Here is a 136,027-nt window from a genome sequence, read left to right on the forward strand (position 1 = left end):
ATTTCTCAAATGAAGCAGTGTATCATCTGCATAAGCAGAAACCTTATATTCCCGATCTGAATAAGAAATACCCTGTTTCTCCTTCGCTTGCTGAATAGCTAACAACAAGGGTTCTAATACAATATCAAAAAGCAAAGGAGATAAGGGACAGCCTTGTCTAACCCCCCTCTGCAGACTAAAATGCTCGGAGAAATTATTATTAATATACAATCTAGCAACAGGGGAGCTATACAATCATTTGTATAAATCCTGAACCTATACCAAACCATTATAATGCTTGATATATGAAGGTCCACTCAAAGGCCTTCTCTGCATCCAAGGATTGTGCCTATTTTTTTTTAGGCCAACTAAATTTTTAGAGGCGCCTTGTTACAGAATCACACTTTCTTGATAGGCGCCTATGTTTCAATCAGTGCTGATTAAAAAGCTTAATGGAGCTTGTTCTTCAATTTAATAGGCCCCTCTCTAGTTGGGCACCTCTGAAATAGGTGCCCAACTTTAGGCGCTGGTTACAGAATTTGGGCCTAAGTGACTTGCCCAGGGTCGCAAGGAGCAGTGCAGGATTTGAACCCACAACCTCAAGGTGCCGAGGCTGTAGCATGGATTGAACAATTTTTCGGAGGAACTACAAAGAGTCCAGCAGGATACAAGTCCACGAGAGTACAAGCAGAAGAAAAGAAGTGGGACGGGACAATGGACCTTCGACTCAGGCCACAGTGTTCAAAGGACCAGAGCACAGTCAAACCGAATGTGATCAAACTGTTTATTAAAATCCAAACCCAACACAGCACTGTGTTTCAGCATGAGAAATGCCTGCTTCAGGGGTACTGATAGGATGAGTACTCTTCTGAGAAATCAGAGCTGTGCTCATGTAGAAACTCAGGTACGACGGCTATTAGCACCTTTCCAAGGCAGGCTAGTGAGTTTTTTTTCATGCGCTGTCGTACCTGAATTTCTACATAATTACAGCTCTGATTTCTCAGAAGAGTACTCATCCTATCCGTACCCCTGATGCAAGCTTTTTTCATGCCGAAACACAGTGGTGTGTTGGATTTGGATTTGAATAAACAGTTTGATCACATTTGGTTTGACTGCGGTCTGGTCCTTTGAACATTGTGGTCCGAGTTGAAGGTCCATTGTCCCGTCCCATTTCTTTTCTTCTGCTCGAACAATTTTTCTGCATAACGGGCTTTAGTTGCAGAAAAACATTATATAATTACTCTCTAGCTCCTCATTCTACAAACTTGTGCACACAGATTTTAAAACCATGCTAGTTACCTGCTAAGGGCCCCTTTTTACAAAGCTGTCATAGCGATGTCCACGTCTAATGCATCAAAGCCCACAGGAATTGAATGGTCTTCGATGCCTATACTGTAGCAGCATTGCTGTCGTGACTTTGTAAAAGGGGTGCTAGATGTGTTTGTGAATGTACTAATTAGGGTGGTCCTTGGTAGTATGCAAAAAAACAAAAAATCAACCTTATCAAATCTTGTCTCTACAAGGCTTATGTTTGTCCATTTGGTATGTCTTACTCATGTGTCAAATTTCAGCTTGATTAGACAATATTTAGAGGTTACCCCAGTATGCACTGTTTGCCTGTATGTATGTTGTGTACGTAGGTGATTACACATCATGTAGTTTGTGATCTGCACCCGAAAACTGGCTCTGCCACTTGCTAGACTGCCACGTGGTCTGGATATTCTTCAACTCCCTGTGTAGCGCTGTCTCTGCTTTCTTCCTCACTTTGCACTCTCCAGCTGTAACATTACTGCCTCGCTTTTTCTCCTGCAAGCATGTCTGCTCTCTTTCTCATCCCCAGTCCCTTTGCCTGTTCTTGCAGGGGTCTTTGCTCTACTTTCTCTATGTGTTCCTTATTCCTGCAAACCTCTATGCTGTATTTTTTTCTCTTTATGCTCCTGATCTTGTGTTTCCCTGTAGGTATTTATTCCTATTTTTTTTCCTTCTTCAGTCTCAGCCCTACCTCAGTCTCTCCAATTTTCTTTCCTTCTTCAGTCTCAGCCCTTCTTTATCTGAACATTTCCTACCTTAGTCTCTCCAATTTTCTTTCCTTCTTCAGTCTCAGCTCTTCTTTATCTGAATATTTCCTTCCTCAGTCTGTCCAATTGCAGCTCTCTTGCCCTCTAAAGCCCCTGCTGCAAGTGGCTGTGCATGTCTTCTCTCCTGCTCCCCTTTCCCGACAAACCTGCGACTCCATCAGCGTGTGCAGCACTCTACACACGCTGCTTTGGGGCCTTCTACTGCTCTGATTTAGTCTGGCACGTCCCTGATGACATCATCAGAGATGCGGCAGAGCAAATCAGGGCAGTAGAAGGCCCCGAAGCAGCGTGTGTAGAGTGCTGCACACGCTGCTTAAATCGGCGTTTGGAGTCGGGACCGCGAAGGAAGTAGCGTCTGGAGTCTTTTTTCGGTGCTTCCCTTCCCGCTCCTTGAGGTATCGCCGCGGCTCCTCTCGATCCCCGCCAGCGTCGGAAGCCTTCTCCGACGCTGGTGCGGATCGTGAGAGGAGCCGACAGGAGAGCAGGATGTCCAGCGCTGGGGTCCAGTCCTTCCGGCGAGTGTAGGTAGGTGCTGGGGATTCGCACATGCGCACTCCTGCGGCCACAGACCTACTGATCACGGAACACACAGATAGGAGTGCGCATGTGCGGCTAGCGTTTTATTATATAGGATTGTATGCATGACATCCTGTTTGTCTGTCTTGGCTGTTTAGATTGTAAGTTCTTTCAAGCAGGGACTGTTTTCTTCTTCTTTGTGACTCTGCACAGCGCTGTGCGCGTCTGGTAGCGCTATAGAAATAGTTAATAGAAGTAGTAGCAGTGGCCAGCAACCCAAAAAAAGTTTCCATCTGCAGCAAAGGCGGATTTATGTCATAGTTGATTTGCTGAGTGCACAAGAATTACAATATACTGTTAAGCTTAGACGTAGTTTTTTTTTTTTAAATAATTTAAGAAAAATTTTCTGTGGGTTTCATTTTTATATAAAGGAATAAAATAAACCTTGTGGACATATGAAATATGTTAAGTTTTTTGGACCACCCTAATATACATGTTGACTTCATCCTGCTTACTGCCCAGTTATGGACCTCTTTCCCCCCCCCCCCCCAAATTAGTTCACAAATCTCTTTCAATCTATGATTTTTCTAAACATCATTTTACACCTTGGTTTCCTGTTGGTGACTAGCTGGGATTCTTTCTTGTGCACTCAAAATGCAGTGGTATCTCCCACCTTTGTTTAGTTCTCTGGTCCTGGGAAAGGTAACTCTCATTTATCTGTTTTTATATGGTGGAACTGGGTATTATTATTTAAGAAATACAGAACTATCTCATATAATAATTTTACTAGCAAGTGTTCATCTTGCTTTAAATGGAAAACATTAGATTTGTATTTATCAGAAGTTTCTTAATCATCCAATTTATACTGAGATAACCATCTCAACCAGAACACCCCACAGCTTAATCATTAGATGTTAATTTTTAAGATGTAAGCTCATTTGTATTTTTGTTCTTCATTGATTATATTGAATTTTACAAGGAAATTTCTTATTAAAAATGTCCTAAAAAAAAAAAAAAAAGCCCTTAGATGCTATTCTGTAAGGGTGCACATACAGGAAGGCCCAGATTCTCTAACTGGCGCAGATTTTTTTAGGTGCCGGTAGGGACCCAAGCTCAGTAATAACCAAACAAAAAACCCATGCAGTTTTGAAATCCAAGGTGCCTAAAAGATCAGTGCGTAATTGTGCAATATGGCTAACACCATTGATTACTGGTAAACTATAGGGTACATTATAATTTGTTAGTGTTGGCACAGAGGGCATTTCCCCCCGGATTTTATATATCATGCCTAAAGTTATGCATGCAAATATGTGTACATTGCTAATTTGCATGTGCAACTTAATTGGTTAACAAGCCAATCAGCACCGATAATTGTCATTAAGCAAGCAATTAGCACTAATTAAAATTTACGTGCATAACTTGTTAAGTGAATTTTAGAAAGTTGTGCATGGAAATTCAACCACGCAGATTTCAAAAGGAGGTGTGGCCAGGCAGTGGCGTAGCAGGGGAGGTTGGTGGCCGGGCCAGTGGTGCCCGGCATCACTGCGCCGTGCGCTCCCCCATGTGCCCTTCTTCCCCGCCGCTTGAGTGCCCCACCCATGTACCTCTTGAAATGTTTTCTGGCGTGAGCAGCATCTGCTACCTGCTGCTCACACCGGCCTCGGCGCCCTTCTGACGTTGTGTCCTGGTCCCGCAACTAGGAAGTGGTGTCAGAAGGGAGCTGGGGCCAGCGCGAGCAGCAAGTGGAAGATGTTGCTCATGCCGTCAGGCTTTCGAAGAGGTATGCGGGGGTGGAGAGAAAGAGAGGTGCTGGTGCCCTCCGTGAAGATGGTGCCCCTCCACCCTCCTTACTATTCCACTGTGGCCAGGGGAGGGGCATGGGAGGTCATGGGCATTCCTATGTTACGTGTACTGTTATAGAATATGCCCTATCTGTACCTGTTAAGCATGAGAATGAGCGCTACTCATATTCTATAAACCACACCTAATTTGAGACATGTTTATAGAATAGTGTTAACTGCGGAATTATTTTTGGCATGGATTTTTTGGGTGCAATCTCTTTCATACTTGGTCCCATTAAGGGAAGGGTGTGGTGCAGTGGTTAAAGCCCCAGGTACATTAGATAGATTGTGAGCCCACTAGGATAGTACCTGAATAAATTCATGTAAACCGTTCTGAGCTCCCCTGGGAGAACAGTATAGAAATTTGAATAAATAGTGTGAAAAGCTTCAGCCTCTGATAACCAGAACTGGTATTGTGATATCATAATGCCGCATTCCACCAATGCCTGAGAGCCAACCTCATAAGTGATGTCACAATGGCTTGATTGTCCTATACTGGGCAGAGATGCAGTAGAAAGAAGCTGTACAGCTGGTGCAGATTGCCTACAGATGTCACCGGCAGTGATTCCTAGGAGGTCTGGGGTGGGGCTCAGAAACAGATGGATAGATGCCGGGCCACAGATGCAGAAGAGGGAGATCGGGGAGAGAGACACCAGCACTGAGATGTTTTCTAGGTCTCATGGGCCACTAGACTGGGTAGATCTGAGGCAAGAAAGGGTGGGCTCATTTGGCTACGCCTTTGTCAGATGCTGCTATAGAACAGACTGCCACCATATAGCACTGTGACTCCCACATATAGAATTACCCCCATAATTCCATAGAAAACTAAAGGTTATTGCTTTGTTTTTGGTGACTGGTGGCGTTAATAATTTCTCACTGCCCTGATCATTTCTTTCTCGGAAACAGCCTTCTCTACTAATCGCCATGGGATGATTTTTGAGGGGTGGTACAGAGCGAAGTCTTCTGAGGACTGGAGTGAACTTTGTCAGCTTGTTTGAAAGGTATACAGGGAGTGTAATGATTTGAACATTAGACAGTGTTTTGAAGCTGATATGGATGGCTACAGGAAGCCAATGTTGTCGATGTAAAATGGCTTCCATTTTATTTTTAGAATTCGGTTTAAGTTGCTGACTATTTCTTTAAGGCGGTCTCTGTACTGGCTCTGTCTTATTTAAGGCAAGTTGCGGAATTTTACTGCCCTACCAGGACATTATGAACCGAGGATTGTAGATTGTCTTAGACTGGTTCTCTAAATTCTTACGATCTCACTCATATACTGTCAATATGAATGGCACCATGTCATCTTCTTGGAAGCCACTATGCAGAGTCCTGCAGGGATCACCTCTGTCCCCTATCCTCTTCAACATCTATATGTCTACTTTAAAACTTTTCCATCTATCTCCCTTTGAAACATTATATACATATGCAGATGACATCTTTGTCCTTCTTGAGATAGATTCGAATCTCGCAAACCTTGCTGAGAATATAATAGCATGTATAATGAAACTTCAATCTTGGGGCCCTTATTGTGCAAATGAAGTCTAAAACCAAACTACTGTGGCTTGGCCCAAAACTAGATCAACTACCTTTGTCCATTTCATTGCCATCTGGATCTTCACTGCAGATTGAATTCTCATGTAAAGTTCTGGGTGTCATTATAATAATAATAATAATAATAATTTTATTTTTATATACCGCCAAAGCCTTGGTAGTTCGAGGCGGTTTACAACAAGAAGAGCTGAACAGTCAGCGAAAAAAAAAAAAATAACAATGAAGTCATAGTTATAGAAGTTATAGACTCAACACTTTCATTCAATGACCATCTTAATTCTCTGGTAAAAAAAAAAAAAAAAAAAAAGCTTCTTTAGTCTCTATATGCTGAGGAAAGTGAGATCCTGTTTCCACCACCATTTTGCTGTCCTTGAATCAATCATTCTTTCGAGGTTGGATTATTGTAATTTGGTCTATCAAAGACTTCAACAGATCCAGAATACTGTGGCTAGGTTGATTTTTGCAAAAGGCAAATATGATCATGTTTCCCCGCTTTTGTTAAAACTTCACTGGCTCCCAGTAATCTCTAGGGTTTACTTTAGATGTGCCTGCCTAACATTTAAGATCTTGCATGGCACTCATCCTGGAATTCTGCGAAACCTGATATTACCAGATCTATCCAAAAGCTTAAATTATTTTTCCCCTCGTTAAAAGGCGTTATCTACATTGGAAAATTAGGGAAATCTCTTTACTTTAAAATTACTGAGCTTTAGAATAATTTTCCTGTCCAGCTGCGTAACTTGGGCTCTTTCCAATTATTTCAAAAACATCTGAAAACATGGCTATTTTCAAAAATGTAAATTCCGCTGATCTCTATATAATCACTAATTCTTTTTATTTTTTCCTTTCTTCAAAACTCTTGTAAACCGTGCCGAGCTCCATCCTTATAGAGAAGATGCAGTTTATAAGCGTGGAGGGGCGTAATAAAAAAAAACGTCTAAGTCCCCTTTTGGCCTAAGGCCTTAAACGTTGAAAGTAGAAACAGGAAAAATGTCCATAATGAAAAAAACATCCAAATGGAGGTTTTTTGTGATAATGGCCTGCCTCTACATTCAGCTGTTTAAACGCCCAGACCACCACTACATCTACACTTATACCCCCATGACATCTACACTTATACCCCATAATGAACCAAAAAAACGCCTAAGCCCCAAACATCCAACACAGGGGCTTTTAGGCGAAGGAGGAGCCAGTCCTTTGCCTAAAAGCTGGATTCTGTAACCGGTGTCTGTCAAAAACACCGGTTACAGAATCCACACCAACCCCCCCTCCCCACAACATCGGGGCAGGAGGGAACCCAAGCCCTCCTGCCCCGCGGCACTGACCTCCCCCCCCCCAATTACGTTCGGGGCAAGAGGGAGCCCAAGCCCTCTTGCCCCGCGGCACCCCGACGTTCCCCGACGACATCGGGGCAAGAGGGAGCCCAAGCCCTCTTGCCCCAGGCACCTGCGGCACCTCCTGATTACGATCGGGCAGGAGGGAGCCCAACTCCTCTTGCCCAGGTGGACCCCCTACTCCCTACCCTCCACTACAATACGGGCAGGAGGGATCCCAGGCCCTCCTGCCCTCGACACAACCCCCCCAACGACCGCCCCCAAACCCCCGATCGCCCCCCCCTGCTGACCCACGACCCCCCGCTGACCCCATGACACCCCCACCCCCAATACCACCCCATACCTGTAAAATGTTGGCTGGACGGACGGGTGCCAAACCCGCCCGTCTGGCAGGCCAGCCGGCTGCAGAATGGGGCTGGATTGGCTCAGGCATCTGAAACCCCGCCCACAGGTGGGGCCTAAGGTGCCTGGGCCAATCAGAATAGGCCCCGGGAGTCTTAGGCCCCTCCTGTGGGCGGGGCCTTAGGCACATGGGCTGGGTTGGGCCCTGGGATCCCTCCTGCCCGTATTGTAGTGGGGGGTGAGGAGTAGGGGGTCCGCCTGGGCAGGAGGGGATGGGCTCTCTCCTGCCCGATCGTGTAGGTGGGTGGGGGGCGAGAGGCCAGGAGGGCTTGGACTCCCTCCTGGCCTGATCGTAATCGGGGGGTGCCGTGGGTACCCGGGGCAAGAGGGCTTGGGCTCTCTCTTGCCCCAAACATAATCGTGGGGGGAGGGGGCGGTCAGTGCCGTGGGGCAAGAGGGCTTGGGCTCCCTCTTGCCCCGATGTTGTGTGTGTGGGGGGGGTGATGTATCACAGCAGGAGAGATGCCTCATCTCCCCTACCGCGATGCCATCACTCCTCTACCCAAACTGCCGTGACCCGCATCTCTCCTGCCACGATCATTGCTGTAGGGGGTAGGCAGGTTGCTGGGGCTGCTGAGCTGATCGCAGCAGCCATGATCAGCTCAGCGGCCCCTTTTTCGGTACTTAGACCTATTTTGACTTCGTCTAAGTCAAAACGTATAAGTGCCGACTAGGCAACCTGCCTAAGGTTTTGGTTATACCTGCTGCATGCCTAGGTGTAGGTCGGCCCACCTCCCGCCCTTTCTCCTCCTCTAAACATGCCTCTTTTCTCTCTGTGCGTTTAGTGGCAGGGGAAAGGCTTATGCTGGTTTTAGATATGTCTAAAACCAGCTTTGATTATGGGTTCTTGGACGATCAGGCTTTTTGATCGTCCAAGTAGTCATTTAGGCCACTTTTTAGATGTGTTTTTTTTTTATTATTATGAACCCCTTGAGGTTTAGTTTAGTTTAGTTATCTGTTGCTTTTGGGCTAGACTGGTTGCGCCACTTATCAGGTAACATACATATCATTCAAGATTTTCAGTTTTCCTACATATAACAATAACATAATATATAGTATACTAGTCTTATAGCCCGTTACATTAACGGGTGCTAGAATATATGTGTGTGTGTCTCTCTTTATTTCTTTCTCTCTCTCCTTAGCCGCTTTCTTTCTTTCTGTCTTTCTTTTTCTTTGGCTGTCCATCACCACCCCTTGCCTGCTCCCCCTGTCCATTCTCCCTTCCTTTTACCTCCCTTGTGTCGACCACCACCCCTTCACAGCTCTCCTTATGCAGCAGCAGGCCTTCTCCCTTTGTTTTACCTCCCCCCTGTCCAGCAGCACCTTCCTTCTCCCCCTGTCCAACATTAGGCCTCCGTTCCTTTTTCTTCACCCCCCCTGTCCATCAGCACCTCTTTCCTTCTCCCCCTGTCCAGCAGTAGGCGTCCCTTCCTTTTTCTCCCCCCCCTCCTTCTTCTTATCCCTATCATACACTTACCTTGCTCTGCCCCTGATCAGAGGCTCCCGACAGCCGCCCAGTTGCACCCATTGGAAAAGTTCCCTCTGCGGCATCCCGCACCCCTCCTGACGCGACTCCCGCTGTCCCGCACCTGCCCCTGTGTCTTTCTTCTTGTCTTTGTGTCCCTTCCTCCCTCTGTTTGTCTGTCCAAAGCAGCATTTCCTCCCCCCACACCAGTTCCCTGTGCACCTGTCCCTGTGTCTTTCTTCTTGTCTTTCTGTGTCCCTTCCTCCCTCTGTCTGTCTCTCCAAAGCAGCATTCCCTCCCCCCACACCAGTTCCCTGTGCACCTGTCCCTGTGTCTTTCTTCTTGTCTTTCTGTGTCCCTTCCTCCCTCTGTCTGTCTGTGCAAAGCTGCATTCCCTCCCCCTCCATTTCCCTCCCCTCACACCAGTTCCCTGTGCACCTGTCCCTGTGTCTTTCTTCTTGTCTTTCTGTGTCCCTTCCTCCCTCTGTCTGTCTCTCCAAAGCAGCATTCCCTCCCCCCACACCAGTTCCCTGTGCACCTGTCCCTGTGTCTTTCTTCTTGTCTTTCTGTGTCCCTTCCTCCCTCTGTCTGTCTGTCCAAAGCAGCATTCCCTCCCCCCACACCAGTTCCCTGTGCACCTGTCCCTGTGTCTTTCTTCTTGTCTTTCTGTGTCCCTTCCTCCCTCTGTCTGTCTGTGCAAAGCTGCATTCCCTCCCCTTTCCATTTCCCTCCCCCCACACCAGTTCCCTGTGCCTGCATTAGCGTTTCCTCTACCCTCTTTCCCTTCCCACAGTCGCGACTACAAACGCGGGCCTGACTCCTTTGTGGCCCCCCCCTTCCCTTCCCTTCCTGCGGGCCCGACTGGCGATTTAAGCATCGTGTCAGCACTCTTCACACACTGCTTCGGGCCCTTCTACTGCCCTGATTTACTCTGGCACGTCCGGAGCAAATCAGGGCAGTAGAAGGGCCCAAAGCAGCGTGTGAAGACTGCTGACACGCTGCTTAAATTGCCAGTCGGGCCCGCGGTAAGGGAAGAGGGGGTTGCGGCAAATGAGTCGGGTCCTGGGCAGCGGAAAGTTGCTGGGCTCCTCGGTGGGGGCGCTGAGTGGCCTTGATCCCTCTCCTCTCAGACCCCCCCACCCACCCCCCGGAGGAACGGAGATCGGCGGCTACAGCCGCTGGCTTCGTCGTCTTCTATCCACTGCGGCCAACCCTAGCGGAAACAGGAAGTAGTCAGAGAGGGCGGGCCGCAGTGGACAGAAGACAGCAAAGCCAGCGTTAAGACAGCATTTAAAAGCGGGTGAGCCGGCGAGAAGGAGGAGGTGTTGGTTTTGGAAGTGAGCGAGGGGGGGAGTCGCCGGCTGTGCTTTCACGATCTGTCCTCCGCATACGCACTCTGGCCACGAGGCCAGACCGTAAGCCGCGCATGCCACTTCCTAGCAGCAGCTCACGAAAAACGGACCCACGCCTAGGAACTGCGCATGCGCGGCTTACCATTTTATTATATTAGATTATGTAGTATATATATAGTATAGTATATAGTATATATAGTAAAGCTTTTAATTAATGATGAGTTTATGTCATGTGAGCCTGGGAAGTCGGCTGTTGTGAAGTGAAGAATAAAGGACTCGTGAGGTGAATGAAGATGAAAGAGTATGGAGGGTGATGAGTAAGTTGTGAGTTGTACCTGATTTTTTTGGGGAGGGAGAAATTCATGAAATACTGTGGGTGTGAACTGGGTAAGGTTTTTCTTCTTAGGGAGAGGATTGTAGAGTCATTTCTAAAGGAAATGGAATCTATAACAGTAGAGGCCTGGAAGTATGAGAGAGCAGAATGGACACCAGGGATTGATTTTACTTCTCTATATTGTGGCATTTTTCTTGTTTGGACTGTAAACGGCTTATTTTGGAATGACTCAGGGTCTGGAAGAAATTTTCTTATTTTCAGTTTTCTTCTTTCCAGCCCAAAAGAAGCTGGAGATAATTATACAAAAGGGGCTGGGAATGTGTCTGTTTGCCCATCTATCAGTCTGTTCATCTCTCCATCTGTCTGGGACCAAATAACTGAAATTTTAGGAAAGAGGATAAAACTTGGCATTATGGAATAATTAAAAGACACAACGAATCATAAATGGGCCAAACTGGACTGAGCATTCCAGAGACATGTGGCGGGACATTTTCGATAGGACATCTAAGCCTAATTTGTACGTTTTGAAAAAAAAAAAAAAAAAAGTCCAGAAAACCAGTAGAGAAAATGTCCATTTTTAAAACAGCCAGACGTTTATCTTTTATTTTTGAAAATGACCTATGTAGACGTTTTAGTCCTTAGTACGTCTATCTTTTTGGCCATTTTCAAAAAATAAAAATGTCCACATGAAAAATGTACAAAAGCAAGTTTTGCAGACGTACCCATCTACCTTGTCTGATCGCAGCAGGGGAATCCCCATCAGCTCAGCCGGTTTCGGTGCAGTCCTGCCGGCTCAGCTGATGGTGAATTCCCCTAACAGGATCAGCTGAATCGGCAAGGAGAAATAAAATTGTCTCTCTCTTCCTCATACCCACCGATCCCCTACACCCTTTCCCCTCCCACATTTTCTCCCTTTCCAAGCAGCATCTCTCCCACCCCTCAATCCTATTGCTGTTTCTTCCTTTCTCCTTCACCCCATGTCTCTCACTTTCTTCTTCACCACATGCCCAGTATCTCTCCTTCCCTCCCTCACTGTCCAATTCCTACAACTCTCCTCTTGCGCTTCAGTGGGTCAGCAACAACTGGCAGTGATTCTCATACGCTGCCTGCTGCTAACCTGGAAGCCTTCCCTCTGTCATGGAAAAATAGAAAATCGCCAGAGGGAGGTGGGATGTGGAAGAGAGGAGGCTTCCAGGTTAGCAGCTAACATCATGTGAGAATCACTGAAGAGAGCGCTGCGGGAGCCCAGCCTGTTTACTGCACAACTGGTGGAAACCCAGACAAATGGAAAATCACTAAAACTGCCTGGATGCCTGAGAGTTGCCTGAAAAGGAAGACATGTTTGGGAAAACCCGGACATATGGCAACCCTGCCCAAGGAGTATGAGGCCCAGGTCAAATCAGACAGAGTGGTGACTGAGAGCCTGACGAGCAGGAGAGAAGGAAGAGTTTTGTCCAGACCATCTTAACAGCACAGCTAAAACCAGCCTAGTATTCCTTCTCCCTCCACCCCTAGCCACCACTGCCCCTGCTATCCAAGACCCCAGCTATTAAGCAGCTCCCCCTTCCCTTCTAAACCTCAACAAGCATGCCCCACTTCCTTCTCTTCTGAACCCCAGCTAGCACTCTCTTCCTTCCCTCCCTTACAATAACTCAACATGCGTACCTCTTCCCATCTACGCACTTTCCTTTTTTTTTTTTTTTAACACATAGGGTGTTGTGTGGCTGAGAAAAATGCTGGGGCCTTCCTCTGTGCTTTGTGGTTGATAACAGCACCCCAGCAATTCCTCCATACAGTGCCTCTTCACCCCAACACTCCCATTCATGATTCTCTCCCCTAAGATTGGCTCTGCTCCCACAGATAATTTCCTGTTAGTTAAAGGAAATCATCTTGCCTTCCTGTGTCCTTCTTCCATAATTTCCTTTACTATTGTGATCCTTTATTTCTCATTAAAGAACTGAAAGAATATGAGAAAAGGACACTGGTGGGGTGCACAATTTCTTCTAAATACAGTAACAGAAAATCATTTTGTGAGATAGCATAAATCAGTCACATCTTGTTAAATAGACCCCGGTGTATGTGATATTTTGGTTTCCTACCTCTGAAGGTGTTGTCTCCAGTTCAGTGTCTTAAGAAAGGTACCTTTTTTCCAGCACTCCCTGAATATCTAAGTGTATTCATTTTCCCTCCTATTCCTCACTGATATAAGCCATCAAGTGAATCTCCCCTGGATACCAGACACAGCTTACCCTTTGTGAGTGTCAGAGTCAGCAACTGCAATTGTGACATCATCAACTACATCACTGGCACAGGGTTCTTTTTTCCTGTGCTTGATGAAGCTCTAGTTACCTAACTCCTCCATTACCACGAGTGGTATGAACTGTGGTGCAAGGTCATTTTTGTAGAATTATCCAAATACAGTGGTACCTTGGTTTGCGAGCATAATTCATTCCAGAAGCATGCTCATAATCCGAAGTGCTCGTATATCAAAGCGAATTTCCCCATAGGAAATAATGGAAACTCGAACGACTCGTTCCACATCCCAAAAACTTTAATAGAAAATACAGTACTGTACGTACTTGTATTGCAAGATCCCGCTTGTTTCGAACAGTCACTTCACCAGGTGAATTGGGCGTGATGCTTTTATTACTTTCAGCCGCATTCAGCGTGAGATGTGCGCATGTTGTACATGCTTGAACTGCGGTTGAATGTATTATGTTAAGACGCGATGCAAATATATTGTGCGCATTTGATGTGACACACATATATGTACTCGTACTGCAAGACAATGCTCGTTTATCGAGTAACAATTTAAGAAAATGTTTTGCTCGTCTTGCAAAACACTCGTAAACCACATTACTTGCAATCCAAGGTTTGACTGTATAATGATATAATATTCTCTTTGGAGGGCAATTTTAAAATGGCCAGTTCACTAAGGCATAGGCATCAGAATGATTTTTTTATTGGTGGGGGGGGGAAGCTCCACCCTGGACCCCACCCAAGCTTCGTCACTGACTCTAACCAATAATAATAGTACTAATTGTATTGTCTTTTTTTTCCCATTCATTTTTCATATATACACACAATATAATCTTATTAACAATACATAATAGTTAACCACAAAATTAATCTACACAAAGCACACTGTATGCTTCTCAACATTCATTTCTACCAGAACACCTGACCTTGGTCACACATGGAGATAACCCCTATGCAAATATAAGACCACAAACTAAAAGTACTAATATATACAAACGAAACCCTAAGATGCAAGACCCTGCATGCAGTACAACCCCCAGAGAAATAGAAACAAATGCATTTCTTCCTGAACAGTTCAAAATATAGACAGTAGATGTAAATTCTCAAAACTGACACAATTAAATCACTAAATTGAAAATAAAATCATTTCTCCTACCTTTGTTGTGTGGTGATTTTGGTTTTCAAACCATCTTTCCCAGTCTCTGGCTGCACTTCCTGCTGTCTGTGCTCTTAACTGTATATCCAGGGCCACCTTATCCATTTGCTGTTTTTCTCTCATTCACTTTCTGCCATACAAATTTAATTCTCAATTTATTTAACTATTTGGACCTCATATATATGCACTTTTGCACTTTAGACTTTTAAATTTACATATTCTGTTCTGTTCACAATTATCAAATTTAATCAAAGTAATTAATTATTTAGATTTTACATATATGCACTTTTTGCATTTTAGATTTTTAAATATTTATAGCATGGGAACTTGAATAGATATAAAAATCAAATTTCATTTAGTATTTTCATACATGTGATTATTATTTTTCAATAATTTATAAGTACTTAAAATGAGTATTTACAACAATAGTGAATCCAATAAATCAAGTAATTATAATTATTTAATGTGATTAACATAACAGTATTTAAATAAATTTAAAAAGATGTTTAATTGGTAGGGGGTGGTGGACATAGATGATTACAACAATATACAAGACTGGAACTTGAAATTGTATATATCATAAGAGGTTCCAAAGATTGTATAATTTATGATATGCCCATCACAGTTCTCTTTAAACACTTAAATATTCAATTAGGATTATAATTTAATTTCAATTATATTTTGATAATTCATATTTTGATTTAGGTTATTTAAATTATAAGCTATAGTGGCTTTTAATTTTATTTTATTCTGAATGATGTAGGTTTGATGATTTAATTATCCCACAGACTTAATAGGTTATCTTCCCTTTATCTATTTGGATACATCCATCTTTAGCATTAATTTTTAACATTCAACTTTCTTCCATTTTTCTGCTTCTCAAAATCTATCTACTTTTCCATGACCTCCCTTCCCATCTATCCATGGGTCCATCTCCTCCCTCTTTCTTCTCCCCTCTTTCCATCTATCCATAAGAAGCATTTCTTCTTATTTCTTCCCTGCCGCACCCATTGCTGTGCACCATCTCCTCTCTCTGTCTCCCCTTCCCCTCCATCCCTGTACACCATCTCATCCCTCTCCCTTGGTCATCCCCTTCCCCCCTCATATTGTCTGGCATCTTTCTCCTCTCATTCCCATAGCCTGGAATCTCTCTCCTTTTTCATGGTCTGGCATCTCTCTCTCCTTTCCTCCCTCTTCCCAAGGTCCAACATCTCTCTTCTTCTCTCCTCTTTTTTCTGCAGTCTGGCATCTCTCCTTCCTGCAGTCTAGCATCTCTCTCTCTCCTCCTTCCCTTCCATTCTGTGGTCTGGCATCTCTCTCTCTCTCTCTCCTTCCCATTCCAGTTGTTTGACATCTCTCTATCCCTCCTTCAATCAGCCTTCTCTGGAATCTGACACCTCTCCCTTCTTTGAGTCATCTCTCCTTCCTCCCAGTGTAACATTTCTTCCTCCCTCCTCTCCACCACCATCATGTCTAACAATTCTCCCTTACTAGCTTACAACACTCAGTATAGTTAAGTGCCAACCACTCATGTTCGAGTCCTAGTAATTTCATGAATTACAGATCTAAAAAGAAATCAGTTTTGTGTTAATCCAGTAAGGTCCTCCTGCATCATCCCCCATGGTTGTTTTCAATGTGTCCAGCCATCTGGTTACATATCTCCCTCTTCGCCTGGTTCCTTCAATCTTTCCAAACATGATATCCTTCTCCAATGATCTTTCTCTTCTGAAGGTGCGACCAAAATAAGACAGTCATAACTTCATCATTTGGGTTTTGAATTACTTAGCTGGTTTGATTGCTTTCAGAATCAATTTGTTAGTTCTTCTGGGGGTTCATAGCATACATAAAATCCTTTTCCAGCACCAAAGCTCAAATGAGTCAATCTTCTTTCTGTTTTTTTCCATAGTGTCCAGCTTTCACATCTATAATTGACCACTGAGAAAATGAATACATGGAAAAGTCTGATCTTCATTTGGAGTGTTATCTCCTTACCTTTGAATACTTTGTCAAGAGCCTTCATTGAAGAGCGACCAAGTGCTATTCTGCAGAGTATTTCTTCCCTGCTGGTTGCTTCTTTGTTTAAGAAAGAGCTCAGGAGATTGAAATCCTTTACAACTTCTTCTATTCTATCACCTTAAGAAGCATTTCTTCTTATCTCTTCCCTGCCGCACCCTCAAAATCTTCAACATTTTCCATGTTCATGATCTTCGTCTTGTTTATCTTCAGTTCTTATCCCATGTTATGACTTTCGGCTTTGACTTTTCTCTGTAGATATATCGTGTCTTCTATGTATCATCTGCATAGCATGGGTCGCTTATATTTCAGCCTGCAACTTTGAAACCAATGTTCTCTTATCCCAAATGTGCTTTTCTGAAGATGGCTTCGCCGTAAACGTGACAAGATGCATCCTTGCCTGACGCCATGTTTTATTTTATTGGAAACTAATCAGTGTTGCCATATTCAGTTCTCACCGCATTTCCTTGGTTTTCACAGAGGCTGTGAATCAGCTGATTTATGTGTTTGGGTATTCCCATTTATGCTACAGTTGTCAATAGTTATATATATGTTTGTTTGTTTTTTGAGTTACTTGCACAGTCTGGGTCTGCATATGGCCATTTGGTGGAGGATGGGCTGGGGAGAGTTTCAATGGCTGGGAGGGTGTAGATGGGCTGGATTGAGCTTTGATGGAGACTTCAGTAGTTTGGAACCTAAGAACAGTACCGGGCAGAGCTTTGGATTCTTGCCCAGAAATAGCTAAGAACCCCCCCCCACCCACACACACACACAAAAAAATTTTTTTTAGATTAAATCAGGTTGGGCAGAGTATATGGACGGGGACACCAGGAAATTCTTTTTCACTGAAAGGGTGGTTGATCGCTGGAATAGTCTTCCACTTCAGGTTATTGAGGCCAGCAGCGTGCCTGATTTTAAGGCCAAATGGGATAGACACTTGGGATCTATTCACAGAGAAAGGTAGGGGAGGGTCATTGGGGTGGGCAGACTAGATGGGCCTTGGCCCTTATCTGCCGTCTATTTCTATGTTTCTATGTTTCTATGACCATTCGGGTCTTTAACTGCTGTCATCTACCATGTTACTATGAGTTGTGTGAGCGCTTTCTTTCTCACCACGTTCACATTCTATAAGACAAAGCTGTATATCAAATTTCAATTAACATTAAAGGAGAAACACATGAGGGATCTAGGTTACAAAGGTGAATATCCTGTCTGAGGGGAGAGTAGGCTTGTACACCCTTGCAGTTGCTAGTCTATAATGAAATGAAGCAGTAAAGAAGTCGAAAACCTGCCACAGTTTCAGCTGCTGAAGACGCTCTAATAGCGAAACGTGGTGCTACATCGGGCTGGCTGGACACAATCTGAATTGGAGTGAGAAGGCATAACATATGCTTGTTGGAACATTGGAGAATACTAGAGAAATGAAATAATACACACAGACTATGATGTGGAAGGCTTGTGAATGGACTGAGTACAAGCTCCAGGTTTTCTTCCACTGTGTATTGTGGGATACTACAGATTTTAGTAACTGGAAGTGCAATATGAATTCATTTATGTTTAATGTATAATACAGTGTTAAGATTTGTGTTATTTAATAAAAATACAGTATATTTAAATAAAAAATCCTGTCTAGTTATATTATATGTATTAATAGGGAGATGGGATAGGGTTGGGAGTTAATTAATTCTAAGAGGACAAAAGGAGGGGAGGGAATAACAGTAATAGGAAAAACCCCCACATGAGATACATGCAACCCAGAGTTCAGAAATGTGGGCAATATAAACTATAATCAAGGAATTGCTTGTTTGTTCCTTCCAAAAACATAAGGGCTAGGGGGAATGCAATGAAGCTACCAAGTAGTAATTTTATTTAAAAAATTGGAGAAAATATTTCTGTACTAAACTCTGGAGTTCGTTGCCAGAGAATTTAGTTAATGCAGTTAGCTTAGCAGGATTTAAAAAGAGGTATGGACAAGTTCCTGAAAGAAAAGTTCATAAACCATTCTAATGACGGACTTGGGAAAATTCACTGCTTATTTCTGAGATAAGCAGCATAAAATCTGATTTTACTCTTCTGGGATCTTGCCAGGTTTGTATGTGTGACCTGGATTGGCCACTGTTGGAAAAAGTATTCTGGGTTCGATGGACCTTCAGTCTGTCCCAGTATGGCGATGCTTATGCACTTAGGAACTTCTAAAGTAGAGCTGATTGTTCATTTACCTCCCTCTTTTTTTCTAAAGTGCGCTAGCCAATTTAGCGCACGTTAATTGATTTAGTGCATGCTAACAATTAGCACATACTAAATGCTAACGCGCCCATTATATTTTATGGAGGCGTTAGCATTCAGCACGCGCTAATCATTAGCATGCGCTAAATTGATTAGCGCGCCTTAGTAAGAGGACCCCTTAGTTTGTCTGGATGATTTCTTCACCGTTCCTCACTCAGCCTTTCCTCCGCTTCTTTCCTTATATAGTAGTATTCAGCCATTTGGAGAGATTGGAAAATACACTAATAAGCCTTGGATAATAGGATGTCTGGTCAGGTGCATACCACGTACAATTTTCATAAACAACATCTGGTTGGTGCCGATTGTCTCTTACAACAAATCTGCCTCCCTAGTCTCATAATTGAAGGAAAGAGGTCTTTAGCATTTTTGTGCTTCCTTTCCCTCCAAAAGTTTCTCATAATAGACCCAGTGTGGAGCTATTTACTTGATGAACGTGACATTTTAAAGTAAAGGTTAAAACTATTTAGGAATGTGGGGTTTGTGTTTTTTCGACATTTTGTTGAATTGGCTTTCTGGGTTTTTAAAAAAAAATACATACATATATATATATATATATATAAAAGTATTTAAGCCTGTTATATTAACAGGTGCTAGAATAGATGTGTCTGTCTGTCTGTCTTTCTTTATTTCCGTCTCTCTCTCCTTGTCCGCTGTCTATTTTGGTTTTTTTTTCTTTCAATCTCTCTCCCTGTCCTTCTGTGTGTGTCTTTCACTCCCACCTACCTGTGTGTGTGTGTCTCTATTTCTGTCTGCCTGTCAATGTCCCTGCCCACTGCCTGTCTGTTTATCGTGCCCCTTCTCCCACCTACCTCTTTCTTTTTTTTATCACGTTGTATACAGTGGAAAGGACAACTGCCGCAGGATACAGGAAACTGCCACGCGCGCACTCGTAGCAAACCGTCATGTGTGCACACTCCAAACGCGCACACACCGAACGCGCTACACGCTTTAACATTTCTCTGCCGCATGCTTTAACATTTCTTGGCCATGGAGCTACGGATTACCGAGGCAGGGATCACGCAGGTAGAAGTGCGCATGCACGCTTAGGATTTTATTATTAGTGATATATCCTATTTAATAAAACGATAGCCGCGCATGCGCACTCAGACCTGCGTGATCTGTAATCCCTGATCCGTGATCTGTAGGTCCGTGGCCAGAGTGCATATGCGGCGGACAGATCGGGAAAGCACAGCACAGCCGGCGACTCCCCCCCTCCTGCCCTCACTCACTGCCAAAACCACAACCTCCTCCTTCTCGCCGGCTCACCCGCTTCACCCGCTTTTAAAAATAAAGAGAAAAGCACTGCACTGCGCTAACGCTGGCTTTGCTGTCTTCTGTCCACTGCAGCCGCCCTCTCTGACTACTTCATGTTTCCGCTAGGGTTGGCCGCAGTGGATAGAAGACGCTGAAGCCAACGGCTGTAGCCGCCGATCTCCGTTCCTCCGAGGGGGGGGAGGGGTCTGGGAGGAGAGGGTTCGCGGCCACTCAGCGCCCCCACCGACGAGCCCAGCAACTTTCAGCTGCCCGGGACCCGAGTCATTTGCCGCCCCCCCTCTTCCCTTACTGCGGGCCTGACTGGCGATTCAAGCAGCTGTGCAGCAGTCTTCACACGCTGTTTCGGGCCCTTCTACTGCCCTGATTTGCTCCGGACGTGCCAGAGTAAATCAGGGCAGTAGAAGGACACGAAGCAGCGTGTGAAGACTGCTGCACAGCTGCTTGAATCGCCATGTGGAGTCGGGCCCGCGGGAAGGGAAGGGGGGGGGCGGCAAAGGACTCGGGCCCGCGTTTGTAGTTGCGACTGTGGGAAGGGAAAGGGGGTAGAGGAAACGCTAATGCTGCTGCACAGGGAACTGGTGTGGGGGGAGGGAAATGGAAGGGGGAGCGAATGCTGCTTTGCACAGACAGACAGGGAGGAAGGGAGACAGAAAGACAAGAAGAAAGACACAGGGGCAGGTGCACAGGGAACTTGTGTGGGGGGAGGGAAATGGAGGGGGAGGGGATGCTGCTTTGGACAGACAGACAGAGGGAGGAAGGGAGACAGAAAGACACAGGGGCAGGTGCACAGGCAACTGGTGTGAGGGGAAGGAAATGGAGGGGGAGGGAATGCTGCTTCGGACAGACAGACAGAGGGAGGAAGGGAGACAGAAAGAAAAGAAAAAAGACACAGGGGCAGGGAGATATACAGAAAGACAAACAGACAAAGGGGGACAGAGACAGACAGAAAGAAAGACAGCGGGAGTCACGTCAGGAGGGGTGCGGGATGCCGCAGAGGGAACTTTTCCAATGGGTGCAACTGGGCGGCTGTCGGGAGCCTCTGATCAGGGGCAGAGCAAGATAAGTGTATCATAGGGATAAGAAGGAGGAGGGGGAGAAAAAGGAAGGGACGCCTACTGCTGGACAGGGGGAGAAGGAAAGAGGTGCTGATGGACAGGGGGGTGAAGAAAAAGGAACGGAGGCCTAATGTTGGACAGGGGGAGAAGGAAAGAGGTGCTGATGGACAGGGGGGAGGTAAAACAAAGGGAGAAGGGCTGCTGCTGCATAAGGAGAGCAGTGAAGGGGTGGTGGTGGACACAAGGGAGGTAAAAGGAAGGTTGAATGGACAGGGGGAACAGGCAAGGGGTGGTGATGGACAGCCAAGGAAAAAGAAAGACAGACAGAAAGAAAGAAAGCGGCTAAGGAGAGAGAGAGAGAAAGAAATAAAGAGAGAGACACACACATATATTCTAGCACCCGTTAATGTAACGGGCTATAAGACTAGTATATATATATATATATATATATATATATATATATATATATATATATATATATATATATATATATATATATATATCAGTGCTTAAAGTTTGTAAAATTCCAAGTTTGCAGTTTCTTGCTGCCCAAAAGTTGTTAAGGAAAAGACAGGCGTAGAAGAGTAATGTAACGATAGCAGAGAGTTATTAGTACTCAACTGGATTTTCCCTTTATTTGGACAGTGTTTCAAGGTATTGGCACTGGATTCTGGACACTTACACACGCAAATCCTGCTTCTGTCTGAACTCACCTCGCTCCGTTTAGAGCACTCGGGCTTTTGTTCTTGTCTGGCTGGAGTACTGTAATTCTTTGGTGTTGGGTTTTGCCTTTATCTACACAAACAGCTCTTCGGTCTCTTCAAACTTCGGAGGCTCATTTGTTGTTTTAGTTATGTTACTCCACTCCTTTCAGCATTATACTGGTTGCCAGATTTCTGGCATGTGAGGTTCGAAGTGCTGTGTTTAACTTTTTAAAGCTCTGGGAACAGATGTCTATTCATGCTTTATAAATTGTTTACAATGTTATTTATCATTAAGACAGTTGCTTTCTAGTGTTGACAAGAGGGAAATATGGCCTAGTGGTTGGAACTGTTGCCTCAGCACCATGAGGTTGCAAGTTCAATCCTAGTCTGCTCCTTGTGACTCTGGACAAGACCCTTAACTCATCAGGTATCAGACTTACATCGTGGGCCTGCTGGGACAGATAAGGAAAATATCCAGAGTACTTAACATAGTAACATTGTAGATGACGGCAGATAAAGACCCAAATGGTCCATCCAGTCTGCCCAACCTGATTCAATTTAAATTTTTTTTTTTTTTTTTCTTCTTAGCTATTTCTGGGCAAGAATCCAAAGCTTTACCCGGGTTCCAACTGCCGAAATCTCTGTTAAGACTTACATACTTGATTACTATTTAATGTATTATAACCCACTCTGGGTGAACCTCTTCATGCAACGGCGGTTAATAAATCCCAATAAGTGACTGCAATTGCCTGCCTCCAGTTCTTATAGGTTGCTTGAAACTCATAAGAGGTTATTTCCTTGTGTTGGACTTTTTCTACGGAATCAGCTGACTTGTGAGGTTAGGGCACAGATAAGCCACTGTACTTTCTGCAAACAGCAGTGAAGGAATTACTATTTCAGAGAGTGTTTATATAGATTGATTTGCTACTCAGGTACATACTGTGCTCTTGCATTGTGGCCTAAATTCTCTACAGCACCGTAGGCAGCGGTAGGTACCCTACCTCAGTCATTTTAATTGGTGTTAATTGGTGCGGTAATTGGCCATGTCAATTAAAACCAATTAAAATGTCATTAAAAAAATGTAGGTGCCTACAAAAAAAGGACACTGTACTCTTGTCTACAGAGGGACCATAAGGATCGTAGGCCAATTTTTGTGGTTTTGACGACATTTTTATGGTAAAAAGGGCTTGCAGATGCCAAAAAATTGATTTTTTTTGTGAAATATCATTATTTTTATTTAAAAAATCTAACTTCTGGCTTATGGACAGTGTGGCAAGTGAATCTTCTCGTCAATCTGGCAACGACGCTAATGAATGAATGTCGGAACCAGTTTGTTTACATAAAGGCAGTATCATATGGAATCCGTACATATCAAATTTAGAACTGTAGACTATCCCAATCAACATTTATAGGATTTTAAAGTTATGGGACAAATATGTCCCTTGGTCCTGAAAGGGCTACGATAAAAGTAGGCGTGGTTTACACTGGAAATGACCTTAGACATCGTTAGGTGGCTCTGTAGATGCGATTCTTGTCAAACATAGCTGCTGGGCATATAGGCTCTCAAAGCCCGGCCCTACATTACTGGTGTCTATGTTTAATAGCAAGCGCGATTCTGCAAATAGTGTTGCGCGATGCGGGCGACTCGAAACTTCGAGTTTCTTCAAGCAAGACTGCTTGTGAGGCGTCCGCATCGGGGCTCCTTTGGATCGCGTCACCCACTTGTGAGAATACCTGCCTGCTTGTCCTGGGATAAAGTGCCGGGAATCAACGATTTTCTCTGTAAACGCTTGGAATCAGCGATTTTTCTACGCAAGCTGATGTCATTTAGGGGGGAAGGAGCCAGCAAGCTAAAACCCGCAACTAATCGCATCTGTGATCGCTGAAACCGCGAATACGGAGGGAGAAGTGCACATCGAAAAATGTACACCACCGATGAAGATCGGCATGTGGTCGCTGATCTGCACATATAAATTTTACCCTCCGCCGGATTCAAGTTCAAGTTCAAGTTCAGGTTTATTTTGATTAATCGCCTATATAAAACTTTCTAGGCGATGTACAATAAAATACAAGTTATAAAAAACATAATATCATATAAGTATTACAAAACATCCAAAACATCAGCACAAGAAATTATTAATTGATTAAATAAGTAGAGATTTCTCTTTACCTAAAATTAACAAAACATAACAGGGGGGAAAGAAGGGAAAGAGTTACAATATTTCTCTTAATAGAGGGAAAGGACATATGGAAGGGAAAGACAATATAAAAAAGGGAGAAAAGAAAGAAAATTAATCGTTAAAAGCATCGTTAAATAAGAAAGTTTTCAACAATTTTTTAAAAGAGATAAGATCTTTATCCTTTCTGATAAAAAGCGGCAGGGTGTTCCAAAGTTGGGGATCTAGTACAGAGAACATATCATTTCTCCTTGTCCCTAAATTGGGACACTTCTAACATATTACGGCAAGACTTGCAAGCTCCACACCGTTTGTGTCCGCGCACAACAGCTTGCTCGATAGACTCCACACTCTTAGATAACATTGCGGGGCATAATCATTCTTTTGCATTCTTATGTCTAGAAAAAGCAACCCGGCGATGCTGTTCACCCAATAACTGATTGGGTTTCAGGATATCCCAATTTTTCTTTAAAATGTCTGCCGCCTCTTCCCCGATGAATATCTCAAAATGAAAGTATTTATGCGATCCGTTTGATTACTATTATCGGACCATGTGATATGCGATATTGTCACAGATACAGTGGACGGTGAGCACAGCGCACAGAGATTCCCCGAGGAAGCGGTCGGCGAAACGGGTCCCCGTTGGAATCTTCAAAGATAAATGCTGATGTACTGTGTCCCTTCCCCACTCTTTTTTTTTTTAATGTTTCGCATTGCTCTACGTGGGCTTGCGTTTTCCTTTTTGTTGTGGAATACGGTATTTTATTCATTGATTGATTTAAGCATTTATATACCACTTATAGTCTAAGTGGTTTACATTCAGGTACTCAAGCATTTTTCCATATCTGTCCCGGCAGGCTCACACTCTATCTAATGTACCTGGGGCATTGGGGGATTAAGTGACTTGCCCAGGGTCACAAGGAGCAGCACAGGATTTGAACCCACAACCTCAGGGTGCTGAGGCTGTAGCTCTAACCCCTGTGCCCTTATAAAATAAGCTCCCAGTTACCAATAGTAACAAATGCCAATGCACAGGCCATACATGCTCTGAAGCAGATGTTAATTTGTGCATACGCTCTCTGCAGGTACATGCATCTTCACAGCTCTACCTCTGTTTCACCCAAACTACACACCTCCAGGAGTATTTACAATGCAGATCACCTGAAAGGCGGTATACAGTTTGGGGTAAATTCCATGAAGTGGTGCTGAAATTTAGGCTCCGGGATGATGTGCCCCGAGTGTGAATTCTATTAGAACACTACCGGGAGTCCTCATCCATGTGTCTAACAGACTGCGCCAATGAAAATCACTCTCTCAGAGTGCAATGAGGAGGGAGATTCCTGTGCTCCCTGAAACTAAATGTAGAAATTCAGCAAGCAGGCCTCTAACGCCCTGGCAACAGCGAAGCTATCACTGCCAGGGACAGAGAGCTACTATTGGCTCTTTTGGAAGACAGTTGATTTTTTTTTTTTTTTGTCCTGCCTGAGAAACAGGAGTAGAGAAAAGCACAGAAGGACAGTTGGGAGCGGGAGAAACAGTTTGTCTCTCTCTGGTTAATAGTTTTGTGGGAGCTGGGAGAGAATTTCTCTAAGCAGCCGGCTACTTTTGTGCATATAGCTTAGGGGATCAGTGTCCCAGAACCCTGAATATAAAGGGGTAAAGGGGGGATTTCTATTTGTACTATTTACTCTTTTTTTTACTGCCTCCTGTGCATATAACCAGCCATAGGGTACCATAGGAGACCAGGCGATAGATAGATTGAAACATGAAACATAGAAGCATGATGGCAGATAAAGGCCAAATGGCCTACCCAGTCTACCCATCTGCAGCATCCACTATCTCCTCCTCTCCCTATTGGCTAAGGCTCTTAACATTTGCATCTCCTCTTCCTATAGGCTAAGGCTCTTTGCACCTGCATTGTGAGGTCATAGAGCTGCCCATCCGCAGTAACCATTATCTCTTTCTCTCTCCGAGAGATCCCACATGCCTATCACAGGCCCTTTTGAATTCAGACACAGTCTCTGTCTCCACCACCTCTTCCGGGAGACTGTTCCACACATCTAGATAGATAGATAGAATAGATAGAAAGTGTGAGCCCACCATAACCCTACTATACTGCTATATAGTTGCTACCTGTAGCCATAAGAGCTATTGGGGTGATAGACAGGTGGGTATAGTAGGTATTAAGGGAGTTTTTGAGGGCTCACCATAAATTATAAGGGTGTTATGGTGAGATTTACTTCTGGCACCCTTTATGTAAAGTTCATAGCAGATCTGTCCAGTTCCACCCATCCTGCCCCGTTGTACCCTAGTTGCACCCCCAATTCTGCCCTAGCCCCCCGCTGCCTGCTGTTGTTGGGCAGGAGGGTATCTGCATGTGCACGTGACATCATTGCGTGGCATCCACACACATGCGGGTGCCCTCCTGCCTGACAAAGCTGTTCCAAGCTTTTCAAAACCTGGCTGGTTTTAAGAAAGGTTTGGACAAGTTCTTGGAGGAAAAGTCCATAGTCTGTTATTGAGAAAGACATGGGGGAAGCCACTGCCTGCCCTGTATCGGTAGCCAGGTTTTGGCCAGGTGCTAGGGACCTGGATTGGCCACCGTGTGAATGGGCTACTGGGCTTGATGGACCATTGGTCTGACCCAGTAAGGCTATTCTTATGTTCTTACTAGTTTTTTAGCCCGTTACATTAATGGGTGCTAGAATAGATGTGTAGACTTAGGCATTTCTTTCTTTCTTTCTGTATGTCTCTCCCTGGCCCCCTGTCTGTCTGTCTTTCTTTCTGTCTCTCTCCCTGCCCGCTGTCTATCTGTCTTTCTTTCTGTCCCTTCCCCCTGCCCAGCATCACCCCTTCCCTGCTACCCCTTGTCCAGCAGCAGCCCTTCTCTCTTCCTTTTACCTCCCCCCTGTCCAGCAGCACCCTTCCCTGCTCCCCCTTTCCAGCAGTAGCCCTTATCCCTTATTTTTACCTCCCCCCTGTCCAGTAGTACCTTCCCTTCCCTGCTCCCTGTCCAGCATCCGCTAGGCCGGGCAGCCTCGGGGCTTTCTGTCTCTCTCAGGCAAGATGTCCGATCGCAGTTCTCCTCCCTTTTACCTCCAGCTCATTCTTGTGTGTGTGCCTGGCAGTGGTGCCTTGACCCCCTAGAGGCCTGGACATTTGCCTTTCGTCGAGGCGCAGGCTGACTGGGGTGTGGGAGGGATGAAGCCATTGCCACATATGTGTATGAGGACGGAGGCCGGAGGCCGATGGAGAAACTGCCACAGGCTCCTACTGCGCATGCGGCAACACAGAGACACAGATCACGAAGCATGGCCACACGGAGTTTCAACTGCGCAAGTGCGCTAAGGGTTTTATTTTAGCGGATGGACAAAGCAGTAATTACAGCAGCACACAAAACAGTCATCTGTAATTGTATTTCCAATGTCTTATCTTACAACACAAACAGAAAGAGTGGTACAATAGAGAATAACAATGTAATAACAGCATATGTTTAAATACTTGAAAGGTATTAATATAGAACCAAATCATTTTCGGAGAAGAGAAAATGGTGACACTAGAGGGCATAATTTTGAGGTTGCAGGGAAATTCTTTTTTTCACGGAGAGGGTGATACATGCCTGGAATGCCCTCCCGAGGGAAGTGGTGGAGAGGAAAACGGTGATGGAATTCAAAAAAGTATGGGATAAACATAGAGGATCTTTAATTAGAAAATGAAGGATGTAAATTAAAGAGCTAAGGCCGGTACTGGACAGACTTGCATGGTCTGTGTCCCACATGTGATGATTTGGTGTAGGATTGGGCTAAGGAGGGCATCAATGGGAACTCCACTGCCTTGGAACATGAGAATGTTACTGGTCAGATATCCTGCAGACAGGATGGTTGGATAGGCTGGAATGAGCTTGAAAGACAACTTCAGCATTTGGATCCTAGGACAATACCAGGTGGACTTTACAGTCTATGACCCAGAAATATCAAAGAAGAGACAAGTTAATTTAATCATGCATTTGTAATGGGTATAACTAATGGGCAGACTGGATGGATTGTTCAGGTCTTTATCTGCCGTCATTTACTATGTTAATATGTTACCTGGCAGAAACCCAAAGAGTAGCAACATTCCATAGCTGAGATTGTGATGTCATAATGCCTCATTCCACCAATGCCCAAGAGCCAACCTCAGCAGTGATATCACAATGGCTTGATTAGATGGCAACTTCAGCAGTTGGAACCTAGGACAATACCAGGTGGACTTTACAGTCCATGACCCAGAAATATCAAAGAAGAGACAAGTTAATTTAACCATGTATTTTTAATAGGTATAACTAATGGGTAGACTGGATGGACCATTCAAGTCTTTATCTGCTGTCATTTACTATGTTACATATTAACTAAAAAGGACATAGGCCTTCCCTATTCCCCACACACTCATACTTTCATCCATCTTCCACTGTGGAATCACATCTCTTTCACATACCTCCCATTCAACCAACCAGACACATACCTTCTCATTTCCCCTACAAACTCCCCAAACCATTCCACGTGCCCATTAGATTGAGCTTGGTGAAGATACTCTTCTCATATAGCCACGTACTGAATAACATCCAGATTCCTGGATTTTCAATTAAAGTCCTATTTCAAACTTTCACAAGGCAAAAGGTGGATATATTCTATTAAGATTGGCAAACTTAATTTATCTCATAAAAGTCCTTTATTCATCAAATAACTGAAAAGCTCAAACTCAATGACTCAACATGTACATGTTTTGGCCCAAACCGGCCTGCCTCAGGAGTCTACAAAATATAGGCATAAAACAATTAATGGCAAATGTAAAATAAAAATTTACCGAATAGGCCTCAAAAAACCAAAAAGGAATTTACCAACAAATGATATCAAATATGAAAAATAGTTGGTAAGAATTATCCAGGATAAATCACAATTGGAAGCACGTGGCACTTTTAAAAAACGGGAAGAATGTTCCAAATGATAAAAAGAGATACCATCGGAGCAATTAGTTTACCCGTATTAAGACAACTCATTCACATTCTCATTCTTTTGCTCACCTCAAGTAGGATGTTCTTGAACAAATCCCTAGTGATTTTAATGGAGATAGAAATACCTACCTTTTACAAAGAGAAAATTTCTGGATTTTCCATTTAAAAGCATTCATGAAAACAGGAAGTAGGCAGGACCCGCCAGAGAGGAAGGGCTGAAGCCGGCAACAGCAGCGAATTTTAAAAGCTGCTGCTGCCCGAAGAAGCCAGGCCTTGACAACAAAGCTCCCTCCAGCGTTGGCAGGCGTGAGAGCCTTCTAGCGTAGAGATACCGCTGGATCACCAGGTTTAAAAAAAATAACAAAATTTACCAACGATGGCGGCAGTGCTGGGGGGAGGAGGGTTTTAAAAGGTACAGCGGCGGCGGTGCTGGGGGGGGTTGAAAAGCCTGCATACTTCACGTCCGATGGCTTTTCAGGACTTTAAAAAGTTATCAACGATGGCGGAAGTGCTGGGTAGGGTTTGAAAAGGTGCAGCGGCGGCAGATGCCGTGGCTCCTCTGTCGATCCCCGCCTGGTGCCGATTTAATTTTGAATTTGTCATGGCGGCTCCCCTCACCATCGCCACCATCCTCGGAATCCTTCCAGCGGCGCAAGGTGGAGAGCAGGGAGGCTAGTCTGGCATGCATGTGCACTCTTGTGGCCACATCCCGACAGATCAGATCTCAGGGAACACGCAACGAGAGTGCGCATGCATGCTTAGCATTTTATTATTATAGATTGTAACATTGCTAAATTAGTCATGTTTTTTTAGGGTTTTCATGCTTTTAGAAAATAGACATAAATTAGGTACCTTTTTGAATTTTTCACTTAGGTGTCTTGTTATAAAATCAATTCCTTTAAATGCCAAAAGGGAAATTGCCTATGTTCTCTCAGGGTTTCCGCAGCTGGCATTGTGCGTGTTGCAGGTTTCCGGGTCTCGCTGCGTCTTTGTCAGGTAGAAACCCACAATTCAGCCACCGTGCCGTGGCTTTTTCAGGGTATGCTCTGAAGTCTGCAGTGTAACTTTGTAAATAGGGAACAGGGCAGTCCACCAATTTGAATTTTGGCGGGAAAGTCAGTTGGTCAGAAATTTGAGTTTTGTTGTGAAAGTTCATAGAATGGACTTTGGTGGACTGCCCTGTTCCCAATCAGGTCAGTGAACCCACTATTTACAAAGTCACACTGCAGACTTCAGAGCATATCAGGTATATAGCTATCAGCTTTGTAAGCTCCCTGGGAATGCCCAGGCTAATTTCTTGTAAATCACCTAGAACTGAAAGGTATTGATGGGATAGAAGACATCAGTGTAATGTAATGTATATTTCTTGAGATTGGGGTTCCTATTCAGCTAAACCCAGAGCTTGCTTTCCTTCCACCTGAAGGGACACATCTCTGTTTCATTTTAAACCAAACCAGAAGAGCATTCAGTGATATTTCTGTTGAATCAGAATTAGAGTTTAAGATGTGGGGAGGAAGGGAGGATGGAAAGAAAAGAGCACAGCAAAGTCTCTACCCAGAAGCCACATTTTTGTGAAGAACAGCTCATATTGTTGGCTAGAATATAGTTCCACAGGATGGAAACACTTGTGATGAATTAGTCAAAAGGGTGGAGGAAACTTAAACCATGGCCATGCACATGCATAGGGAGAGGACACAGTCATAATGTAGGGCATAGGAAAACATTACCAAGACTTTAGGGGTTAGGCAAAAATAGTAACATTTTGATCTAGATTTATGTTTTAGAATTTCAGAACTGTAATATAAATCAATTGCGGTTATAAAATTAGAGCATATATTAATTAAAATTGAAAACATATGAGCTCTTAAATTAGGCGCTTAACATTTTCCTCTCTTTCCTGACAAATATATGGGCTGAAGTTTTCTGCTGAAAAATCAACTAAATTTCGGAACTTAAAACGTTATGGCCCAGTATTCCAAAAAGGTTGAGCTCCTAAATTTCTGTCCTGATTTCAGCCAGATTTAGCGTAAATTTTCAATTGTACGTTCATCTTAATGTAGGAGCTTAAAAGCTCACGCTTATACATTTAAGTCTCTTGTACAAACAAGACCTTACCAGTAACAATCATTTATCGCTCCTTTTACTAAGGTGCGCTAGCGGTTTTTAGCGTGCGCTTAACGCGTGCTACAATGCCACACGCACTAAACGCTAACGCCTCCACAGAACTTGCATTAGTATTTTTCATTTAGCGCGTGGTTTGCATATGCTAATCTTGAGCATGCGCTAAAAACGTTAGAGCACCTTAGTAAAAGGAGCCCTTAGTAAATCAGTGGACTTCAGTGGCTAACCTCAAGTAAATAGTTAATAACCATGAGGGATCATTTAGCCAAATTCTTCATTAGTTCTTTTAAATTTTATCTTTTAAATATACTTTTCAATTTTCATAGTTTCCATCTTTATTATTTTGCTCAATATACTCAGCTTAACTGTAATAGGTTATAATGGGAGCTCCCGACACGATATCATATTTTGCCACACTGCTGTATCAAGGAATGTTCCCTTACAATGCACACCAATGAAGATGTATGATATGCATTTTAATCGTATCTAATCTAGTATTTCTGAGTTACACTATGCCTCTACAGGTTCAAGGCAACTTACAAATGTAAGGAATTGTAGATGTATATACACTTCTCCCTCGTCATTTGTGGGGGATACGGGCAGAGCTGGACCGCGAATGGCGAAAAATCACGATTATCCGGCTCTGACCCACCCCCACCTCCCTGCCGCCTTCCCGGCCTTACCTGGTGGTCTAGAGGGCTTTCGGAGCAGGAGCGATCTTCCTACGCTCCTGCCCCGTGCAGATTGCCATGAGGAAATGGCTGTAGGGAGTTCCCGACGTAGTCTCGAGAGACTATGGGAACTCCCAGCAGCCCTTTCCTCATGGCGATCTGCACGGGGCAGGAGCGTAGGAAGATCGCTCCTGCCCCGAAAGCCCTCTAGACCACCAGGTAAGGACGGGAAGGCGGCAGGGAAGGAAAAAATATGGGGTTTTTAAAAGTTTAGACTGTTTTTTTTATTTTCCCCCTCCCCAGAAAAAAATCGTGATTATCTGAAACCGCAAATGGAGAAACCGCGAATGGGGAGGGGGAAGTGTAATACATTATAGCAGTCTGAGGAGGGCTGAGTAATGAACGAGGTAATAGGGAGGGAGAGTGGAGGTTCTATGACTGCACTGGTATAACATTTTTTAAAAATTTTCATTAATTTTAAAACTAATGCAAAGTGCCAGGAATTATACAGACATTAATAATCAACGTAAGCATCAAGAACAATGCAGAAGAAAAATATCCCTCCCCATATAACATTTAAGATGAGTATGGGATTTAATAGCATTAAGTATTTCAAGTTAGTTATCTAAGGTGTGTATGCTTTCAAAGAAGAGAGTTTTTAAATTTTTTGGAATCTGTTGTAGAATGTTTCCATCTTGATGCCAGTCGGGAGGTTGCTCCAGGTCTTGGTGCCAAGGTACATGAAGAGTGAGTCGAATGTGCATTTGTATCTGACCCCCTTTGGGAGATGGAAGGAGTAGTTGAAGCGATTCTAGTTTTCTGATTGATGTGCGACCGAGAATTGATGAATAAGTTTATGAGCGGTTCAGCAATTTTAAAGGCGCATTCCTCGATACAGCAATGCGGTAAAACGTGATATCATGTCACACAACGTAGGAACAGGTATTTAGGCCTGGTTTAATTGGCATAAATAAGTGGACCTAAATGTTAGTCACATGTCTGGGTATTAAGCGTGATTCCATAAACCACATAACTTTAGAGGCATTTTATAGAATTGCACTAAGTGCCATCTGTCTTGACGCTGATTTTTTAAGCATTACATATAGAATATGGCCCTTTGAGTATAAAGTTATGCACTGAGCCCTGTGGGCTTTCAAAGAGGCCAATTTATGAGCATAATTCCTTTGAGGCACTACAAGATAGATATTCTGCCAGCAGCGGTGAGGATTTTTTTTTTTTTTTTAGCTCTTACTGGTGTTATTGCCAAATATTCAATGCTGTTCCATGTCCGGAGGTCCGGGCATCACCATTGATTATCCAGGTGTATATGGTTAAGTGATGAAAGCAGTTAAGTTAGCAAGGTTTTAAAAAGGTTTAATTTCCTGAAACAAAAGTCTATAAGACATTATTAAAATGGTTTGGGGGAATCCACTGCTTATTCCTAGGATAAGCAGCATAGAATCTGTTTTACTACTTGGGATCCAGCTAGGTGCTTGGGACCTGGGTTGGCCACTGTTGGAAACAGGATACTAACACTGATGGACCTTTGGTTTGTCCCAGTAGGGCAACTCTTATAGTCTTATGTATCTAAGCAACACCACATAAAGACAGAACTATGTTTTACGTGGTCCAATATGGCCGCTTAACTTATGTGGTTATGTCCGCCTTCGCATATAGTTCAAGCTCCTATTGTTGACCTAGAAGTGTGTTCATTCTGCTGCCCCTCAATATCTCTTCTCTCTCTTTATACACCTCCCAGAGAACTCCGTTCCTCAGATAAGCCACTCTTCTCCACTGCCAATTCCAGACTTCATTCCTTTGACGTGAGCAGCCACCAAACTTGTGCCCGTGTCGGCTTTGGAGCCTTCTCTGACATCACTTCCGGGATCCACGTCTAGAAAGTGGCATCAGAGAGAGCGCCGATGCCGACGCGGGCAGTAAGTCGGGGGCCTGCTTGCGTAAAAGTTAAAAAGGTGCGGGGGAAGGGCGTGCTTGTGTGGCAGAGGGGCGGTGAAGAGGGCAGGGGAGGGGGCGCCACTGCCCCGGCCACCACTCACTCTCGCTACACCACTGATGGCCATGCTCCTTTGAGTTCAATGCTAGTAGTTAGACTTATATACCGAATCATCTCTTAAAATTTAGAGCTCGATTCACTTTACATAATTAGATCACAAAAAGAATCCATTAACACTCATTGGAGCTAATACCTAAAAGCGAATGAACAATGTCGTTTTTTAAGGATTTACGAAAAATCTGAACAGCTAGACAAGATCTTATATGAAGAGGTAGTTCATTCCATATCGCAGTTAGTAAATATGAGAAGGAATGAGAGATTTTGCTAGCGGACTTTATTCCTTTTGTAGACGGGAAAGAGAATCCAGCATGGGGGAACGGAGCCTGATGCCGCACAGACTTGTAGGGTCTGCGTCTCGCATGAGATGAAAGACAGGTGAAGGTTCGACAACTCTAGTGTGTTGATCATTTTATTGTCACATACTGTGAGTGTGTGTGTGGGGGGGAAGGGGCTGTGTGTGTGTGTGTGGGGGGGGGGAGGGCTGTGTGTGGGGGGAAGGCCTCTTGACTGGTAAGTTGAATTCTGTCAACGAAACACCATGTATCATCCCCATCATGTATGGATGCATATATGGTTGGCATGCTGGTGACTTCATAACCAGCATTATGGAGCCTATATGGAGTGATGGGCGATACTCTGGCCACCTTGGTTGTTAGCTCTCAATTGTTGGTGGCTAAGGGCTCATTACTTAGGGCTCCTTTTACTAAACTGTGGAAGAGCTTCTTACCATAGGCCGGTGAGGTAAATGCTCCGAAGCTCATTCAATTCTTATGAGCGTCGGTGCATTTAGCTCGCTGGCCTGCGGTAAGAAGCTCTTCTACGGTTTAGTACATCCCAGTGTTAATTTGTGCGCACATCTTGGGTGGATGTACAGATTTGGGCACGCAAATCCAGGTACCATACATAGAATCTGTGCAACAATGTCCAAATATTTAAGAACAAACAGATAAACAAATGTTCTTTATATATACAGACAACAAAAAAAGCAGAAGAAATCACTGTGAGTTTGAAGCTGTAAGTTATGAAGGTATATGTGTATTTTATTTTATTTTTAAAAAATTTACAAAAATACAAACACAATTGTACATAAGAACTGCCATCTCCGGATCAGACCTTCGGTCCATCAAGTCCGGCGATCCGCACACGCGGAGGCCCAGCCAGGTGTACACCTGGCATAATTTTAGTCACCCATATCCCTCTATGCCTCTCGTAAGGAGATGTGTATCTAGTTTGCTTTTAAATCCTAGAACGGTGGATTCCACCATAAACTCCTCTGGGAGAGCATTCCAGGTGTCCACCACTCGTTGCTTGAAGCAGAACTTCCGGATATTTGTCCTGGACTTGTCCCCCCTTAGCTTCAGTCCATGTCCTCTTGTCCGTGCCACATTGGACATTGTAAATAATTTTTTTTCCTGCTCTATTTTGTTGATTCCTTTCAGTATTTTGAATCTAATATACAAATATTAAAATGATAAACCAAAGCTTATCTGACATATTCCTCAGGCAATAACACAGCTCAATCAAGTAAACGCTTCCATAAACAAAATATTTTTCAAAACCTTCTTAACCCTTCTGTACACACCTGGGGTCATTTGGACCCCAGCCTGACAAATTTAGTTGCTTACTTATAAATTGTAATTTTGATTTCAAATTCCAGGTACCTTTTCGATAGTAACAGACAATGTGTTTCCTGTCGTCTGTGATAAATACAGCTTTTGAATTTTTTTGTTTTAACGTGAGTATACTGATTATACATACCTGGGCTCAAATCGACCCCACAGGTTTATGAAGGCAACATTGTCAGCAGTGGAATACAGCGCTGAAAAAGTCGTAATGTATCTCCAAATTAGAGAATGACATGGTGACAAAATTCATCACCGTTCCCGTCCCCACGGATAACCGCGGGAAATAATCCCATGTCATTTTCTAGTGTCTATTTCAACCTCGGTCCTTCTACACCAGCATTCTTCAAAGCAAAGCTTGCGGGTCAGTGGCTGTGCTTATGTGAGCCAAGGATAATGAAGCCATTGTGACATCGCTGATGTGATTGGCTCTTAGGCACTGGTGGAATGAGGCATTATGACATCACAATATCTGCTCTGGATACCAGAGACTGTCATTCTGTAGTGTCTGTTTCAACCTCGGTCCTTCTACACCAGCATTCTTCAGAGCAAAGCTTGTGGGTCAGTGGTTGTGGCCATTCATACTCTGATTCTTCCCTCTTTCCTTAAAGAATGACATGAAGATGGTTTCCCGCGGTTATCCGCGGGGACGGGAACGGTGATAAATTTTGTCACCGTGTCATTCTCTACTCCAAATCTCCAAAGTAATGCCCAACAAATGAGATAAGAGAAGTTGAAAACGTGTGAAAATATTTTTTTTAGGTTTTGCTGTAAAAGAAACACTGCAAACAGCAGCCATTTTTCACATTTGTGTAATGAGTGTGCTGAATGAGAGAAGAAACATTACCGGAACATCACCGGTTGTGATGTAGGCCTAAATATACATTTTATAAACATAAATGTTTCGCTTGAGTGCCATGACAGTGAGAATTTGTGAAATGATTATTAAGCTGAAGCAACTTTCAGTGCTTATAAGTGATGGGGGACAAAATGACCCCAGGTGTGCAAAGTTGTCGATAATTTAACGTATGCATGGAAGGGTTAAATTTTATTTTGAAAAAGCGCATGAAACACAACTCCACCTGTGCTCTGCCCTTAAATATGTTTACATGTGGGATACCTAAAAGTACAAATCTTCCAGTCACTGCATGTGATTTCATAAAAGCTGTTTTATGCATGGAAAATGGCTTTCACACATGAAAAATCCTTTATAAAATTAACCCCCTCTCCCCTCCCCCCCACATGACTAGATTTCTGAGCCTATGTTCTGAGTCTAGTGCTGAAAATCAGATCGAGTTCCTAAAATCTTTCCCCGCCATCTATCCGCTCTTGTGGCCAGATACTTTTCGGGCTCCTCAATTTAAGAGTTCAGCCGAAGTTTGATCATACATTTACCCCCCTCTTTTACAAATGTGCGATGTTATCCTATGGATGCATTAGCGGTTAGCGTACTTGTTGATTTAGCGCACACGAAATCCACGCTAAAATGCTTAACGCGCCTTTGTAAAAGAGGGCCTTAGGCAATCGCCCCTAGTATAATTCCAACAGGAAAGCAGAGTGAAATCTCTCCCATTATGGAGCGCCACGGTATTTTTTATTTTATTTATTTTAAAATTTATAGCCACCTATCCTGTAATTCTAGGTGGGTAACAATAATACAACGCATAATAAAAATAACATACGATTACACGACAATGAAAATGATACGAAGAGTTAACATTAAAGAAATACTGCAATCAAAACGGCTAAAAACTCTGGAACGAACACAGGAAGAGGGCATGTCAAAGGTAAAATTAAAACCACAGTTTATGAAGGGAAAACTTGTTCTTACAGAACTAGTTTTTTAACAACTTCCTAAACTGCAAAATCCCCGACTGACTTCTCAACTCCTTGTGCAGCTCATTCCAAAACAATAAAAACATAAGAATTGCCGCTGCTGGGCCAGACCGGTGGTCCATCGTGCCCAGTAGTCCGCTCACGCGGCTGCCCTTAGGTCAAAGACCATTGCCCTAACAGATCAGCCTGTCCTGCGTACGATCCGGTTCAGCAGGAACTTGTCTAACTTTGTCTTGAATCCCTGGAGGGTGTTTTCCCCTAAAACAGTCTCCGGAAGAGCGTTCCAGATTTTTACCACTCTCTGGGTGAAGAAGAACTTCCTTACGTTTGGAATCTATCCCCTTTTAACTGTAGAGAGTTTCCTCTCGTTCTCTCTACCTTGGAGAGGGTGAACAACCTGTCTTTATCTACTAAGTCTATTCCCTTCATTATCTTGAACGTTTTGATCATGTCCCCTCTCAGTCTCCTCTTTTCAAGGGAAAAGAGGCCTAGTTTCTCTAACTGTATGGCAACTCCTCCAGCCCCTTAACCATTTTAGTCGCTCTTCTCTGGACCCTTTCGAGTAGTACCATGTCCTTCTTCATGTATGGTGACCAGTGCTGGACTCAGTATTCCAGTTGGGGGCGTACCATGGCCCGGTACAGCGGTATGAATACCTTCTCCGATCTGTTCGGGATCCCCTTTTTAATCATTCCTAGCATTCTGTTCGCCTTTTCACAGCCACCGCACATTGCGCAGATGGCTTCATCGACTTGTCGACCAGTACTCCCAAGTCTCTTTCCTGGGGGGGTCTCTCCAAGTACTGCACCAGATATCCTGTATTCGTGTATAAGATTTTTGTTACCGACATGCATCACCTTACACTTATCCACGTTAAACCTCATTTGCCATGGCACAGCCCATTTCTCGAGCATGTTTATGTCACATTGCAGGTCTTCGCAATCCTCCTGCGTCTTCACTACTCTGAATAGCTTGGTATCATCCACAAATTTTATCACCTCGCCAGGTCGTTTATAAATATGTTGAAGAGCACGGGCCCAAGCACCAAATCATGTGGCACTCCACTCGTGACTCTTTTCTAGTCCGAGTATTGTCTATTTACCCCCACTCTCTGTTTCCTATCCGCCAACCAGTTTTTAATCCACTTGCGTATTTCACCCTCGATTCCATGGCTCGCAATTTTTCGAAGTAGTCGTTCATGCGGGACCTTGTCGAATGCTTTCTGAAAATCCAGATATATAATGTCGACCGGCTCACCCTTGTATATCTGCTTGTTTACTCCCTCGAAGAAGTGCAGCAAGTTCGTCAAGCAAGATACCCCTTGTATCGCCAACATAGCCCTTCGTTGCACCCGAGAGTCTCACCACACTCAAAGATGGCACATCCAGACACAACTTGTCCATAGGTCGTAATACTAATATGTGCAATTGTGACATTTGCATTTTATCAGCGTTAATGTGGCATTTGAATAAAAGGGTGAACAGTTAGGGTCAGAAACCTCAGCAGTGCCACGGGAGTACATTTTACCCTTAGGCAACATTTCTTTGATCTAGACATTGGACAAAATAGACAACTTGTGTTTTATTTCGGGTTCTTTGCACAATTTTTTAATTCACAATTGCCGTAAAAGGAATACTTTTATTTTTTTTTTTGCAATATCTTAACATTTGTCACACACTTAAATTGCCTGCAATTTGTCATGTCCCCTGCGCTTTCATTTTGCCTGTTCCTTGCATCTGTGTGCTTTTTTTTTGTTTGCAGGTAGCCTTTGCATGTATCCCTACCAAAACTGGTTGTCTTGGTGACAGTAATAACAGTTGTCCTGAGCAAATAATAATCTATCATTCTGTAGTACCCTTTTGTGGTGGGTTACTATCCACTGTCAGCATGGCCAGCTGGAAGCTCAGGCACGTTCACTGTGGTGGCGTTCTGGATCAAATGACTCATAATCTCTCACGGCTAACGGATGCATGCAAAGGACTCCGTAAACCTTTGCATTTACAGAACAAACGAATGGGATGCACATTGTCCTGTAAAGACACTGGTTTTGAACTGTTTTCCTGCCGATCATCCTAGTTCCTTATAGCCGAACAAATACATCAGCTTAAAGATTTCTGTGAACATGGGAGTCAAGGTCATTAGTGCAATAAAAGTCAAACTGTGAAACAGGTTTTCAGTGGCTTAGGTTCTAGGAGTTGCAGGTATATTAGCTTATAAAGAGGTCTTTTTACTAAGCTGCCCTAAGGGTGTCAGGTCAAAAGCGCGCCGGGAAAAAGGCGCGCGCAGACAACTGAGCGCAACGCGGAGGCGTGCGCCAAAGAAAATGACTGTTTTAAAGGGCTCCGATGGGGGTGTGTGGGCGGGGAACCCCCACACTTTACTTTATACAGATCGTGCCGCGTTGTGGGGGTGTTGTGGGGGGTTTGGGGGGTTGTAGCCCCCCACATTTTACTGAAAACTTCACTTTTCCCCTAAAAAACAGGGAAACAGTTAAGTTTCCAGTATAATGAGGGCGGTTACAACCCCCCAAACCCCCCACAACACCGCCGCGATCTGTATTAAGTAAAGTGGGTGGGGGGGTTCCTCAACAAAACCCCCTGTCGGAGCCCCTAAAAGCACTCTTTTTCTTCAGCGCGCGCTTCCGTCTTGTGCTCAGTTGTCGGCGCGCGCCTTTGTCTTCAGCGGTTTTGTCTAAACGCTAACCATGCTTAGAAGAGCTTACTGCAGGATAGGCTGAGACATCCTGTGGCAAGTTCCTAATCTGCATGTGCTACCCACATGCTAAAAAAAAAAAATCATTTTTTTTCTTGGAGGGGCGTTTTTGGGGGCGGAGGGTGAGCGTTCCTGTTTTAATCAGTTAGCACATCTACATTACTACACATGCTGGTTATGCGCAAAGAAGCTGATTCTATAAATGGCGCCAAAAAAAAGGCGCCGGTCACGCGTCAGTCACGCTTAGGCGCCATCTACAGAACCGTGGCTAGCGTCGCCTATGTAAAAACGTAGGCGCCTGAAATGCAGGCGAGGGCTTTAAAGGCCCAACGTTTCAGGCGCCTATGTTTTTGGAGAATCGCCCTTAGTGGCGCCTAACGTGGGCTCTGCCCATAGAAATGCCCACTTAGGCGTTAGGTGCCGCTAAGCGCCATGAAATAGGCGCCTATCTTTGATAGAATCGGAGTGGTGCCTTTCTCCCAATTACATTTTTTTTTTTAAACCAATTATTGAGGCTGTTAAGGGCATTTTGCCAATTAAGTTAAGAGCCTAAGAGGTACGCAACTTTAGGCGCTCTTTCTAGAATCAGCCCCAAAAGGGGTGTCAATAAGTGCTCATGCACTAAATTCTATTAATGACTGCTTGCTAATTGCAGCATTAGTGCATAGCCATTAATTCAAAAAATAGAAAATTGAAGATTTTCTTGCAGCAGTCAAAAAAGCCTTAGCGCGCAGGAAAGACCCTGGTACGGGCGTGCTGTGGCCACTTTTTATGGCAGCTTAGTAAAAGGACTCTGGCCTGAGCAGGCTGCTGTTACGCTAGACAAAGCCTTACACTGTTCTTTTGGGCATCTTGACACGCAGAGCAATTTACTTCTTTTGTTTTATCTTAAACGGCGAAACAATCTTCCACATGTTTGTGGTGAGTAGCTGTGGACAGGGCACAGTAGTATATTACCTCAGTCATTACCTCACAATAGTATAAAACTTCATTCAATGTGAAGCTACCCAGCACATAAATTATAGAAATTTACTGCGTCCCACACCAGTAAAGACTGAAATTGTATAACAGAAAACCAGGAAAAGAAAAAAAAAAAAAAAAAAATTGGCAGGCTTGGGCTGCTTCCCATCAATTCCACAGCACCACTGTAGATTTCTGTTCCTTCTTTTGTGAAACACCCCTTTTCTCCTACAGACCACCCAAAGCCCTATAAATAATGCAAGAAGCAGGTTTTCACTTCAGACCGCTTCTTAATCTTTCAAGGTGGGGGATAAAGAGTTGAGCAAGGAAGAGAGACTTCAAAAAAAAAAAAAAAAAAATGGTCGGTGAGATCAAGAAGAAAGCCTTCTGGAGGGCGGTGGTGGCCGAGTTCCTGGCCATGATCATTTTCGTATTCGTCAGCATCGGCGCAGCGCTCGGCTTCCAGTTCCCGATAAGTGCAAACAAAACTGTGACTCCCGTCCAGGACAATGTCAAGGTGTCGCTGGCTTTCGGGCTGGCTATCGCCACCATGGCTCAAAGCGTGGGCCACGTCAGTGGCGCGCACCTGAACCCTGCGGTGACCCTGGGCTGCCTCCTCAGCTGTCAGATCAGCCTTCTCAAGGCCGCCATGTACATGATCGCCCAGTGCTTGGGGGCTGTGGTGGCAGCTGCCATCCTTCAGGGGGTCACATCATCTCTCTCATCCAATTTGGGGCTCAATACGGTAAGTGAAAATGATCCAGTTTGACAGTCTGTTAGTTTGGCAACCTTTCTCGTGTACAGACTAGTACTCATTTTGAAAGGGTTTTTTTTTTGCGGAGGGTTAATATAAGTGAAAATTATCCCTGTCAAATCATCAAATTTTGTTTGCTGATTAGTAACTGCAATGCAAAACCGTAACCTGATTTTGCTCAAAAATATTTTATAGAAAATGCATTGTCCTGAAAGAAGAGTATACTTATAAGTGATTTAAGTCACCTAGAGAATTATTGGTTACAAAATCAAAAATATTGGCCATAACTATGACAGCCTTCATTACCTTCAGTAATGATGTATACCTGCTGAGGAATTATCTCTTAGATATTGCCATCATTGGTGCTCTGCTAGCAAAATATGCATTTTTCATGAATGCAAACATTTGCATTCCTGGTTTTGCACATTATTACAGCATACCTAGAGCTTTAAATAGAAAGAAAGTATGGCTACATTATAATTATTACACTCATTTTTTTCATGGTTGTACTTTAGGACACAGCATGTCACCAAAAAAAAAATAAAAAATTACTAGACAGGAGATAAGCTTGAGAAACTAGAGGTGAATACAAGTGAAGTTAGTGAGGGGGGGGGGGGGGGAGACAGTCACAAAGCCACATGAATTGCCTGAAAAAGGCTAGGCTGTGGCAACAGGTGGAAGGAATGATGCGCTTCGAGCCTGCCCAGGATCCAGGCAAACCCGAGATCAAACCCAAGGGAAATAGTTTGTTACAAGAGATAAGAGGGAATAGAAAGTTTGACTTCTGAAGATGAGGGTAAGGGTGGGGAGAGGTCTGATCAGACAGCAGGACAGAGAACTGGTAGGGGAGTGTGTTGGATAAGAGGGTGCAGCAGTGCTCTTAAAAACGCAGGGCAGAGCACCACCTGAATTCTGCAGGTGTTGAGGAGACGGTACAAGTTCCTTATAGCCCACCAGGGGAAATACTGAGAAATTAGAACTGGTAATTGTGTGGTGAATTAGTGCAGTTTTAAGTCTGATGGCTGGGGGGGGGGGGGGCTAAGTAAAATGAGGAAGCGGAAGAAGTAACCCCCCCCCAAAACAAACCCAAAGCAACTTCCCCCCCCCCAAAAAAAAAAAAGATACTGTGAGCTGACTTTCCCCAGGTAATTCAAGATTCATTGACACAGCGGAGTAATTATGCAGCACCCAAAGTCTTTGGCACTGTAACAGGTTTCGGAAGCCCAAGTGAAGAGGATTCACAACGAAAGCGCCCAGAGGGGAGCAAATGAGCTGAAGAGGTTGGGAGGGTCTTTGCGAGGTGCTCCGGGTTCATTCGTTTGGGGAAAGCAGGGGAGCAGGTGTGTGTGCAGGAGATGGGGGAAAGCAGCTGTAAAGATCTTTTGTAAGCTGGGCAGGAAAAAAAAAAAAAAAAAGAGGACCTGAGAAATAGCAGACGCTAATTGGATCGCTGTGACAATACTGATTCCCCCCCCCCTCCCACCCCCACACACAATTTTAATATAAATGCTGTATTCATGTTCAGGATGGCTATAAGAAAATATTCTGGTAAGCCTTTTTTTGTTTTGTTTTGTTTTGGAAACTGCCTAGGTTTTAGGTGGGGTAGAAATTTTTAAATATATATAAAAAACAATTTGCAGTCAAAGGCATCTGGCTCCAGAAATGTGCACCGAGGCTCAAACTACTGGGCTGAGGGTGAGAGACAGGAAAAAGGACACTATGTCAGCGTTTAGCAGGTGGCAGCTTCTGGGTGTGCCCTCGGAAGCACGTAGGAACACACGGGAAGAAAGATTGACTTAGCACAGCCTCGACGGTGGTATGGGTGAGCACAAGGTACAAACAATGAGATTGCTGGGAGCATGGAAACAAAACAGTTCTTAAACAAATAATAGTAAATATCGAAGAACTAAGGCCAGTACTGGGCAGACTTGCACGGTCTGTGTCTGTATATGGCCGTTTGGTTGAGGATGGGCTGGAGTGATCTTTGACGGAGACTTCCGTGGTTGGAACCTAAGAACAGTACCGGGCAGAGCTTTGCATTCTTGCCCATAAATAGCTAAGAAGAAGAAAAAAAAAACCCCAAAACCAACAAATTTTTAGATTGAATCAGGTTGGGCAGACTGGATGGACCATTCGGGTCTTTATCTGCCGTCATCTACTATGTTAATAGACATAAATATATTTCAGCAATGGTTTTCTTAATACCCTGCATCAAGCAGCAAAACCATCAATGAAAGAAAGCTGCCATGTTTTGTATATACCAGACAGAGGCTGAATGGTGCTGTGGGTAAAAGAGTTCCTAAAGCTTTCAGCCAATCGCCAGTGACAGAACCAGATTATTTATTTAGTTATTTAATTCGTTTTCTATCGCATTTCCCCCAAAGAACTCAGTGGAGTGAGTGGAGTAGAAGGGGTACAAGCGGATCAATTTTTTGCTCCGTCAAAAATTACAAAGGCAAGGGGACACTTGAAGTTACAGGGAAATACATTTAAAACCAATAGGAGGAAATATTTTTTCACTCAGAGAACAGTTAAGCTCTGAAACGCGTTGCCAGAGGATGTGGTGAGAGCGGATAGCGCAGGTGGTTTTAAGAAAGGTTTGGACAAGTTCCTGGAGGAAAAGTCCATGGTCTGTTATTGAGAAAGACATGGAGAAAGCCACGGCTTGCCCTGGATCAGTAGCATGGAATATTGCTACTATTTGGGGTTCCGGAATCTTGCTATTCTTTAGGATTCTGGAATGTTGCTACTCTTTGGGTCTTGGCCAGGTACTAGTGACCTGGATTGGCCACCGTGAGAACGGGCTATTGGGCTTGATGGACCATTGGTCTGACCCAGTAAGGCTATTCTTATGTTCTTATGTTAACAGGCTACAGGTTAAACATACATAATATACAATTAACAGGTTACGATTTGCACCGGATTTATCCTAATTTGACACATTCTGTTTTGAAACCCATCACAGAAACTCTCTAAATCTATACTGTAACACTACTACAGATGCTCTTGTATGGGAAACCATCACAAAAAAAGCTCAGATTCTGCCTGGGACAGCACCAGAGGGTAATGGGAAGAGCTATGAAGGGAGATAACTGTCAACTGAGCAAGGTCCACGGTGCCACACAGTGACGGGGCAGACTTGGTCAGGGAAAGGGTTCTTATCTACTGCTAACTAGGGCATTTGCAATGTTCATGACAGAGCAACATACTTTGCAAGGCGCTGCACCAGTGCTAGTCATTGGAGAGACTAAAGAGGCTAGGGCCCTTCGGCTTGGAAAAGAGACAGCTGAGGGGAGATATGATTGAAGACTACAAACTCCTGAGTAGTATAGAATGGGCGCAAGTGGGTCAATTTCTTTTACTTCATCAAAAATTACAAAGACTAGGGGGACACTCGATGAAGTTAAGGAAATACATTTAAAAAACAATAGGAGGAAATGTTTTTTTCACTCAGAGACTAGAACGCGTTGCCAGAGGATGTGGTAAGAGCGGTTAAGGTAGCTGGTTAAAAAAAAAAAAAAAAAAAGGTTTGGATAAGTTCCTGGAGGAAAAGTCCATAGTCTGCTATTGATACAAGCATGGGGGAAGCCATTGCAACGTGGAATGTTGCTACTATTTGGGTTTTTGCCAGGTACTTGTGACCTGGATTAGCCACTGTGGAAACAGGATACTGGACTAGACGGACTATTGACCTGACCCAGTATAGCTATTGTTATGCTCTTCCACTGACGTTGCTTAGAGTAGCACTGAATTGATGCACTGCAAGAGCAGGTCCATCGATGCATCTTTTTATTTTTGAAGTTTGTGATTCTTTAAAGTCTAGGGCCATATTAGATTGCAAAAAATAATTCTGTAGCGGTCTGAGAGCCAGGAAAAGTGGGTTCAATTCCCTTTGCATCTCCTTGTGACTCTAGGCAAGTCACTCGCTCCTCCTTTGCCCCAGTTACGAAGTCGCGTTAGCGGTTTAATGCGCGTAATAGCGTGCGCTAAACTGCCGGCCACGCTAGACGCTAATGCCAGCATTCAGCTGGCGTTGGTTCTAGCCACGTAGCGCGGGTTTAGCGTGCGCTAAAAAGCTGCACGCGCTAAAAACCGCTAAAGCGGCTTCGTAAAAGGAGCCCATAATGTAAACCACTTTGATTGGAATCACAGAAAGGCGGTATTTCAAATCCCACCCGCCTGAGAGGGTATGGGGTGAGAGAAAGAAAGGTTTGTGGCATTAATCCTTTGCCACAAATATAGACTCCCATGGAGAATTTATTCATCTCTCTCTTTAAAGAAATCATTGGTACACGGCGTAATGAGATCTTTTCAATTACCGCGCCCCCCAGTTCTGGAATTTGCTTCCCAATTATCTTAGAGAAAAATCCATACTAGGCAAATTTAAGTCGTCTCTTAAAACCTTCCTCTTGAAGGACGCATTTGAAACCTAATTTTGCTTTCCTTAGTACACAAATCCTACCATTCTTGGGTTTTCATCTTACCTTTTGCCATGCTCCAAAATTGTTATCCCTATCCAGGTTCATCCCCTTCCTCTCATTCTTCCCTTTATTGTAAACTTTTCTCTCTTCCTTTCTTTACCCCACGTGCCTGTTAGTCATTGTCCATTGAATGTTATGTATGTATTTTGTAGTTATGGAATACTTTTATTTGTAGTAATATAATTTTATGAATGTCCTGTACCCCTATTTTAAAAAGAAATAAGAAGACTCCAGATAATTCTTGCCCAGAAATAGCTAAGAAGAAAAAAATAAATAATAATTTAAATTGAATCAGATTGGGCAGACTGGATGGACCATTCGGGTCTTTATCTGCCGTCATCTACTATGTTACTATATGTAATACAGAACACCGCTGTAAAGATTATATTCAATGCAAAGAAATCCGCCAGTGGAACACAGAATCACTTACAAAATTCTTCTGTTAACATTTAAGACCAGATAAAACAATCAACCCGAATTTATTAATAATCTTCTTATCCCTTATAATCCTTCTAAGACTCTAAGATCAACAGCCAATAACTTTTTTTCTATTCCGTCACTGAAGTATATAAATACAATGAGGTCTACTATCTTCTCTGTTACCGCCCTTTCTCTCTGGAATAGTATCCCAAATTACTTACGCGAAGAATCAATTCTTAATAATTTTAAGACGAAGCTAAAGACATTTGTCTTTCTTGATGCCTTCGAGACTTAACTGTCCTTTTAAGGGCAATTGAGTTCAACGTTATTTATAGCAGCTCCTCCTATTGTTTTTGCCCTAATTGTTCTCTTTTACTTTGCCTATTGTAGTTCTTGCCCTTTTACCTTTTGTTCCTGTTTGTCTTTGTTTTTAAAAGTCTTCGTAAGTTATCGTTACTGTTTGGAGATGCTTTGTCAGCTTAAATTTGTATTTTAGCTAAAGTATGTTTTTATGATTTTGTACACCCCTAGAAGGTTGATTGGGCAGTATAAGAAATTTTAAATACATTTGAAACTTGAAACTTCGTACAGCGCTTAGAAAGTTTTACCAAATTCTAAATAAACTGTAAACTGTAATTTACAAGGTATGGTATTCCTGAGATAAGAGAGTTTGTCTGGAATCCTCAACCAGTGAGCTTCCTCTATATCTGTGGTTCTCAAACCTGTCCTGGGGGACCATCAGCCAGTCGAGTTTTCAGGATATCCCTAGTAAATATGCATGAGAAAGATTTGCATATAATGGAATTGCCAGGTATGCAAATTTTTCTCATGCATAGTCACTAGGGATATCTTCAAAACCCGACTGCCCCTATGTGCCCTTTACTGAGATATTCCTTTTATTTCATATTTTCAGCTGAACTTAGTTCAGATGGCTATAAATGCTGGAAGACGTTGCAAATGTTACGAGTGGTTTTGCAAACACCCCTTTTTATTCAACACATCCCCCCCTTGTCCCCTCTCCCATAACAGGGGTGCCTGAATGACCACTGTCCAATTCTGTTTTAAGTGCAATCCCACTGCATTTCGGTTAAACCAGAAGACTCGCTTTAAAAAAAAAAAAAGTGATCATTTGCTTAAAGATTAAATAGAAAAAGCTCTTAGTTGCAAGTCCATTTGAAACAGACAGCAGTTCTTTTACAATACAGCAGTTTCTTAAGGACACACCCAGCCAGTCAGATTTGGAAGAGAATGTGTGCGAGAGAAATTTACACACACTGCCTCCATTGTATGAAAATCTATCTCATGAATATCGATTGAGGATGTCTCAAAAACTAAACTGCCAAACTGACTGGGCATGTCCCAAGGACTAAGTTGAGAACCCTTTTAACTACAGTGAAACCTTGGTTTGCGAGTATAATTCGTTCCGAAACCATGCTTTTAATCCAATAACAAAGCAAATTTCCCCATAAGAAGTCATGGAAACTCAGACGATTCGTTCCACAACCCCAAAACTTTAATACAAAATACTGTACGTACTTGTATTGCAAGACCTCGCTCGTTTAGAACAATCACTACACTCCTGGAGCGTCAGAGAGAGAAGAACCATCGGCTCAGTTGTGATGATGTGACACGTGTATACTGTATGTACTCGTATTGCAAGTCTTTGCTCGTTTAGAACAGTCATTACACTCTCACAGCGTCAGAGAGAGAAGAACCATCTGCTCAGTTGTAATGTGTGTATACTGTATGTACTCGTATTGCAAGACATTGCTTGTATGTCAAGTTAAAATTTAACAAAATGTTTTGCTTGTCTTGCAAAACACTTGCATACCAAGTTACTTGCAATCCAAGGCTTTACTGTACATTAAACCATGACACACCCATCAGTCAGGGGTTCAGGATATCCACAATGCACAGGCTTGAGACAGATACGCATGCATTGGCATTCAAATTTAGCTCAAGTGTATGCAGTGTGGATATCTTGGCAACCCGACTTACTGGGTTTGTCCTGAGGACTGGGCTGAAAAGCATGGCTTTACACCACAAGAAGAACCCTGCCGATTGCTCACACTCTGAAGATAAAGCTTAAAAAGTTTTATATTATATTCTTAAGTTAACCCATTAAGATTATGCTACTGGTTTATGGTTTAACATTTGCAAAGTGTAATCAAGGAACATTGCCGGTGAGACAGCAAAAGCTCGGAAATGCACAGTTTGTAATAATAATAATAATAATAATAACTTTATTCTTCTATACCGCCACAATCTTGCGACTTCTAGGCGGTTTACAATCAAGAGTGCTGGACATTCAGCGAAATACAATAAGTAGATATTCAGAGGAAATACAGAGATCAGAGACCTCAGGAGGCAATAGTATAGAAATACAATTTGCTGAGCGAAAATGTAATATGTACATTTTAGTAGGTAATGTCCGACAGGACCTGTTGGGGATAAATAACAACGTAAAGTTACCATAAGATGAAGATAACAGATTATATTTATAACAGTGCTGTAAGTTCAGGTGGAATAGGGAGGGGGGAGGGAGAGGGAGTGCGGATCAGTTGTTTAGGTATTTCTGGAACAGGTATGTTTTTAGGCGTTTCCTGATTTCCCCGTATGTAGTGGGCGAAAGCAGTTGGTCTAGAAATGGCCATAGCATGTTTTAATGTGAGATTTTCCTGCATGCTAAGCCCTTTTTGATATGTGGGCCAAAATTAGGAGAAGTCAGTGCTTTTTTTTTTTTGGGGGGGGGGAAATCATGTTTATTAAAGCGTCAACAAGAGAAACAGACATGATGCAACATACAAGCAGGCACATAATACTTGGAAAATGCTCATATTATAGAGAGACCATTTAGGTGCCTATATACCTTTATAAATTTAAATCCTACGCAAACTTGCATAAACTTACATCTGCTCTGGAAATGTAAATATGTGAATGTGTGTGTACACGTGTATTTTAGAACACAGGGGGACAGATCACATCTCTGCCTCAACAGATCCTCAGTATATGTCGCGTTAGGATAGAAACTTGTATTGAAAATTGTGCATTGTAACTATGGCAAATTGTAACCCATTAACTATATATTATGTATGTTGACTTGTAACCCGTTCTGAACTCCTTGGGGAGAATGGCATAGAAAACAAATAAAATAAAATAAATATGTACGTACATAAACTCCACCCAAACTATACCCCCTGGAACATATATCCTCAGATTCTAGATATGTTGCCCGTAAGAACATAAGAATTGTCATACTGGGAAAGGCCGAAGGTCCATCAAGTCCCAGTATCCTGTTTCCAAAAGTGGCCAACCCAGATCCCAAACACCTAGCTAGATCCCAAGTAGCAAAACAGATTCTATGCTGCTTATCCTAGGAATATGCTGTGGATTTCCCCAAGCCATCTCAATAATGGCCTATGGACTTCTCTTTTAGGAAATTATCCAAGCCTTTTTTAAACCCCGCTATGCTAACTGATTTTACCACATTCTCCGGCAACGAATTACAGAGTTTAATTCCACGTGGTGTGAAGAAATATTTTCTATGGTTTGTTTTAAATCTACTACTTAGTAGCTTCATCGCATGTCCCCTAGTCCTAGTATTTTCGGAAAGAGTGAACAAGTGATTCACATCTACCCTTTCCAGGTCCACTCATTATTTTATAGACCTCTATCATATCACCCCTGAGCCATCTCTTCTCCAAACTGAAGAGCCCTAGTCGCTTTAGCCTTGCCTCATAGGGAAGTCTTCCCATCCCTTTTATCATTATTGTCGCCCTTTACTGTACCTTTTCTAATTCTGCTATATCTTTTTTGAGATACGGCGACCAGAATTGCACACAGTATTTGAGGTGCGGCCGTAACATAGAGCAATGCCAAGGGCATTATAACATTTTCATCTTTGGTTTTTATTCCTTTCCTGATAATTCCTAACATTCTATTTGCTTTCTTAGCTGCCGCCGCACATTGAGCTGAGGGTTTCAACGTATCCTCAACAAATGACACCTAGATCCTTTTCCTGGGCAGTGACTCCTAACACAGAATCCAGCAGCACGTAGCCTTAGTTCGAGTTCCTCTTTCCCACATGCATCACTTTGCACTTGCTCACATTAAACGCCATCTGCCATTTTGATGCCCAGATGTGGGCATCCTCTCAAGATGTGTATGCTACTTAATTAGCTAATGAACTGTTAGTGAGGTGCCATCGACTTGTGTCCGAGTCCTGGCGACTTGATGAATTAGAGACCTAAAAAGAAATTGGTTTGTGCTACTCCGGTAAGGTCCCCCCACGTCATCCCCATGGATGCTAACAATTATTGACGCTAATTGGCACCCATTAGGATTTCCGCACGCATCTAGCTTGTGTGCAAGTCTATAGATCTGGGTGCCTAAATTCCATAGCATGCAACCCAACAGGGGGAGGGGCCATGGGTGTGACATATAGATCTGGGTGCCTAAATCCCATAGCATGCAACCCAACAGGGGGAGGGGCCATGGGTGTGACATATAGATCTGGGTGCCTAAATCCCATAGCATGCAATCCAACAAGGGGAGGGGCCATGGGTGTGACATATAGATCTGGGTGCCTAAATCCCATAGCATGCAATCCAACAAGGGGAGGGGCCATGGGTGTGACATATAGATCTGGGTGCCTAAATCCCATAGCATGCAACCCAACAGGGGGAGGGGCCATGGGTGTGACATATAGATCTGGGTGCCTAAATCCCATAGCATGCAACCCAACAGGGGGAGGGGCCATGGGTGTGACATAGGCTGGTCAGAGGTGTTTCAAAAAGGTTTCACATAGTGTGATAGAATAATGGGTACCAGAATTTGCATCAGGTTTCAACAGGTACAAGTTTGGCACCCAAAGTTGGGTGTAAGAATCGACACTAAGCATTAACCTCTTGCCAATGTTTTCTAGCACCTATTTTTGAGTGCCGTTAATAAAAATCCCCCATAGTGTATGCATAGACAGTGTTTGATCTTTTTGGCACGTGCACTTGAAGACACCGTTATATAAAAGCCAGTTTCTATGTCTTGACTGACTGTCGAAGAAGAAAACAATGTTCCCTTTGCAATTGCTAATAAAGATATTTTTTTTTTTTAAAAAAAGAAAAACAATGGCGTTTTCAGAGGCTGCGTTGCCTTTTGCAGATTTCATTGGTGTTTAAAATCTTTAAACGCCATTGTCTTTCTTCTTCCTCATTCAGTCCAGCATTGCCTAGGGAAAGCTCTCAAAACTTTGGAAAATTGATTCTCCCAGATTCGACAGGCATATTATAGCAGCGAAGGATTGCTGCCTGTTTACTTTTTTCTAAAGAGATGAACCTGTTCCTGCTCCTGCCGAAGACAGCGAAACGGAGCTCTGTCGAGCAGTGACAATATTTCTTTGGGACACAGATAAGTTCTTGATCGTCTTATTTTTTTTTTTTTTTTATGATTACAAGATATTAACTTTCGACAGAGCAGTCTGTGGATGTGCAGCAAGTAATTTTAATTTCGTTCCGCTGAAAAGAGCACTGTGTGTAAAATAATATTCAAAAGATTTTTCACAGACACCAAAAAGTAAGTAAAAAAATAAAAAAAACAATCTAATAAGACTTGATGATGTACGGGGCAGACTCATTTAGGCAGTTATCTGGTGCTTGTCACGCATGAGTTGTCGGCCCGGGGTAAAAACTGTGAAGTATCGTTACAGTTCTCCCATTACTGAGGTCTTAATTAATTAATTAATACAGATACAGTTGCTTGCTCTTGAGGGCCACTTTTTAAGACATTTTTTTCCACTATTAAGCCCAGTTGTTAATAACTAGGTTTTGTTGTTTAGCAGGAATCAATGGTAAGATAACAGATTTTAACGACTGGGCACATTGATAACTGCACCCAATAATAACAGCATCCCACATTGATTACAATGCCTCTTAAGTTGGGTGGAACAAGAGGTAGAACACTTATTGGGATTATTATCTATTTCTTCTCTGTGTCTGTCTCTCTCTCCCCCCCTTCTTGACCAGATTTAGGGCTCCTTATACTACGGTGTACTAGCGTTTTTAGCGCACGCACAAGATTAGTGTGCGTTAGCTGAAAAATTACTGCCTGCTTAAAAGGAGGCATTAGTGGCTAGTGCGTGCGGCATTTTAGCTAAAACTGCTAGCACACCTTTGTAAAAGGAACCCTTAGATTCGGGAAATGGGAATCTCTCTGAGGTCAGAAGTATCTCCAAAAGCTTTTTTTTTTAAAATATTTCACTTACCAGATGAAACAAATATGTCCCTCATTTATGGTGTTTTGGGATTTTCTTTTGCTTCTGAGGAGAAGTGACAGTAAAAAGCCTGTTATGAGCTGTACAGCTCTTTCTTTTTGAGCCCCGTCATCCTCCCCATGGACAAGACATATGTTTCAGGCAAAACCTGGGGAAAACAACTGCAAAACGCCCACAGGTCAGGCTGCTGGCTCAGTCCTGAAAGCAAGCGTCATCTACCCAAGGGTGTAATAGCATTTAGCTTTAGGAAAGGAAAAGAAATCGACAGAAACATTGTGAAGCCAAACAATTCAGCAACAGAACACTATGATTAGTGTCTACAAAAATTCATAATCTATCTTATTCAAGTTTTTTGCTTGCGTGGCTTTTCCCTATGGAAATTTTCCTTTCCAACAGTTGCAGAAAATGAGGTCATTGAGCAAAAAATATGTGCATTGGGGGAAGGAGGGAGGTCCCTTTTTTTTTTGTATTACTTTCGGCCAGAAACATAAATTGGCTTCACAAATTTCCCTAATTCTGAGATCCTCTGTTTGCTGCTGGTCTCTCCCAGGTGCCTACAAGGAAGTGAACTGCATGGGGAGTTGAGAATGACTGCAGGGGATCTTGATTTTTGGTGTAATTATATTTTTTGTAATAAATGGGTTTGGCAATAATACAGTCAACTATCCTTAGAAAATATGTGAAATAAAAAAACAATCTTTTTTTTTTTTAAATTCTTTATTGGTTTTTAATCAAAAACAGTGTCATACAAATGAAAGGACAAAAGATATTCCACATATTACACTATTATCTATACAGGTAACATAAATATAATTCAATAATTTCATTTTCCTGCATATAATAATATCATAATATATCCTAATATACAATACAAATAAAGAATAAAGTTACCCAAATATCACTATCTTTTGGGAGAAAAATGGCAAGACTTGTGATTAACAGATGAAGACAAAATGACAGGAAGATAGGGCTTTATTTTAAGAGTTGAAAGCAGACGGATAATTTCTGATTTAGATATGCTCCACAGGCTCCAACCTAAAATTAAATGAAAAACATATTCTCTCTTGTTATCTTTTCTCCATGCTAAAGAATCCTAACCTGTTAAGCCTTTCTTTAAAAGTGAGTCTTTCACCGTATCTTTAATAGTCTTCTACATCTTCTTTAGAATTTTACAGAGAGGATAACTTTCAAAGTAGAGAATGACACGGTAACAAAATTCATCACCTTTCCCGTCCTCACGAACAACCATAAGAAACCTTCCAGTGTCATTCTTTATTGTCTACCTCAACCTCAGTCCTTCTACACCAGCGTTCTTCAATGCAAGGCTTGAGGGTCAGTGGCTGTGCCCATTCATACCCTGATTCTTATTTGAGCCAAGTATAGGACAGTTAAGCTATTGTGACATCACTGATGAGGTTGGCTTTTAGCCATTGGTGGAATGAGGCACTATGACATCACAATATCAGCTCTGGAATGCTGCTGCTCTTTGGGTTTCTGCCAGGTACTTGTGACCTGGGTTGGCCACTGCTGGAAACAGGATACTGGGCTTGATGGATTTTTGGCCTGTCGCAGTATGACAATGCTTATGGTCTTATGTTCTTTTCATCCTGTGTCATTCTTTAGTGTCTATTTCAATCTCTGTCCTTCTACACCAACATTCTTCAATGAAGGCTTGAGGGACAGTGGTTGGGCCCATTCATACTCTGATTCTTATTTGAGCCAAGTTTAGGCCAGTTAAACCATTGTGGCTTCACTGATGAGGTTGATTCATAGGCATTGGTGGAATGAGGCATTATGGCATCACAATAGCAGCTCTGGATACCAGAGACTGTCATTCTTTAGTGTTTATTTCAAACTCAGTCCTTCTACACTAGCAATCTTCAATGCAAGGCTTGAGGGTCAGTTGCTGTGTCCATTCGGTTCATAGACAACGGCGCGAAAGACAAAAACGCGCGCCAACAACTGAGCGCAGCGCGGAGGCGCGTGCCACACAAAATTACAGTTTTTAGGGGCTCCGATGGGGGTTTTTGTTGGGAAACTCCCCCCAGTTTACTTAATAGATATCGCGCGGGCGTTATGGGGGGTTTGGAGGGTTGTAACCCTTCACATTTTACTGTAAACTGAACTTTTTCCCTAAAAACAGGGAGAAAGTTCAGTTTTCAGTAAAATGTGGGGGGTTACAACCCCCCCCACTCCCCACAACGCCCCCACAACACGGCGCGATGTCTATTAAGTAAAGTGGGGGATTCCCCCCCCACACCCCCCTGTCAGAGCCCTAAAAACAGTAATTTAGAGCGGTGCGCGCCTCCGCGCTGCACTCAATTGTCTGGGCGTGCCTTTGTCGCGGCGCGCTTTTGACCTGACACCATCCATTCATACTCTGATTCTTCCATCTCTCCTTAAAGAATGACATGGAGATGGTTTCCAACAGTGACGGGAATGGGGATGAATTTTGTCACCGTGTCATTAATTATTTCTACCAGATGTTACGCAGCGCTGTACAGAGTCACAAAGAAAATGGCCCCTGCTCTATTTCAAAGCCATTTCTGCCTGTAAAACAGTGCTTTACCCATGGGAAAATTGTCCATCCCAGGTAGTTTTACTGATGCAATATGAGGGCTAAAAAATTAGGCGTTAGTCACGCCTTGGATCCTGACTGAGTTATGATATTCTAAATGTAATTCTCCATTCCTTTCTGACTAACACTTCTTAGCATGGAAAGGGCCAGAACTAATTGAGTCTCTGGCAGGCTTCCAGTGCCCAAGAGGAGGAATACGAGTGTAGATAGAGCAGCTGAAGGACCAGAAAGAGATTTCTTAAATCCATTTGTGAAACAATCTCAGGAATTAAGTGTGTGATAAGGAGACTTTTCAGGATGAAATTGTTTGGGAAGGAAAAAAAATGAACTAGAGGTCGGCAGTCAGTTCAGTGGTCCTAGAATTGCCTCCAACCATGGGGCTGAAATGTGATAATAAAGTCCATAAAGCTACCATAATTGTTTCACCAGGAAGCATACAATTAGGATGAACTTTCTAGGTTGCCATGGAGTCACCGTACATGTATATTCAAATATCATCCTATCTTAATATAAACCAAGATAACATTTCCTCCCTCCCCTTTTTTAAAATAAAAATGTTAACTTGAATATAAAGTGATGGTTTATATTCAAGTATCAGTAATCCTCTCTCTCTCTCCTTCCTTCCCTCCCTCCCCCTCCGTGGCATCTGCATTCCTGCCTTCCTCCCTTCCCTGAGGTGTCCAGCCAAGGCTTCCTGGCGGGCTCTGAACTCTTCCCCCTCCCCTCTTGGACGCACAGTAGGCACCGCCCTGGGTCTGCCTTACAGCCCTGCTGGTTCCATGTTGAGCTGGGGCAGGAGTGATCACCCTATGCCTCCTGCCTGTGCCGTCTCTGTACCAAAATTGGTTACCGCAAGTTCCCAAAGCAAACTCACGAGACTGCCATGGTTTTGCAAGGTTGATGCAGGAACTTATAGCAGCTAGTTGTGTTTTATTAAGACTTGTTTACCACTTGGTCTTACGACAGGTCCAAGCGGTTTACGGATACAAACATAAAAAGAAAAGAATGCTGCTAAAAATAGGACCGACCTGTATAAAATTGAAAACAAAGATACATACCCATTCATACATGTGGTACAGAGGCTGCATGGGCAAGAGTGTAGGAGGACCCTTCCTGCTCCACGAAACACTGGGCCTCCAGGGCTATAAGGTAGACCTGGGGAGGGGCCTGTTATGGGCCCAAGAGGGGAAGGGGCCGAGTGTAGAACCTGCCAGGAGGCCCTACCACAGTGGTTCTCAATCTTCCTAATGTCTCGATCCTTTAATACAGTTCCTAATGTTGTGGTGACCCCCCAACCATAAAATTATTTTCGTTGCTGCTTCATAACTGTAATTTTGCTACTGTTATGAATCATAATGTAAATATCTGATATGCAAGATGTATTTTCATTGTTACAAATAGAACCTAATTAACACATAGTGATTAATCACAAAAACAATATGTAATTATATATTGTGAAATATTTATTTCTAATTACAAATCAATTTATGTGGGCGTATCTGCATGTGGGTGAACCCGCCTGGAGACAGATAGAGGAGCGGTGTCTCGGTTCCTAAGACCAGTGCTCTTCAACCTTTTGGCACCTATGGACCGGTGGAAATAAAATAATTATTTTGTGGACCGGCACCAGTCTGCGGACCGGCAGTTGAAGAACACTGGGCTAAGTCGTGCCCATCTCCACTCAATCTCCATCCCAGACCCCGCCCCCATAATAGTACTAATTGTAACACCATTTTTTCCATTCATTTTTCATATATACACACACAATATAATTGTATTAACAACACATAATGGTTAACCACAAAATTAAAATACACAAAGCACACTGTATGCTTTTTAACATTCATTTCTACCAGAAAACAGATAACCCCATGCAAATGCAGGACCAAAAACTAAAAGTACTAATATTACAAACAAACCCTAAGATGCAAGACTCTGCAAGCAGTACAACCCCAGAGGAAAAGAAACAAATGCATTTCTTCCTGAACAGACAAATCAATCACTAAATTAAAAAAACAGACAAATCAATCACTAAATAAAAAAAATAAAAGCATTTCCCCTACCGTTGTTGTCTCTCTCCCTCCATGCGCCTTGCCTTCTGGTCTGCCCCCCCCGGGCCAGACCACTGTGAGATCAACGCAGCGTCTTTGGGCCGGCTCCCTGAGTGCTGCATTGCACAAAGCTGTGGGCAGCAGCAACTCGCGCGTGTACCATGCCTCATCTGGAAGCCTTCCCTCTGACGTTGCGATGTCGGAGAGAAGGCTTACGGTTCAGGCGCAGGCCGCGCATAGGAACCTTTTCCTACGGCTTTGTGCACTGCAGCACTCAGGGAGCCGACACGAAGATGCCGCATTCTGCTATTGGCTATCCATCACCATTTTCTTAGTCCTCTGTACTCTTTTGGCCTTCATCGATCCTTCACTGTGTTTATCATCCTTTCAGTCCCAGCTCCATTCCTATCTCTCCTTCCTTCCATTGCCTCCAAGGCCATTCTTCCTGTCCCTATATTCCACCCCCACCCAGCTTCTCTTTCTTTTTTACCCTTTCTCTTGTACCCCACCCCAGGACCAATTTCTCTCTCAAGATGCCGTCGGAGCTCTTACCACTGCGGCCGGCGCTGAAAAGCACACGATAGTTTTGTAAAAGGAGGGGGGGGTAAGGCAATATCGCTACAGTGAGATGCGTCTGGTTCGAATGTTCTGGATTGGCAGATGCATGGAGCATGAAGCATGCACAGGGAAAGAGTCTGTTGAACATATACGAGGAATAGTGGCGTAAGGGGGCGTGGGGTGTGCATACCACCCCAGGCGTCGAGTCGGTGGTGGCGCTGGCACCTCTCCGCCTCACCCTGCCATACCATGCCACCCTCGCACCATTCCTCCCCTCCCCCACCATCTCGTACCTCCATATTATATTTGCTAGCGCGAACAACTTCTGCCTGTTGCTTGCGCCAGCCTGGTTCCCCTCTGAATCACTTCCGGGTCATGGGACCAGGAAGTGATGTCATAAGGAATTCAACGCTGGCACGAGGAGCATGTTTGTAGAAGCCACTTGCCCTGGCAAAGATTAAGAGGTACAAGGGGGAGAGCACAAGTATGGAATGGGGGGGCAGGAAGGAGCATGGAGGCATGGAAGGAGTGGGGTTGTGAAGAGGAGGGTGTGGGGGGGGGGCACAACACCATACCAGGTACCTCCTACCCTTACTATGCCACTGGTGAGGAATAAAGTGGATAGAGAGTTACAGTCTGTACGTTAGCTTACCCTGAAGAATTAGGTGAAGAGGCAAGTTTTTATTGCTTTTCTAAAGCTCAAAAGTCCATTAAGAGATTTGATGTTAGGAGGTAGATGATTGCAGTCTGGCACTTTCAAGTTGGAGGTAGAGAGCTGCACGGGAACAGGGATGACGGGAATCCCACGGGACCCGTGGGGATCCCGCGGGTTCCCCCTTTGGGTCGTGGGGATGCCCCCTAGGGTCGTGGGGATCCCGTGGGGATGCCCCCTAGGGTCACGGGGATCCCGTTGGGACGCCTCCGAGGGTCGCGGGGTTCCTGCGGGGTTGGATGGCACTCGAGCTGCGAGGTTAGTCTCCTTCTCCTTACCTGCCCTGCCGCAGCATAAAGCCGAATGGAAGTCTTCCCGTTGTCAGTGCTGACGGAGGGAGGGCTTAAGCAAAGCCCTCTCTTCCTCCGACGTCAGCGCTGACATCGGGAAGACTTCCGGTCGGCTGAGTGCGGCAGGACAGGTAGGGAGAAGGCAATGGCGTACCAAAAGGGGGGGGGGCTGTCCACCCCAATTGCAGCCATGGGGGGAATGTGCACAGCCGGTCAGGTCCCCTTACCTTTGTGGCGCTTCCCCCAACCGACCGACAACAGGCCTGGTCGGACAAACCTCCCTGCCCTGTAGCCGCGAATCTAAATTACCTTCTTATAGCAGCTTCAATACTCCAGCTGCTGTAAGAAGGTAATTTAGATTCGCGGCTACAGGGCAGGGAGGTTTGTCCGACCAGGCCTGTTGTCGGTCGGTTGGGGGAAGCGCCACAAAGGTAAGGGGCCGGGTTTTGAAAAGCCGTCTGGACCCCCGGACATGTCCTCATGAGAAATGTTCAGGGAAATCCAGACGTCTGGTAACCCTAAACTGACAGTTGTTAGCTTATAGTTTACATAAGGTGGACACAAGGCAGTAAACACTTTTTTTTAAATTTTTTATTCATTTTCAAACTTACAATAAGTGTGATAAAATGTCCAAACAAATTAACAATATCTATATCACTTAATAATCATCAGTGGTAACAGTGATAAATACTTAACTCCCACCCTTCCCCCCTTACCTATCAAATAATCAATACTTATACAATACATAACTATAAAATTCCCCCCCCCTTCCCTCACAATTGAACTTGTAAATTTAAGGGAAAAGAAAATTTCATTTAATCAGTACAATACTTTGTTAATGGCTCCCAAACATCTTGAAATTTCTTGAAACTACCCTGCTGTATTGCCAGAAATCTCTCCATTTTATATATATGACATAAGGAATTCCACCAAAAATTATAATTTAATCTACTTCAGTTTTTCCAATTATACGTAATTTGTTGAATGGCAACACCAGTCATTATGAGTAATAATTTGTTATTGTTTGTAGAAATCTGACTTTTTGCTCTCATTGCCATACCAAATAGCACAGTATCATATGATAATGCCACTGGGTTATCTAATAAACAATTAATTTGGTCCCAAATTGATTTCCAGAAATTCATAATAAATGGACAATAGAATAATAAATGATCTAAAGTCCCTGCTTCGAGATGACAGTGCCAACATCTATTAGACTTAGAGCTATCCAATTTTTGTAACACTGTCATTCAGTTCTGAAACTCCTTCAGCTTGAAATGCTAAGAATAAGCACTATTTCTGGGTATTTACCATATATAAAATCATTGCACCATGCTTTGCTGAACCTTAACCCTGTGTACTGTTATTGTAACCCCATGAGTGTTAACTGTAACCCTATGTAATGTAATACTGTACAATTGTGAACGCACCTTAACTCCATGGAGTGTCATTGTAACCCTAGGAGTGCTAACTATAATGTAATACTAGGGGACACTTAATGAAGTTACAGGGAAATACTTTTAAAACCAATTGGAGGAGATTTTTTTTTTTTCACTCAGAGAATAGTTAAGCTCTGGAACGCGTTGCCAGAGGATGTGGTAAGAGTGGATAGCGTAGCTGGTTTTAAGAAAGGTTTGGACAAGTTCCTGGAGGAAAAGTCCATATTCTGTTATTGAGAAAGACATGGGGGATGCCACTGCTTGCCCTGTATTGGTAGTATGGAATGTTGCTACTCCTTGGGTTTTGGCCAGGTACTAGTGACCTGGACATTGGTCTGACCCAGTAAGGCTATTCTTATGTTCTTATGTAAATTGTAACCTGTTCTATGGGAGTTCCTGATGAAAGCTAGAAGCCATTTTAAAACTGCTTTGTGAAAGTTGAGAAAATCTGCAGAGATCAGTTTTTGGGAAAATGTTCTGAATCTGGTGAGAACACCAGCGTAAACATTTGAATAACCCAGCCCCTAACACCCACGCTCCTGCTGTCCGCTCTCTCAGCCTCTGCCTGCCAAGTTAATTAAGTGCAAAAATGACAAAATAACACTCAGAAATGCTCATCTGAAGTTCACGTGCCTTTGAAGACTAAGCTCCTTTAACTTTTTCTAAGTAGTGTGCCAAGGGGCTGCCCTTTCACGCCCCTTCTCTTAGTCAGATAGTCAGGATTATGAGCAAGTGGCATTCGGATCAAGGGGGCAGAGCAGTTCTGAGTGTTTATATTTTTCTGCTCTTTTAGCCTCATCGTGTGTCTTTCCTATCAGATAAGATGTAGTTCCTTTACAATTTTATAAAATAAATAAACTGCCTTGATGCCACTGTGTGCTAAGGTAGTATATAAAGAATAAGGACTAGATTCAGTAACAGAAATTAATGTAGCTGGATTTGGACAAGTTCCTGGAGGAAAAGTCCACAGTCTGCTATTGTGACAGATATGGGGGAAGCCACTGCTTGCCCTGGGATTGGTAGCATGGAAAGATGTTTCTATTTGAATTTCTGCCAAGTATTTGTGACCTGGATTAGCCACTGTGAAAACAGGCTACTGGGCTAGACGGACCATTGGTCTGACCCAGTTTGGTTGTTCTTATGTTCTTAACAGGGCTCAAAACACAACACCAAAAACACACACACAAAGTGTTATTCTACAAATGGTGCTCTTAAGTTGTGATACAAACAACGAAGGCGACTGATTGGTGTTCGGTCTCCTTTATTGACTAAAAAGACTCGACACGATCGTGTTTCGGCCTAAGGTCAGTAATGCGAAGGTCCGCAATCTTGTATTGTTTGATCTGTTATCCCGCGCAGGAAAACTTGGAACATCCCTCCCTTTTAGAACCACAGAACTCTGGAACAACCTCTCATCCCCGCTCAGAAATGTTAGCTCCTTCCAACCCTTCCGTAAACACCTGAAAACTTGGCTCTTTTCAAAAATCTAATCACCCCCCGTTCTCTAGTACCTTGTTCCCTCCCCATCTTCTTTTTCCCTCTCCTATATCCTTCTTTGTAGTTCCTTTCCTCTCAGCCTCTGTAAACCGTGCCGAGCTCTGCGCTTGCGGAGATGATGCGGTATACAAACCTAAGGTTTAGTTTAGTTTAGTTTAGTTCTATATGATTGGACGAAAATATATTGTCCAGAGGGTATGAGTGAATATAATCCAGGCGTGCTTTCAGATCGCGGCCCTCTTCGTCGAATCATATAGACCACTTTGAAACTATCAGAACAAACAATACAAGTTCGTGTACCTTCGCGTTACTGACTTCTCAGCTACAAATTCAGATCGTGTCGAGTCTTATTAGTCAATAAAGGAGACTGAACACCGATCAGTCCGCCTTCGCTGTTCGTATCCTGCCTTTCGCGATTTGTGACGGTGATATCTCCTGTGCTCTCTGAGACTCTAACTTGTGAGCCATTTTTAGAATATTGCTTAAAGCCGATTTCTAGGCCCAACTTTTTTATATTTACCCATGAGATAGCGGGCGACACTTGCGCTTTGCACAAAGAAGCTTTGGATAGGTACTTCGAAGACAAAGGGATTGAGGGGTACAGAGAAGAGTAGAGGGATGGGATTAGAGGTAAGTTACAAAATTAATCAGGGACCACTGTTCAGGCACTAGGCCTGATGGGCCGCCGCGGGAGCGGACCGCTGAGCAAGACGGACCTCTGGTCTGACTCAGCGGGGGCAACTTCTTATGTTCTTATGTTTTTATCTCTCTGGACTCAGTTTTGTTAACCAAAGTGCATTTTTTAAATCTGTCTTTGCACTGAGGTTCACTCCTCCTGATGAAACTGGATTTGCTGAAACATGGCCTTGCTTGAATTTGCACTGTTATGATCCTTGCTGTTTTCTATGATGTATTAAAATTGACATAGACGCCTGAACATTTTCGTGTCCCACTTTGTCAGATTTCTTACTGTGTGCCAAATTTTTGACATGAAAGATTTACATCAACTGACACCCGGTGTAAACCCTGGGACATAATTTAAGTATTTATCACCGGCATTCAGGAATACCGCACACATCTTTAGTGAACGCCTCCACAATAAGATATAAGTGTGAATCTTTATAGAACTGTGCCTAGCAAGATATGCAAGCAAATCCAAAATGTTGCCAATAGACACCAATTCCTGATTGCTTGCATCCAATTATTAGCGCTGGTTGGCTTATTAGTTAACTTAATTGCACTTGAATCTCAGTATTGCACACAATTTAGGACGTATAAATTTGTACACCATTTATAGAATTTGGAGGTAAATAAATACAAACATCCTCTTGTTCCTGCATATAAAGGTTTGCTCCAGAAAGCACACAAAACTGCAAAGCTCATATCTTACAAATTATTGGGGAACTACTATATTCTTAATATAATCCTTTTTTTTTGTCCCAGATCATACAAATACATTATCAAGAGTCATTTGCATCTACATTCTTTTTATGAGAATTCACTATCACTCTCAGTTTCTCCACAATCAACTTATGAGCTAGCAACTTTAAGAACATAAGCATTTCTATAGTGAGACAGACCGAAGGCCCATCAAGCCCAGTATCCTGTATCCAACAGTGGCCAACCCAGGTCACAAGTACCTGGCAAGATCCCAGGGAGAAAACCACATTTTATAATAATAATAATAATAATAATAATAACAGTTTATATACCGCTGGACCGTGAAGTTCTATGCGGTTTACAATGCTTAGAAATGTTACAAATTGAGTGAATAAACAGAGTTACAGATTGAATGAACAAAGTACAGATTTAGCGACAGGTGATTCTTGCGCTCGGTTGTTAAGGACTAAGATTGAATGGGTTGGTCTCCTAAGCATTTCAGGAATAGATGTGTTTTCAGACGTTTCCTGAATTCTCCATCGGTAGTAGGCACAAGCAATTGTTCGAGGTCTTTACCCCATAATTCTGCTTGATGTGCGAGAAGATGTTGATGATGACTTTTAAATTTACAACCTCTAACCGGTGGAGAAACGAAGTTCAGGTGTGAGCTTCGCTTGTGCCTGTTGGTTGAGAAAGAGAAAAGGTCTGTTATGTATTTAGGGGCTAAGCCATAAAGTACCTTGAAGCAAAAACAACCAAACTTGAATTTCCTAGGAATAAGCAGTGGATTTTCACAATTCCATCTTAATAATGGCTTATGGACTTTTAGGAAATGATCTAAACCTTTTTTAAACCCTGCTAAGCTCACTGCTTTTACCACATTTTCTGGCAACGAATTCCAGAGTTTAATTGCATGTTAAGTGAAAAAATATTTTCTCCAGTGTGTTTTAAATTTACTACTTAGTAGCTTCATTGGCTGTTCGCTAGTCCGAGTATTTTTGAAAAGAGTAAACATGTGATTCTCGTCTACCTACTTATAGTTTCATAGTTTATTTAAGTTTTGATTAAACGCTTATTCAAAAGTACAAAGCGTTGTACAAAGTATTTAAAAATAGCTGGGAGATGAACATTTTTAAATTATTAGACTACCCAACTCCACTCAGTATATTATAGATATCTTTAAAGGGTAAAGGGTCATAAATCTGATATATTGCTTTTCTATGGCACAACCAACATAATTTACATATATTATATGCAGATACTTTCTCTGTCCCTTCTGGGGGTCACAATCTAAGTTTTGTACTTGGATCAATGGAGGGTTGAAATGACTTGCCCAGAGTCGCCTGAAGCTGCCCCAGGTTCTTAACCCACTGCACTAACTATTAAGCCACACCTTCACTCCATTTTGTGTCATATCAGTTTTTCCCTCTGTTCTAGATCATTCATAAATATGCCAGTTTCCACTAAGAAAACCAACCATTAGTTTTGCTCTGTTTATTTTCTTTTAATCCGTTCTTAATCCACAGTAGGTTATTGTGTCCTGGTCCATGATTATTTAATTTCCTATGTAGATAGACAGAATGCACAAATGGTTTGGGATGATATGATGGAATAAAACTTTCAACACATTAAGCTCTCTTTACTGTCACCAAACTTCAGGCGCCATTTAAAGAATACGGGCCAAAAGTGTTTTTAGCTGCCACATATTGCATGGTATCTGTGATCTCTTGGTTGACAATTTATCAGCCTCCCTGAAATTTGCTTTGTAATCTTAGGGCTCTTTTTACAAAGGTGCACTAGTCTTTTTAGTGCACGCACTGGATTAGCGTGCGCTACCCGAAAAACTACCGCCTGCTCAAGAGGAGATGGTAGCAGCTAGCGCGTGGCATTATAACATGTGCTATTCCGCGTGTTAAGGCCCTAACGCACCTTTGTAAAAGGAGCCCTTAGTGCAGGGGTGTCAAAGTCCCTCCTCGAGGGCCACAATCCAGTCGGGTTTTCAGGATTTCCCCAATGAATATGCATCAGATCTATTTGCAGGCACTGCTTTCATTGTATGCTACTAGATCTCATGCATATTCATTGAGGAAATCCTGAAAACCCGACTGGATTGCGGCCCTCGAGGAGGGACTTTGACACCCCTGCCTTAGTGTGACTAGGTATTGCTTGTTGTGAAAGACCATCAGATCAGCAGGTGGCTTTAGGGATGAGCTGTCATTTGCAACAACATAGGACATATCAACAAAATATCCTACACATGAAAACGAGCAGGAAAAAAATAACAACATTTTGGCCCACATTCTATAAATGGTGCCTGCAGTTAGGTACCTAGATTGGCATACCTAGGCGATCTAGGCAGCTAAATGAATTATTCAATTTGGCTTACTACTACTATTTATCATTTCTATAGCGCTGAAAGGCATATGCAGCGCTGTACATTCTAATACACAATAGTCGATCCCTGCTCAGAAGAGCTTACAATCTAATTTAGACAGGACATTTCAGGTTTGAGGAGATTATAGTGGGTATAGGTATCTGACGGCAGTGAGGGGGAGTTAAGAGTTGAAAGCAGTTTCAAAAAAGTGGGCCTTTAGCTTGAATTTGAACACTGCCAGGGACGGAGCACAGTTAAAAACAATTTAAAAAATAATTAGCTGGTAGGCACTAGTGCTGCCTGATTCATGATTTGAATTGATTCACCGATTCGAATCAGACGAATCGATTCAATAAAAAAAAAAAAAATCAGCCTCCCGATTCGATGACCGACCCTTCCCCCGTGCCTTCCTAAAGCATGAGCGGCAACGCTGCCTCTTGCTGTCTGTCCGCTGCCGCTCCTGCTTGAGGGGGGAGGGTCAGTCAGAAAGGCCTGCATGTTCCCCCAGTTTCCCCGCTCTTACCTTTACAAACAATTGTGTTTTAAGCAATTTCCTAAATGTACCTCTATCAACACACTTCCGTATCTGCCTTACATGTGAGTTCCACAATTTCACCCCTGCATGACAAAAAGTCATTGCGCTGGTTTCTACATATATAGGATTGACATTCACCTTTAACAGAGCGCAATGATCTTTTCGGTTGGTAATTAGCTATCTTGCTCTTGAAGAGTTTAGGGATTGTACCGTACAAGGAATTGATGGCAAATCATCACTGCTTTGTACTGAACTCTCAATGCAACTGGAAGCCAGTGTAATTGTTGAAGATAAGATGTGACGTGTGAACATATTTTGATGTTCCTGTTATCAGTCTGGCTGCTGCATTTTGTGCTACTTGCTATACTGTTCTCCCCGGGGAGCTCAGAATGGTTTACATTAATTTATTCAGGCACTCAAGCATTTTTCCCTGTCTGTCTTGGGGGGGCTCACAATCTATCTAATGTACCTGGGGGCAATAGGGGGATTAGGTGATTTGCCCAGAGTCACAAAGAGCAGTGTGGGTTTGAACCCACCGCCTCAGGGTGCTGAGGCGGTAGCTTTAACCACTGTGCCATGCTCTTCCCCCATGGACGCATGGATGTTGGAATGACTGCTCCTTGTCTTTGGAGCAGACTGCCATCTTGCACGCAAGCTTCCACCTTAGATGATATTACCGTTCTGCTCCTTACAGCATCTTGTAAAGGGACAGTATTTTTCTGATGGCTTTGTTCAATGCAGTTCCAAACTGTGATGAAAGTACTGCAACTTTATCCATACACACAAACACTAAACCCCCATCTGCCAACAATGAATGTTCTTTCTGCTATGAGTGAATGTCATGGTGTGCAGACAGTTATAATGGCAGGCCTCCAATGACAAGGAATTTCCCATGAATCTGGGAACATACGAGCCATTAGTATGATTATTGTGACTTACTCTGTTGTAGCCCTTAGCCACCTTCATATCACATTTCCCAATCATGTCTGATACAGTATATTAAAGTAGCACGGAGAATATAAGAACAAAAGAATTGCCAAACTGGGACAGACTGAAGGTCCATCAAGCCCAGTGTCCTGTTTCCAACAGTAGCCAGGTCCAGGGCCCAAGTACCTAGCTGGATCCCAAGTAGTAAAAGAGATGTTATGCTGCTTACCTCTGAAGGCTGCAGTGTGACTTTGTAAATAGTGGGTTCACTGACCCTGAGAGAACATCTAACCCAGCTCCACGGGGAAAGCATCTTTAAACCTACCAGAGACTTTTTCCATTCTATGGACTTTCACAACAAAATTCAAAATTTCTGACCAACTGACTTTCCCGCCAAAATTCAGATTGGTGGACTGCCCTGTTCCCAATCAGGTCAGTGAGCCCACTATTTACAAAGTCACACTGCAGACTTCAGAGCACGCCCTGAAGAAAGCCACATGACGGTGGCTGAAACGTCAGTGTCTACCTGACAAAGACGCAGCGAGACCCAGAAACCTGCAACAAGCACAATGCCAGCTGCGGGATCCCTGAAAGAACATAGAGACCAGCTTTGTGTTGGCCTACATTTCAGGCACCTATTGTGGCCCTAGGGAGATGCCTAGGACTGCTTAAGCTTGCCCAAGGCCACTTCTGGGTGAAACCATGCCCACTCCCAGCCTTGGGCGAGCTTAAGCTCACTATGTGTCTGTCTCCCTCATCCGCGACATATGCCTACAGTATAGGCGGCCTGCCTTGGGGTGTTTTGAAAAATTTTTATGTGCATCCCAATTGTCTGGTTAGACAGTGGTAAGATGCCTACCACTGCCTACAATCAGAATGCTGTTTATAGAATTTGGCCCAAAATGTTTATTTGCAATACCCTAGGCTCATGTTTCTGCTTTGAGAGGGGAGACGCGGGGAAGAAAAAATGAAGACTGCGAGGACGGGGATAAAAAATGCAGGGATGGGGTTGAAAAATGCACTTCACTGCGGGGACGAAGAGGGGATGGGGATGAAGTTTTGTCCCCGTGTCACTCTCTAGCCCAGTGTATCTCAAACTGTGTGCCGAGGCACGCTAGTGTGCCTTCTGAGATTCCAAGTGTGTCGCAGCACACTGAGGAAGAGAGGCGGCTGCCAGATGACTTCCTTACACGGTACAGCGCCAGCGCTGCCCGATTCGCCGAAGGCCTGCATGTTATCCCCTTCTCTCTAGCATCCTCCTGCTTCCCCCCTGGCCTCCCGGTCTCACCTTTAAAGCTAATTACAGCAGCCTGCAGAGGATCGCTGGTAGGGAAAATGATTTTATTTTCAATATAGTGATTGAAATGTGTCAGTTTTGAGAATTTATATCTGCTGTGTATATTGTGTGTATATGAAAAATGAATGGAAAAAATTGCATTTCAATTACTAAAGAGAAAGGGATCTGGGACAGAGCTTGGGTGGGCCTAGGGAGGTCTGCGGTTGGGGTACTCAGTTGATATTTGTTAGACTTAGGGGGTACTTAGCTTGAAGTAGTTGAGAAACACTGCTCTAGGCAATCAGCTGGCGCCAGTGCCTCTCCTTCTCTCCGGCCCTCTTCCCTGCTGGCACTCCCTACTGGCGACTCAAGGGACATCTGGAGGGCCTCTGCACATGTGCGAATGTTGCTGTGATGATGTCACACATATGTATGATGTCATCACGGCGACGTCCGCTCACTTCTGGGTGCCTTAAGCCGTGGCCACTATCTTTAGTGTGCCCCGGCTTGAGAAAGTTTGAGAGACACTGCTCTAGCCTCTAAGCTGTCAAATTTACTGCTAACGCTTGCCATAGTACTTGCATTGTGCCAAAGGGAGCTTCTTTCTGGAGATCATATGATGCAACATGTATAGGCAACTTATCCAGCTATGCCTGTGTCACCCAAAATGATGGGAAACATTTTTTTATCTTTCTGCCACATTTTTATTTTAAGTTTTGGACCGCATTTCTTGGTACTTAAGGATCTTCCCTCTCCCCATGTGATTCACCGAGTAATTGCTTGGGACTGAGACCTCTGTAATTAATGCTGTTCTGTTGTTTTTATCACCACATCTGGTTTTCTGGCAGTCAAGATGTGTACTTGAATTATCTAGACCAGGAGTTCTTAAACTGGGGTCTGTAGATGGGTTTCAGGGGGGTTCATAAGGGTCAGATAAAAATTAACATTTATATTCACTATAAAGCCCAGTACAGTAAAACCTTGGTTTGCGAGCATAATTTGTTCCAGAAGCATGCTTGTAATCCAAAGCACTCATATATCAAAGTGAATTTCCCCATAAGAAATAATGGAAACTCAAATGATTCATTGCATAACCCCAAAACTTTAATACAAAATATTATACGTACTTGTATTGCAAGACCTCGCTCATTTAGAACAGTTACTACACTCCCGCAGCGTCAGAGAGAGAAGAACCATCGGCTCAGTTGTGATGTGTGTATACTGTATGTACTTGTATTGCAAGGCATTGCTTGTATATCAAGTTAAAATTTAATAAAATGCTTGTCTTGCCAAACACTTGCAAATCAAGTTACTTGCAATCCAAGGTTTTACTGTACTGTTGATTTTTCTCGCAGACAACGAGAGAGTAGATTATTGTTCTTATAGACTTAGTAGATAAAGACAGATTGTTCACCCTCTCCAAGGTAGGGAGAACGAGAGGACACTCTCTAAAGTTGAAAGGGGATAGATTCCGTACAAACGTAAGGAAGTTCTTCTTCACCCAGAGAGTGGTAGAAAACTGGAACGCTCTTCCGGAGGCTGTTATAGGGGAAAACACCCTCCAGGGATTCAAGACAAAGTTGGACAAGTTCCTGCTAAACTAGAACGTACGCAGGTGAGGCTGGACTCATTTAGAGCAATGGTCTTTGACCTGGGGGCCGCCACGTGAGCGGACTGCTGGGCATGATGGACCACTGATCTGGTCCATCTAGTAGTAATGGAAGTAGAAAACGTTTTAATTTGTAGAAGAGGATTGTATTTTAGAATTATAACTAGTGCATAAACAAGTGTTTTTTTTAGATTGTTTACTTTAAAGTTTAATAATACTTTGTGTATGTCATATATGAACTAAAACTAAACTAAAGCTTAACTTTGTATACCGAGTCATCATTCTGAGAAGGCTCGACTCGGTTTACAGCAATTAAATAAACAGGAAATGATTTACAAATGATAAATAGAAGATAATAGCAAAATCTCAAAAGAATTAATTTTCAAAATGTTTGGCAAATAGAGTAGTTTTTAGAGATTTATGGAAAAATTGAAATGAACTGGAACTCCTTAAAAAAAGGGGAGATCATTCCAGAGTTGGGAGAATTCAAAGACCAGAGATTGACTGAAGATCTTGAGTCCTTTAATCCATTTTTCTAGAAGGAAGAGAAGAGTTTAAATTGTTGGATACCTCTTGCAAAGGAGAATCGGTAAACGTTCCAAAATAAAGGAATAAGAGGATCAAAGATACCATGAAGAATTTTAAAAGAAATACAAGCGCATTTAAATTGAATTCTGAAATAAACCGGGAGCCAATGAAGACTCTGAAGCAAAGGGGTCACATGGTCAAATTGACGTTTTCCAAAGATCAGCTTCGCAGCAGTATTCTGAATTAATTGCAATCTATGAAGACACATGTTTGTAATGCCGATGTAGATAGCGTTACAGTAATCAAGACGAGATAATATAATTGATTGAAGTAAGATAGAAAAATGACGGTGATGAAAAAGACATTCATGAAAAAGACCTTCAAATCTCGATAAATAAAGTACATAATATTCATTGTATGCAAAGTTGTGTTTATGTGAACATTTCTGGGGAAGGGGGTCCATAGCTTTTATCAGATTCTTAAAGGGGTCCGTGACTCAAAAAAGATTAACAATCACTGATCTAGAGACCATTAAACAAGCAAATCATTGCTAGTGCTCCCATCATGTACCAAGTGCTGATTTCCCACTCACGGATTATGATGTGCATTTTTTTTTTTTTTTTAAATCAGAGTGCCATAAACTGCCTGTGCCCTGTGTACTTACATTCTATGATAAAAATCCAAAACCTGTATTAAAAATATACAAAGAGTCACCTTAAACATATCCTCCTCTTCTATTAAACTGCGCTAGCAGTTTTTAGCGCAGAGAGCCATGCTGAATGGCCCGCACTGCTCCCGACGCTCATAGGAACTCTATGAGCATCGGGAGCAGGGTAGGTCATTCAGCGCGGCTCCCCGCGCTGGAAACTGCTAGTGCAGTTTAATAGAAGAGGCCCATAGTCCTTAGTGATGAGATGAAGAATGATTCTGACTTCAAGAAAGCATGGGGCCAGCACACGGGATCTCTAAGGGAGAGGAAAGGATCGTAGATGGTATGGATGGGTAGAATGAACACATGACATAATAATCAATTTGCTATACCGCATAACCGATAAGTTCTATGCGGTTAAATGAATGGGCCATATGGTCTTTATGTGCCTTTTCTATGTTTCTAGAAAACAAAAATCCCCTCTGCTGATAACCTCTGTTTATAGGTAGCTTTTTAATACAGAAACTGTCAGAACAGAACCTAACTATACCACATTTCTTTTTGATACCTGAACTCTACCCCTCCCCATCCATACCACGTTTCAACGTGAACATACTTCCATCTCCACTCAGACCCCAAAATCCCCTTCTTATTAACAGTTCCCTAATAGGCTGGTATCTTAATGCATTCTGCTTCATTCTTTCCATCAAGTTCCTTATATTCCGCTTGATGTATTTTATCTGTTCTATGTATTACTTCTTTCCCTGCCATGCCGGTATTTTCTGCATTATATTATAAATGCTTTCTGTCTTTATCTGTTTTTAAGTCCATTATTCTAATTTGTATTTTATCTGTATCCCATGTATTAGCTCACCTTGTTGTGAACCGCCTAGAACTTTTTCGGTATGGCGGTATATAAGAATAAAATTATTATTATTATTAATATTAAGAATTCTCAAACTGTAATTTCTATGTATTGTCCTTCGCAATTTCCTGCTAAATCCCTCTCCTACCCTCCCTGTTCTTATGGGCTCCTTTTACTAAGGTGTGCTAGGGCTTTAACGCGCAGAATAGCGCGTGCTACATTGCTGTGCACGCTAGACCTTAACGCCAGCATTGAGCTGGCATTAGTTCTAGAAGCGTAGCGTGCGATAATTTCCCGCATGCGCTAAAAACGCTAGCGCACCTTCGTAAAAGGAGTCCTATGTGTCTTAAGTTTTTCCTTTTCTCGCTGCAAGTTGCCTTGAGCCTATATAGGTATTGCGCGACGCACAAATACCAGATTAGATTAGATAAATTGGAATTCACCCTGCAAATAGTGTACAGACATCTAGTTTCAGCAAGGTGAAAGAATAAATATCCTGAGTTGTTTATTATTATTATTTTTAGTACAGAAAGAATACATTTTAATTTAGCATCATTATCTTTGATTACGTTTTTGTAATACTTTTTCCTAGTTTCTTTTTCATTTCTTATTGATTTTATTATATGATTCTGGAGCCTGTTGTCTTTCTTGGCGGTTTGGCTCGCGTCCAGCGGTCTTGGTGGCCTTCTCCAGTGAGCAGGATCGGAGGTCGGTATTGGGGCGCTCACAGTTGAGCCATGGTCGTTAAGGATGCACGGCACAGCAGGCCGAAGATAGCAGAAGAAAGGGGAGAAGACATGCCGGTTGTCGGTGATCCCAGCTATGTGGACTCCACCAGAAGGGAAACAGCGCCCAACCGTCAGCACCCTTTGAGCACTGCAGTCAAATGCGCGGTAGCCGCCAGCATGGAGGAGAGCTGGGGAGAGGCCATGGCTTCGTCGTTGCCAAAGGGGGACGGGTTGATGGTGCAGCTGGAGTCGGCATCCTCCGGAAGGATATCTGAGGCATTTTCAGTCCAGGTCGCACCGTGGAGAAGCCCGATTGGTCTGCAGACATGGAAGTCTCCCCTGGGAATGACACCTCGAGTTGTCGGAGATGGCCTACGGCAGATGTGCTGAGGATGATGATGGCCGGTTCCTGGCCGTTGCACAGAAGAGGATGGTGATGGTTAACCAGTTGATATTGACGTGCATAGCCATGTTGGGATGGCTGACTGCTGGATTTTCATTTCTCTCCCTTCTTGAGGCACCCGGTGTGCTGGCAAAGATCGGCTGTCACCTGCAGAAATTTGGCAGTTTAAACAGTGAAGTCATTTCAAGCTGGACTTCAGTCTAGATTGTTTTTGATTTTATTTCTCACTTTCTTTCCATTTTATGAATTATTTTTAATTTCATTCATTGTTTTGCCCCTTGTTTTGTTTTTATTTTATTATTTAAATTTCCCCAGAATTCTATTGTTTAACGGTTCCTCCCTTCTGCATCTATCCCTATCTCCCCTATTTTTTTCAACCTTTCAAAGTCCTTTAGAATAGATCATTGTAGTCTTATTAGAATGTTTATTTTCTTATTTTTTTTCTCATCTATCTCTATTTTATTTCTTCATTACTCTACTAATTGTCATTTTTCCAGGTTCTTTAGTTAGATTGTGAGCCTTCGGGACAGTAAGGGAATTTCTAAGTACCTATTTTACTTATAATTTTAATGCACCCTATTGTCTATTTTCTGTAAACCGCTTAGAATCCTAACGGAGTTTAGCGGTATATAAGAAATAAATTACATTACATTACATTTAGTGACATGGATCCATTCTCAGGCAGAGAGAGGATTCTCCACAAACCTATTGAATGGACCTAAAGCAGACATGGTGAAATAAAAACAAACACCCCCTCCTTCCCCCCCCCCCCCAAAAAAAAAAAGTAGGCTGAAAAAAGGAGCCAGAGGGAGAAAGTAGAAAATCCCAAGAACCTTTTTTGTGAAACTTCTCTGAAGAAGCAAATGTCACAGGGAACATGCCAGAGCCGTTGTGCATGAGTCCCGACATTCCTCTAAAGAATTTAATGGCTCAATTAAGTATGAGAGTTTCATTTGGCTTCATGCTGATCCTCTGTTCTGCTCCGGATTGACTTTTAGAGAGCCATAGAATTTCTTTTCGGAGGGGCTCCAGTTCAAAAGCTCCCCTGATGAGCTTCCACTTCTTTCCCTTATGAAACCTCTGCTTAAATACATATTTCACTCTATGTATTTAAGACGCAGGGGGCCAATGGGGGTGGAAAGTGACATGCAGGCAACTATAAGAGTGAAAAAGAAAGCCAGACATAAACTTTCCCACAGTATATAGAAAGATCAAATGAATAGGAGACAGCCAGACCCCAATAAATCTTGAGTGCCCATTGACAAATACCATGGAGACATGCTGAGGAGATACTGGGTGTCTATTGTCTGACTCCACATTTTTATTTTATGTGATCTGATTTAATATGTACATAAGACCACTAATTTGTGATGTGTGCGTAATAGTACATCTTTAATCGGTGTGTCCCAGCTGTTTGATTTCTAGAGATAGCTACCGCGGACACCAGCATACTGTATAGGCAGAGAAAATGGGAATTGCAACACAAATGCAGTCATAAGGAGTAGCCTAATGGCTAGTGTGGGGAGCTAAGATCTTGGGTTCAGTTCCCACTGTAATTCCTTCCAACTCTGGGCAAGTCACTTAATTTGACGGAGATTTCGGCGGTTGGAACCCAAGCACAGTGCCGGGTGGAGCTTTGGATTCTCGCCCAGAAATAGCTGAGAAGAAAGAAAAAAAAAAAAAAAATTTAAATTGAGTCAGGTTGGGCAGACTGGATGGACCATTCGGGTCTTTATCTGCCGTCATCTACTATGTTACTATGTAAATTTTTTTAATTTATTCAATTTTCTACACTGTTCTCCCAGGGGAGCTCAGAACGGTTTACATGAATTTATTTAAGTCCTCATGCATTTTTGCCTGTCTGTCCTGGTGGGCTCACAATCTATCTAATGTACTTGGGGCAATGGGAGGGGGGGGATTAAGTGACTTGTGCAGGGTCACTAGGAGCAGCGTGGGTTTGAACCCACAACCTCAGGGGGCTGAGGCTGCAGCTTTAACCACTGCGCCACTCTAGAAATCATAATGTAGTAAAGGTGAGCCAAGTAGAGAACAATCAAGCCATTGTGACATCACTGATGAGGTTGGCTCTTAGGCATTGGTGGAATGAGGCATTACAATACCAGCTCTGGTTATCAGTGGCTGAAACTTTTCACACTATTTATTTATTCAATTTTTATACTGTTCTCCTAGGGAAGCTCAAAACAGTTTACTTGAATTTATTCAGGTACTCAAACATTTTTCCCTGTCTGTCCCCGCGAGCTCACAATCTATCTAATGTACCTGGGGGCAATGGGGGATTAACTTAACCGTCTGTTGTCCCAGGTACAAAAATAACAGCTTAGATTGTGAGCTCACTAGGGACAAAAAGTGTACCTATAATGCACACAGTGCTGCGTACATCTAGTAGCCCTATAGAAATGATTAGTAGTAGTATTTCTACCATTGCGGCAGTTCCTCAGAGCGCTGTATATTTTGTTAGGAATTTTTTTTTTTAAGATTTCTTTTCCTATGGGGAATAGACTCAGAGGTACCATGCAAAAAGAGAGGTCCAATATTCAGGTGGACTTATAAGATAAGTGGCTGCTGTTAAATTTAGAAGCCAGCTATCGGTTATCTGGATCGTTCCAGTGAAAAATGCCTCTGTCTTGACACTGCCAGGGTAGAGTTAGGGCAGGGGAGGGTAAACAATTAGGTATGCAAATAGCTAACCCCCTCTTTTACTAAGGTGCGCAAACCGATTAGCGCTCGCTAAACACTAACGCATCCATAGACTAACATGCACGCATTAGTGTTTAGCGCGGGCTAATTGGTTTGCGCACCTTAGTAAAAGAGGGCCTAAGTGGTTTGCAGTAGAACTGTAAAAAAGCAGGTCCTACATGAAACCACTTTAACTTATACCACTGCATGCTGGGATACCACTGTGTGCTCAAGATTTATGCCTGCAATCAGCGTAATTTGCTCCCTCCTTTACAAAGCTGTGCCAGCGTTTTTAGCACCAGCTGCAGCGATAACAGCTCAGACACTCGTAGGAACTCTGTGAGCGTCAGAGCCGTTACCGCGACGGCTGGTGCTAGAAACGCTAGTGCGACTGTGTATAGGAGGGGATTAATCTGGCCGAAAAGAATCTTCGTAGCCTTTTGCATATGCTCAGCGCTCAAAACACGCTTATGAACTGCTACAGTCTTCGTATAAAGTTTGACCTTCAGAAGCCTCAGAGGTTACTAGTTTCACATGAGCCACTCTGCCTGTGATTCATCAAAATCAGTGTCTCTCAAACTCTTTTTTTTTTTTTAAGCTCCGGCACATTGAACTGAGCAAATGTTTTTCACAGCACATTAGAACTGAAATTATCTATTAGGTTTTTTTATCCAAAATCGGATCTATAACAGCATTGAAATCTCCAGCTACAACCAAATTAGAAGCAGCCAGTGGTATTAATAATTGCTGAAGGTTTTTTAAAAATTCAATTTGATTCGAATTAGGTGCATAAACATTGAATAATGCCAAGGTGGTATTTCCCATTATCATGTCCACATGTACCCATCTTCCTAATGGGTCTGCATTAATTCATCTTTATGAATGATTAAGGAAAAGATTTATTATATTATTATATTAATTTATAAGAACAATTATAAGATGTCAGGTGTATTTGAAAGGTAAAATGTTATTTATATTGATTGTACTTGATTTGAGTTGTGAAATGAATAAAGTTTTTGGGAAAAAAAAGAACTGAAATTATAAAAATTGCAAAACCAGCAAAAAAATTAAATTTGAGTTATTTATTTCAAGATCTTTAAGCTACGTATGAGCAATTGTGACAACGGTGAAACTAAGGGGTCCTTTTACCAAGACGCGCTAGCGGTTTTAGCGCATGCTAAATGCTAATGCGCCCATTATAGTCTACGGATGCGTTAGCATTTAGCACGCGCTAATATTTAGCGCAAACTAAAACAGCTAGTGCGCCTTAGTAAAAGGACCCCTAAAGTAGATAGAATTGCTAATCGATGCAATGGATGCGTTTGGTCTTGAGTGAAAATTAACTCAATATGTGGCTCGATAGTCGCCAAGCAAACACGCATTTCATCATCCACCCACCATCTTCGGTTGTTCTCCTTTTTTTTTTTTTTTTTTTTTTAATTTAATTTCTGTCAAAGCTGAAACTCCAAGTTGGCAAAGATAAGAAGATCCAAATGATAACGAAGCCTTGATTGCTATGTTTCTCAAGTTAGGATAGCTACTGCATTACATAGTAACATACATAGTAGATGACGGCAGATAAAGACCTGAGTGGTCCATCCAGTCTGCCCAATCTGAAGCCCTACCCAGCCCATCTGCAACCAAATGGCCATATACAGACAGAGACCGTGCAAGTCTGCCCAGTACTGGCCTTATTTCTTCAATATTTACTACTAGTGTCTGATTGTAGATCCTCTGTGTTCATCCCACGCTTTTTTGAACTCCATCACCGTTTTCCTCTCCACCACCTCTCTCGTTAGCGCATTCCAGGCATCCACCACCCTCTCCGTAAAGAAGAATTTCCTTACATTGCTCTTGAGTCTTCTGCCTCTCAACTTCAAATTATGTCCTCTGGTTTTCCATTTTTCTTTCTCTGGAAAAGATTTTGTTATATGTTAATACCTTTCACGTACTTGAACATCTGAATCATCTCTCCCTTGTCCCTGCTTTCCTCTAGGGCAGTGGTCTCAAAGTCAAACCCTTTGCAGGGCCACATTATGGATTTGTAGGTACCTGGAGGGCCTCAGAAAAAATAGTTAATGTCTTATTAAAGAAATGACAATTTTACATGAGGTAAAACTCTTTATAGTTTATAAATCTTTCTTTTTGGCTAGGTCTTAATAATAATATTGTCATTTATAGCTAAAGAGACATATGATCAAGAAACTGTTTTATTTTACTTATTTTACCGAGGGCCTCAAAATAGTACCTGGTGGGCAGCATGTGGCCCCCCAGGCCGCAAGTTTGAGACCTCTGCTCTAGGATATACATATTCAGGGCTTCCAGTCTCTCCTCATATGTCTTTTGGCGTAAATCTCCTATAATTTTCGTCGCCCTCCTCTGGACCACTTCAAGTCTTCTGATGTCCTTCGCCAGATATAGTCTCCAAACATTCCATATCCATGCCTAAAATTTGTGTCCAAACATTCCATATCCAGCAGGTACTTAGCTTATGAAAAATGTGCCTCTCATTAGAGGCTAGGGCCAGATAACCTGACATGGGACATGTTTCGCTCACGCTTGTGTCAATGACTGGTCCCCAATTTCTGAAAGATTCCACACAATTCTCTTCTCTATGTTAGCTTGTTAAAGCTCATAATTGAAGCTATTAAGGTGATTTGGGCAATTAAGGTAGGTGCCTAATGGCACCACTTATAGAATCTGGCTCTTTGTGCATACACGTACACATAGGACTGAATTCTATAAATGGTGCCTAAAAAAATCAGTGCCTAAAAAACCCCACGATGAGTGGTAATGTAAACAGTGTTTAAAATTAAGTGCAATTTATAGAATAGTGCTTATGCCCGTGACCCACGACTAACTTTAGGTGTGTCTATTTTTACCGATGAAGATATGGTGCAAAGTCCCACGCCTAAAGTTATGCACGGATGCCCCTTAATCTATAATTGCGTGCGTAACTTTGAAGAATGCCCCGATCCACACATGAACCTCCCTTTTCTGAGCCCCCATTTTGGCGCTGTGCTCAAATTTTAGGCACGGATCCTGCGCCTAAATTTATGTCCATTAATTTCAATTAACACCCATTGACGCTAATAATTGCTTGTTAAGAAGCCAATGATCAGTGCTAATTGGCTCGTTATTCAATTGAGGTTCATGTGCAAATTAGCACGCACAACTCATAGCACCATTTATAGGATTTGAGGGTCACTATATAAGCCAAAATTTTACTTCTGTAAATATATATACAGGTATATCTTATTTAGTGCATTTTTACATGCACTAAATAAGATGTAGTCTGACCAAACTTATGTAAATACTTATAGAATACTGTAGCTTATGCATGTATCATTAGCACTTAGGCATAAACACTTACCCCCTCTTCTACGAAACTGCGCTAGCAGTTTCTAGCACGGGGAGCCGTGCTGAATGTCCTGCGCTGCTCCTGAGGCTCCAAGCACGGTTTCGTAGAAGAGGGAGTTAGGTTTGCTGTATGGCTGCTGTACACAGGAGGAAAGGTGGGAGAGGGGAGATATGATACAGATGTTTAAATACCTCCACGGCATAAATGCGCATGAGGCGAGTCCCCTTCAACTGAGATGAAGCTCTGGAATGAAGGGGTGTAGGATGAAGTTGAGAAGTGATAGATTCAGAAGGAACCTCAGAAAATACTTTTTCACAGAAAGGGTGGTGAATGCTTGAAATGGCCTCCCGATGGAGCTGATGGAGGCAAAAAGAGTATCCGAATTCAAGAAAGCTAAGGACAAGTATGTAGAATCTTGAAGGGAAAGCAGGGGATAGTAGATGGCATGTTTCTTTACATGAATGTAGGCGCCATGCTCCTTTATAGAATAGACACCTGCCAAGTGCCCAGTTATTGAAATGCCCCCCCTCAGAGTGGCTGAATATTACACTACTCTCCCGATATTTGTGGGGGTTCTGTTCCAGGAACCCCATGAATCTTGAAAAACCGCGAATATGGTTTTTCATGTTAGAGACTGGAGAGGGCAGCGGGAGAGGCAGGAGAGAGCAGCCGGAGCGCCGGCGAGTGAAGGAAATCACTTGCTGTATGCTCCGACCGTCTCTTCTTGCACTAAAGTCGGGCCTTACCAATCAGGAGCTGCGTGTCAAAGCAGCTCCTGATTGGCAAGGCCCGACTTTAGTGCACGAAGGGGCGGTCGTAGCATACAGCAAGTGATTTCCTTCACTCGCCGGCGCTCAGGCTGCTCTCTCTTGCCTCTTCAGTTGTCCTCTCCTGGTCGGCGGTTCGCAGTCGGAATATATCGTGAATGACCGGGGGAACACTGTACTGCTATTTGCATAGCCAATGGTGGTGACTGCATTCTACATATATTCAACTATGTAAAGTGGCGTTGACTGTTCATATTTTTATAAAGACTGTGGTGTCTGAAAACTGATCTGCACATTCCTATGCACAGCAGCCCTTTAAAAATCAGTTCTCACTCTCTCTTTTGTTGCTGTGGACATTTCTTATCTTTGCAAGTTTTTTTTTTTGTATTATTCCTTTGAAGATGTATATGTAGAAAGTGTTTCATACTTGATCTGTGAGACACATCACGGTAGGAAGTCCTTCTGGTGGAGATGGAAAAGAGCTCTATTCTTTCCAAGGGATACATTAAAAGTTATCATAGTTTAACAGGCTGCTGCCCTTGACCTGCTCAGAACTGATGCCCAATATCCAGGAACCACTACAGGCCAAATAACTTGAGGGAAGTGGTACCTTTCTTCTCCTGCCAGATCTGTTCACAGACACGGCACAGTTCTACTCCCTGAGGCCTGAGGCAGACTTTAGGAAATTGGAAGACAGGGCATCCAAATGGCAGATTAAATCTAATGTAGACAAATGCAAAGTGATGCATATTGGGAAGAATAATCCAAATCTTAGTTACCAAGTTCTAGGGTCTACGTTAGGGGTCAGCACTCAAAAATAAGATCTAAGTGTCATCGTAGACAATATGCTGAAACCTTCCATCCAATCTGCCAAAAATGCAAACAAGATGCTAGGAATTATTAGAAAAGGGATGGTAAATAAGACCAAGGATGTTATAATGCCTCTGTATCACTCCATGATGCAGCCACACCTTGAGCATTGCATTCAGTTCTGGTTAACAGGTCTCAAAAAAGATATAGCTGACAAAGAAGAGTGACCAAGATGATAATGGGGATGAAACTCTTCACTTATGAAGAAAGACTAAAGAGGTTAAGGCTCTTCAGCTTGGAAAAGAGATGACTATGAGGAGATATGATTGAAGTCTACAAAATTTTGTATAGAACAAGTTTAAGTGAATCAATTTCTTACTCCAACAAAAATTTCAAAGACTAGGGGACACCCAATAAAGTTACAGGGAAATACTTTTTTGGGTTTAAAAAATGTTTGGAGAAGTTCCTGGAGGAAAAGTCCATGGTCTGCTATTGAGACAGACATGGGGGAAGCCACTTCTTGCCCTGGAACTGGTAGCATGGAATGTTGCTACTATTTGGACTTTTGCCAGGGACTTCTGACCTGGATTGGCCACCGTGGAAACAGGGTACTGGGCTAGATGGACCATTGGTTTGACCCAGTATGGTTATTCTTATGTGTTCTAGACTTGTATAGGAGCTATTTAAGAGCAGAAAAATATGAGAACTACCTTTTGGGCCAAATCAAAGGTTCATTCAGTACTAGACTGTGTCTTAGACCATGGTCAAACCAGGCCACGGAATCCAACCTGGCATATACTATTTGGAAAAAAAAAAAAAAAATCTGTTTTTTCTGCTTTGATCCTATCAAAGTGCTAAAAGTCTAGCAGCTGGTCCACAGTCTTCTTGTATAGATTCCGCTGACTAGCAGTGGCATAACAAGGGGGTTCAGACAGTCCCAGAGGTGCTGTCTTTGTGTGTGTGTGTGTATGTGGGGGGGGGGGGGTTGCCGATATCAGTGTCTCTCCTCTTTTATGCCCCCGCATATCTCTGGCGTATGCAGCATCTTCCACTTGCTGCTCGTGCCGTCCTTGGCTCTCTTCTGATGTCACTTCCTGGTTGCAGTGGCCATGGCGAGCAGCAGGTAGAAGATGCTGCTCGTGCCAGCGAGCATTTCATGAGGCATGGGGGCACTGAGGCAGTAGGGAAGAGTGGGGGCCACTGCCCTGGGTGCTAACCTTCCTCGCTATGCCACTGCTGACTAGTATGCATTAACCTAGCCAGGGTCACTTTAACCATCTAATGGACCCTGGGCCATCCTTTTGAGAATGGGTCCTCCCATGCCCAGTCTACTAGCGCCCTTCTCCCAACCCCATCCTCGGTGTAGTGGCACAGTTTCCTTAATTCCCTACCAGTCAAGTCACTTCCCATTGAAAAAAAAGTGTCATAAAGATGTAGAGTTACTGTTTAAGCTACACTGCTGACGGCTCTGCAGTTTTGCCCTTTAGAAACAGGAAGCCCACATTAGAAGGGGTGGGAAAAGCGGGGCTATCAGCTTTGCAGCCTAGGCAGCAGCTCCATACCTTTGCAGTGGTATACAAAAGGGGGAGGGGGGCGGTCTGCCCCAGGTGCAGACCATAAGGAGGTGCTCCCGGGGTCGACATCATAGTCCAGGAACTTCACTGCGGCAGGAGGAAGTATTGCTGCCCGATTCACCAATTCACTTAACTTAAAAAATAAAATAAAATTGGACTCACTGATTTAGTGAGTCCTTCAGTCTCCTGACACATCCGGGTCTTGTTCGGGTCTCCTAAAGCAGCAGCAGCAGTGGTAGAAGCCAGTGGACAGAGACAGGCAGTGAACAGGCTGCTCCTGGCTTGCCCTGCAGGGGCCTTCCCTCTGCCGCATCACTGATGACATCATTGATGAAGCAGCAGAGGGAAGCAGCCTGTTCTCTGCTTGTCTTTGCCCATCTACTGGTCTCCGTCACCGTTACTTTAGGAGGCCTGAAAGTTGAGGTCTCACAGGGGTGGGGGGGTGGGGGGGGGTGGAATGTTGATCAGGAAGTGCTGCACAGGAGGGATAGGAGGGAGAGATGGAATGGAAAGCTGCTGCACCGAGGGATGGATGATGGAAAGCTGATACACAAGGGGATGGGAGGGAGGGATGGAAACATATGGGGAGGGGAGAGAGGAGAAAGGAAGAACTGATGGACATAGGGTGGAGGAGATGAAGGGAGAGTTGCAATAGAGATAGAAAGGGGCGAGAGGCAGAAATTCTGCATATGGTGGAGAGGAGGGAGAATGCATGGAAAAAAGAGAGGGAGAAATGTTGGACATGGTAATGGAGGGGAGGAAGGGAAAGATGCTGCATGGAGGGGAATAGAGAGGTTTGACCCAGGGCACAAGGCAGAGAGCGAGAGAGATGGTAGATAGTAGAAAATAAATGTTGGCTATGGCAGTGGAAGGAAAGGTACAGATGGAAGATAGATGGTGAGCAAAGAGAAAGAAGAAAACATCAAATGGGCAGGAGACCCTGGTGAGTGAGTTAACAGAAGACAAATAGAAACCAGAGCCTGGGACCAACATGATTTGAATAATAAAATGACCAGATAACAAAAGGTAGAAAAATCATTGTATTTTCTGTTTTATGATTACAATATGTCAGATTTGAAATGTGTATCCTGCCAGAGCTGGTATTAGACAGCAAGCAGGAGATAGGACTTAAAAGAGAGAAGAAAAGTCTTTTTTGTTTACATCACAGTGCCAGCATGGGGTTGGAGAGGTTGTAGCCCCATGTAATGTTTTTAGACTATTTCAGTTTCGATTATGAGCCCCTTAATGTTGTACTGCACAAGCAAAATTCCTTTTATAGCTTCAACCAGCAAGGAAACAGAGAGGAGATTGGTAATGCTTTTCTTTCTCTTTAGCACCCTCATATGTCCAAATTGACCAACAAACCATAGATGAATTCTCTGATTATGGAGTTGTGTTGGTCATAAGTGCATGAAAGAGGATATTTTCCTAAAAATTAAAAAATCTGGAGGACATATCTGAAGAAGTCCGAAAGAGGTCATATGGTAACCTTACCTCTAAATAATCTCTTAATTACCCTTGACTGATCGCATCAGTTACTGTTATCTATCTATATCCTCATTTCAGAGCAGCATGCAAATTTAACTGGTGAATGTTCATTGTGGATATCCTGAAAACCCAATGGGACTAAGTGTGCCCCAAGGACTGGATTGGAATGGCTGTCTTGCAGAATGCCAGAGCTGCTAAGTTTCCCATTTCCAGGGGGGAGACCTTTTGGCCAGTCCAGGTTTTAAACCTGCATCCCAAGGCAATGTCCCTGCTGCTAGACCCATAATATATCATGACTGACCTCTCTCCTGGATCTGGACCAGGGTTACTTAATTCCAGTCCTTGAGGTCCACAGGCAGGTCAGGTTTTCAGCATATCCACAAAGAATATGCATGAGAGAGATTTGGATGGAGTGCCTCCTTGGTATGCAAATCTCTCTCATGCATATTCATTGTGAATATCCTGAAAACCTGACTCGTCTGTGGACCTCAAGGACCAGAATTGAGTAGCCCAGCTCTAGAGCAGTGTTTCTCAACTCAGTCCTGGTGTACCCTCTTGCCAATCCAGTTTTCAGGATATCCACAATGAATACACATGAAAGAAATTTGCATTTAATGGAGGCAGTGTATGCAAATCAAGTTTATGCTTATTCATTATGGATATGCTGAGAACATGACTTGCACGGGGATACTCCATAAGAACATAAGCAATGCCTCCGCTGGGTCAGACCCGAGGTCCATCGCGCCCAGCAGTCCGCTCACGCGGCGGCCCAACAGGTCCAGGACCTGTGCAGTCATCCTCTATCTATACCCCTCTATCCCCTTTTCCAGCAGGAAATTGTCCAATCCAGGACCAAGTTGAGAAACACTGCTCTAGAGACTGTAGTAAAATATTTGTTTCAGCATTGCCAAGTTACCAGGTTGCAGGAGGGAAACTTTTTGACTAGCCTTGACTGTAAACTTACCTCACAATGTAGCATGGTATTGATTGTTCCTGATTCCATCTATTGAAAGCAGTATTCTAAGTCCCATAATGCATCAAAGGACTCCAGTACTAAATTCTCCCTCTTGGAGCTGGGTAACTTGGTAGCTCTGATATTTGGTTGAAACTTTATTCTCCTAGCTGCTTGCAGCTTGGCTTGGGATTCCCATGACTTCTGCTTCAAGAATAAAATTGGGAAAACATCACTGGAAAATTATTGTTCCATGGAACTATGGTAATATTATAGCCATCATTATGCTATGCTGCTATAATGTTCCTAAAAATAGCTTCATTTAGTCACATCTGTAGTTATACTAACCACAGGGAAATGGTTCATGGGACTGTACTTGTGCTACAGACAAATCTAAAATGGAAAATTTTACTTCCAAAATAAGAGTAGTTGACATAAAAGAATGATTTTGGCTAATTCATTCATTTTATTTTGATGTGATAGTAAATTTGATTGCATCTCTCCTCTTTTTAAGAGGTTATAGTGACTCCCTATTCACTACTGATTCTAATTTAAGATACACTCAAAATAATATGAGGTCAGTGGTAAAAAAAAAAATCCAATACATTATCATGCAAAACCCACAATACAAAAATCTTCTTACAACAGTGTATACTACAGGGCAACCTTCCAATCAGCATATACCATGTGTGATATGCCGATTGGAAGGTTCTCTCTGTTAGCATCTTTTTAGAATGGAGTCACCATTTTTGGATTAATCTGGAACCAGTTGGTAACCCTACTGCTGTTAATTGACTACTGTGAGCCTAAACTTCTATAACACAGAGCTGCAAAGCTACCCAATCCAGGAGGGAGAGTTTTTGGCCAGACCTGGTTTTAGTAATACAATCTAAGCAGCACGGGATCCTTAGTTCCTGATTCTATTCATTGTGGGGCTATTATGTCCCATGATGCACCATGATGAGGCTGTTAGGATTCCAGAACTAATCTAGGATCTCCCTTTTGGAACTCGGTAACTTGGAAACTCTGTAACCAGATTAAATTCGGATTCGTCGTGCGATATCTGTGCATTTTTGAGACATTATTAGTGACTCCACATGCATATGCAATGCAGTATACCTAGGTGTTGTGGGATTTTGTTAGTTCTCATTTGTGTCCCAGCTTTTACATTTTCATCACTTGAGGAGTAATAGTATTCCACGACACTAGGGCTACCAGACGTCCGAATTTCCCCGGACCACTTTGTCCGGGTTTTGAAAAGCTTCCAACCAGCAGTGACATGGAGATGGCACCTACGCCTATGCGGATGCAACGCGGTGGCCATGCACCCATGCGTGTGATGCTATCACGTCACACTAGCACGTGCGCAAATACCCTGTCGACAAGTGAACATGTTGAGGGGGCGTGACTCGGGTGGAATGGGGTGTGGCCGTCCGGAACTGGGCAGGCCTGGAGGCGGGGTCATGGGTCTGGATTTTCGACCTGGAAAATCTGGGAACCCTACAAAACACATCTTAAGGTGTCTTACTACTATTATTAAAAAAAAAAAATTGGACTCAGTTTTCCCCCAGAGAACTGGGCCACTGCTAGCTGAAGATGGAGTATTGGGCTGCTTTCTCAAACGTCTGCTATCATGAAAATGGATATCTGAATGCTGTCTGATGTGCTCTGAAGCAAGAAGGGCCTAGAGTTGTTCACGGTGATGGGATAATTGTGCGCCAGATGCCAGCGCGCCGACAATTTGGCGCAAGACAGAAGCGCGCGGGGGAAAAAATAATTTTTAAAGAGCTCCGACTGGGGGTTTGGGGTGGCAACCCCCCCACTTTATTGGTTAGTGTTCGCGCTGCCATTGCGGGGGGGAGGGGGGTGAAACCCCCCACATTATAGAGAAAATGGAACTTTTCCCGAAAAAAATCAGAAAAAGTTCTGTTTCTCTATAATGGAGGTTTCCAACCCCCCGAACCCCCTTCCAAAAGCAGCGCGAACACTGACCAATAAAGTAGGCGGGTTGCCACCCCAACCCCCCATCGGAGCTCTTTAAAAATTACTTTTTCCCCCGCGCGCTTCTGTCTTGCGCCGAATTGTCGGTGCGCTGGTGTCTTGCGTGCCACTGACTATGAACCGTTGTTCACTATCACTGGAGGGAAATGGATGTGATTCCCAGTTTAGATCTTCAGTTTTCCTGGCTGGCTGCAGCTAGAGATGCTGTGGAGGCAGATTCACAATCCCCAAGGGGAGAGGGCATCATGGTTATTGATTAAAAACAGATTTTCTCAGCCCAGTCCTTGGGACAAACCTAGCCAGTCAGACTTTCCGTGTGTCCAAGATAAAAAGGCATGATTTGCATGTGAGTGCACTGCCTCCACTGTATGCAAAGCTATCGAATATGTATGTATTGTGGATATCCTGAAAACCTGACTGCCTGGATGTATCCTGATAGCTGGGTTGAGAATCCTTGCTTAAGAGTGACACCTAGTGGCAGAATTCAGGAGCCCAGGCATTGTTCCTGAGGCCCACCGTCACTGATACAGAAGGGAAATATCCCTGGGTCATTGCAAATGAAGGTTTATGGTGGTAGAGCCTAGCCCTGGTCCCCAAAGAATCAGGAGGAAACTGCTGGGCCAGGAAGAATAGAAGGGCTTGGAAAAAATTATCCAGGCAGAACTCACTTTTCCCCTCCAAAGATTAATTGACAGACTTAGATACGATACTATTATCTACTCTCTTCAGGCCTCTTTCCTAAATATATTTACATAAGTATCCCCCCCACTGCAAAGGTCTTCAAATCCATTCCTTGAGGTCCACAACCCAGCCTGGTTTTTCAGAATTTCCACAATGCATACATATGGCATCTATCTGCATACAATGGAAGCTGTGAATGCAAAGAGATCTCATAGATAGTCATTGTGGAAATCCTGAAAACCAGACTGGGTTGTGGACTTTAAGGTATGGATTTGAGGACCCCCAAGGCCCGGATCTATAAACAGCACCTACATTGTGGGTGCCACTCAGTGCAGTTGTTAATCAATTGCTAGGCGCCATTTATAGAATCACACCTAGCAGTGCCTAAATATCCATCAGCCCAGTATCCTATTTCTAAGGTTACCAGATGTCCGGATTTAACAGGGCATGTCCAGGCATCCAGCAGCTTCTACAGCCCTCACTTAAGGGAAATTCTGTATAGGACGCCAGTTTCTGTAGCGTTTTTTAGCGCAGAGAGCCTATGAGCGTTGAGAGCAGCGTGGGCCATTCAGCGCAGCTCCCTGCACTAAAAACCGCTATCGCAGTTTAGTAAAAAGGGAGGGGGTATATTTGTCTATTTTTGTATAGTTGTTACTGAGGTGACATTGCATAAAGTCATCTGCCTTGACCTCTTTGAAAACCCACGGAATATAAATGATAATTAACATTTTCTCTGCGTACAGTGTGCTTTGTGTTTTTAAAATTTTATTGTTGGTAGATTATTTTGACTTGGCCACGAAGGTAAGGGGGAGGGAGGGAGGGGAGCTGCTGAAAGACATCTAGTAATCCTTGCAGGCTTGACTGTGAAGGGAATTATTTTTGTAAAATCATGTTTTGTTATGTGACTGGCATTATTTAGACTTTAATTTCTATGAATGAATAGAATGAAAATGATATAAAATTACTTACTTGTTTTTATGTGCGTGCGCTGAAGGAAAGTGGAGAGAGAGTGGGCTGAGGACGCTGAAGGGAAATGGGGAAGAGAGAGTGGGGAGAAGACGCTGATTTATAAATTGATAATTGTACAGAATATTGTTTCTTTTTATATATTTTAATATAATAAGTTCAATATAAAACAATTCAAGGCTTGTGTGGATGGAATCAGCTGGTTTGCGGGGATGGGGACTGAGCTTATGGGCATTAGTCCAATAAAATGGTATTTTCTTATTTCTCATTATTTGTTTTATTTTTATTTGTAATGTGGTGATTGTTATATATCAGTTTTTTCAAATTTACATCTACTGTCTTTATATTTTGCATTGTATTAGAGGACATGTATTACTGTTTTTGTGGTGTTGTAGTGTTGCATTGTATGCAGAGTCTGGTTTCTTGGCGGCTCAGTTTAACTTTTGTCTACATATTTCTATTTTTAATTTGTGATTATTCCATATTGGGCGAGGTTGTATCTGTCTGTGTGTATGAAAGGGACATGGCTTTCTGGTAGCATCGACTCTACAGGATCAATTGACTGTACAGGATCTGGCTTGTTTAGTTTTACAATGGTGTTCTAGTGCTCACTGCAGTGTTTAAGATGCTGCCTTTTCGTAGGTACATTCTTGTTGTGCGATATGTGGATTGTTACTAAAAATCATATTTTTCATATAGATGGGGGGTGGTGGTGTCAAAAAATGATGGGCCCCTGGTGTCACATATGCTAGGTAATCCACTGCTCAGGGCTTTTAGGGGGTGGGGAAAATCCCCTGAAAGCCCTGACCACACACCACAAGCTTTGTTTGTCCTTTTACTCACTGCATTAAAAAAAAACCCCAAGAATTATTCAAAGTAAAAATTATAATCTATATGGGGTTAATTGTCAAAAGGATGCACTATGCTTGACTTATCTATTCCAAAATTTTTCATTTAAGCTGACTTTCAGCTGGGCCTGCCTGGGTTTTAGCGCCGGCAGTGGCAGTAACTGCTCCAACGCTCATATAATTTCTTTGAGCGTCGGAGCAGTTACTGCCATGGCATGGCTGCACGTTAGTAAAGGAGGGGGTAATTTTGTGCCTAAAAATTGACCTAGACTAACTTACCGTATTTTCTCGCATATAACGCGCGCGTTATATGTGGTTTTTACGTACCGCGCATACCCTCGCACGTTATACGCGTGAGCGCGTTGTACAAACTTTTTTTCACATAGTTCCCCCCCCCATCATATAGAAGCTCCTACCAGTGTCCTGCTGCTTCCTCTTGGCGGTCCCGACACCCGACACGATCGGGGCAAGAGGGAGCTCAAGCCCTCTTGCCCCAGCCAACCGCGGCACCCCCGACACGTTCGGGGCAAGAGGGAGCTCAAGCCCTCTTGCCCCCCCGACACGATCGGGGTAAAAGGGAGCCCAAGCTCTCTTGCCCCGCCGACTCTCCAACTCACCGACAATATCGGGCCAGGAGGGAGCCCAAGTCCTCCTGGCCCTGGCGACCCCCACCCCCCCGCTAGTTGTTCGGGCAAGGAGGGAGCCCAAACCCTCCTGGCCACGGCGACCCCCTACCCCCACCCCGCACTACATTACGGGCAGGAGGGATCCCAGGCCCTCCTGCCCTCGACGCAAACCCACCTCCCCCCAACGACCGCCCCCCCAAGAACCTCCGACCGCCCCCCCCAGCCGACCCGCGATCCCCCTGGCCGACCCCCACGATACCCCCACCCCCCTTCCCCGTACCTTTGTGTAGTTGGCCGGACAGACGGGAGTCAAACTCGCCTGTCCGGCAGGCAGCCAACGACGGAATGAGGCCGGATTGGCCCATCCGTCCCAAAGCTCCGCCTACTGAGGCACATGGGCCCAACCCGACCATGTGCCCAAGGCCCCGCCCCCAGGAGGGACCTAAGGCTCCCGGGCCTATTCTGATTGGCCCAGGCGCCTTAGGCCCCACCAGTAGGCGGAGCTTTGGGACGGATGGGCCAATCCGGCCTCATTCCATCGTTGGCTGCCTGCCGGACAGGCGGGTTTGGCTCCCGTCTGTCCGGCCAACTACACAAAGGTACGGGGAAGGGGGGTGGGGGTGTCGTGGGGGGTAGGCCAGGGGGGTCGCGGGTCGGCTGGGGGGGCGGTCGGAGGTTCTTGGGGGGGCGGTCTTTGGGAGGGTGTTTGCGTCGAGGGCAGGAGGGCCTGGGATCCCTCCTGCCCGTAATGTAGTGGGGGTAGGGAGTCGCCAGGGCCAGGAGGACTTGGGCTCCCTCCTGGCTCGATATTGTCGGGGAGTTGGGGAGTCGGCGGGGCAAGAGGGCTTGGGCTCCCTTTTGCCCCGATCGTGTTGGGGAATCGGGGGGGCAAGAGGGCTTGAGCTCCCTCTTGCAATGATCGTGTCGGGGGTGCCGCGGTTGGCTGGAGCAAGAGGGCTTGAGTTCCTTCTTGCCCCGATCGTGTCGGGTGTGCCGCGGTTGGCTGGGGCAAGAGGGCTTGAGCTCCCTCTTGCCCCGATCGTGTCGGGGAGTCGGGGGGGGGGGCAAGAGGGCTTGAGCTCCCTCTTGCCCCGATCGTGTTGGGGGTGCCGCGGTTGGCTGGGGCAAGAGGGCTTGAGCTCCCTCTTACCCCGATCATGTCGGGGGTGCTGCGGTTGGCTGGGGCAAGAGGGCTTGAGCTCCCTCTTGCCCCGATCGTGTCGGGGAGTCGGGACCGCCAAGAGGAAGAAGCAGGACACCGGTAGGAGCTTCTACATGATGGGGGGGGTCGAGAGCCTGTGGGGGTGCGAGCGGTCCTTCAGGGTGGGGGTGCGGTTGCGGGTGGGAGTGCGTGCGAGCGGTCCTTCAGGGTGCGGGTGCGTGCGAGCGGTCCTTCGCGGTGGGGGTGCGAGCGGTCCTGCGGGGGGGGGTGAATCGGATGTCGGGGGGGGCATCAGGCTTTCAGGGTGGGGACAGGACTTCAAGGGGGAGAGGAGAGTCGGGGCGGGTGAAAGGAGAGTCGGGCAGCATGCGCGGTATACGGGTGTGCGCGGTATATAAAAATTTCTGTACATAGATTTGTGTTTTTCGCGCGCTATACCCGTGTGCGCGTTTTACACGGGTGCGCGTTATCTACGTGAAAATACGGTAAATTTGACTGCTGGATTTAAGAATAAGTTATCTGGCACAAACTTACTTTCCAGCACATGAACATTTTTAGCAGGGTAGCAGAACAATAGAGGCTCTAGCTGAGTGGAAGTCCTCCGCCTGTAGTCCTGCCAGTAGGTGGTGCTGTTTCACTATCACATTTTCAATAGTGAGGGACAGGCAAGCTCTGCAGGATTCCAGGGAACCTGCCTGTCTCTAGCCATTGAAAACACAATGCAGTTGGAGGACTCCCACTCAACTTGGAGGGATCAATGCTGACAACCAGGGCAATTGTCCTTAGCTCTCATGCTAGTGGGGGACCCCAAGACTTCTATAAGCTGAAAGAGGAGTGGCCTGCAGACAGACTTTGGAGGGCTCCTGCATGTGAACAATGGCCTTGCAAGGTAGTGACTCTAACTAGCCAAATTTAGCCCCTCTAGGAGAGATATTTTCAACCCTTGTAATTTCAAGAGCTAAGTCATTATTTAGCTGGCTAATATCTCATGGAAATCAGCACCTATGTGCCTCTTATACTACTGGATTAAATCATTCTCTTGGTTAAGAACGTGTACAAAATCTCTATCCAGCCTGAATGTATCTAAGAAGTTTGAACATAGCTCCTGCCCTTGTATAATATTACCTAAATGTATATGTTATGGGATGCAAAAGTAACAGTCTTCTTTTACTTTATTTAAGCTTGCACAAGGAATCAACAGTGGACAAGGGCTGGGCATTGAAATCATTGTCACCTTCCAGTTAGTGCTGTGTGTCCTTGCTACCACAGACCGGCGAAGGAATGACGTTACAGGATCTGCACCTCTGGCCATTGGACTCTCTGTCGCCTTGGGACATCTTATTGCTGTAAGTTCAGCTGTCTTTCTTTAAATGTAATAAATCTGCAGTCACCCTACCCCATCAATTAGGGGAAAGAATGTATTTCTGCAAAAGTAGTTACCTATAAGATGTTATTTACTATTTTAACAGAAAATGGCTGCCCAAGGCAGCCATTTCTACAAATTATTTTCCTTAGAGTCACATAAGAATAAACTGGATGGTGTGGTGGGACATAAATCTATGACATCTTTGGATTTATTTCCTTATGTTGGCCCAACCACTATAAAATCACTTAGTTTCATTAGAAGTGATTTAGACCCCCAATATTACTGCCATGTATGGTGAAGTGCACGGTTCCACACAGAAGGACACTCCAATATTGTCTGCATGGGGGGGGGGGGGGGTCCACAACTTTTGAAGTGCATTTGCATTCTGATGGAAGTCTTGACACACATTTAAATTTCTGGGTTTTTTAAACAGGGGTTCTATGTGCAACCAGCATGCCGGTATTCTGGCTATACACAGAACCCCTTTTATCAAGCTGCACTAGAGGCTTTTAGCATGAGCTGGTGCAGTAAATGCTTATAGAGTTCCTATGAGCGTCGGCACACTTACCTTGCCGGCCTGCGCTAAAAACCTCTAGTGCAACTTTATGAAAGGGAGGGATAATTTGATAGTGGGTGTTCAAATGGACAAATTCTGAATGGAGCGCAGGCAAGCTTCACAGAGGTGGCGGGTCTGAGGGAGAAAGGGCGTGGCAGTTAATGCTTCTGCATTGCTGAATGCCAACGGATTAGCACAGGAATAGAGCATAAACTCTCTCCACCTACAAAATAGGTGGTGGCAAGGATCCATAGGCTAATTTTTAGTAATGGTCGGGCAGTAATAGCCGTAGTGCACACGAAAGACCCATGTAGAGGTGCACCAAGGCCATTTGGGTCCCATATAGAAGGACTTTTTAGGCACTGGCAAGCAAACTGCTCTTTACTCTCCTCCAATGTCCTTTTCTCAGCTCACTCTTTCTGTAACAATTCACACAACTGTTTTCTGTCTGTGTCTGACGACTGCTGTGAGCCCTTCTTCCAAACACATACATACATCAGTTCCATAATGACACTTTATAATAAACTTCTACCATGCTGTGTGCTTTTTGCTAAATCAACTTATTCAATGCATGTAATATATGGATCATGCAATTCCCATCTCCTTTTTCAAATTCAAACTACAAAAAAGCTTAATATTTCTGTTTTATACTGTTAATACCAGTTGAGACAAATATACAAATGCTTAACTTGCTCTCTGATAACTAAACATGCAGATATATAGAGGTACATACTGCCCTATAAGATATAACATTTAGGAAGTCTTTGATAATTTTTCTGACTCCATTTCAGCCTTGATGTATTTTTAAAACACTTTCAGATAAATTTGACTAATCTTAACATGCTAATGTAATTTTGAAAGTTTTTTTGTAATATCGCTGTATACAGTCTTTTCCTCTGTAAACCGATCTGAACTGCTTGAGGCATTGCGGTATATAAAAATAAAGTTATGATGATTATTATTATTAATGCAAATAGAATTAAACATATGTGCAATAGGTATAGATCAGGTCTGTTAAAAAAAGTTCCAGGACTGATTAAAAAAAAAATTATTAACAATCTTACAACTTATTCCATTGGGCTCCCTTCAAAATATTCCCCTTCCCTACGTATACACTTTTCCCAACGTCATTTCTACTTCTGGAAACATTCCTTAAACGCATCTTCAGGAATGCTTTGTCAAATTATGCTTTATGGCCCAGATTCAGTGTAGGGCGCCCGTTCTCAGAAGCCATCTAAACGGTGTTTGAGAACTGCACACAGGTGCCCTATACAGAATTGCCCTAAGCCGCCTAACTACCAATCAAACTGGTGCCCATGTTACAAGCGCCGGTTGGTTAATTGCATTGCCGCTGAACTGATGGCGGAAAGGGATATCCCAGATGCGATCAGTTTAGTGGCTGCATATAAGGCAGGGTGTGGTCCCCCCCTGCAAAGACTGCCTACATTTTAGGCGCCTTCCACGGGCCTAGGGTCGCCTAGGATATCTAAGCTCGCCTAAGGCCACTTTGGGGTAAAACCACGCCTAGTTAGGCGGCCCTATGCACCTTACTAGGTTCCCAGAGGCGCCTACAATGTAGGTGGCCTGCCTCGTGAGTTTCATTTTTCAAAAACGTGCATCCCGATTGGCTTTTAGACAGTGGTAGGGACGCCATTTATAGAATTTGCTCCTATGTCTTCAATGGTGTTGAATCGCTTTCTCTTCAGTGTGGATTTAAGCTTAGGAAACAAGAAGTCAGGAGAGTATGGTGGCCGGGGAAGAACTGTCATCACGTTTTTGTGCAAAATTTATGATTTTTGATGCATTCAAAACACCTTTCATAACTCATGATATGTCTCCCATAAGCCACTTTCAACATTTCATAAGTTTCTGTAGCGGTCTGACCCAATTTAAAACAGAACTTCACGCTGTAGCACTTCTCACTGAGGTTGCACATGATGAAAAACAGCCGATCACGAAAACATATGTTCACAAAAACTGCTGTAGCTCGGAGACGAAAACAGATACTAACAAACAGGAAAAAAGGAGGATACTTGTGAGGTTTCAACTACTAGCATGTCTCAAAAGAACTTCCCGTTGGCGCACAATTCAAAGTGTCCTGGAACTTTTTTAACAGGCCTGTTCATTTTAATCCCTGGGAAAGTAAATGGTTCTCTGCATACTAATTTAATCTAATCGAATCTTTGGTTTATATACCGAGTCATCTTCCAGTGGAGCTCGACTCGGTTCACATATAATTAAGACTAGAGTACATAGCAGAAAACATAGGAGAAGGAAAAACTAATTAAAAACTAAAGTACATAAGAAAAGCATAAGAAAAATAACTATAATATTATCATTTCGTTGAGGCTGTAGCTAAACCATTTAAAAATTGCGAGAACAACAAAGTTTTCAGGAATTTACGAAATAATTGAGTCGGGAAGTTCATTCCAGATCTCTTCAAACTTTCAAAGTGCTGATAACTTTTCTTTGCTTCCCATAGATCGACTATACTGGCTGTGGAATGAACCCTGCCAGGTCTTTTGGCTCAGCGGTGGTTGCCAGAAATTTCACCCATCACTGGGTAAGTCTAATGAGAACAACAGGTCGTACTCGGTATACTATGATTAGAAGAAGTAAATTGCACGGAAAAGAATGTACAGTATAAGAAAATCAGGCAGGGATATAGATTTTCTACGGACAATTATTAAAAGCATTTACCAGCACATACCCAAATAAACTGACCCTGGGAAAATCCCCTTCCATCAGTGGAGCTGAAAGAACATGCACATTATTCCACATGGTCATACTTTTAACCATATTAAAAATCTACATGATGCTATTTTAAAATAGTGCAAACTGGGCACCAAAATGGTAGATGACGTTTAATGTGAGCAAGTGCAAAATGATAAAAAAACAAGAAACTAAACAACTAAGTGGTTATCTATTAATTAAATAGTGAATTGGTATGTATTTGCTTTCTTAGCTGCTGATACACAGTTTGCTGAGGGTTTCAACGTATCCTCAACAATGACACCTAGATCCTTACCCTGGGCAGTGCCTCTTAACAAAGAACCCACCATCACGTAGCTATAGTTCGGGTTCCTCTTTCCCACATGCATCACTTTGTGCTAGAAGAAGTCAATATGAGCTGTAGAACATTTCTTACTTAAACAAACAGTGACAAGCTTCAGATTATGGAGTGAATTTTCCCATTCTGGGATTTCTTCTAAGAAAAAGAAAACTTATTTTCGCTTACTCCTGGCAACATCACTGGCTTGAACCCATCCTCCCTACCATAATTAAAATGTTAATTAATGACTTATTCAACATTAGTTTTATGTAATTTATTATTTATTCCTTCTATTCATAAATTATACTATCTAATTTTATTTCATTCTTATTTCATTCTCCAATTGAATAATCTAATATAAAAACTCAATAAATAAGAAATAGGGATTTTTCATTTATCATTTGAAAATCTACAATTCATTTCAACACTTGAAACCAACAGACAAACTATGCTATGAATTTAAAGTGCTTTAAAATGCTTCATAGAAATTCCTATTTCTTATTTATTGAGGTTTTATTGAGGTTTTATTCAATTGGAGAATGAAATAAGAATGAAATAAAATTAGATAGTGTAATTTATGAATTGAAGGAATAAATCAATAAAACTAATATTGAATAAGTCATTAATTAACATTTTAATTATGGTAGGGAGGTTGGGTTCAAGCCGGTGATGTTACCAGGAGTAAGCGAAAAGAAGTTTTCTTTCTCTTAGAAGAAATCCCAGAATGGGAAAATTCACTCCATAATCTGAAGCTTGTCACTCTGTTTAAGTAAGAAATGTTCTACAGCTCATTTTGACTTCTTCAAGTGCAAAGTGATGCATGTGGGAAAGAGGAACCCGAACTATAGCTACGTGATGGTGGGTTCTTTGTTAAGAGGCACTGCCCAGGGTAAGGATCTAGGTGTCATTGTTGAGGATACGCTGAAACCCTCATCAAACTGTGTGGCGGCAACTAAGAAAGCAAATACATACCAATTTACGTTTTGAAGGGAGAAAAGTTTTGTATGTGGTTATGCATAGTTTTCTTTATTCTTCATATAGAGCAGGACTGTGAATGAGGCTGTGTGATGCTAAAAACACAGTATAAAAATCATTGTATGCATGATTTACCTTGGCGTTACAGCACAGGCATACTCCATCCAATTTCTCTACCCCTTTCCAGATGTTACTAATGTCAGCTGAGTGACTTGTGGATGGATGCCTGAAAAGAGATAATGAACCTCATCCATCCAGTCATTGGCCTAATAATTCATTAGAAGTCAGAGACCTGGGGTCAGCTTTAGGTTTGAGACCTGGACCCTAAAGTGGAATTATGCTACTTTTTGGGTTTTGGCCAGGTACTAGTGACCTGGATTGACCACTGTGAGAACAGGCTACTGGGCTTGATGGACCCAGTAAGGCTATTCTTATGTTATTGATTCCAATAAAAGACTTGGCATTTTGTACATCACCTCTGCAGTCTCCTTTTGGCTTTGTTGTTTGACAATTACTGCAGACCTGTTGGATTTTTCTTGTGTTTGCCTTCAGAGACCTGAGGTCAGCCAGATCCTAGGTTAAAAAGAGTTTCTTTAGCTTTTCTGGAGTATGCGGTCCTATTGGAAGCATTTTTTTTTCTTAAATACTGGAAATTAATATGTTTTTGTCCCCAAGGCAATGGCGTATGACCATAAATCTTTCCACGTAGGAGGGGATTCAAGCATTAAATGTTTTCAAGAAATTCTTTTAAATTTAGCATTGTTCATTTGATAACTTTTCCCCCTTTTACAAAACTGCACAAGAAGTTTTAAGCGCCAGCTGGGAAAAAAGGTGCTCAAACTGACCGGATGAACACTGGAGGCAGGAAGACAGGCCTCCCCCCACACACACATTCCCTCAGTGGTCACTGACCGCCTACTACCCCTCAAATATGTGAATGAAACAGCGCATTCCTCTCTTTATGACAGCTACAGATATTATGGCCAGTCCTAGAAGAGCAGCAAACGGGTGTCTGGAGTAGTCAGTGTAGTGGACCCCAGAGCAGAGGACCCAGTAGTATAGGTTCAATCAAGGTCATGAATATCAGCTCATGAAGTTTATTTATTTATTTAGATTTTTATCCCGTTCTCCCAGTAGCTCAGAACGGTTTACAAATGAACATACACAGTGGGGAGTAACTAGACATATAATAGTACAACAGGTTTAGTGATTGGATTTATAGTTTTTGGAGAGAATTAAATACAGGGAGAGTAAGCAGAAAGAGAGAAGGGGGAAATAAAGTAGTTTAGTTTAAGGAAAGTTATATGCGTTTAGATACAATTTGTTAGTGGATAGAGTAAGAGAGGGTCAAACTGGAATTTCGGGAGGTGATAGGAGAGTGGAGGGTGGGGCCTAAGGGGGGGAGAAGACAGAGGAGATCTTTAGTTGAAGAGGAGGGTCTTTACCGATTTACGGAATGTTAATAATGAGTTCTGTTGTCTAAGTTGGGGGGGAGTTGGTTCCAGAGGTGTGGAATGAAGTGGCTGTAGGATCGTTTGTGGGCAGATTTATCACTCTAGTAAATCAATTAAACTAGCACAGTATAATTGATGGGCTTAAATACATTTGAATAATAATGAGCTAGTGCAGGGATAGGCAATTCCGGTCCTCGAGAGCCACAGGCAGGTCAGGTGTTCAGGAGTGTATGGTGCAGGGGTTAGAGCTACAGCCTTAGCACCCTGAGGTTGTGGGTTCAAATTTCTCGCTGCTCCTTGTGACCCTGGGCAAGTCACTTAATCCCCTCATTGCCCCAGGTACACTAAATAGAGTTTGAGCCCATCGGGACAGATAGGGAAATATGATAAAGTACCTGAATGTAAACCACTTAGTATATAAGTAGTATATAAATAATTAAATAAAAATAAATAAATATTCATGAGATAGGATTGCATCTCAAGGAGGCAGTGCGTGCAAATCCATCTCATACATATTCATTTTGGCTATTCTGAAAACCTGACCTGCATGTGGCTCTCAAGGACCAGAATTGTCTACCCCTGAGCTAGTTCCTATGCACATTGGGTTTATGTTAAAATTTGTTCTATATTTTAGATCTTTTGGGTTGGTCCCATGCTTGGAGGTGCAGCAGCTGCCTTGATCTACGACTTCATCTTGTTTCCAAGAACCAGCGAGCTCTCAGACCGGTTGAAGGTCTGCACTAACGGCCAGGTGGAGGAATACGATCTGGACGGAGACGACAGTGCAAGAGTTGAGATGAAGCCCAAATAAAGGGAGGCAAAAGTGAGGGAGGGCAGGGTCGGGCGGGGATAAAACCACAGTTGCTTTCTTAAAGTTTTCAGTATTATGGACTTGCACGTAAACAATCAGTACTTCAAAAAGACATCTATTTTTGCTAGACTTGTGTCTGTTACTTTTCTCCCGTTCCCCAGTCTTGTTTATCTTGGTTGCCTAGGTTAGAATCTCATAGCAATTCAGTTGGGTGCTTTAAAGTGAGAACATTCAAAGTAATCCACTAATAGAATCCCCTTTAGCAAACTCTTTTGAAATGTCATTTTTTTTTCTATATGTTGCCGAACCCAGATGACAGAACTAGTGGAACTGGTAAAATGAATAAACGGAGCCTGGTTAGGTGCCTAGATTGACGCACCTTGCTGATCTAAGTGCCTGACTTAATTATTCAATTAGGCTTAATCAGCGCCATGAATTGAAAAGTGGCATTAATAAGCAATTAAAACGACAAAATCAGAAGCACCAATGCCTGTTTTATCATTCCCTCTGTGAAAAATTCCCTAACCCCCATTTGTCCTGTTCTGATTGGATTTTAAGTTCTAATCGAAAGAGGGAATGAGGATGTAGTTTTGTCGTTATGAAGATTATGTGTTACATTTTATGTTTGTTTTATTGTACAGTATAATCTCGTTATAACGGACTTCAAGGGACCTGGTAAAACAGTCCGTTATATCCCGAGTTGCATTTTTTAAAAACTTTATTTAGGTCAACTTGAAACAACGTAAAATCGATGAACAGTCACTGCACAAGCATATCAGCAACATCAAGAACAAAACTCGGCAAAACATTGGTATGGCACGAAATGATTGCAAAACCAGAACACTAAAAGATTTTCTAAAGCATTATGTCATACCATACTGGAAAGTAAAATACTCTGTAAATTTCTTCTGGGCTGCATTTTGATACTATATCACCGGCACGCCACGCGCCTTGTAGGCGGAGCCTGCATGTTTTTTACAGCCGAACAAAACTACAGCTAAAAGTGGCTCTGGGGACCAAATTGGTTGTCCGTTATATCCGAAACTCCTTTATATGTGAGTCCGCTATATGCGATGATTTTCTGCATGTTTATAAAGGCGCAGGGCTGGGACCAGCGGACCTCGTCCGCTATAGACGAGGTTCTGTTATAAGCGAGTCCGTTATAATGAGATTATACTGTAATCTGCTTAGGTTTTAAGTGAAATAGAAATTTTAAAAATAAATAAATAACCCCCCTTTTTACCAAACCATAGTGTGTTTTTTAGCGCCAGACATGGCAGTAACAGCTGTGACACTCGTAGGAATTCTATGGCCAGCGATAAAAGCCGCACTATGGTTTTGTAAAAGAGGGGGGGGGTTGATATATTAGTAATTAGCTAGTAGGTGCCTAACTTTGATAGGCATCTACTCCAAAGCGCCTACCAGAAAATAGGTGTGGTTAGGGGCAGGTTCTGGGCTGGTTTTGGGTGTGGTTTGGCTTAGGCGCACTTATTGAGGCCAAGAAAACCCTGACATAAATGAAGTGTGTCTAAGGTTTCAACTCCTACTGGCCCCCAAGGCCACTTAGATGTCACTTGGCACGATTCTATAAAATGGCGCCTAGGGAATGATTGATAATTGTGTTCTTCAGTGCCGTTTATAGAATCAGGGCCACGCTGGATTTTGAGCAGGGAGAGTATGTTGGTAACGGCTATGAGGCCGATACAACTTTTCCCACAATAGGCAAAATTCAAAATGAGGGCAGCCACCTTGCGTCACCACCAGAATATTTCAAAGGGCAAAATTCCCACTGATGAGAACTCAGTGCCACGCCTTATGTTAAACAAATTGCCAACTATTATTTGTAAATAGTTGGCAATTTGTTTAACATAAGACGCTCATAAGTTCTCAGCAGTGGGAATTTTGCCCTTTGAAATATTCTGGTGGTGACGTAAGGTGGCTGCCGTCATTTTGACGCAGAGCACATGCGACACAGATTACATGTGATGCATTTGGGCAAGCTGGCCTGTTGAAAATGATTACAGGTGACCCTGGTATTCTTCAGATAGCGCACAGGTGTCAAAGTCGGTCCTCGAGGAGCCGGAATCCAGTCGGGTTTTCAGGATTTCCCCAATGAATATGCATGAGATCTATGTGCATGCACTGCTTTCAATGCATATTCATTGGGGAAATCCTGAAAACCCGACTGGATTACGGCCCTCGAGGAGGGACTTTGACACCCCTGAGATAGCGCTAGTGCGGTCCTTGGGCAGTGCCTGTGGCAATGTTCAGTCCAGTAACCAGATAAAAGGTTCTCCTAAACATCTGGTTCGCTATCCACACAGTGCTGGCAATCACCTTAGAATCTGAATATTCAGCTCTGGCCACTATCTGGTTTTAATTCAGCCATGGCAACTAGTATTTGATAAAACTGCTAATCGTCCCAACTGAATATTGGTCCTAGTGTGTAACCAGGATGGTCATTTACCATAGCTTTGGTTAAACTGATATATTGTAGCACTGCTAGGAAGAATTCAAGGACTACATGACACAGGTTAAACGCAGTGGTTCCCTGGAGGACCGCCAGGCCAATCTGGTTTTCAGGCTAGCCCTAATGAATATGCATGAGAGAGATTTGCATATAAGGGAAGTGACAGGCATGCAAATCTGCTCCATGCATATTCATTAGGGCTAGCCTGAAACCCCGATTGGCTAAAACTGCAGAATTTGAGTTATGAAAGTAAAGCACCAGTGCCTAAACTAAAAAGCAAGAAACGCTTTTTTTTTTTTCAAAATCTTTATTGAATTTTCATAACTTACAAAAAGTGCAACATAACAGACATGTCTGACCATAAACAATTAAGCACTTATAAACATTCAGATACCTTTCCCAGAAATACTCCCCTCCCCTCCCAACCATCAAAGCAAGAAAAGCTGATAGAAGGTGTCCAAACTTAAGTATGACAAAAAATGAAGAGAAAAGTCACAGATAACACCCAACGGTAACATAGGAAACCTACATGATAATGTTACTAACCATTTTTGGGGGGTCCAGGATAAACCTTTAGCTGATCGTATATACTAATTTTGATTGTTAAAAAATAAACATGTATTGCTGCTTCATTTGTGTCAGGCTTGTCACCTTTAACGTTAAATATGCGTCCATCAGTGCGCAATGTCAAGAAAGTTTGTATTGTGTCACCAGTTTTGCTCTACCTCCAGTCTCCTCGGGTTCCTCTCCAGGTTTCCCAGCTCTTCAACATTAAACTAAAGCTATCCATCCTTTCTTTTCTGGCTCTGCGTGGCTGTGGCCCTCCCATCTTATTAGAGCCCAAACAGCCTTCTGTCCTAAGTAGGGTGTCAGGTCAAAAGCGTGCCGGGACAAAGGCGCGCCCAGACAATTGAGCGCAGTGCGGAGGCGCGCGCCGCTCAAAATTACTGTTTTTAGGGCTCCGACAGGGGGGCATGGGGACATCGCGCCGCGTTGTGGGGGGCGTTGTGTGGGGGGTTGTAACCCCCCACATTTTACTGAAAACTTCACTTTTTCCCTGTTTTTAGGGAAAAAGTTAAGTTTACAGTAAAATGTGGAGGGTTACAACCCCCCAAGCCCCCCATAACGCCGGCGCGATGTCTATTAAGTAAACTGGGGGGGGGGGGGTTCCCCAACAAAAACCCCCGTCGGAGCCCCTAAAAACAGTAATTTTGAGCGGCGCGCACTTCCGCGCTGCGCACAATTGTCCGGGTGTGCCTTTGTCTTTCGCGCCGTTGTCTATGAACCCCTAAGTAGAGGCCTCTTCTTCCACAAACCTATAGCATAAATTCCCTTCTGTTCAGCCTTCTATCTGGTTTCTTTGCTAACTTACTTACAAGGGGGTCGCTGAAAAGTTCTCAGCCCAACCAAGAAGAGAATGACGTGGAGCCGTGAAACTTATGTTATTCCTCGGTTTTGACACTTTTCTGTTTCATTTCTCATCATTTTATTCGGAATGGCTATGAGAAAAAAAAGTCAAATATCGTCACATAATAACAAACTTTTATTAGTTATGACAGTTATACCAATAATTGGAAAAGTCATAAGAATCTTAATTACACATTCTGGTGGAATTTGTTGTGCCATATTTTTAAGATGGAAAGAGTAATAGCAGTACAAAAAGGGACATATAATAACTTTATAAAGATATGGGGCCATTGGAAAAATATTGTGATGAATAGACATCATTTCTTTTCTTTTCTGTTCCTTTTCTTTTCTTTCTTAGTTTTATCTAGCACACTCAAGGGGGGAGGGGGGATTTGGGATGTTATTAAATACGAGATGTTATAATATGTTGTATAACATTGCATATTCTATTTTAATTGAGAATGGGATGAAGGGGGGAGGGTGGGAGTTTTACACTATTATAGTTCATATGTTAGATAATATAGTGCTATATTGAAATTATTTTTATAATATATTTTTATGCACTTATTGTTTGATTTGAAAATGAATAAAGATTAAAAAAAAAAAAAAAAAAAAGAAACAAAAAGTGTCAAGAAAAGTGTGGAATAACTTCTAAGTTTCATGGCTCCACATCATTCTCTTCTTGGTTGGGCTGAGAACTTGTCAGCTGTCCCTCCTATTGTGATACAGAAAATAAAAAAAGACAAAAAAAAAAATACCCACTGAAAAATCCAAAATGATAAACAACAAAAATGCTGGGGGTGAAATAACTGTTGCCAAAGATCATAAATAATTCATTAATCAATACCGAAAAGAGTGGTAAGGCTGAGCTTTCATTCAAAATGTAGAACTCATTTGTGGTGAGACCTGAGAAATTCATTCCCCAACTCACTATAGGACAGCCTAAGCTGATCCATTTGGGGGATTAATTTATCAATCACCGGTCAATCACCGCTCACCAACCTTAATGCAAAATCTTATCGGGTTAAAACAATAAATATTATAAATATCAAAAATATTCTGTAAACATTATAGGATCCTTTTACGAAGCCGCGTTAGCACCTTTTTAGCGCTTGCTAACCCCCGTGCTAGCCGAAAAGCTACCGTCTTCTCAAGAGGCGGTGGTAGCGGCTAGCGTGGCCAGCAAATTAGCGCGTGCTATTAAGCGCATTAAACCGCTAACGCGGCTTCGTAAAAGGAGCCCTATAAGTGTGGAACTTAGCTTCAAACAGAATGAAACTTCACAAACATGATCTCAACGGGGCCCGTTTCGCCCGTGGCTTCGTCAGGAGATCAAGAGAAATGACTATAACTGAACATGTCCCAACCACATTTAACATCCAGTGACCAATTGGCAGAAAGCTCGATGCGACCCATGTCACTATGCAGTCATCCTCACTAGGACTTGTGCTCCATAACTTCTGCCCTCGAATGGCGTTAGCCTGAAAAAAAAAAAAACCGCCGTGGCATAGGTGACTCTTTAGTTTTGCCATGGCGTTTTTTCAGGCTCACGCCATTACAGGGCAGAAGTTATGGAGTTATGGCCTGATTCTATAAATGGCATCTAACCGCGCCCAACTTATAGGTGGCGGTCGGTGTGGTTGTCAATTAACCACTAGGAACTGCTCATAGAATCACGCTTGTAGTAGGCCCTGGCATAGTAGGCCAGGGTTTTCCTGGCCTAGTTTACCAGCGCCTAACACACACCTAGTGACGCCTAAGTCAACCACGCCTACTATCCACTCCTAACTGCGCCTACTTTTCAGGTGGGCGTCATTAGGCGCTACGCAGTATTCCATGCGCAACCCGAAATTGATTTTTAAATTATTTTAATCAGTTTTTAATGGCACGGTCAATTACCAGGCCAATTAAAAAAATAATTGCATGTGAATTTTAGTTAGGCGTCACTAGGCATCCATGATTAGGGCACGCAGCCATGCCTAACCTAGGCACCATTTATAGAATTACACCCTTGGTGTTTCCTGTGACTGTGCTTTTGATTATTATAATAGATTCTGTAGCAGATAACGGCATTAGCGCGCTAACATCGGTAAATGACTCCCATCATTTCTGTTTATCTAGACTTCCTTATTTATCTACAGTTTCTGCACCTTGATGGTATAGTATAGTGCAGCTAAGAATTTGGGATGCAGTTTTCAGTAGTCTGCCTAGATGCAAAGTGTGCTGGTGATTTTCTACTCAGGTGCCTCACAGCTAATTCCAAACTGCTTGCATGCTTTGCCCTAGCTATTTCTGCAGGTAGAGGACGAGGGGCAAAGCTACGTCGAGCTCTGAAAATTCAGTTTTATGCACGTCGTTTGTTTCCCTCGCCTAAGTATGCCTTGGAGACGACTGTTTTGAATGAGGGTAAAAGAAGGCATGTTATGAATGGATGCACTTACTTTTGGGCATTATGCAGTGGGCTGTTTACAGCCCAGAGAGGTCTAGACAGTTTACTGCTTAAGCAGCAGGAGGAATTGCTCTCTAAGGACTTTTTGGAAGTGTCCACCCTGGTCTGCCACTAGATTTCTGGGTGACCATTAAAAAACCCTCACATTTCTTATACCTGGAATCTGAACAGTAAGAAGGAGGAACAAAGAAGTGGGGCGGTACAGTGGGCCTTCCACCATGGGACCAAAGCCAAAGGCTTTTTTTTCTTTGAGATGAATAAACAGTTTCACGACATTTGCTGATTCTGGTCTTGTCCTTTGGCTTTGGTCCCTTGGTGGAAAGCCCATTGTCCCGTCCTACTTCTTTATTCCTGTTTGTTTTTCGTGGGTCTGTTTCCTGCTGGACTCCTTGCATCCTTTCCCATCTGAACAATAAGAGCATTTCTTTCCTCTCTTGGTTTGAAGCTATCATGCTAATTTCAGAATGTAGCTTTCCATACCACTTATTAACCCAGGGACTACATGTACTGGAAGTGCTACAATAATAATAAAAAAAAAAATCCAGTCCATTGGTATTCAGTTTGGATGAAAGGAGGATTTGTGATCTACTGGCTACAATGAGTAAAGAGAAATCTTAGCTATGGGGTCCAGAAGTTTCCATTCTGGGACCCTGGGTGAGTTGCCGTGTCATTCTAGGTTAGTGATTCTCAATAGAGAATGGCACAGGGACAAATTTTTCCCTGTCCCCGCGGGAACTCATTTTCCCATTCCGTCCCGGTGAGCTCTTTTCCTGTGCCTGCCCCATTCCTGCAAGTTCTGTCCTCATCTGAACAAGCCTCAAACACTTTAAAAACATAAGTGTTCGAGGCTTGTGTGGTTAAGGCAGAGCTTACAGGAATGAGGCAGAGATAGCGACAAAACTTGCGGGAACGTGATGGGGAAATTGAGTTCCTGTGAGGACGGAGAAAAAATTTGGCCCCGTGTCATTCTCTAATTCTCAACTCAGTCCTTGGGACACACACAGCAAGTCTAGCTTTCTGGATATCCAGATCGAGTATGCATGAGATGTACATACGATAGGAGTAATGCATGCCATGACCCGTCAAATGCACAGACAATAGCGCCCCGACAAATGTATGCACTGACGGTGGATACTATTTTGTCTTTTTGAGGGTGGGGGGGTGGGAACCCCCCACTACACTTAAAGTATTCACTACCTATCTAGTGTTAAAGTAAGGTTTATCTGGAAGGCCCTGATTGGTTCAGACTCCTCAGGCCCCGTCCCTTGGGAGGAGTTTGAGGCGCAGATTTGTCAGTGTACCATGTATGCTAACCTATCTCGTGCAAATTCATTGCGCATATCCCAAAAAAACAAGCTGGGTAGGTGTGACCCGAGGACTGGACTGCCCTCAGTTTCAGTTTACCTGGACTGTGATGTGCCTTCTAGCCTTCGGAAAATTGTACACATTAACAGAGCACTAGAAATTTGCCACTGGATCCCTTACATCGGCACTGGTTGCACATATGCTCTGAAGCGCTCAATTGTAATACATATTGTCAGCTTGGTCGAATGACACCCTATAGAATTCCAAACAATTCATGAAAGGTGCTATGTTCAGTTCGTTTTTCAGCTCATCTGGCTAGTCACCGTTGATGAAACAGCACTACTCAGACCTGAGGATGGGTCTTGCACCTTTCCATGACTTTATTTCTAACTTTTAAGCCTAATAAATTGTACTATAATGTTTTTTTTCTCATGCATATATTTTCTATAAGGTTGTCTTATGTACCATGTATGTAAATAAAGCTTATTTGTTGAACAAATTTGGAAATGACGCTGCCAATTGTACTTTTTTTTTTTAGCTTGATTTCAACCTGATAAAGCCTGAAAAAAAGCGAAAGAATTATTCCTTGATTTACCACCGTGCAGTGCTATTAAACCATTGTGGTCAGAAACAGATGAACATATAATAGGTGCTCAGAACCTTTCCTCTTGCTCCCAGAATTCTTTTCCAGCAGAGACACAGTTCTGTTCTCAGTCTCTCATGCAACCCAACCTACAGTACAGAGCACTAGAAACCGCACCGAGTCTGGGAAAAAAAAAAAAATCAGGATACCCAAGATTTTTCCAACTAATCCAAAAAAAAATGTCCTATTGCAGCAGAAACGTCTGCCCGTCGTTTGAGACATTTTCGGGTACCTTAGTTTTCAACAGGGTGGAGTTCCAACGATTTGAGCTTGCAAAACAGTTGAGCTCTTCAGTTAATGAAACCTCGGAATCCACTGAGCCAACCGCTCAGCGGTGTCAAAGATTTCGTGAATGTGTCAAGGCTGAAGGAGGACCCTTTGAACACAAAAACCCCTTATACTAATATATTTTCAAAGGCCATACTAAATGTTTAAACAATTCGAGGTATTTTGAAACTATGTCGTCTCATTTTTTTCCAGATACCGTGTAGGTTAGTCCTTCACAAGACTGGTAGACAATATTTCAATTTGGCAGTTAGAGTTTCCTTTAAATGCTGGCTGCAGCATTTCAAGTTTCAAGTTTATTTACATTTGATGTATCGCTTATTACAATATCTAAGCGATGTACAATTTAAAAACCAACAGATTGTGGTAATACATATAATTTATATGAGTTAGACAATTGACAAAACAATTTGGACAAACATGAATAAGTAGGAAGGAGGGGGAAAGTTACAATTACATTGTTTGTTAAAATTTTACATAAAACGGAAAATACATTAGGTATGAATGGGGTGAGGCGAGAAGAAAATATTGTTGATTATTAGAAGGATATAAAAAATCTAGAATAGGTCATATCATAAATCAAATGCATCTTGAAATAAATAAGTTTTTAGAAATTTTTTAAAAGAAATAAGATCTTTTTCATTTTTAATAAAATTTGGAAGGGAATTCCACAATGAAGGGGCCACCACTGAGAACATATAATTTCGTCTAGTGCCGATTATTCTTAACGATGGGACTGAAAGCAGATTTGACGAAGATGATCTTAAAGAGCGAGAAGGGTAGTAAATATATTTATTTGATTGTTTAGCCCAAAGAACTTCAGAATGGGTTATAAATCAGGTACTCAAGCGTTTTCCCTATCTGTCCTGGCAGCTCCACAGTCTAATCTTAGGTACATGGGGGCAGTGCAGGATTAAGTGACTTGCCCAGGGTCACAAGGAGCAGCATGGGATTTGAACCTACAACCGCAGGGTGCTGAGGTTGTAGCTTTAACCACTGCACCACAATCTCCTGCGGACCAGGGCTCAGATAATGATGTTGAATATCTCGATAAAGGTGATATTTGAGGCTGGTTATGTAGACAACTTAGGATAGCTTTTTTTTTTAATGTCCTAAGCGGCTCAGTTAGCTGGATAACAGCACAGAATATCACCACTAGGTGAATATTTTTGGGCTCCACCTCCAGACAGCACTGAAGGTGGAGGCCTGTGTGTGTGTAGATGGAATTGGGGGAGCAATCCCTATGCTTTGCAGTGGCATTATCCAGATAAGTGATTGACCCAGATAATAGTTTGTTGTACACAGGTAAGTGCTTTTAAATATCAAATTGAGAGATCAAGTTTCAAGTTTATATAAATTCTTTGATTTACTCGCATACTCCAAATCCAATGCGATTTACATAAGTTAAGCATTAGGTTAAAATAAAAACACACAAACATAACAATTAATACTAGTTATAATAATACATTTAGGGAAATCGGGACCGACAACAGTTGGTTTAAATACAATTCTAAAAAAAAAAAAGGAAGGTCTCAAGACACAAAAGGTTGGGGAACAAAAACCTGCTTGATTTTACTACATTACATTACATTACATTAGGGATTTCTATTCCGCCTGTGCCTTGCGGTTCTAGATCGTCTTCCTAGTCTATTGTAACTTAGAATGAATCCATTAGAAAGCGTCCTTAAATAACCAACTCTTTAGGAGACTTTTAAACGTGCTCAGTAATTTTTTTTCCTCTTATATTAAGTGGAAGTGAGTTCCAAATTTGAGGGGCTGTAACAGAAAAGATCATATCTCTCCCGGTTGGGGGAGGGGGATCATAGAACTGATAAGTGATTGGTCACCTGGAGAGGGTTGAGGAGGAGAAGCTGAGTAGGGTTCTTGCGACCATCCACATTGGGCTCAGGCTCACCCAAAACTGAGGGCTCCTCTTACGAAGCCGGGTTAGCGGTTTAACACGCGTAATAGCGCTTGCTAATGTGCCGGCCGTGCTAACCGCTACCGCCTCCTCTTGAGCAGGCGATAGTTTTTTGGGCTAGCGCGGGGGTTAGTGCGCGCTAAAAAGGTGCGTGCAATAAAGCTGCTAACGCAGCTTCCTAAAAGGAGCCCTGAGTGTCCGGCTACGTCCCTACAGTGAATCAGTTTATGTGTACTGCAGCTGTTGGAACGGCTTCTTCCACTGAAATATCAGTAGTGTAACTAGCATATATGACACCTGGGGCAGATCCTTTTTTACCCCACTCCCTCTATATGAAAAAATAATTTTTAGGAATAATCCACGAGTCACAAAAGGGTGTATCTAGAAAAAGGCAGCGTCTTAAACACTGCAGTGAGCACTATAACGGGGAGAGTGTAGCTCAGTGGTTAAAGCTACAGCCTCAGCACCCTGAGGTTGTGGGTTCAAACCCACGCTGCTCCTTGTGACCCTGGGCAAGTCACTTAATCCCCCCATTGCCCCAGGTATGTTAGATAGATTGTGAGCCCACTGGGACAGAGAGGGAAAACTGCTTGATACCTCAATAAATGCATCGACGATGACAACAACACTGCCCCCCTCCGGCATCGATGGATGGCAACGCAGCCTCCCCCCAGCATCAACGTTAACGTGGCTGGCTTAGCTCCATGAAGATCCAGCAATGACTGTGTCTGCCAGAAGAAGTAAGTGATGTCAGAAGGGGATAGACCGGCAGATGCATTCATTGCGGGACCTTCTTGGAGCTGTGTTGGTCGCATTGCTGTTGATGCCAGCGGTTGGCTGTGTTGCTGTCTGTCAATGTGGGCCCCCCTGACTATTTCGGGCCCTAGGCACGTGCCTACTGGACCTATTCATTAATCCGGCCCTGGAGACAGGAGTTGCCATTCCAAGTAAAGCCAGTCTGGAAGATGCTCCATGAGCTCAGGAAGGATCCAATACATACCCTGATGCAATATATAGGCCTGATGGTACCTATAAAAGTTATTTCCATTTTCTATTTATAAACATTAACACGGCTTCAATACTACTTTAGCCTAAAGCAAGGGGGAAAAAAAGGAAGAGTTATTTTACCTTTGTCATCTCTGGTTTCTGCTTTCCTCATCTTCACTCTCTTCCTTCCATTCAGCATCTGCCCCTTCTATCCACAGTCTGTCCTCTCTCCCCCTCCTTCCATGTCCATCATTATTCCCTCTGCATCCAAATCTTTCCTGTCCAACCTCTTCCTGTGTCTGTTTCTATCTCTGTCTTCCTCTCCATGTTCAATATGTGTCCTCATCCCTCCCTTCCCCGTGTCTAGCATCTTCCCTCTTGTCCCTGTCCCTAATCCTATCCATACAGCTTCTTCCTTTCTCTTCTTTTTCACCTGCACCCTGAACTGCTCACCCTCACCCCACCCAAAGTCCAGCATATCTCACCTTCTCTCCTCTCGGTACTCTAACTTTCCCTCACTCCCCCTCTATTCCCTATCCCCTTATCTGAGCTCCTAACCATGTATTCTCTCCTTTCTGTCACACTACCCTCGTCCTTACATTCAGACCTTTCTCTCTTCATCTGGTCTGGAAATGTATTTGTCTCTCTTCCTTCCCACCTGTCTCCCAACGTGGTCCCACATTCTTGCCTTTCCTTGAATTTTGCTCAGTCCGGTCCCCCCCCCCCATGCCACAATCCTCCAGCTTTATTGTGAGCCACCGGCCGCATCAACAATGAAAACAAGCTGCTTCAGCTGACACCAGATGCATTACTCTTTTGGTGTCCCACCTCATGAGACACAATTTCCTGTGTCTGCATAGGCAGGACACCAAAAGAGAGAACACTTCCGGGGCCTGCCAAAACAGTTATTTTCCTTTCTAATGGTGCTGGCAGCCCACAGGATCATGCAGGTGGGGTGGGGGAATAAATACCGGACTGCATGAGGGGGGGGAGAGAGAAGCACCCTGGGTGCAAACCATTGAAACTGGGATGGCAAAGGGGTGGCATTTGCCAACCTGTGCCACCCCATAGTGATATCTTCGGCTTGGGGGCACAGTAAGGGAACTAGGAAGCACCCCTTATGGTCTGCCACCGGAGTGGATCTCCCCCTCCCACTGTGAAATATTGCTTGGAGGGAGTTTTCCTCTTCTACTTCACACTACATGCAGGGATTTCACTTGATCAGCACAAATTTCCTCCAGATCGCCTCTTCCTTTGCTGTGAGTACAAGTGCTTTCCAGTCCTCCTTTCCCACTGACTGGACCTTACTTACAGTCTGTGCTGCTAGGTACAGTAAACACAGGCAGGGTAAGTTCACTAACATGTAGGGGGTGGGGGTGAGGATAGGGGAACTAGACAAGACAGTGACGTAATTCAAAAATGTGTGCGTTCAAGACAAGGGACACCTAAATAGAAAGAGGATAATATCAAATCAAGACAAACTTAAATGCAGAAAAATGTCTACGTATATTACTCATCCGGCTGCTATTAAATGGGCAGGAGAGGCTCTTGCCCACTTAAATCACTTGGACAGTACCCCAGACTATTGACTCTTACTGATCCTAAACAAAGTGGGCAGATCAGGGGCAATACAGGGGATAGTATCCTAAAGTATGGAGAAGACACGTGGCTCTGCCCCCCAGTCCTGCCTGTTCCGCTCCCAACCCCTCCCTATTCTGCCCTCAGCCCCGCACCCCAAACCAACCTTGTATCTCCTTCCCCGAGCTCCGGGCCACATCCAGAGGGCCTCCACTGCAGTGGGAGAAAGCAGGAGGAAAGTGCATCTAGCAGAGCCCACCCACCGGCTGCATTTGCACAAAGTGAGAGTTGGAATGGGGAACCAGCTGACCACCACTCCTACACAGAAACCAGCGGAGAAGTAATAAAAATATCAAGCCTGAAGAAACAAGACAGAGAACCTTGGTATCACTCTAGCAGTGTGCCCTTTAGGGAAGGACCCACATACAGGGACATTGTACTTCAGTAGCTGCTATTAAGCCTTGTCCCAATGTTTTTGCCTGTACCATCCAAATTTAAGAAAACCTTTTGGTTCAGAACTGCTCTTCCAGTAGATTGAATCATTAGGTGAAAGAAGACTGCTGAGTGAGTACATTGCTCTGCCAAATGGCCTCCTACCTCTTGCTGGTCCTGGCCTTTACTTCACCTCACAAACTATAAGAATACTAAAATAAGTAAATCACTCTGATGTTCACCTGGCAAACATGGCTTATATCTATGTATAATTCTCTGGTGAAACCTCCCCATCCCTGTGGTCCTACATCTCTCTTACCCTACCTAGGATTATCAGTTGTCCGGGCTTCCCCGAACATGTCCTCTTTTCGAGGACTCTGTTGGGAGTCCAGCTGGCTTTTTTAGTTTACTACTTTTGTCCAGGGAAACTGGACATCTAGTAACCCTAAAGCAGTGGTCTTCATTGCAAGGCCCGTGAGCCAATGGTGGTTCGCGGAGACCTTCTTGGCAGCTTATGCACCTATCAGAAGTCCCCCCCCCTCCCCCGCCAGATAAAGTTGGCCCAGGGAGTGGCTACTATACGAAGGTAGTTTTAAAGATCTAAACATGTATACCGTGGATGGAAAGGCATGATAAAACCTTTTGAATATCATCAAGGAGACTTCACAAACACAGCAAGACTTCGTTTTAAAAGTAAATCCAAAAAGCCTTCAGACACTGTGATTCAACAGAAAAACATACGACTCTGAGCTCCTTGTAACATAAGCATTTGGCAGTGCAACGGCGACCAAACAAAACGGGACCTGGCTCTTACCTGACCGCAGAAAAATTCCAGGGTACACAGAGTTACAAAATAACCAGCTTTCCTACCACAAAGTTTCACTGGGACAGAAATCAAACCCATCCCTGCCCGTCCCTGCAATAATCTCTTCCATCCCTGCCTGTATCCATAATCTTCAGAAGTAGTTATTTAATTATGATACTGAAGTATGTTAGAGGCTCTGGCAGAAACCCATTTACACACACGTATTCTTCCCAATTAACATTTCCAAATAAGCAAAAACACTATTAATTTGGAAATATTAATTAGGAAGAATACATAGTTTGTAAATGCCAGAACCTCTAATTTAAATATAATATATAAATACTCAAGCTCAGTGGTTCCCAACCCTGTCCTGGAGGACCACCAGGCCAATCGGGTTTTCAGGCTAACCCTAATGAATATGCATGGAGCAGATTTTCATGCCTGTCACGTCCATTAAATGCAAATCTCTCTCATGCATATTCATTAGGGCTAACCTGAAAACCCAATTGGCCTGGTGATCCTCCAGGACAGGGTTGGGAACTACTGCTCTAGTTGACAAGGATCCTCAAGCTCTGTTAGCTGAAGAGTTCCTCTGAAGGTGGCCAAAACTCTCTTTTACCAAGCTTGACAGGCAGCATCAGCATCCCCAAGTCATAGATGCTGGCACCTCATTGGCTCAAGGATGCTGCCAGTGACTGCCAAGCTTGGTAGAACGGAGTTCCAGCCACTTTTAGAGGAGGTCCTCAGCTGGCAGTGTTTGGGGATCCCCGCCAGCTACAGTAAGGGTCAGGGACAGTGTTGGACATGCTGGTGCCCAGGCAGAAAATAAAGGAAGGCACCCTCCAACCTCACTTGCCACTACTATCTGCTGACAGACCCTCAGCAAATACAGAACATAGAATCACAAATTAGAAACAAAAATATGTAGACAAAAACTGAACAGGGAATCCCAAGAAGTTAAACTCAGCAGGTAATACAAAGACATCTGCTATGCACGTTTCCCAAAGCCAACATATTTCATTCAAAATAAATGCTTTTCTTAGCCTTTGTTGTTTGGACATTTATTTTTCCATCAAGTTGGCTCTAGTTTTTCTTTTTTACTTTCCTGTTTTCTGCAAATTCTCCTTCAAACAGCTGTTGTCCATTTGTCTTTTCTTCTTTCTCCTGTCTTTCTATTTAGGCGTCCAAAATTTCGCCTTCTTTCCCTCCCTCCTTCCCATAGAACAGCATGTTCATTCCCTTCTGGCCCTGGATCCAACATCTGCCTCTTTTCCCTTCCTCTTTCAACACAGCATTTCTTCCTTGCTCTCCTCCATCTCCATGTCAAATATGTCTCCCTTTCTCTCATTGTCCACTATCTCTCTCTCACTTCTTCCTTTGCCACAAAAGGAGTGGGAAAAGAGAGAGTGAGATATTAGATCCAAGGTGTATCTCTCCTACTCCCTACTGACATGTCCATTTCTCCCTTTCTCATCCCCCCACAGCATCTTTTATACATCCTTCCTTTTCCATCCCCATGCAGGATCTCTCCCACCCTTCCCTCTCTAACACAACATTTAACATTTCACCCTCTAATATTTCTCCCTCTCTCATCTCTCCTCTCCACCGTGTCTAACAATTCTCCCTCTCTCCCAACTATACAGTACCTCTTTCTCTCTCCTTTTTCTTCTTTTCCCCATATAGGAACCTGTTCACCTCTCTTTCTCTCTCCATACATCCATGTCCAACCATTCTCCTTCCCCCACCTGCAGCTTCTCTCTTTATCTCCATCCCCTCAACTCTATGTCCAAAGTCAGTTTTCCTCTCCTCCCCCCACTTATGCAGTGTTTCTTCTCTTACAGACAAATCACTTCAACAGGTTGTGAGTAGTGGTTCCTTTACACTGCCTGTGGCTGACTCAGAAGCCTTCCCTCAGATGCATTTAAGTTTTGTGTCAGAGAGAAGGCTTCCAGATAAGCTGCCTGCAGCATGTAGGAACTGCTGCCTGTAGTCTGTTAAGGAGACCAGATATGGATGCAGAATTATGAAGGAAGCCAGTAGCATAGGCAGATACAATCCCACAGGAGCCCCACATGAACTACTTCCATCCCCACAACCCTGGAGGGGATCCCCAGAGGATCTCCCTTGACTCTGGGATTCTCAACAACCCCATTCCCATACTGTCTATTTTCTACCTCCTGATTACCCTCAGGTCCTTCAAAGATACACAATGGAGGTCTGTTTTTTTTCTTCTCTTGGCCTCCCTGTCTTGCCTACTTTCTGGGGTTTTATCCGGCCCTTCCTGCAAAGCACTCTAAAGCCAGGTCTCTTAAAGTAGATCTATGAGGGAGTGTGTGTAAAGGGGACTGTATAGTGTAAGTCATGTTTCACTATAAAGTACAGGAAACCTGCCTTAGAGGGGTCTTGGTTTGTCTACATGTTTCCCATCTATCACTTATTCCTTAGTTTTGGCATCTTTAAGGGATTCATCTTTCATTTGGGCTCTCTTAATTTCCCCAAGGCTTTCTTCCTTAGTGTACTCAAGCAAGCTACCTAAGGGATCTGAAGTCTGGATAGTCATGACCTAAATCAACTGGATAGAGAAGCCAGGGTAACAATCCAGCTACTAAGTTGGTTGGTCCCCTGCATTTTGATTGAGACCTAAGTGGTTGGGAATTGCCTCTAGTTTCCATGAATACAGGCTAAAATTCATAATTAATATGAATTCTTTTTATTATCTCCCTCTAAAGGAGAGTCTTCCCACTTCCAAAATCTATTAACACCTGAAGGAGAGTCCCATCCAGCTCAACTTGGATCACAAAGTTCCATATTATTGCGTGAGGAGCAATCATAAAATTACAGGAATGCAGACTCTCTAAACTCAAGTCCATAGCATCCTTGTTTACTACCCTGCACCCTCTCATGAAATGTCCCTTTTCTCCTCAATTGAAACAAGTGGGAGGGTCCAATTAACAAGGCCAGGATGGCAGTGTCATTAATGATTGTGGCACCATTTGTTCCATCCTTCCCTTTTGACATTAAGCAGACCTTCCACTACCTCAAGAGCTCTCTATAATATCAGTTTAGGATGTTGGCATACCCACTGCCTTATGAGCAGACTCATGTAAGAATTATTCCAGAAGAATTACTTTGGCTATCTCCATCTATGTTTTCTCTTCTGGTCATAACCACTTCCAAACATATAAACATAAGTCTTGACATACTGGGGAGACCAAAGGTCCATCAAGCCCAGTATCCTGTTCCCCAACAGTGGCCAATTCAGGTCACAGGTACCTGGCAACATGCCAAAAAAGAAAAACAAATTTTAGGCTGTTTATTCTTTTCCCAAGTCCATCTTAATAATGGCTTATGAACTTTTATAAATTTATCCAAACCTTTTTTAAACCCTGTTAACTGCTTTTACTACATTCTCTGGCAATGAATTCCAGAGTTTAATTACTGGTGAGGGAGTCAATGACAGTCCTGGGAGTAAAACTGGATCCAGGACTTACAATGGTTTGTCATGTGGTAAAGACAGTGCAAGTATGTTTTGCACAGATTTTTTGTATCGTTTAAAACCAATGTTGTCACCATCTGACTTTCGTGCCGTTGTACAAGCAATGATTTTGTCATGGCTAGACTACTGCAATGTCCTGTACCTGGGAATAATTAAGACCAGGTGCAGGGCACTACAGGTGGTTCAGAATGCCACGGCTAGATTGATAACTGGAACATCAAGATATGAGCATATTACTCCATATCTCTGACAACTGCATTGGCTGCCAGTTGTATTTAGAATTCAATAGAAAGCAATTATGTTATGTCACCAATTTTTATATGGTACAATCCCTGAATTTTTTAAGAGTTTGATGTATGGGTATCAACCATTAAGATCATTGCACTCTGAAAGTTCAGCATTGCTGAAAATGAAGGCTAATCCTAAATATGTGGAAACAAATGTCATGACTTTCACATGTGCAGGAGTTAAGTTGTGGAATAGCCGTGTTGGTCAAATTCGAAAATGTAGAGACAAGAACTCATGTAGGAAAATGTTAGAAACACAACTATTTGTAGATGCATTTCTTTGAGCAATTGACCTTATGTAAAGTTTGAATCTGTCTGGTTTTGTTCTTATCTTGTTCTGATTTTTTATAATATTGTATGTATGTAACTTTTTGTAAACCGTTTTGGAAAAAAACAGTATATAAATTTTAAAAATAAATAAACATTGAGTAAAAATATATTATCTCCTAAATTTACTACTTAATAGCTTCATTACATGCCCCTTAGTCTTTGTTTTTTTGGGGGGGACAGAGTAAACTTCGGGCAAACAGCTCCTTCTTAGAGTTGCTGCCAATACCTTTTTGGGAAGTACCCTGCCTATTCCAAGATGGCGGTTTTCATATCAGAGTATGTGGCTCACCCATCTGGGCTGGATGTCCTGGAAGGTGGCTTGGCTGCTACAGAGTAAGATGTTACCTAAAAAGTGGTCCACACTATACCATTTTTGTGAAAACTTTACTGGCTATCAGTACAATATAGGGCAAAATTTTAAACTCTACAGTATGTCTGATCTTTAAGCACTTTAAAGGAAATGGTCCAGAATATTTGAAGAACAGGATCTTCCTCTACAAGGTCACTGAGATCCTCCCAAGGAGTATCCCTAACCACACCCTCTCCGAAGGAGATCACATGATGAGATACCCGCCAACGAGCCTTCTCCAGAGTGACCCTTGCACTGTGGAATGCATTCCCTACAAGACTATGTTGTAGATTGCTATGGATACAGAAGTCTAGCATTATCAGGTGTAAGCAAAGAATCTGGGGATGAATGGGTTCTGTGGGGGTGCATGGTGTGGGTGTGGACAGTGTATTGAATATGAGATCTGTATATGTGGGCGGATATATATGGGTGTGGGGTATAAGTGTATAGGCATGGCAGATGCGAACTCTGTTCCTCAGATAAGCTGTTTTTATCTGTACCCTTTGCCTCCACTGCCAACTCCAGACTCCGTTCCTTTCAACTAGCTACCCCGTATGCCTGGCATAAACTACCTGAATTCGTCTGTCAAGCCCTTTCCCTTCCCTTGTTTAAAAGCAGACTGAAAACCCATATTCTTGATATAGCCTTCAACTCATAACCCTACTCCCCAAAAGTACTCACGCTGGCAAAGATTTTAAGGAGGTACGGGGGTGGGGAAGGGAGGGCTGGGGGGGCATAGAGGTGCCAGCACCCCCACCAAGATGGTGCTCGGGGCAGTTTGCCCCCACCCCTCCTCACTATGCCATTGCTCCCCACTGCCTACTGCTCACTAGCCAGCAGATTAGCGATCCCCCCCTAACTGTATCCCCCACCCTGGCATCCTGCTTGTCTGTTTAGATTGTAAGCTCTTTTGAATAGGGACTGTCTCATTCATGACTCTGTACAGCGCTGGTAGCACTCTAGAAATAATTACGTAATAGTAGTAGCAGTAGATGTGTGAGAGTATATGCTGTAGAAAGGTGTTATTTTTGGAGATGTGAGTGTGTGTTTGTGGTTCTGGAATGTGTGAGTGTGTGTGCTGTATACGTGGTATAGGGGTAATATGGATGTATATGTGGGCAGGGCAGGATTAAAGGCTAGGCAAAGTAGGCATGTGCCTCAGGCCCGAAGGGTTCAGGGGGGCCTGGCATGCTGATCCGATGGCGTCGTCACCTGCAGCCACGCTGTTGTCCCATTGTTGCCACAATGTGTTGTGAGTGGACATTGCCAGCATCCATCATTTATTTTTCTCGAGACTCGCATCGTAGCAAAGAAGCCTGGCTGGAGGCTGCCCTTGAAAGGAAGATGGAGGACTCTGTGCTTCAGTCTTCTGCTGTGCGCTGCTGGTGCCATGGCAGATGGAGGGGTGCGTGCTGCACACTGCACAGCCTGAGTGCTGCAGATTAATAATAATAATAATAATAATAATAATAATAATTTTATTTCTTATATACTGCTATACCATAAGTTAAAAGCGGTTTACAACAAGTTACATACAATGAGTGTATGAAATGTAAGGGGAACAGAAAAAGTACTTTCTGGGATACAAATTGCAAATGGAAGAGAACCAAGATGGTTTGAATCAAAAGGAAGTATCTAGTCAGAGATTGGGGTGCAGGGGAAAACAATTTGGGTGGAATACCTTTACAAATGGGAAGAAGGATGAGTTAATCTAATATCAAGAGAATTGGGGATTAGGATGAGAATAGTTGAGGGGGATTGGGCAAGAATTGGGAATTAGAATTTGTTAGAGACGGCCTTGAGAGAGGAGGAGGAACAGAAGTCACTGCCTCTTGGGCCTGCACATGTGGTTGAGCCGCATGGGAGTGGCTCAAGCAGAAAAGAGTTACCAACAGGTAGCAGGTATGAAATGAACAAAGGGACTAATCTGGGGCAAACCAAAGTGAGCTGGGGGGCGGGAGGGGTAACCTTGAATCTTAGAAGGAGAAAGGATTTGAGTTGGGGAGGGGTTTGCTGCAGTGATCTGAAGGGGTACTAAACAGCACGATAAGGAGGAGGGATACTAAGCCTTGAGAGGGGCAAGAATGATCTCAAGGGGGAGGTATTAAGCTGGAGGGAATAAGTTAAAGTTATAAAATCCAGAGGATCTTACTTTTAACTAATCAATCATGTCCTTGAATCCTTTCCTCTGCTGCCTTACCTAGAAAGGTAGGGATATTTTTCTTCGCAGTAAAGTTGGGTCTGGAGTTCTTCTCTGGATCTAACTTTGTTAAGAATCAGTCTGCCTGGGATTGTTCAGATGTAGGCCAAGGCAAGATCGGGACACCTCCAGATCCAACTTTTTTATATGAAGAAAAAAAATTCCAACATTTTAAAATAAAGAGAAAAAAAAAGAAATCAAGTGGAAATAAAGAAGTAAATAAATAAATGGAGGCGTGGGCAGGGGGCAGGGCCATGGGCAGGGGGTGGAGCTAGCGGGCTCCATGTACTTGTGTGCCTAGGGCCCACTGAAGAATTAATCCTGCCCTGTGTGTGGGTCAAAAACCAGTTTCAGTTGCCAAGATAACCACATTAATCATTATGGAGCAATAAAAAGAAAACTCAGAAAGCTGTAGCCTTACCATTACCGTTTTTCAGGTAGGAGGCCAGCCAAACCAGCAGAAGTTGTATTTATTCCAAGAATCTCTTAGTCACTTAGGGAAAATTAAAGGGATGCTGAGCCCTCCAGAAAAATCTGGGTGGGGTAGCTTTGGCTGCCCCACTTCATTTTCCAGACCTAGAGAAACATGACAAACAAATCCTAAATTTAGAAAATGGGTGTGTTCTGTTGTATGTTATATTGCTATGGAAATAGATTTTCAAACTTTGTAGCAGAGATTTTTATCTTGAAAAATAAGAAAAAATTTAAAACTTCCTGCTGAAAGCAGAGCATGATGGAATGTCTCAGGGGAAGACATGCATTCCGAAAATTTATCAAAACCGCTCTATTTGACAAATTCTTCACCTAAACAGACCATTCCGCGCTCTCTACGCTTTTTCCCCTTCAAACCCCTAAGCAATTCTTCAGACAATTCCTACCCCCCCTTACTTTCCCTCCCCTACAACCCTTTTCTCCTGTAACTCTCCCCTCATGCATTTGTAATTCGCTGAATGTCCAGCCTTCTCTTAATGTGAACCACCTAGAAGTCGACTGACTATGGCGATATAGAAAAATAAAGTTATTATTATTATTTTTATTGTTGTGTGTTCTTGCACTATACATATACTTTTATTGTGTGTTTGTGTTTATGCTTTTAATACATAATCTTATACATGTGACTTCCATGAAAAATGCCTCTGCTGCGTTGGAGGAATTTTCAGGTGATCACAGAATTCTGACTGTGGCTAGAGATTTATGGGAGGAGTGGAAGTCCCTTTTCCCAGGAGGGAGGGAGGAGTGAAGGTCATAAAAGAGAAGGAGGGAGCGTGATCCTGGCTTTTGGCTGTTCCTTTATCCCGCCAAAGCCCCAGACCAAGGGAGACTCTCAGAACTTTTTGGGAGGGAATTGACAAAATGGTGTAAATAGCAAAGACTAACAGAAATTGGTAGTGACAGGGAGAAATCAGGTGACGGATCGAAATTGTCTGCCAGTTTATTGAAGAAGCTGTAAAAAAAAATGAACTCTAAAGTGAAAGGAAGTGATGGGGAAAATTTTGTGATGGAATCAGAGTATCTTTTATTTTATTTATTTTTTAATCTTTATTCATTTCAAATCTTAAATCAAGTACAATATTGACATTTATCAATTAAGCATTCAAATACACTTGAAATCCTATAATTGATCATCATAATATAAAATATTATCCCCCTCCCTTATTTATTTATGAAAATTATTTGTTTCAATTATAATCAAAAATACCCACCCCCTCCCCTCAGAGTATCTGCCTATCACGGAGTCAGTAGCGTAGTAAGAGTGAGCGGCGCCTGGGACGGCGGCGCCCCTCCCCTGCCCTCTTTCCCCCCCTTGCCACGTGCACGCGCGCCCCCTACCCTTTCCCTGTACTTTTTTAACTTCTCCGGCGTGAGCAGCATGCAGCCTACTTCGGCTCCCTTTGACGCCACTTCCTAGGCGTGGGTCCTGGAAGTGACGTCAGAGAGCGCCAAAAAGATACGGAGGAAGGCAAAGAGAGGAATTGGTGTGTGTGTGTGTGTGTGCTTCCGCACGCTTAGGAAGACCGTGCTTAGGGCAAACCACAGCCCTCGCACCCCCTTACCACACCACTGCACAGAGTGTGTTTACATAGTTTAAGTCCATACCTCGGACTGAGCTGTCCCTTACATCAGAAGGAGAGTGTGGAGTTCTAGTAGGTGTTAGTGAAGCCCCAGAGTTGCCCATCCTCTGGCCTACTGGATTTATCCAGCCCTGGCCTACACCCAAGCTCGAGTGTGAACAGTAAGTCCGGGAGTAACTGCAACTAACCCCCTGTTGCTATAACTTCAACATCTTTTTGTGAGTCCTGGTGTTGGGCGGGCAACCTCCCCTCCTGACCCAATGAGCTGGCCGGAGCCCCTGCGCCGCGTGACGGGGTTGCGGGTGGGGTGGAAAACCAGGGCTACATATAGTAAACCACTTTGCCGTGTTCAAGGAAAATACACACATTTCTTAGGAACGTTTAGAACCTAGGTCCCACTGAGAGATAACCGCCACTATAGCAATATGCAATCTGTTTATGGGTGAGGCTATACAAGCTTATTTATATTGATATGCTACTTTATTTACAATATTAAAATATGCATAAAACATATAAAGGATCTCCATAAAAAAAGACAGGTCAGTCCCCCCCAAATAATCCCTCTGTAACTTTTGGCTCAGTTTTAGAGAAAAAAAAAATACTTATTTGCAGAGCAAAGACATTTTTAAAGTCTCCATTGTACAGTGTCATCCTTCCAGGCATTGATTCCTGAATTGTAATCAGCTGTGTATGGTTTTTATTCAGCTTTTTTATCTTCAGAGACTTCTTCTTGCTTTGTATTTGCTGATTGTGTTCAGCAATACAGCTGTCCTATGTTGTTCCTCTTATTCCCTCTGGTTGCCTTACACTCTGTCATCCCTTAAATCAGCCTGTGACTTATTATTTGTGTGGTTCCCTAAATACACCAGCTAGTGGTTTCCTCCCAGGCTCTGCATGCTTTCCTCACTTGTGTGTGCTTAAGATTCATTCCTGCTTTTTTTCCAAGGGTTTTCTTTTCACTGTCTGAATATTGCGCCCTTCCGCCCTACATTGCAAGATAGCTATACTTCAGATGCTAGGGAAGTCTGAGTCATTTCTAAATTAGGATGTATAATGAAAAAAAATAAAACAAGAGTTCTTCAGGCTTCTAGTGTTTACATATGCTAGAGAATAAGTCTAAATGTGCCTTCTGCTTTCACCAGATGTGCCGAGCTAACCTTTAAAAAGATGCCGACTGCTGTGGAAACATGCGAGGAGTCCTCAAGTTGCAAACTATCAGTAATATTCATAGGGATCTACATAAGACAACAGCATAAATGGAGTAGAGGCGTCCCTGGGTGGCTGTCGGAATCATCTACTTCTAACTGGAGGAGGGAGGGATGTTCTGGTTCGGCCACTATGGCAGAACTTACACATTAAATGGTGAGACCGTGGCTAGGACCACGGCGGAACGTGATTTAGGGGTGATCACTAGTGATGACTTGAAGGCTGCCAATCAAGTGGAGAAGGCTTCCTCCAAGACAAGGCAAATGATGGGTTGTATCCTTAGGGGTTTTGTCAGCAGGAGACCTGAAGTGATAATGCCACTGTACAGATCCATGGTGAGACCTCATTTGGAGTATTGTGTTCAATTCTGGAGACCACACTACCGGAAAGATGTGCTGCGAATTGAGTCGGTTCAGCGAATAGCCATCAGGATGGACTCGGGGCTCAGGGATCTCACGTATGAAGAAAGGCTAAATAAATTGCAGCTGTACTCACTAGAGGAACGAAGAGAGAGAGGGAACATGATTGAGACGTTCAAATATGTTACGGGCCGTATCGAGGTGGAAGATGATATCTTCTGTCCTATAGGTCCTTCGACCACCAGAGGGCATCCGCTGAAAATCAGGGGAGGGAAATTTCGTGGTGATTCCAGAAAATACTTCTTCACAGAAAGGGTGGTCGATCATTGGAATAGTCTACCTCTGCAGGTGATTGAGGCCAACAGCGTGTCAGATTTTAAGAGAAAATGGGATATTCACGTGGGATCTCTAAGGGAGTAAAGACAGGGGGGTGGGTCATTAGAGTGGGCAGACTTGATGGGCTATAGCCCTTTTCTGCCGTCATATTCTATGTTTCTATGTTTCTATGTGGACAGCAGGGGAGGAAACTAACAAAAAAAATGGAAGTCCGGTTGAAGGAATAAATGGGGGGGAAAGAGCAGCATTTTTCTAAGGTGCAAGGGGCACGCACACTGTGGGCGTGTGTCTGATTATAATACTAAGAAAAAGTTAACTACCAGGAAAAGGCACTTGCATCAGGAAAACTCTTCCTTGAATGGTGTCAGGTCAAAAGCGCGCCGGGACAAAGGTGCGAGCAGACAATTGAGCGCAGCGCAGAGGCGCGCGCCGAAGAAAATTACTGTTTTTAGGGCTCCGACGGGGGGGGGCGTGGGGGGAACCCCCCACTTTACTTAATACAGATCGCGCCGCATTGTGGGGGCATTGTGGGGGTTGTAACCCCCCACATTTTACTGAAAACTTCACTTTTTCCCTGTTTTTAGGGAAAAAGTTAAGTTTACAGTAAAATGTGGGGGGTTACAACCTCCCAAACCCCCCACAACGCCGGCGCGATTTGTATAAAGTAAACTGGGGGTGCTCCTCAACAAAACCCCCCGTCGGAGCCCCTAAAAACAGTAATTTTCTTCGGCGCACACCTCCGTCTTGCGCTCAGTTGTCGGCGCGCGCCTTTGTCTTCCGCGTTGTTGTCTATGAACCTCCTTGAACGAAGAGTGCACAGAAGCCTAAGGAATCTCCAAACATAGGGTTACCAGACGTCCGTATATCCCTGGACATGTCCTCCTTTTCGAGGACATGTCCAGGGGTCCGGACAGCTTTTCAAAACCCTGCACGTTGTCCAGGTTTTGAAAAGCTTCCCATGAAAATTGCGTCGGGAAGGGACATCTGCGCATGCGCAGATGCAACTCGGTGACATCACTGCAACGCGTCCGCGCCACGCGCGGATGCTCTCTGGGGGTAGGGCTGGAACGGGGCGGGCCTGGGGTGTGTGGCCATGGGTCCGGATTTTTCTTCGGGAAAATCTGGTAACCCTACCCAAATACAACATCAGCTAATACAGCACAGACCGATACAAACTTGGTTTATATCGGGGGTGTCAAAGTCAGTCCTCGAGGGCCGCAATCCAGTCAGGTTTTCAGGATTTCCCCAATGAATATGCATGAGATCTATTTGCACGCACTGCTTTCATTGCATATTCATCGACCTAAAGCCTAAGCTTGGGGTTTTTTCCCCAGTTTGTCAAATAGCTGCCTATTGGATAACTCAAATTCTTAAAACCAGCTATTAAATATTTAATACAAACAAGTATTAACTGAATCATTTCAATTTTAATCTTATATCCTACAGTTCATTTCATTATAGTACTTTTACAACTTACCAATACTTAATTTATTAATAAATATCAGAATAATTTAGTCAGTGAACCCAATCCCCATCACTCACACTCACACTCACTTCCCAACTTTCACACACGTACTACAGTCATTGTGATTACTTTTATCCAAAACTGGATCTTGGTTAGTTCATGAGTTCATTAGTCCACGATCATCTAGTAGTCAGAGAGGCTTCAAACTGAGAGTTGCACAACAGTCTAGCACAGGGGTAGGCAATTCCGGTCCTCGAGAGCCGGAGCCAGGTCAGGTTTTCATGACATCCACAATAAAGATGCATGAGATAGATTTGCATCTCAAGGAGGCAGCGCATGCAAATCCATCTCGTACATTTTCATGGTGGATAATCCTGAAAACCTGACCTGGCTCTCGAGGACCGGAATTGCCCACCCCTGGTCTAGCACATGAAAATCACAGTTTCTTATTAAACACAACAGGCAGGCCTCTCTGTCCTCATGATGGTCCTGTTCTTCAATTCATAAAGCATTCAGCTCAATAGAAGACTGTTTTGCCGCCTGGCGTCTTCAGGAGTTGTGTTTGCAAGGCTCACCAACATCACAACTTCACCTACAATACAAATGGATACAGTTTGGTACAGTATAGGAAGTTCCTTAGTGGTACATGTCAAGACAATTAAGAGGGGGGTAATAATACAACAGGAGAGCTAGTGCTGTTTGAAAGGGACACTATGAGGTAGAAATTTCCCTACAGTGCAATTTCTAAAGAGATACAGATTATATTTAATTCTAGGTTAGAATCTAGGATTACACCTAACAATCTGGATACATTATCTATTCTCAAAACGTCACCAGATATTAGCTTTACTTTATTCATACAGATACTCTCATAATTTCCAAAACTAATAAGTTTTGTCTTAGCCGTATTTATTTTTTTAAAAAGTTTTTCCTAGCCCTATCACTAAGGGCTCTTTTTACTAAGCTGCGCTAGCGGTTTTAGCATGCGCTTAGCATGTGCTAAATTGCTGTGAGCGCTAGACGCCAACACCTCCATTGAGCTGGCGTTAGTTTCTCCGCGTAACGTGGGGGGTTAGGGTGTGCTAATCTGCAGCGCACGCTAAAATCGCTACCGCAGTCTAGTACAAGGAGACCTATAACTTTCTTTCCAGACTGGACTATTGTAATTCCATCTATCTAAGTCTAACCAAGAAAAATCTTCAAAGACTGCGGCTAGGTTGATCTTTGCAAAAAGCAAATTCGATCATGCTTCCCCGCTTCTGTCAAAACTTCACTGGCTTCCGGTGATTTCTAGGATTCACTTTAAATGTACCTGCCTAATAGTCAAGATCCTACATGGCATTCTTCCTCCCCTAATCCCACTATCCTGGAATTCTTCGAGACCTGACACTACCAGACCCGCCCACAACCTTCTGATGACCACCCCAGACTATAGGACGTTCAGAAAAGAAATAAAAACCACACTTTTCAAGAAATTCCTGAAGCAGCAATAACATCACGACCTCTTAGTAACTCTAAAACTGACATCTGATCTACCCATCACCGTACTAATAATAACAAAAGAACCTCCACTATGACCACCTATTAATTCTTTTACAAACCACCTCACCCTCAACAACCCGTTAAATGTTTATAAGATCTACAACTTACCTCTCTAGCTAATCATTGTAACTCTGTTTTTTATTTAAATTAACCTTTTGTAATCCGCCTTGAACCGCAAGGTAATGGCGGAATAGAAATCCCTAATGTAATGTAATGTAATGTAATACTCAAACTATCTTTCCCTTTGTTAAAAGGCGTCATATATGCAGGTAAATTAGGGAAATCCTTTTTCTTCAAAATTCACTGAGCTTTGGAATAACCTCACAAAATACAAAAGCCTTCACTCATAAGGTTCAATCTTCAATCTATAAAATTCAAATCAGTCTGTTAAAAAATTCCCCAAAAATAAAAGCATACTGACACTGTTGCACTTTCGTCACTTATCCTTTATTGCAGTCAAAGTTGCTTGCCCCAATACTTTTTGTGCCCGACGGGACCCGTTTCACCACAATAGGCTTTGTCAAGGGTTCCTTCAGGGAGCACTTATTTTGGCGTCCTCATGGTTCTGGGGCTAGGGCCATGAGGAAATGGCTGCTGTGAGTTCCCGTAGTCTCTCGAGACTACGTCGGGAACTCCCTACAGCCATTTCCTCATGGCGATCTGCACGGGGCAGGAGCATAGAAAGATCGCTGCCGCCCCAAAAGCCCTCTAGACCACCAGGTAAGGCCGGGAAGGCGGCAGGGAGGTGGGGGTGAGTCAGAGCCGGATAATCGTGGTTTTTCGCCATTTGCGGTTTTTCGCCATTCGCAGTCCGGCTCTGCCCATATCCTCCGCGAATGACGAGGGAGAAGTGTATTTAAAATGTAAAGCTAGCTATCCTCTTCATAACCTCTAATTTCTTATTATGTCCTTCCCTCATTTATTGAATTACCTGTAAACCGTGCAGAGCTCTATCTTTATGGAGATGATGCGGTATACAAACTTAAGGTTTAGTTTAGTTTAAAAAGAAAGAAAGAGAAAAAGAGAGAGAGAGAAAGAAAGAGGAAGAGAGAAAGAAAGAAAGAGTAAAAAAAAAAGAAAGAGAAAAAGAGAGAGAGAGAAAGAAAGAGGAAGAGAGAAAGAAAGAAAGAGTAAAAAAGAAAGAAAGAGAAAAAGAAAAAGAAAAAAGCTTTGGAATAACCTCCCTGTCCCGCTGCTGAACTTAAGCTCATTCCAATTATTCCGAAAGCATCTGAATACCTGGCTTTTCTCCAAAACATAAAGCTATCTATTTAAAATGTAAAGCTAGCTATTCCTCTTCATAACCTCTAATTTCTTATTATGTCCTTCCCTCATTTATTGAATTACCTGTAAACCATGCCGAGCTCTATCTTTATGGAGATGATGCGGTATACAAACTTAAGGTTTAGTTTAGTTTATAACTTAACTGATAAGTTCAGCAACATTTATAGGGCAGAATAGAAATATATTGTCTGCATAGGTTTATATTGTGTAACCTAAATTTGAGAAGATTTTTCCTAATTCACTCATATACAGTATATGTTAAATAATATTTACAATAGGGGAGGCATAAAATCTGTGGAATTCAGAAATATTCACTGTCTTGCAGAAACCTCCTCACATTTGACAAGTTAGCACTGTGACCATTGCTGAATGGAATGTCATTTGTAAGGTATACACAAGTGCCATATACTGTTTGTATACCCTATGGGGCTCATTTGCGAAATAAAAATCTAAAGGGGAAGAGGGCCGTTTTTCTCACCATACCCTTAGCTAAACCGTTCTTCCGAAAAACTGAATATATGATCCCAGGCAGGAAAGGCCATGTTGGAAAACAATGAGAATGCACAAAAGGGAGAAAGAAAATCCAACGTAGTCTGCAGTAAACAACAGCAATCAGAAAACAACAAACAGACTGCAGATAATGTACAAGATGCAGGCGTTGTTTATTAGTAAATGCAGTAACATATACAACCTTATAGCCAACCAAAGGACCCGACACGGTCCGTGTTTCGGATAACACGCCTTCCTCAGGGGTCCTAATGAATTTAAGCATAAATACTTAAGATAATGTGTGAACATAAAAAGGTGAAGCAAGCAAATGGGTCTCTTTCATAGATCAAAAAACCTCCACTCTGACCTTTTGTTAATTAATCTTAAACTTTTTTTTACTTTGGTCAAGATAATATTCCATTCTCATCAATTGCATATTAAATAGCACAAATGAATCAATAGGCACTTATGAGCCTCGATTGCTTAGCAGGGACTGCCAAAGGATTCAGTTAATATTTTGTCAACCCATTGTGGTACTACGGTAGATATAAGTCAAGTAGACATACATCTTTCACTGTTATTTTTGACAGTGGCATCAACAATCAAGCGGTTGACTCCTTGACACCGCCTAGAAGTATCTCAGTCGGGCTTTTACTCCTTTGTTGTTACATTACAGTACCGATAACTCACGTCTACGTCCCTCTATGAATTATGACTATAATGACATAACCATTGGGAGAAAGATACTATTTTTGTGTTCCCATGGATTTCTGGCATGCTTGACCAGTTGACCAAAGGTGTGCCCTGCAACACTTAATGAAGCCTACCTGAAAAGTAGGTGTGGTTAGGGACGGAGAATAGGCGTGATGGACTTAGGCATTGCTAGGTGTCGTAGTTGGGCACCGGTAAATTAGGCCAGGTAAAATCTGGCCTTCAACAGAGATACCTAGCAATGTCTAAGCACATCTAGACACCATTCAGCGTGATTCTATCAACAGCCCTGGAGGTTGATTGACAACCATGCCGGCCAGTGCCTAGAAGTTATGCTCCATTAGGTGCCATTTATAGAATCAGGCCCTGAGTGTATGGGGTGTGCACAGAAGGGGCCTAAGACAGCATTTGTTGTCACAGTGTTTGGGCCTGGCTAGGAGCCAGCCCCTATGAAGAGTTTTAACTGGGATTACGTATATTGTGTGCATGTGTGTCACATTTCTATGAGGTCCTGTAGCCAGCCATGAGCCATACTGCCACATGCTTCTTTGGCATGAGCCCCTATCCAATTGGTCTGGATCAGAAATGGGGGCTCAGAGGCATGCCCATCTCTGGACCCTTCAAATTTTACTAGATTCAGATTCAGATTTCAAGATCAGCAACCAACAGATCTGATCTGGTAAATCCATGCTAAATCTACATCAGATCTGTTTGAATCTGAGAGTATTGCATGAAGTCCAACAAATTCAAAATAGGCTAAAATTCTGCCTATTTCAGTGTCTGTTTTATTTGTTGTCATATCTCCAAGTGCTACTGACTACCAGGCGTCATATCTGAAGCCTAAGCAAGGAGAAATTTAGGAGTATTTAATAATAATGCTATTCTTTGTCCCACTATGGAGAAAGTGCCTCAGAGCATTAGGAGTGGTTCATTATGCTGCTCAGAGAGGCCCTTTTTTAGGGGGGGTACTTTCTTTGATAGCACAGTTTCCACTTGAGAAGGAGGGACGTGTCAATTTAATGTTATTTTTCTCAGAAACCAACTCTTGAAATGTCAGAATGAGGTGTGGGCAAAAGGTACTTCAGGCCTCAGCAGAAAGCAAGATTCGGATGCAGAAGCATTTCACTCAGATCATCAACCACTGTACAAACCGCAAAACCATATGCTTAGTCAAATAAACCTGACCCCATAAAAGCTGGTTCAGAACTGAGTGTAGCAGGTAGCTGTAATAATTTATGTCTCCTCTGACTCGCTTTTCCAACTGTTAAAACAATTTTAATGCTTCTCCAGTTTGTAGTCCTGGTAAAGCCTGCTAGCTGTCTGCCTGGCAGCCATTTCTATCTCTCTTATATGTACTTTGGCCAGTTAGGCTATATCATGCTCATGGTTTGGCAAGGCTGTTACCATGGAAACAGTTGTGCTGGTACAGTAGGACTTTAGATATTATTTTCTCATCGTTCTGGCAGGTTTAAACTCCAGAAGCTTGTGGAAGATGACTGTCCCACATAAAATAACATCTTGAATTAATTTAGACCTGGCTATTGCTTCCATAAAAGGAAGGTTAATGTTAAATTATTATTGTGTACTGGCAATCAGTGCCAGTATCTGGTGGTGAAATTGTGTTGCTCTTGGCAATCTCTAATCTTAAATAGCAGTAAGGAGACAAGTGGCTCTAAGAATATCATGGTTTTGGAATTTCCATAGCATCGCTAGTATAGTTGCTAAAAAAAAAAAACCCATGCTGAGTGCAGACTCCACCACTGTTCCCTCTAAGCCTGGGGCTCACAACCCTGGTCCTCAAGGCACTCCAGCCAGGATATTCACTGCATCCAAATCCCTCTCATGAATATTCCTTGAGGACATCCTGAAAACCTGAGTTGCTGAGGTGCAATTCTGGAGGCCGCATTACCGTAAGGAGGTGCTGAGACTGGAGTCGGTCCAGAGAATGGCCACCCGGATGGTCTCGGGACTCAAGGATCTCCCGTACGAGGAACGGCTGGATAAGTTGCAGCTGTACTCACTCGAGGAACGCAGAGAGAGGGGTGACATGATCGAGACATTCAAGTATCTCAAGGGCCGCATCGAGGTGGAAGAAGATATCTTCTTTTTCAAGGGTCCCGTAGCAACAAGGGGGCATCCGTGGAAAATCAGGGGCGGTAAACTGCACGGGGACACCAGGAAATTCTTTTTCACTGAAAGGGTGGTTGATCGCTGGAATAGTCTTCCACTTCAGGTGATTGAGGCCAGCAGCATGCCTGATTTTAAGGCCAAATGGGATCGACACGTGGGATCTATTCACAGAGAAAGGTAGGGGAGGGTCATTGGGGTGGGCAGACTAGATGGGCCGTGGCCCTTATCTGCCGTCTATTTCTATGTTTCTATGCCTCCAGGACTAGGATTGGGAACCACTGCTCTAAGCTGAGCTTGAGTCCTCCACCTATAGTTCAGCAAGTAGAGGGGGGAGAGAGATCACATTTTTAATAGTGAGGGACCGGCAAGCTCTGTAGGACTCCAGGGAAACTGCCCGTGCCTTATAAATGAGAACACTACTCTGCCACACCCTATTTATTTATTCAATTTTCTATACCGTTCTCCCAGAGGAGCTCAGAATGGTTTACATGAATTTATTCAGGTAGTCAAGCAATTTTCCCTGTCTGTCCCGCCAGGTCACAATCTATCTAGTGTATCTGGGGCAATGGGGGAATTAAGTGACTTGTATCACCAAAATCATATACAGGATGAGAAAGAACATATATTCATTTCAAAAAATACCCTTCTCAAATGTCATTTCAATTTTCTTAGTCCAAGTTATTCAGAGGTGTAAATCTACTATGAATAGCTCATAGACTTAATTCCTTTTTGGTTACTATCTAAGGCACAGGTGTCAAAGTCGGTCCTCAAGGGCCACAATCCAGTCGGGTTTTCAGGATTTCCCCAATGAATATGTATTGAAAGCAGTGCATGCAAATAGATCTCAGGCATATTCATTGGGGAAATCCTGAAAACCCGACTGGATTCCGGCCCTCGAGGAGGGACTTTGACACCCCTGATCTAAGGGGCGGAGCCTCAGATCCCCGTGTGTTGTACATGTTTCACAAGCACACTAGAAAGGGAATTAACCTCACTGGCTCATGCTCCCCTCCTGCCCCGTTGTTAATCAAAAGCACCTTTATGGTTTTTAAACAAGGACTTAACTTTTAGATCCCGGGCAGGGTGTTGCGGAAAATAGGCAGTGAAAATGGTTGTTATTCAATATTTCCTGCTGTCTCTGCGCTAGTCCCTTCGCCAACGTTAAGCTAGCTGTCCGTTTCGCCCTCAGGCTGCATCAGGGCTGTGGACCAGTATAATGTTGCAGCTCTATGATTCACAAGCTCACCACGGCTTGTGAAACATATACAGCACATGGGGATCTGAGGCTCAGCCCCTTAGATAGTAACCAAAAAGGAATTAAGTCTATGAGCTATTCATAGTAGATTTACATCTCTGAATAACTCGGACTAAGAAAATTGAAATGACATTTGAGAAGGATTTTTTGAAAGGAATTAAGTGACTTGCCCAGGGTTCCAAGGAGCAGCATGGGTTTTAACCCACAACCTCAGGATGTATTGCCAATTAACATCAATAATTGATGCCAAATTGGCTTGTTAGCCAAATCCGTTGTATGCACATTCAGTGACGTGGCAAGGGCAAGAGGCGCCAGGAGTGATGGTGCCCCTCTCAGCCCTCATATCGCCCCCACTTCTTGCCCGTCCCCCCCCCCCTCCGCGTGCGCGCCCTCTTCCCTTTCCCCATACCGCGAGCAACAACGTCAACGTGCTCCTCGTGACTGGGATTCTCCCTCTGAGAAGGAGGAGGAGGAGGAGAAGGCGATGGAGAAGGTAGGAGAGAACTGGTGGCTTCCTGCAGAAGGCCTGGAAAGATGTGCCATGGAGAGGAATGCCTTGCCGGGAAGGGGGGAGGGGAGAACGACAATCTCTTCCTGGGCAGAGATGAAAAATGCTGCTACAGTGAAATTCTATTTTAAATCAGACTCTTTTTAGAATAGTACTAGTCTGACAGAGCTAGCAAAGTTCAAGTTCATTCACTAAACAAGGGCTAGACTAGAGTAAATACGTAGAATTGACTATGTGGAAACATTAAACATACTGTCTTACTGAGACACAGAGATTGTAAATTTCTTTAATCTGACCTTAATTAAGATTGTTGATCTGTGTTACTCTTGATTTGAGCTAAATAAAGCCAATTTTAAATCCCAAGCACCTCTCGTATATACATGTAAAGCAGTGTCTCTCAAACTTTCTTGAGCCGGGCACACTATAGGTACTGGCCACTATTTGAGGCACCCAGAAGTGCGCGAACGTCGCCGTGATGACATCACATATATGTGTGATATCATCACATGAACATCCGCACATGTACAGAGGTCACTCCAGATGTGCCTTGAGTCGCTAGTAGGGGGTGCCAGCAGGGAAGAAGGCCGGAGAGAAGGAGAGGCACTGGCCCCAGCTGATTGCCTACAGCAGTGTTTCTCAACTACTTCAAGCTAAGTACCCCCAAAGTCCAACAAATATCAACTGAGTACCCCAACCGCAGACCTCCCTAGGCCCACCAAAGCTCTGCCCCAGATCCCATCCCCTTTACTAATTGTAATGCAATTTTTTCCATTCATTTTTCATATATACACAGCAGATATAAATTCTCAAAACTGACACATTTCAATCACTATATTGAAAATAAAATCATTTTACTTACCGGTGATCCTCTGGAGGCTGCTGTAATTAGCTTTAAAGGTGATACCGGGAGGCCAGGGGGGAAGCCGTGGAACATTAGAGAGAAGGAGGAAACATGTAGGCCTTCAGCGAATCGGGCAGTACTGGCGCTGTACCGGGTAGGAAAGTCAGCTGGCAGGCGCTTCTCTTCCTCCTGTGTGCCACAGCACACTTGGAATCTCAGGAGGAACACTAATGTACCTCGGCGCACTAAGTTTAAGATACAATGATATAAAGCATAACATTGAGAAGGTATAAACAGATCCGGTTACACTACGTGCGGCACCCAGAAGTGACGTCAGAGGGAGCCGATGCGGTTGCGAGGAGCACGTTGATATTTTTTTGCTCATGGCGATGAGCAACTAGAGGTATGGATGAAGGAAGGGGGTACGCGCATGGCCGGGGGGGGGGGGGAGAAGTGGTAAGAGGTGGGGGTTTGGTGAAGAGGAAGGGATCCCGTAACTTTAATGTGTTCCTTGTGACTGCGTCGGCTCTCCCTGTGACGTCACTTCCTATGCATGGCACCCGGAAGTGACATCAGCAGGAGCCGACGTGGTCGCGAGGAGCACATTGACATCGTGGCTCGCGGCAGGTGAGCCACTAGAGATACGGGAAGGGAAGGGGGAGGAGCGGAAAGAGGCGGGGGTGGAGAGGAGGGGAGTTCCGGTGCCCTCACCATGACGGCACCTGGGGTGGACTGCCCTGCCCCCTGCCCCTCCTTACTATGCCACTGTGTGCATCTCAGGATCACATGTTGTTTTGCGTGCAGAAATTTATGTGCCGTTTATAGAATCTAGGGATAAGTGTGTATAAGTACGGGGGGTGCAGTTATAGACCATTATGGCTATCAGATACAATTCCCAGTCAGAAACTTTCAGCAAACAAGGCAATGAGTCATTAATCATAGTTTCCTCTTACAGGTCGGGGGAATTCAGTAAAAAACACAGGCAAAAGCCTGAGAAAAACCTGATCCCCACCCGTCTGTAGAGTAAGCTCAGCTAGGTACTTGGCTTTTTTTGGGTTTGTGTTTTCTTTTTGTGTTAGGTGTGTTTTTAGTTTAACTTGTGGCACACTGCCGTGTGACTGGACGCTGCATACTTTTATTACTCTACGGTCGAGTGGGGTTTCTCTCAGGCTTTTTCTCTCAGGTTTTTCTCAGGCTTTTGCCTGAGGTTTTTTTATTTATTTTTTTTACTGAATTCCCCCCCCCCCCAACTTGTAAGAGGAGCCTATGATTAATGACTCATTGCCTTGTTGGCTCAAAGTATTGACTGGGAACTGGTTTTCCGGCCAGGGTGTCTGAGGCTCGTTTGATTAATTTTCTGTAAGACAGTGACAGTTCACAGGGTAGTGACTTTTTGTGTCAGAGGACTACAGACTATGGAAGTAAAAAGTGTGACAAAAATTACCTTTAATACTTTTTTTTTTTTTTTAAACAGGTTGATCCAGTCCTGGTTTTGCTCCATTGCCTATATGGAGCTGTTGTTTTAATTTCAAGTAGAAGTAGCTAAGTTCTCCTAGGACAAGCAGGATGAGTCAGCCACATATGGGTGTTGTCCCAACACTTCCCAATTTGCGGATAAGCTCTCCAATAGCTCAGAGAGATTTTTTTTTTTTTTTT

The 136,027-nt window shown here is 43.3% G+C and overlaps 1 protein-coding gene across 2 annotated transcripts; it reads left to right on the top strand.

The window, feature by feature from the left end:
* The first annotated feature begins 41,065 nt into the window (after positions 1–41,065).
* AQP1 (aquaporin 1 (Colton blood group)) lies at positions 41,066–108,334 on the top strand. 2 transcript variants are annotated; one of them, XM_033931770.1, is made up of 5 exons: positions 41,066–41,508; positions 92,197–92,361; positions 95,420–95,500; positions 99,053–99,241; positions 107,399–108,334. In XM_033931770.1, exons 1-4 carry the CDS (start codon positions 41,122–41,124, stop codon positions 99,227–99,229), a joined length of 810 nt encoding a protein of 269 aa, XP_033787661.1. In that variant the 5' UTR covers positions 41,066–41,121; the 3' UTR covers positions 99,230–99,241; positions 107,399–108,334. The 2 variants fall into 2 exon arrangements, with proteins under 2 accessions (XP_033787661.1, XP_033787660.1); XM_033931769.1 differs by lacking the exon at positions 107,399–108,334 and having other exon boundaries at positions 99,053–99,971.
* The last annotated feature ends 27,693 nt before the right edge of the window (positions 108,335–136,027 follow it).

The sequence above is a fragment of the Geotrypetes seraphini genome, chromosome 2, assembly GCF_902459505.1.
Source record: "Geotrypetes seraphini chromosome 2, aGeoSer1.1, whole genome shotgun sequence".
Taxonomy (NCBI): Eukaryota; Metazoa; Chordata; class Amphibia; order Gymnophiona; family Dermophiidae; genus Geotrypetes; species Geotrypetes seraphini.

Excerpts from the sequence above, each read along its gene's own strand:
- AQP1 (XM_033931770.1), top strand. The coding sequence starts at position 41,122 with ATGGTCGGTGAGATCAAGAAGAAAGCCTTCTGGAGGGCGGTGGTGGCC. Across the intron at positions 41,509-92,196 it reads CCAATTTGGGGCTCAATACG|CTTGCACAAGGAATCAACAG; the intron begins GTAAGTGAAAAT and ends ACTTTATTTAAG. Across the intron at positions 95,501-99,052 it reads GAAATTTCACCCATCACTGG|ATCTTTTGGGTTGGTCCCAT; the intron begins GTAAGTCTAATG and ends TCTATATTTTAG.